We start from the raw sequence: 141,674 nt of genomic DNA on the forward strand, positions 1-141,674 counted from the left end.
GATGAAGACAATGCCAGTTTCAAGCAAAAATACAGCTTTGAAATTAAGAAACAATTGCTTGAATATAGTAATAATTATCAATATCATTATATATGAAAAATATTATCATGATAAAATATTCTGTCCCTTATGTAGAAGCAGCTTAAAAATCTCCCCAAGTTACTAAAATCATTTTTTCAGCATTAATATGGCCGTATCTAGTTACTCAATTCTGTATGTAAACTTTAGTCACAGCATGACTGATTGCTCATGATTTAATGTAAATATTATGGATGTTGTTATAACAGGCTGCCCGCTGCCGGCTCTTTTGAACCCTCTCTTTCTTGTCTTTCCTTTTTCCGGACTTACAGGTCATGTTTAGATGTTGTTCATTCAACGTTTCCAGCTTAACATGATTTAAAAATCAGCATTTTATTAAATAAATGGAAAAGTGGTAAAAAGCTGTTATGTGCAAAAACGTTTGACTGTGTTTGTGTATCTTTGTGTGTGGATTATGTTTATATAACAGGTGATAAAACCTGCTATTTTAACGTTGTGGGGACCATTTTTTCAGGTCCACACAAAAATTTATGAACGCAGTCAAAAAACTAAAAAGCCTCGTATTTTGTTTAGTTGCTTTTGGTTAATGTTTTGACTGGGTAGGCGTTAAGGTCGTCATGTTGGGATTAGAGTTTTCCCAATGGAAATGAATGGAGAGTCCCCACAAACATATAATTACAGACCTGTGTGTAAACACCACACACACACACACACATACATACACCATGTATATACATATAACTTGCATAACTTACAATATATAAAGCGGCAATTCCGTATGGATTTTCCATTTATTTTTACAGTACATATTTCCAATATAATTTGTAATATAACATATAATTTGACAAAGATATACCGAAATGCCCATATATTTGAATTTGTTTTATGTTTCATAAGGAAACACACACAGCCATCACAGGCGGACAGGCAAATAATGAAAGTAACTAATGGTGCCACTGGGGGAAAAACATGTGGGTGTTTATTGAATTGGTGCTAGATGTTAGTAGTTGATGGAAGAGCTAAGTGTAATGGCCATCATAATCTATTTCCTTTTGATAGAGATACTGTAGCTGTGTCCAGTGCCGGACATTGCAAGTGCTCACTCAACAGAAAGACAATGAATTAAGGGAGCATCCTGCGAAAAGAGGTAAACTATGCTAAAGCCGACAAGTGCACATCGCGCCATGGTGACGAAGTGTACTCAGTTGTCAACGGCTGGATGTGAAAATCACTGTATGCAGAGGAGGATTTTGTTTGACACAGGGTTCCCCGAATAATTTTGTTTTGAACTCATTTTCATTTCTGCCGCTTTGGGTCTGCAGCGCCTGCCACGTCTGTCCGTTACTGTTCTGAGACATTTACTACACATCGTGTAGTAAATGTCAAACCGTACAGTACAGAGAACCTAGTGTGAAAAGTAGTAAGAGCATCGCTCCTGCTTTAGACTGGCATCTTGTGACACTCAACAGATCAATAGGGGGCGCTTTTTCATTGGCTAGTTGAGATACCTTATTTTCCTCCTCCGCACTATGAAAGGCTCAGTATATCCTTATACCATGAAGGGTAGCTTACCTTTTCAACATATTCCAAGTTTGGGCTGTATTAGGCATCCATTGATGAATTCTTTATAGTTATTATATGAATAATTAATAAATTGACACTGTATGCTCAGATGACTAGAAAAAGAAAACCGTGAATTTCGAATTTTATTTCCATGCTTTTCTCCCACCCAAAAGTCATAAATATTTAGCAAAACCCTTCTGGCCAGGGCATCATTACGTTCTTATTTAGCATCTGGCTGTAGAAAATTGATATAAATCCTAAGCAATGAACAGCCAGGCTGAATATTCTAATATAAGATTTACACATTAGATGGGAGCTCTGGGAATGAGTGTTCAACTGTCGTTTCAGCTCTAATTACTTTCTCTTTTCAGCACTGTTCATAATATTAGTTTGAGAAATTCAATATGGATTTACGCAGGAAACCAGCAAAGGTTTCCTCAACTTCATGGAATGAGATCAGACTGGTAGCGCATGAATTTTGGCTTTCTCCTTGTCAAGCGTAGGAAGGGGCGTCGAATGCAGGCTGATTTCATTCAACGGATCTCGCCAGCAGACATAACAGTGGAGATGAATTCTGTGAAATCTGATATATATATTTTTTTTACCAAAAAAATTCAATAAATAAAATTAAAATCAACATAACGGAGCTCTTCAGACCACTGCAGCACTGGAAGTTAGAATGTTAGCACTAGACTGCAGAGAAACTTCAATCTGGCGAATGAAAGGAAACTTGGAGATCAAAGCATATATGGAGCCTTTTTATAATGCTGGAGCAGGATATTTTTGAGAGTCATCTGTATTCTTTGTTGGTTCATCACTTATACATCTCTTTCTTTATGCTTGTTAGATCTTTATAAAAGGCTATTATTACATGCACTGATGAACATTACTGACAGAACAAGGAGAGCATTCAAGCATGGAAAGAAGAAACATCTCTCAGCTTCACACAATGGAAAGTGAAGCTGTTTCATGACCATGCATGGAAATAGTCATTTAATGCGATGTCTTTACACATCATTATATCCATACAAAAAGATTTATTCATGCATTGACATTAAGGCAGTATGTTAAGCTTTACTCATAATTCACCATTTTTCCCCCCGGCAGTGGTGAGAATCTACAACAATTTTCACTTAATATATTCATAATAATATATTCATAGTAATAAATTTGCTCTATGTATTCTAACTGAGTATAAAGGAATGCTTGCCTGCTTGAAAAGTGTGACTGATTTGAAAGCATGTGCTGATGTTAGGAGGCTTTATTTTATTCAAATGCTGAGAAGTGTAAAGACCACACCTCCCGCAATTGGCAATGAATTAATTCCTGTGATCGGTGGAGCTGAATTTTTCTACTGGAGTTTTCCCGGTGTTATTTTTCCAAAATATATATGGCATATGGTTTTGAACTGTTTTATACATTTAGATTTCAGGACCTACTTTCATTGAAGGAACTAATATCAGACCATCCAGATCTCTCTATCTATATAAAGGGTAATGCAGTTGAGAGAGTATCCATTTTCAGGCATACGCGCCATTTATGGCCTCACATTCTGTGCAATCCTTCTCACTGGTCAATAAGGCACCACGGCCCCTTTATTACCTGAAGTGTCTAAAGAGAGCCTATCTGTCACGACTGCTCCTATTGGTGCACCACAGAGAGTGTCTTGATGTATCGTATTGCAGCCTGGAACTCCAGTTGTTCTGCTGCGAATCGGAAAACCTTGCAAGGCGTCATCAACACAACTGGACACATCACTGGACTCCAGCTGCCAGACGTCAAGAGAATCTACAATGATTGTTGCCTGCAGAGAGCACTTGCCATTGCCTCTGACCCAGCTCAGCCTAGATATGGTCTATTCCATCTCTTGCCATCAGTTAAATGATGCCAGACGATACATGCCCACTGAGCGGGATTCAGGGTCAGCTACCTCCCAAGAACTGTTGCCATGCTGAACTCCACCCACTTGCCTGGCCAACCTGCAACTCATGGCTCACCACCTCATACCCTTGCCCCTTTATATAAACCACCCTAGATGTACTTTAAAGTATTTCAGTTTTAGAGGCAATAACATTTTTAGTATTCAACTGGTCTTCTGGTGATGTTGCGTTGATTGAAAGCTGTAATTAATTAAAGGGGTATTGGGCATTATGCCAAGGAAATGCTAATACTGAATTACCCAGGAAATATATTTTTTTAAAAAAAAGAGAGTATAGTTCAAAGAACGCATCAAACTGCAAGTCAGTTTTCCAATTCAAATCCAGTTTTAACTACACAAGTCTTCATGGTGATATTCACGGTAATATGAGGAAATCTTTCCAATAGCAGACTTTTTCAGTAACCCAGGTGCTCACGTAAGCGTGGAATATCACTGAGTTTTATGCAGTCCCTTAAAGTACTATCTATTCATGCTGGGAGAATCATGAAATATAGAATGGAACAAAGGGGAAGATAAAGGGAGGTTATACCTACTGGAGTTTGTTTTTGTAGTGTCAATTAACATAACCAGGTCTTTGACTAAACCTTTCCCTCAGGCTGTTGGTGTTAACCCTGTGGCAGATACCTCAGTGGGTGGACGTGTGATTTTACTGCAGGCTACAGTACGGAACTGCTCACAATTCACATCCTCAACACCATCACACATCCAGATGCTCTGTTACTTACAATGTAAAGCACAAAGGACTCCCCCCCCAACCCCCGCCTCCTTGCTTGAATAAAAAGTCCATTTTATATTCAACATCACACCCCTTTCAAACCCAGTGCTTGACTCAGACTTCTGAAGCAGAATAAGGAAGAGTGCAAGAAACCATGGTCAAACACGTCGCAACAACAGAAAAGCCTTTGAAGTTCTTCCGAATAAAAATTGCACATCTACTGATTTACACTTGCTTCTGAGACATTTTATCCAGCTTTAATAACATACATAATCACACACACATTAATTGCATCATCAGCCATAAGCAACCATGCATTTCATAACCAGCATGAAAATGAATCTCCATTTTGTAAGTGCAGTTACAGTCAACATTCAGAATAAAAGAACAGGTGAAGAGGGCATTCTGTACAGGGTTTAACCAGCCTCGTGCCCCCCGCTGCCTGGAATAGCTTCCAGCCCCCTCCTCCACAAGGTTGTCAACTTTGGTCAGCTGGCTGGAGTGAGATTTTCAATTCAAGACAAGTCTGCAAACATGTCCACGCATTTACACGTATGTAACAGTTTGCGAACTGCTCGAAAGCTTTTGGGGAAGCTAATTTCAGCTTTGTAATAGATTAATGTAAGATTTCTTGCCTGAGCGTGAGAATCAGAAAGCACGAGTGTCACGCCAGATGCGTGAGAGCCGGTAGTCCTGCCTCAATGTAAATGAAGTTAGAAGATGGATGAATATCAGTCAAACATTACTGAATGAAAAAATACATCTTGGTTTTCCACTTAAATGAAATAAATGACTTCCTTATACAAATCGAGGTGTTCTCATATTGCACCATCTATCAAAATGCTTCAGGTCATTCAAGTAGATATGCAGCAAGCGTTTGAAGCCTACATGGAGCTGGTTCTACCTTTGCAGAGGCCCTAGGCAAATCTTTGCTTGGGAGGCCTCCCTACCAAGAAAACTGATGATCATCCAGTTTCCTCTGCCAGGCAGGTGATTCAGGAACCCTGGGCCACCGTCTATCCCGCCCATAGCTAGAGTCAACCCTGAAGGTACATGTGGAGCATCTTGCTGGAGTTAATGCTGAACACTGAGTAATTTGCGATGTATTCTTCAAAGGCTACGGTCTGAAATGCAAGGAGTTATTTTTATGAATTTAACTTTTGCATTTAGCCTTTACGATGCACTCAGTTCCTAGAAACATAATTGCAGTTCTTCCTGATTCTAATCCATTCACAGCAGAAGTGAAATGAGAGTTTCTATTCTTGGAAAAGCATTTTTTTGTGGTAACATTTTATTTTAGTAAAAATAAAACCTGTTTTTTTAAGTTTTTATTTTTGTGACAGAAGTTGAAAATTATTGGGTAGCAGGGACAGTCAATAAATATGTGTGTGTGTGTGTGTGTGTGTGTGTGTGTGTGTGTGTGTGTGTGTATGTATATATACTGTATGTTAAATCTGAGGTCAGACACTAAGCTTTATATAGCTGTAATGCAGATTTAATGACTGTAACTATCACCACGATACGTAAAAATTCTATTTCTCTGTTCAATGCAATACAGCTTTATTTGCTTAGAAACAACCTGATAATTAACAGATTCAGCTTTTTCATATGATTCCCCTTTAGCTGATAATCATCTAAGACGATCCCTTTGCTAGTCATCGTTGAGAGGCCACTAACTGCCTCGCAGAGAAACTAGACTCACCCCACAGCAAGAGTGCCCCCAAGTGGCAGCTCAATTCTATCGCGCAGATAATTCCATCCATGAACTGGTGTTACCCAAAGGCTTAGCACTAGGCACGAATATGTGTGCGTGTTTACCTCCTAATATATAATTTGCCCCTCCTCCCACCATAAATATACCTTTGCTTTTATATTATGAAGTTGTGTCGCCCCCAGTCTCTGTGTCTGGTGTCTGGATCTGCCTGGAGGATGTTCTCCATTGTATGTGGTCATGCTGTACAATAACATGTGATTAGGTGTATGTGGTCATGCTGTACAATAACATGTGATTAGGTGTATGTGGTCATGCTGTACAATAACATGTGATTAGGTGTATGTGCTCATGCTGTACAATAACATGTGATTAGGTGTATGTGCTCATGCTGTACAATAACATGTGATTAGGTGTACTGTATGCGTTCCTCTGAATTACTCATATTGTGTATATGCATGTGCTGCAGTGGATGGGAATCCCTTTCCCTTGCACTGTGTGCTTCCTTGGACTGGCCGCAGGCTGATTGTGACCCTGTACTAGATACGCATTGTGGAAAATGGATAAATAATTAGTCCCCTCCCATGGGTATGCCCACCAGATTCGTTTTCGTTATCGACTTCCCTACTCCTCTCGTGCTTATTTCTGATACGCTGGGGCAAAAACTTAATAATTAGCAGAGAGAAACAGTCATTTAAGGTCACGTGTACTTCAATGAATCTATGGTCTAAAAAAATAAATGAAAAACTTTTGAAATTACCTCATGTTTAAAAGCCCACATTCGCCATCTGTGGATTAGCGGGAAAACGCAAGTGTATGATGTACTTGGTGGAAATACAGGAAACATTCATTACTCAGCACACATGTCTCACTACACTGATGTACCCCAAGCACCATATGGCACATTACAAACAAGCTCACCATTCCTATTACTGTATAAAGGACCAGAAAAGCTCTGTAGGAGTTAGCAGGAAGAAGCCAGAAGCCCTATGACAACTATAATTAATGATCCATCCATCTATTTTCCATTCTCTTATCACAACTGGTTTGAAAAATTTGCAAAACTTCATTGTGAAGCCATTTTATAATAAAAACGGAATACAACATATTTGCCTACTATTGCTCCGTCTTAGGAATTCACACGCAGAGGCCAAAGCGCAGGACGGTCCCACGCAATGCAGGGTAGCACATCAGGCGCACAACGCAGACGTTAACCAGACCGCAGCTGGCTTGTGCCGGCTTGTGAGTGAAATCACATAAGTGCATTTACGTTTGATTTAGTAAGCAGGCACTTTCATCCACAGTGACACACAATCGAGAAAGGAGGGTCTGACAGGTGAAATCACTCTGCCGGCCAAGCGATTTAAACTGTAACGTTTAGATCATGGGCATAGCATCCTAAGAAGAACATAAATTTGTTCCAGTAGTTCTGCTTTTGATTAGTAATATATGTATGGCAGTAATACATTATGTCAACTGCTTCCTGGTTTAACCTGGAAGTAAATAATACACCTAACAGCACAGTAATGCTGCTCACGCTGGGTTTTGAAGTCTCACGACATTAAGATGGAGTTTAGCAAAATAGGACTGTAGTAAGAAGGTCTCGAGTAAAATGTACAGTTTCCGGTAAACAGCTGGAAGATCAGTGGATGTTATACTAAACCAGGAATAAACTGGGTCTTGTCTAAATGTCACACACCAATGTAGGGAGTATGCAGAGCTGTCAAAATACAGCAGAACTACTGCTTGTACATTTCTGCATGGTCAGTTTCTTGGCTCAATGATTTCGCTTATGATGTCACAAAATATTGAGGCGCTGTAATTCAAACCTGTAATTTAATGTTTGTTTTGGAACCTTCTTGCTACTTTGGTACTGTAATACTATATACAAGAAAGAGATTCAGTTTAATATGATGTATTGTGCTATCATCCCTGACAAGCATTGGTGATGTTCCGTGTTGAGTCTCAGACGCTTTACACCCAGCGCTTGAAGCCCAACCTTGTGTCTCGTGTCTCCTGGTATAAGCTTCAGGTTCCCACGCAAACCATGACCAGGTTAAGTGATTAGACCAGGCCTGGGCAATTATTTTCCTGGGGAGGGCAAAATCCAATCTTCACTATGCCTGCAGGGGGCATTTTTAATGATTATTTTTCATATCCCTTGAAAGCTACAATTGAAGATGTTTTTTATTGAAAGGCCTTTTTTTTAAAAAAAAAAAAATTGCACACCAATACAGAAATAGCAGTTATATTTATGATTACTGATGTCACTTAAATGTAGTAGTCCACCTGCTATTTATTGTTTTAATGTTCATTCAGGCTAGTAAAGATATCTTTTGTTCAAGACTGGGTTATTAGGGTCACGATAGGACACTAAGAGGGAGTGACAATCCATGAGCAAGCTGTTTTTTTTTAAATAAGGAGGCTTTATTTCAAAGGGAAGAAAGAAAGAAACCCAATGAACCCTTGTGGGATCAAATAAGAGACAGGAGAACAAATAAGAGAGACCAGAAGTACTACAGGAGGTGGGAAACACAACAGGTAAGGCACCCAATGAGATGGCACACTTACTGTATGACAGTTCAAATGACTGCTCTAGGGAGCAAAGCAAGGATAGGCACATATTTACACATACAATTATTAACAAGCCAGAGAAAGGTGTGCATGGTTAACACATGGAGCTGGGAACAAGTAGGTGATTACAGAATAGCCGGCAACCTCTGTTGGCCAAAAGGGGACATGACGGGCCGACAAGACATGTCCTGACAATAAGAAGATTTTGTATTATTAAAATTCACATGTAAGTTACTTAAGTACAGGTGGTTTGGTTGATAATACTGTTGCCTCTCATCTGCAGACTTTTTGAGCATAATATGCTTAAGAGTTTATTGAAATTGACGGAATGAATAACTGTAATCCATTCATCCATTCATCCTAGTCATTTACAGAGAAATGGGGAACATAAGGCAGAGGAACAGAGTATGCAAACATTATGAGTAATTTACAGAAACCAAATCACCTACAGTAAATGCATGTTGTTAATCTGCAGAAGTAAACCAAAGAACGTGAAGTAACAAGGAGAAAATTCATATTCCATACGCACAGATCAGAGGTGAATGTTGACCCCTTATGCTGGAAAGGTGGAAGTATGCGACATCTAGAGTTATTAATTCAAATAAATAAAATAAATCTTAAGCTATCTGCTTATCTAGTCAGAATCCCAGTGATCAGGAGATTTATAGCATGATTGCTAAGCTTCGGAAATGTCCCCGTTCTCCTTTTACGCTGAATTTCCACACTGTGGCACAGCTCAGTCATCATGCGCAGGATGCCCATTGGCTTAGCATATGCCAATGGCTTTTTTTAATCGCAGATAAGAAATCTAATCCATTTCAACTACACACTTGGGATATAAAAAGTGACATTGAGCTGGCACATTGCAGTCACGCAGTGCCTGGTTAACCATGTTTTGGGAACAAGAGAAGGAGATGAGAAGATTCTGCCTACAGCAAAAAAAAAGTGTCCAATCAACTCATTTATAATTGGTCAGCACAGTCTGGTACTACCACTCTGGCGATGCCTGTCCAGTCACAGAGCAATTAAAGTAAGCAGCATAAATCTGCCAAAACATTGTTTGTTTAGCAATGAAACTCCCTGGACAGACAAATATAGCTGTATGGAGCTTTTTAAAATGCTTTAATATAGAAGATGAATCAATTTTCTAAGTGGACAGAAATGCACCCACACTCAATACAGTGAAGTGCTTATCAGTAGTGTTATCAGCCCTGACCACATTATCAGTTATGCATTCTCATACAATGGATGCGTTCTTGGAAAAAGTACGAGTAGCATGTTTTCATGCTTAATAATAACATTAAATAATAAACCTCCTGCTGTACACATTGAAATATCTGATACTGGATCAATACGTTGTACAATACACACCATAAAACAGATGGTCTGGAAATAACGTACATAAGCCACTTCAATTACATAGTTATAAATTGAAATCGGTTGCAAATAAATTCGGGAAAGAGCTAAAAGGAATGTTCTATGTCCAGTTTTATTTCCCACTACTTTTTTTTCAGTAACATATTGAAAATCTCAGCTGAGGACTAACAAGCAGGTGACAGACACACAGGGATGTGTACTTGGGAGTTCTCTGTGTTCTCCGGCCAAAAGAAAAAGAGAAGGGAAAGGAAATCAGAGTAGTACGTCGTCACCTTAGATCCCAGATGCATCCCACCAAAATGTAATAAAAGGGAGCAAGAAACAGCAGGGAGAGTCTTCATTATGCATGCAGCGACAGAGCCGGTTTTTCAGACGTCTTCCTGTATGTTTCTCCCAAAGCCCACGGAAGACAGATGCACAGTAATGATGCAAACAATGACACCAATGTGTTTAAGCTTGACAGCCGTATGAAAAACACGCCTGATCTTTGCGTATCTCATACATTAATGCTCATTGTTGAAAATACTGGACTTACTCGCCTGATGGCTTTTATCGTTTTTGTCTGCGCCAAACAAACAGCATGCCGATATCAAAGGTTCTGATATATAAATACTTTTGGGCCTGATTCACAAGGACCAGCAAAGAATTCGTAGGATGCTGAAGTGAAACCGAGTAGGATTTTATGCATTCTCATTTGAATTTAGATGAGTGACTATGCCGAGCCTCAGCATTGAAAACAACAGTTATACGCAACAGCAATGCATGTTCGTGTCGGATAGGATGGTCTCAACACTCACTCATTTAATAATACCGGTAAACACATGCATACAGATTGATTTTCAAGACCAACTGAGAGAACTAAACCAGGACTGTATATATACCACTATGGTTTACTATGGTTCTTCCCCCCCCCTATGTACACAGACAATCAGAAAGAGCAGTTAAAAGATGGATGGATGGATGGATGGATGGATGGTCATGTATGTTTAAAAGATGCAGAAAATTTGTAAAATTCAACATAGTTTCCCCAGTTTTATAAATGCCTTACACAATATGGACAAAAGTATTGGGACACACCTCTGAATCATTGAGTTCAGGTGTTTCATTCAGACCCATTGCCACAAGTGTATCAAATCAAGCACCTAGCCATACAGTCAGGTTTACAAACATTTGTGGAAGAATGGGTCATTCTAAAGAGCTCAGTGACTTCAAGCGTGGTCCTGTCATAGGATGCCAGCTTTGCAATAATTTCTGAAATTTCTTCCCTGTTAGATATTCCACGGTCAACTGTAAGTGGTATTATTGCAAAGTGGAAGCATTTAGGAGCAACAGAAACTCAGCCACAAAGTGACAGACCATGTATAGTAACAGAGGGGGGTCACCGAGTGCTGAGGTGCATGGTGTGTAAAAGTCGCCAACACTCTGTTGACTCCATAACTGCAGGGATATAAACATCCTCTGGCATTAACCCCAGCACAGAACTGAGTGCCCAGAGCTTCATCCATGGCCAAGCAGCTGAATGCAAGCCTCACGTCACCAAGCACAATGGCAAGTGTCGGATGGAGTGGTGTAAAGTATGTCGCCGCTGGACTCTGGAGAAGAGGAAATGTGTGCTGTGGAGTGAGGAATCACGCTTCTCTGTCTGGCAGTCTGATGGAGGAGTCTGGGTTTGGCAGATGCCAGGAGAACGTTACCTGCCTATGATATATATCAATTGTAGGGTATAGGCACACTGATTTTTAAAAAAAAAATTCAACTTTGGAGCTCATTTTCTCAAAACTTTGTTTTTGTGGGATAGCCCACTTTACCTCTCAAGGGTACAATTGCCTTTTGCGATGAGCTAGAACAGAGTTTGTGAGTCAGGCCTTCATGTCTAACATCAGTGACTGACCTCACAAATGCTCTTCTGGATGGATGGCAAAAAATTCCACAGACACACCCCAAAATCTTGTGTAAAGCCTTCCCAAATGAGTGGTAGCTGTTGTAGCTGCGGGGGGGGGGGAGGCAACTCCATATTGATGCCAATGGATTTAGAATGGGGTGCCTTAAAAGTTCCTGTAAGTGTAATGAACAGGTGTTCCAATATTTTTGTCCATGTAGTGAATTTAACTAAAAATATTACATCATGGAAAAACAATCTTCTCGGCCTATTTTAGGCTGCTTGTGTGAGTTGATGGCGTGTGCTTCAGCCCCATTCTGGGTTGTTCTTTACTTTGCATCCGTAGCATCCAGGATAGACTCCGGACCCCCCCCCCCGTGACCCTGAATAGGACAAATGGCTCCAGAAAAGGGATGGATGGATTGATGCTTGTTTTGTGAATAACCTGCTCCTCGAAACAGCAAATCTTATCATTGCAACTGAATACATACAGCATGTAACCAAGGTCAAGTAGTTCACTTATTGCCTGAACAAGCCTTATGAGTGCTAAGATGCCTGATATGAGTGTTTTTGAATGTGGTGTGACTGTTGGTGCCAAACATGGTGTTCCCCAAATCTCAGAAACAGTCACTCTTCAGGGATTTTTACACATTACAGTTTATAGAGAACGGTACAATGAAAAACAAAAAATCCTGTCAATGCATTTCTGTGGCCAGAAACAACCTTGATAATGACAGAGGTCAGTGGAGAATGGCCAGACTTGTTAAATCTAACTGAAAGGCAGCAAGCACCAAACAGCTCAGCATTGCAGTGATGTTCTAAATGACTTCGGCGAATGCACTCGTTTAACCTTGAAATGGTTCTGGAGGCAAAAATGGATCCCAGTACTAGCTAGGGCTACATCATAAACTGGTCACTGGTTGAAGAGTTCAAATTTAAACCATTCCATACTTTTACCAGCTTAGTCACTGGACAAGCTTAGCCACTGGAACTGCAGTGGAACAAAATGTTCCTATTCTTAGGAAATGTTTATTTATTATCATCAATCTTTCATACCAGTTTGCCTTATTCAGGGTCGCAGAGGTCTGGTGCATATGGATGCAAGGGAGGGAACAGCCTGGGAGGGGGTGCCAACCCATCACAGGGCACACACCCCATTCGGCAGGTTTTGGACTGTGGGGGGGGGGGGTCTGCAGTACCCTGAAGAAACCCACAATGACACGGGGAGGAGATGCAAACTGCACACATACTGTACAAAGCCAGAACCTTGATCCCAGAGGTGTGAGGTAACAATGTGCCACTCATATTCATTTCTATTAAACTATAAATAACTATTTTCCTCTATCATTAAAGGGCCCTGCTCATTATTGTAATTAAACCTGAAGCTTATCCCAGGCAGGGAAGATCACAAGCCTGAAGTAAACAGAATTCTAGTCCATCACTATACACACACACACACACACACACACACACACACAGGTTTGTAATTATATCACTGTGGGGACTCTCCATTCATTTCTACGGGGAAAACTCTAATCCCAACATGACGACCTTAACCCTACCCAGCCCTAAGCTTAACCATATGTAACCAAACAAAATACAAGACTTTTTTACTTTTTTGATTGCATTCACAGATCTTTCTGGGGACCTGAAAAATGGTCCCCACCATGTGAATTTTTTTTTTATCAGATTCTGGGGGACATTTGGTCCCCACAATGTAATATAATCCTAATCCACACACACATACTTCCCTGTGGCCAATTTGGGATTCTTGTGCCTGTATATACTGTAGGGGGTTGAGGATTCAGATCCTATGACCAGCAGAGTGCTGAGATAACCTGGGCACGGCCCTGTTCTCTGATCTCAAACTTAATTCACTTGCATGTCTCCTAAATAATAAGTGAATAAAAAATAAGACGATTAGCCTAATTGTCCATCTTTAGACTGCAGGAGGAAACCAACAGAGAAAATGCAGACAAACACACACACTTAGAAAATTCAGGACTCAAACCCCCAGCCCTGGAAGAATGGGGGTGTCAATGTGGCTAATTGAGCTATATTCTTATGCGAGTGCTACTGTGAATAATAAATCATGTAAGTTACTTTGATTTGTGGTCCCTACATTGTGTAATCTTGTCTGCTATATTTCAGTCGAATTAGTTATAATTATTTTCCAATGCAAATTCTAGTTTATTGTTTTTGTTTGTTGTTGTCCTTGCTTGCATAATTGTGGAGTTATATTGTGCTCTTCCATCATTACCTTTTTAATTTTCTAGCTGCGTTTGACTCATAATGTCTGTATTTATGCTTTCATATCTTAGTTTGTCTTTATTTTCATGCAGAATATCCCCCGAAAAGGCAATTCAGGCCCCAATTTCCACAGGAAGTGTGCAGAGTGCTTTGGACAGTAAGAGGTAAACCGGGGACACATTCAGACTGTGTCACCATGGAGACGCTTCACATTGACACCGAGGGGTTTTGCAGATCTGAACAGGTTCATAACCACTGATCTACAACGATTTCCACTTCAGGTGAAGGGAATAGTTATGTGGAATATCAATGATTTTTGCATGCTGATTGCAGTTGTTAAAGTTGTTAATTTGGTTGTTTAAAATTATAATAGCATTTATATTAGTACAATATAATATATATTTGAAAAAATAGAAATATGTCTAATATGGAATTATGAAAATAAATTGGCAAATTTGGCCTCTAGATCATGAATTAAAAGGACTAAAGGGGAAAAATTACAATGGTGCCTTTGGAATTCCGAGGGATTCTAGGCCTTCGTGGGAATTTTACCATGTTTATTATATTATTTTTCATACATGTTTCACTGGTGGGTCGATGCCCCATCCTGGGTTACTCCCTACCTTCTACCTGTGGTTTCCAGGATAGGCTCCAGACCCCGTGACCCTACAGTACATGTCACAAAAGTGCAGAAGATGGATGGATGGATGGATGGATGGATGGATGGATACGTTTAATTCCTTCTACAGAGTTTTACCGAATTTTGCACTGGCATTAACGCCTATTCGGTTAGTCTGCTCTTCTACATACTTATTTACCTGTTCAAGAAGGTAACAGCAAAATTTAGGATCAAGGTCCTGTCACTTTTTGTTAAAGTTCATTTCCCTAAGTCTTACATTCCCTGTCATATGCTCTACATGCCCAATGTTGATAATCAATCAACATGTAATATGGATATTTATCTAATTTAAGTAATGAAAAGCAACCTACAGTAGTACTGGATGAATAACTGAAAGATGGATGGATGGATGGATGGATACAGTAGATGGATGGATGGATGGATGGATACAGTAGATGGATGGATGGATGGATGGATACAGTAGATGGATGGATGGATGGATGGATGGATACAGTAGATGGATGGATGGATGGATACAGTAGATGGATGGATGGATACAGTGGATGATGGATGTATGGATGGATGGATAATTTGAACTTGGTTGTTAATATGTGATCTTAAGAAATCCTATCCTGCTGTTGATTATAATAACTATTTTGTTGATTCAAGGAGGCTGCTGTGGTTTACACTAAAACTATGGTTATGCCTATTAAGGTCCTACTAGTTATTCTCTCCTTTGAAGATGTAAACAAGAATTGTTAATTTTTTCACAGACTTGACGAACTGGGAAACTCAGCACAGCTTCTGAGGTCTTGTTTTCAGCTCTTCACAGTAAATTACCACCAACTGTTGCTAAAATGACAAGCCATTGTCACCATTTAGTTTCACAGCCGTCAACAAAGTCATCATCAAGCGTAATTTACTTTTCTGAAGACGCCTTGTTCACAAACATTTTCTTTCAAAAAAATCCTTTAATAAAACTAATGGAAAATAGAGGATAATCATTTGGTATTTCTCATTAATGACTGACATACCATCCACTGGTTTTAAGAGCTGTTGGTAATTAACAACCAGAGCCTTGCAAATGATAATTTTCATACACAGTGGAATATAAAGGGCATTATTTAATGTTTAGCTACGTTTAAGGAGACACTGAAAGCTCAACACTTTTTTTTTCACTCTCTGTTACCTCCCACTTTTGTTAAATGAATATTTTTCAAGAAGTGAATGTTTTCCTAAGCCATGCACTCTTACTGTCTCTCCTGGCAACCGTAGGCGCACGACTAGAAGACCTCATTAATAACTTGTGTGAGGGCTCTTCATCGGCGGCTCTGAAATTTGAGAGTTGGCAGCCACTACCTGAGCCACAAAGGACAATAGGTTGCAAGTCAGCTGGTGCTCTGAGCAGAACATCAGCTTGGAAGAGGCTCAGGAGGGAGGATGACTATTGCTTGACATCACTCATGGAGGTTTTATCCGTGGTCTACGAGGAAAGACAGCTTGAGGGGTAGCTACAGCTGGGAAGGAGACAGGATCGCCTCTCAGGCTTGTGGGACGATGATTTAGCTTCTCTTGATATTCTTGTGCCTGTGTATACTGCAGATATTAACAGTCATGACCAGGTCCTGAATTGCACCGAGATCTTCTCGAAGCTCAGTGCCTAGAACTTCTCACTGGTCCCCAGTCAGAGTGGCACACTGCGCCGCAACATGCACCATCAAGAGCACACTGCAACAGCACGGATCTGGAGCCCAGCAGAGAGAGAGATGGTCAGTCTGTGCATGCTGGCCTCTGTTGAGAACAACTGGCTGCCAGTTGAGAGGACAGCGATTGTTTGTGATATTTCCAAGATATGTCCAAGTGCAGAAAACCTTTACCTTCCGGTAAGTCACATACTACTACTGTACTTCTCTGGGCAATCTCGGAGTAACGCGTACAAAAATCTATTAATTAAAAGAGAGTTTCTCCTGTTTTGAAGTAGCTTATTTGATTTTTTAAAAATCTTTTTAAGACAAAACATTATTTATTAACTACTGATGCTGTGACAATTGATTTTATTTATTAAATGTTATACATTTATTGGACATGCAAAACAAAAGCATTACATTCTTTTGTGTCTTTAACGCATAAGTGACTTAAACATTATTATTAATATTATTACTCTTTATTCAAGTATACTGTATTCCCACACTGGCATAAATCAGCCATTACTTTAGCTGTATTATTGAATAGCAATGTATATACTGCATAACAAGCAAATATAAGCAATCAATCATGTTATCAATAAATGTATACATGAATGACGGAATACCAAACCTTGAACAACTTTGGGTAATTTGATTTTTATTCGATCACTCAGATTTAAAATACTATTGCTAAATACATATCCATGCAAACTGGTTGAAATGTTCTCAGCATTATCATACATACATAGCAAAGAGTTCTGTCGTGAAATTGCATTCATCCAAAGGAAAGCAACATGATTTATCTCCCCCAAAGCAGTGCATCAGTTCCGTCGAGCATTTATGCTCACAGAATTGTACACAAACAAGCACTGATGCTCAAAGCAAAACTAAGAAAGTGCTTATGAAATCCTCTTCTGCATGTGAGAACCTTTCCTGCGAATCCAAATGCTGAAATTCCTTATGGATTACACTGCATGTCGCTGCATTTTTGTCATACTGTATCTGTTAAGGCAATTACTGCATGCTCCAGCATACTCTGTAGGTGGCATTTATTAACAGACTAGAGGTACAGATAAAATGATCCTAACTATTGCCACTTTTTAGTACATTTCCTGTATCTTTCTGTTTTTCCTTTTTAATGTGTTCCTTGGGATAATTAAAAGAATAATTAATCCAGTTTTTCAGTTCTTATTTGGCAGTTATCTTATTGCTAGATTAGATAATAATAATAATAGATACTTTATTGATCCCTGTGGAAAAATCATCTTTATGCCTCCCCCAACTTGCTCTTTGTAGGCAGAGTAAGCTGGCAGTCATCTGTTATGACACCTGGGGAACTGGGGCTTAAGGGTCTCGAACCAGCAACCTTACAGCCAATCACAGGCACACAGGCTTAGCCCCCTGAGCCACATGCTGCCACCTATATGCTGGGGAATATAAACTGGTAAATTGCTCATATTTTGCCTACTCTTTAGTCAACAGTGTAATACTGGCTACTTGAATGCATATGTTTTGAGTATTTGAGTAACTCTAAGGCTTGATAAGCTTCTAGACCCCGTCCCCCACCCTAGATTTCCAGTCTAACCAGTCCAGTCATACATAACCCATTTTCTATTAAGTTCATGCTAATGACTGCAACCCTACAAACCTTGTTCATATATTCATTTTTCCTTCTGCAGTGACTTTATGTGGCTGTAGCCTTAGTGGCAGAAAAGTCACGACTCCCACATCGCTGTGGTTCATATAGATTGAAAGAGACTGAAAAGCTCACTAACTAGACAAAGACAGACTTGATTTGCACCCAACTCCAGAAGGAAGTCCCTCTAGATCAGGAGTGGCCAGTCTTATCCGCAAAGGGCCGGTGTGTGTGCTAGTTTTTAGGACTAACCTTTAGGTCAGCTGTTCAAACCCAGGTTTGAGGACTCTTCAGCCAATCAGTCTTCTAATTAGTGACCAAATTAGGGAGTTGCAGTGAAAACCTGCATATATAACGGCCCTTTTTGGATAAGACTGGCCACTCCTGTTCTAGATGATGCTTTAAAGAACAAAGAGCTGACAGTTTTTGATGCATTGCAAGCATCAAAATTGCTGGCCTATTTGTGCACGTGTGTGTGTGTATGTGTATGTGTGTGTGTGTGTGTATGTGTGTGTATGTGTGTGTGTGTGTGTGTGTGTGTGTATGTGTGTGTGTATGTGTGTGTGTGTGTGTGTGTGTGTGTGTATGTGTGTGTGTGTGTGTGTGTGTGTGTGGCTTTATTCGTAACCATGAGGCTGGTCTCACAGTTGATGTATCTATTTTTTTCACCAAAGATGAAAGGAAAAAAATAGAAGAACAGAATATGAGTAACAATTACAAGCCTAAAGAGAAACATTCATTCTTTGTACGGAAACCATTACTGGTTTATAGGGATGAACATTTGAAGAGTAGAGTGTAGAGAATGGTTGTAAATAACATAAAGCCTTAATGAAAATGCTGACCTTGTAAAAAACACACATATATTTACTCTCCAAGATCTCTTTCTTAATTTCTGGAACATGTGTTAAAATGGATACATTTTACTGAATTCTCACGTATACATTGTTTTTATCTCATTTGAGTTTTAAAATAATGCAAAGTTATATCCCAGGAAATAGTTTTATCAGCGATACACACACACACACACACTCTGCCTCGGGTGTATTTACTCAGTTACTGTAAAATAAAGGATGAGGTGGGATCATGTAGGGAGGTCCCTGGAAAGTGGCAAGGAGAAGGAAACGCATGTTACCTTTAGTACGTCGCTTTACAATAAATCACACATTTTATCATTATGAAACTTATATTAAACTTAAGCGACTGAATCAGTTCCATGCTCTATATTTTTTTCAGGAACAAGGAAGCACCACCAATCATGTGCTAAGAAAGGAAGTGCAACAGCGTGGTAGGTCTGACTGTCTACTGCAATATTCTACTTACTAAAAACAATGACACGATAAAATCTATATTGGAATGATTAATCTCATTAACTGGGCTTGATGTTTAACCTTTGAAATATTTCACCACTCATCTGACAGGCTTTGGAAATTCACTGGTGAAGATGTCCATGAATAGATAATTGAAAGCCTTCATAGACATATGATAAACTATATCTTTAAATTTTATAACCTCCAATAATAATTTATGGAGGGGTACTTTATACTGTCTGCTGTAGTTAGGGGGACTGTTAGAAGTTTTGGGCCCCATGAAAGTCTATCACACTGCCCCACCCCCCAACCCAGACCAATCTGATTATGTTCAATTTTTTTTAGTTTTTTAGTTATTAACTAGTTTTTCTTGCTCTTATACTGACCCAAACCCCATAGAATGTTCCATCTAAGTCAGGCGCCGTTTACCAACTGAATCTCTGCATTCAGGAGCAACAATGAAGCAAAGAACAGGTCAAATTTGATAGACCATTGGACAGTGATGACACTGTTAGGGAAATTCAGAAACATCATTTGTTGTAGTGGGAATTTAAAAGAAAAACGGCACTTGACACAATTAAAATAAACAGGCACGAGCTTCTCTTTACCGATTGTAACATACATGTCATTCCTGGGAAGCCAAGACAAGTGCCATCAATCTGAATAGCCAAAACGTGAAGGTCATCTAAAAGAAAGTCACGTTTATTCCTGGCCGTACATCATAAGGCTCCAACCAATCAGAAGCTTTGCTATAGATATCACCTATATAAAAAAACGATTTTCCACACATGCATGCAAAATTGTAAATGTTCACAATGTTCACAATAAGACAATATTTAGTTTAGTTTGTTTTTGGTACTTGTCAAATCTAAAGTTCAATCTAAAGCAGAAAATGTCTATTTCATGTAGGCCTATCGGAGCAAACGCTTTAATTGGATAAAATGCTACTTTTATATTTAAGTTAACCTTTTATTTTATTTAGTTTGTCTAACACAATTTACAAATTAGCAGCAAATATGCAAGCATCATAAAGCAACGCATTTTTTTCACACGCCTTTTGATACGGAACCTCGGTATTTAAGAGTATCAAGGACTTTACGAGGAAACGGGCTGTAAGCTGGCCGCTCATCAGCATCTCTCAGCCATTGCACCATATGGTGATCGACACTGACAGCAGGGAAGCTGCCATTTAAAATGTTTTCTGCTGCTGCGGGCATTTTTTCCCAAGAAAAAATAATTAACAAACCCGTTAGTGAAACTCATTTAATTAAGACGTAACCTCATCAGCGTTATGCCGCCGGAAAACACTTTCAGGAATTAGCTAATATATTTTCATTCTTTTTAAAAATTAATTATTTTTAAACCACAATTATAGTACATCTTTTACATTGTCCCTTTCACCGAGTTTATTGGAATCCAATGTTTTAAATTTGCATTTACTTAGGGCGTTTCAATAACTTTGTTAAAGGCGCAAATAGAAAACAACCAGGTTACAATCCAGCAATAAACAGCATGGTATCAACTTTTAAAATGTGTCGCAAAGTTATCCTAAGCTCTTGCTTTAGTCTGTTCTATGTTTTCTTCATGAAATCCGATTTTAGATCGCTTTTGTGGCGTTTTCCAAACATAAAAATGCCTCTGTGGCAGCGCACAGAGATCGCGCAGAAACCAGCTGCTCAGATTACAAACCTACTTCTGTAGGAAAATGAGGAAGGGACACTTGATAGCCGCTAACTGGCAGGAGGGTCAGTGCGGATATCTTTCCCGACTTCTGCAGTCCTTTTGCCTTTTCCAGCCTTTATTTCGTCCTTGTTACTTTATATACTTTTTTTCTTGTTTGTCAGATCAAAAGAAAAACAAACGCAAAATGGGTTTTTATTATGTGTAGAATGGCAGCCAAATTGAACTTGATTATTATATGAATATATTTATATATATTCCTGTGCAAACTAAAACCGCAAAATCGATTTGTGTTATGCAGACCAAAAGGAAACAGGAGCGTGCGACAGCTTCGCGGGATTCCGCATTCGGAGGTTCCCCGCGCCAGTGTCATGCAGTATCAGAGAGGTAAAAATGTGGAGCATTTAGCACACATGCTGCAGGCTAATTTAATGAAATATTTAGTTTTGCTAATTCAACGGAATTTTATAGCTTGCTGCTATAATATTGGCTTGCGTCTGTTATTGTGTATAGTATTTCTTAAGGAATTTGTTATAAAAATTGAGGAAATCCCACTTACGGGATTATTGATATGGGCTGAGCAGTCCGTTGTTCTCCGGTAAATTTCATTAGAATCGTAGTTGTTTAATCGAAATCCTTGTCTGTGTGTAAAGAAAAGTTATGAAGAATGCATTGTGTTTCAAGGCCTCCTGCTACTTATTATATGTAATCTGTAGCTCTGGGTGGGTGTAATGGACAATAAGTGAGTAGCACGGTTGTCTTGTAGGTTCAAGTTTGAGATTTAAGTTCTATTCTCTGCTGTGTGTGTGTGTCTCTGTGTGTGTGTACTTCTGGCCTCCTCCATAACCCTGCCCAGGATGTGGTGGGAAGATGGATGTTGGTGTGACTTAAAATTCTTTTTATTTCTTATTTCACCCATATTCCTTACTGCAGCAATCAGATTTAATGTCCCTTACAAGTATATAGCAGCAGGAATATTAATTGGAATATTAATGCTTTACTGTTTTGTCCTAGGAAATATAGTTCTGGCCTCAAAAGCTATTAATCCAGGGGGTTCCAGAGTTTTCAACTCGCATTCTCACTCTGGGACCTTAAGTCTCATGGTTAATTTGTAATTTGTAGAATATAAATTATCGCAGGATATGCTAACAACTTTTGGGACATTTTCCAAACTACAGTTGCTTGATATGTGTGACAGAAGAACGTAGATTATAAAGGATCTTCATCGAGTTAGTGGTTTTATCTCTTCCCTTTTGCAGGAATCCAACAAGGACAACGTAGCTCCTCTGAAGAGTAGCCACCTGTCAAGCCAGATCAGTTTTTCCAAAGGATGGAAGGAGATGAAAATGGCATCAGCTGTTCACCCTGGCAGTATTCAGCAGGATTATTCTCACAGGGAAAGTAGTTTGGAACCAGCTCTGAGCTGCACAGTTCTCCAGACAGCAAACCCATCGCAGTCCACTGGTATGAGCCCAATTCCCTCGGATTTACCGCTGGTTGATGCCAAGGGCTCACCAAATGTGGGCTTCTCATCCATCACCTTCTCAGCACGCATGGTGCCCCACACCACAAACACATCACCCCTGGAGTGTTCGCCCGCAGAACCCAGATTCCCGACCTTAACTCATGGTGGCCATTTGGCCCAGGACAAGGACTCCGCTGCTACGGCCCAGGGATATTCCATGGTGGACTGCGACAGCAAGCCGTTGTTGGGTAAAAGAAAGCCTGTCAGCGTAAAAATGACAGATCACAGGCAAAGCTGTTTCTTGGGCCAGGACGTCTGTGAAACAAGAGCTCCTGAGATCAGACAAAGTAGCACCGACGGAGAGAACAAGGAGAATGCCTTTTCTGACTTCTGGCAACAGGATAGCTCTGATTTCTATGAGTCCTCAGCGCAGTGTAGCCACTGCACTTGCAGTCGACTGGAGGTGTCGGTCAGTGCTGTGAACTCGGTCTTGTACCTGAACAGGGCACTGACTGTTTTGCTGGGGAAAGGCACCATGGAGCCCAGCAAGGCTGATGCTTATAGATCTACCCTGTCGCTGCGCCTTCAGAGTACAGCCCTTCACAGACAAGCCCTGAACCCTCCAGGGAGGGGAAATGAATTGGAAAGACCCAGGAGGCCGTCAGGCTACCCTGGTGTGCGTGGGAGTCTGGAATTCAAACTGTGCTCCACGTCTCCAGCATCGACCCAGCCAAGCTCAAGACTTAAAGACTCCGCTAACAACATGACCTCGGATTTAAACATGTGCTGCTTGACATCTGAAGTGTCACTGTCGGAGTCAAGGCACTTGTCCGCTGAGGTTTTGAGTCAAGATCGAGCTGGAAACAAGAAGACATGTCAGTGCCGAAACAGTGGAGGGGGCACAGGGGACGCTAGCGATGCCCAAGGTGTGTGGGTTATACTGCTTTGGAGAGCACTTCATGTGTAAGACCTACGGTGATGCTTCCTTATCGATTCTCCTGGCATCATATCATATTAATACTCATGTTCAGCCCTCTGAACGCTGCATTGCGCCTTTTATGAATTTCATATGAATAACCTGTGTACCATTTGTGCCATTTTCTTCCCAAGAAATAAACAGCACACAGCATCAAGTAATAGTTAAGTTGGTGTACTGTATATCGTCCCCTGCAGATTTTTTGCACCGGCTGGGGGTTAAGGGCCTCGCCTAGGAGTGAAAATGCTTTGCTGAGTTCAGGATTTGAACTGATGACCTTCTGATTGCTGCCCCAGCAGCCAATCCTGCTGAGCTACACACAACCCCCACAGTAACTGCTAATGATCTTGTTCTTACATATATAGTCAGGTCGCAGTGGATTTGGGATGCACACTAGTGTCGAGGGCTCAAAGTAGGACAAGTAAGGAGGTCACCCTTTACGGGCCTGTCTGGGCCCAGGGACTTGATGATCTTTAGATGCAAGAGGTCAGAATATAGCTCTGGCCGCAGCACCTACAGTAGATTTACAGTCTTTTTCTACTAATTTAATGTAACTTAATCAAAGCCTCCCGATTCTCTGCGATGGAATCAGCAGGGAGCCCTAGGGGTGGGCAGGCGGCCCAGCTGACAGCATGAGGGAGGTAAAGTGCTTCCTTTAGTCACCTTCAGAGAACACAGAAGGGTCGGCACAGAATTACCTCTGTGGCAGATGGCGGCTTTCTGACGATCGCGCCATTAAAGGCTCACTGTGCATTCGGCCCTTCAAATTGGCCCTTTTAACATTTGCGTCTGAATATTTTTTTTTGTTTTGTTTTGTGTTTTCTTTTTTTTTTGCAGTTGTGAATGCTGGGAATTCTGGGAGAACATCGCAAGGTCAGAGAAGAGTCGTGAAAGGTTCATACACTGCGTGGAGCGTGGACCACATTTCAGAAACTCCCGGGTCCCTGGCTGTCAAGTCCAGCTGGAAATTAGTGCCACAGAAGACTGCGATGAGCGGTCTTACTCTCAGGGTAGGCTTAAATTAAATCTAGATATATTCATGGCTTTATATTAAAATTGATGTACAATTTCTGAATATCAAGCTTCAAAATATACACAGTAAGAACCATGTTAGGTCATATTTCAGATAGGTAGCATATTATTCGCATTAGCTGATGTCATGTAAATGGTGCACTGCTTTTTGTTACCACTAGGGGGTGGGCATGGATCTCAATGGTCTAGAGATCGAGAGTCAGAGAGAGAGAGAGACTAAGTTTGTTTTTATTGAATTGCTTGACCTTTCCTTCCTTTCATGTGTAGATATTGTGCACATTTTGCCTGCTCTGTTTCCTCTAACTCCCAGTAAATGGGATATCAGTTTGACGTCTGTGCCAAGAGTCCTACTCTCCTATCATCATTTCTTCTCTTCAGGCCTGATGCATCATCATTCTTGTGTCGTTGTCCCTGTAGCCAGCTCGCCTTTCTATCTCCTTTTGTGTAATGGTGGCTTCAAACAGCCCTATGTAATCACGGCAAGGGAAAATATTTCGAACGAGCCTTTTCCTCGCGTAGGTATCAGCGAGAGTGTGAAGACGCCGACCGTACTGTTCCTTAAACATTTTAATTGTTAACTTAAGTATAGCTATGCTAAATTTATTTTGTTGGCTTTCTTGGGATCTTATGATTGTTATGCGTTGTAGCATTATTGTTATGAATTAAGAGGTTGCTTGTTGGCACGGTAGCACCCTTGCCTAACCCCTCTAGTATCGAGGGCTTGAGTTGCATCTATGCTCAGTGTATGTGCCTGTTTTTTTTAGTTTCCCAGTTTTGTCCTGCAGTCCAAACGCAAGCAGCTAGGCTAACTGTAACATCTAAACTGCATGCAGTGTATGATTGCAGTTGTATGCATGTACTGTATGTGCCGTATGAGGCACCGTACTCAGCTTTGTGCCCCGTGCCGCTTCAAAAAGGCTCCGGGCACCATTGGACCAGGATAAAGAGCTAAACGATGGATAGTCTGAATTGCTCCTTATCTGACTCAACGGTCAGTGCACACTGGGTACAGTATTGTCCCCAGGCAACTGTACCAGCATCTTAATGGAACCTGTTGTGTAGAAAATCATTTGATTTCACAAGTCATAATGCTCTTGGACAAAAGCTAGTTTCTGGGAGATTAACCTGAGTTGTAGCCTGAATGAGCATCCAGATGTTTTGGATTGTCAGCCCCAGTTCCAGTATGGAATATGCCATTTTTCCAGCTTGGGAAAGATTCTTAAGTACAGTTCTCTCTATACTGCTGAAAAAATGGCCGGTTAAGTATAACATTCTAATAATTGTTGGACTCATCATACTGGATAATGTTTTTCGTTCAACAAGTAGCTTTCTTGCTGTATAGCTCTCGCAAGTCTTTCCTCCCTACTGAGCTATGAATGTCTCCAGCCCTGAGGAAAGACCAGCAGATGAGTAGGTTATGAGGACTGGTTATGTTATAGGAGGCCCTGCAGCTGTTTCGCCCAGACTTCATCACTCATTCCCAGGACAGACTGCTAGCGCTGGAGCGACGTGCCCTGGAGCGCAGGTCTGCTGTGTCCCCAGGCCAGGAAATGGGGGGGCCACAGGGACACCGAAGGAGAAAATACACCAAGCCCCACCCTCTGAGCGGTACTGCCCTTTAATGGATTGTACATATCTGAAGTGACAGATTATATATACTGGTATTTCTTACACACATAAAGCCATTTTATTAATTAGTCCTACACTAGTATTATTTATGCTACGGAATAACGAAGCTTTATACATTTTGTTGTTTTTTTCCCCGATATTCATTTAAAGAGCCATTTTATATGTTGATATTGCTGTGCTTTGAATCGTCTTTTTAATAAGTCTGTCAGTGTGATTTTCAGCATTTTCTGATTCCATTGGATTTAGTTTCCTCTGCTGGTGAAATATGAGTATTGCAGTTCTCTGAATAAGCCAGGTAGTCTGGGTAACAGACTAATAGACATATTTTCCTTCAGTTATGATTTTGAGAGTGATTTAATGAGGCTGAACAAGTCACTGATTAATGTTCAACTTCAAAGCCTTCACTCTCGGTTATAACATGCTCATTTCTGTAATCACTAAATAATGTTCACAACTGCTATCTTAGAGCAGTGTGTCCCAACCCAGTCCTCGGGGACCCACAGACAGTCCACATTTTTGCTCCCTCCCAGCTCCAGAGCAAAAATGTGGACTGTTTGAGGGTGACCGAGAGCCGGATTGGGAAACCCTGTCTTACAGCAGTGTTTCTGAAACTGGTAATGTTTTTACTCCCTCAACTCCGAAGTAATTGGGGGGAGCAAAAACATGAACTGCTGTGGGTCCCCGAGGACCGGATAAGGAAACACTGTCTTAGAGGATCATTTGGTTAAACGTGGTGCTTTTTTAAACTGATGTGTTGATTACGGCCAGTTCAAACATTTCAGGGTATAAAATTACACAGTGAGAAGAAATGTTCTGACCACATCTTTGTTTACCTCCATCGTGGCTCTGTTTGTACTTCTAGATAACCTTTTCAAACCCAAGGAAAGAATCATCTCAGGAAAGGAGATGCAGAGCCGATCCAAGCGGTCAGTCCTCAGCCCGGTTCCATGCTCTTTTCTCTGTGTACTTTTACACGCATGTAGATGTTACATACTTACTGTACATGCTTCTCATGTTATTCTACTCTGTGTGCATACTTTTGACTTGGAAGGTTCTGTGGAATGACTCACAGATCAGTGTAATTTTAAATTCTTAATTGACTTACTTGAGAACAAACAAGCTCTATTAGTGGTAGTTAATGGACTTGCTTTGTGACACTATTGGCTAGTTATTGATGCGTGATGAGCGTTCGTCTCAACGAAGGGACGTTCATTGATTTGAGATTTCCTGCCTTGAATGAGCAGCAACGATAAACAGCACCTGACGCTGCCCCTCCCTCGCTGTGGTGTCCGAACTCCTCCCTCTCTTGATTGAATATCTTGTCAGGATATACAACAAGCTGCCCGAAGTAATGAAGAAGAAGGAGGAAGAGAAAAAGAAAATAATGTCCCAGACCAATAGACTTCGGGTCGAGCTCTTTAAGAAGGTAAAGCGTTTAGACCTCACTCTGTCCTGGTTTGGGCTCTGTAAAGGAGGACCTTCTAAAACCACCCAACCTTGATTTTTCCATCTGTAAAAAGTTCATTAAAGAGCTGTGAGGAAAGATTGGAACTGCAAAGAAAGATGTGAAGTTTTGTCTCCGGGGGGTGCTGAAAACATTCTGCTGTGGAATCAAGAATTCTTTATAATCACTCTAAGTGACCAGACAATTTAAAATAAAATTTTAATGGTCGCGTTCACACAGCACAGCCGTTCCATTATGCTCTCATGTTGTACAAAAATAATTTACTTTAGTATTATGTTCCACTAGTGGTGTCATACCTATAAAACAGTACGTGTGACAGCAGTGATAGCGGTCTAACAGCTATTGCTGTTTAAAATTTAAAATGATATCATCACTGCAGACATTCTAAAACCCTTTTAAAGAAATGGTGTGCAGTACTTTTTATGCTAGCATGCATTATGGTTATGAGTGTATGTCTGTGCATTTCTGTAGTTTTAATAGTTTGATTTCAGACGGTAAAATGATTGGTACGAAAGGGCACTCAAACGAAAGACAGGCTTTCAGTTTCAGAGGTGGAACTTTTCTGTGTGGGATCCACACTTCACGCAGAGAAGGGACCCTGTCATTTCTTGCCTGTTGTCAGACAGGAGTAATTCTCTTGCCAGTTCACTGATTCCAAAGCTGGCTGGCCAAAAGTTTCCGGGGAACCTTAAAATCGCCAATTTTCACTAACATCCCTTGAAACTTGGACTTTTGGAAATTTGCAGATTTATCATTTTGAGAGTGAGAAATTATGGCAGCAGGTTCCATATGAAGTACAAATGGACTTTTGTATTCACTCTCTTGCCAGCAGAGGTCACCATTTCACTTCTGATCACACCTTTAATGCTTCGTGCCCTTATTAAAAAGGACAAATTATTATATGTAAATGAATTTTGTTGTAGCTGTTTTTTAAAAATGTTAATAATGTGCTATTTTAACATACAATTCCTAAAATACACTCCTGCTGGTTGTTACCTTTATTTATTGGCGAACCAGTTGATCATGATCAACAAACCATTCAAGACAATCACACAGTCACTGTAACACAGAGCAAATTCACCGACACCGCCCCCCCCCCCCCCCCCCCAGTCAGAAAAATATACCTTTGCGACTTTCTTGCTCACCAGATAATTTACATTCCTAAAGTAGCTCTCACTGTAAAAAAATGGATGGGGACCAGTTTTCAGTGTATTGTAACTGCATCATGCAGTTGAAAGTTTTACTGACAATTGTGTCCCCCCCCCCCCCCCCAAGGTACCTGTATAACTGTATAAAGGGGGTTGAAGCTACCTAAAGAAGTCCAGTGAAACAGAAATGCACTGCCAGGCTGTTTCGTACCATTCGCTTTTCCTCACAGCTATACGCAACAATCCATGGGTCTGATCGCATGATCCAAGGCTAAGATGTAATGAAATGGCCCTAGAAGCTAAGGGCACCCCAGGCTGTTCTGTGTGCACTCAAGTTATTTCTTCATTTTATTTTATTCTTTGCTTTTTTTGGATGACATGGATGTTTCACTCTGGTCTCTTTCAACAGAGGGCCTTGGGTTATCAAGCGCCTGAGTCACTCCTATAAGCAAAGGTTGCTTGGAGTCAGAGTCTGACTTTCAGATTGCTGAAACATTTCCTCATAGGCTATGTGCACAGTCTGCTAGACTGACAGACTGGCAACGGCAGTATCAGATCTCCCCCCTGATAAAAACGAGCCAGTATTAAACAGCTTCTTTGTTCAGATCTTGCATGACTGGATGAGTGGAAGTTTAGCTAAAAAAAGGTCATTTCTTACAAGTTGGCATGGATGGATCGCGATCCTACTGCGCAAATCAGCATGGAGCCTCCTCAGTCTTTTTTGGCATAGAAAACACTGATAGTCATACCATAAAATAGCTTTAGATAAAAAGGTCATGTTTTGAGATTATTAAAATGCAAAAAATGTAGGTGTTCTTGTACAGTATGTATGTATGTATTATACTACATATAGTACACTTTCTTTTACAGAAACTTCTAGAACAGGTTCTTCAGAGAACTCATGACTGAAGAAGACTTAGAAGAGAAGATAATTCTTCTTTTCTGCTTCCATGCACCCAGCTACTGAGATGGACCTTCAGCCAAGGACCTTGCCTTCAAAACATGGGATAAGACCCAGGTAGAGGGTGCAGCACGTCATGAATGAAAGTGCCCGATCCTGGCACATGTACAGTTGTTTTCTCCAGACACATGCAAGTTGTGTTTATTTGATGGGACATGTGAAATCGTCTGGTCCGCTCATGTCCCTTTGCTTGTCGGAGATAAATTCACCTCATCTTGCTGCATCGACATCATTCGACAAAAACCTTTCATTTTAGACCTAGTTGGTCTAAAACTTAACAAACACAGGGCGCTGATGCCGTAAGTTAAAATAGATGTACAACATGTTTGGTTCTTTTGGTACATTCTTCCTGTATGTACAGTACTGCAGTTCCCTTTCTGCAGTTAACTGGCACCTGAAGTGTTTGAAATAATTGGTAACGCTCTTCAGTAACTGCACCTTCAAAAGCATTAATCATGCATTCATACAACACAGTGCACCTTCATAATGCATTCATAATTCATTAATAGAATGCATTAGCATGCCTTAACAACTTTCAAATAGATTAATAACAAACATTATGTAATAATATGATTGTAATGTTTGTTATTATAATATATTTGTTATTAATGTGTATTACACCTGTTAAGGTATGTTAGGATGTTAAGGAATACTTACATGTTGCTTATGAATGCTCTATGACTGCATTATGAAGGTGCAGTTAATGTAAAGCGTTACCAAATAATTCGGCTTAATAAATAATAATTTGGAGTAATTTGTCCTTTCTGCTTAATCCTCTCTCCAGCCTATTAGATGAATACGGTGAGAAATGGATGTAACTGAATTGTAGAAGAGCTGTACACGACTTTATGTCAGGATTGTAATGAAAATAAGTGCATCACTTCATGTATTATGGCTGTGCATTAAACCTGAAAATGAAACGTGTCACCTTTTCGCTCTTACCCGTCTGACAGACACGGGTAACGCGTTTAGCAGCAATTGACCATTGTGACGACGCTGAATGCATTACAAGCTCTTGCTCGGTCCTCAGAAAAGCACGATAAATTTAAATTACTGTGGGTGTATTTGGATCAGACGAACTCATCTGATCTGAATGTGTCATCTGCTACTTAAATGTCAATATTAATGCAAATGTACATAAGTTTGTTTACTTACAGTGTTATGTAAAAAAATTAATGAGTGCTAATACACAGGCCACCATGTTACGCAACTAAGTAATACATCGGCTAGTAACTTTATACATCATCATGAATATTGCAGGTAATTTAATCAAAGGTGTGAAGGGTCTTTCTTAACTTCATATACTTCTAACGATGTATATAGTCTGTAAAACAGTCCAACCTTCAAATTTTCTTTGTGTATATAAATTTATACAATTTCACTTCAATTTTCAGTATGTGTGCACATATACCATTAAAGAAGTTTTGTGTCAAATATTGTGGCTGCCTTATGCTCTTCTCTTCTCTGGTAATTAGAAGTCCTCCGAGCACTGATGTAACCATAAGAATAAATATTTAAACAGCGTACTGATAATGACAATATGCTTCTGTAGCCTTTTCTGTAAAATAAACACTTCTGCAGAAATCCTCATATAATCAGCTTTACTTTATTTTTATACTTTATTTTTCAAATTAATATTCATACTCAAGTCAGAATATTATTTCCATGCTAATGGACCTCTAGAGATATATTCTTGACAATAAAAGACGAGAAGGCATCGGGCAAAATGTGAAACATTTAATTATGTTAAGTTGTGGAACTACAAATTAGACTAAACAAACGCCATACGCTTAATTAGGGCATGAGTGTAAAATCAAATCCTGTGTGTTTTATTCTGAAAGCAATTAAAACATCCAGACTAACAGTCCATTAAACAACATTCTGCCCAAGTGCTGTAGCTTAGGCTGTAAGTGTATCTTGGATGGCGCTAATATTAGCAAAGGTTTACATGCAATAAGCATAATTTCAATGCATTTTACTTGATTTCGCCCAGGTGAAAAATAACCTCTGCAAATGCAAGATATTAGGAAAGAATTCGCCGAGACCTGAATGCTTTGAACCAGCTATGATACTTCCTTAGGTGTCGTTGTTAAATTACATATTTTTCAAATATAAAACTAAAATTGAAACAATGAGGAAAGTGATTTCATCAACCTTTAAAATATAGGAATGAGTACGACCAAGACATACGCAACTAGGACCAAGAATGGTGAAGATCTCTTTCCTTGGCCACAAGGGGCCAAGAATTGACAGAACAGAAATATAAATGAAAATAAAACAGTTTCCAGTAGAAGACAAGAAGACATTCTGACATAATTGGAATCTTTCCTGTCACTAGAATACAGCTTCAGTTTAAAATTCAACGTTTAAGCCTTACAGTTTGTGACAAGACTATCTAGGATTACAATTCAGAATTAAATATCAGAAACGGTAATATGTAAAATTGGGTGGATGACAGAGAATTAGATGGATGATGGAGATAAAGTGGCTGATGTAGTGATATTACATGTGATTGGATGCTGCGGTTGCTCTGAAGTCGTAATTCTGGGATGAACGTGCTGTGAAGGGATTACGGCCGAGTGGCGGTATGAACTCGTGCAATCATTCTTAACGGCTCACGGCTGGATCCGCATCACAACATGACAGTCGTCAGTCTCATATTGGCGCCCGCAAGGCTGCCGGAATCCTTGACGAGCTCCGCGGTGCTTGTGTTGGAATGAGGCTGACAGCCCATAATGTCAAATGTCAAGCAAACTTTTGCCCAAAGCCTCAAAAAATAAAAAAGGAGGATGGGGCATAACCATTGGCGTTTCTTAGTACATTGTCAGGTGGCTCTCTATTGGCAGTGAGTAGTTATTTAGCCTCCAGTGAATGGCTGCAACCAACACCTTGAATACACCCAGCGCCCCAATGCACGATTTCAGTTTGTGTTTAGGAGATTCATTACCAGGATTAATCCCTTGCAACTTTAAAATTAACCGGGTCTTTCATGCTTCTCTTAATATTTGCGGGCTATTCCGATGTCCCATAGCACGTAAATTAGAGGACAGCTTATAAATCATATATATATATATATATATATATATATATATATATATATATATATATATATATATATATATATATATTAGTAAAATTCCACCAAGAATGTTTTAATGAGTGATTCTGCGTTGTATATTACTTGTATGGTACTAGTCCAATTAAACAAATACATTGCTTATCAGAGTCAACCTCACATGAATGCCGGTGTGCGGTTCTGTTAGCATTTTCTGTTTTCTCTCCACACAAGCAGCACTGTCTGCGCGATCTCTTTGTACAAAAGAAGAGTTAATGTCTCCCCGGCAGCCCCCACACTACTGTGGCACATGTGCTGTGCAGAGGAGCGACATCCGCTGGGTGCCGCTTGCCAGCAGGACGATCTGAATCTCAGCAAGAATTGCCTATTCTGAAAATTTATCATGCTATTAAATGCTCTTCATTAGAGAATAATGCTTTTAATTATTGCTTTACTTATCTTAGTTTGAATCAAAATAAAGAAATCCTTTATTAAAAATGTTTAATTAAAAAACTATGTTGTGAAACGTAGTTTAAATACCGGTTCGGTTCAGAAGTAAAACATTTACACTCTTTATTTTTAAAACTAATTGGATTTTTGTTATTTAAGACTTTGCAATTATGTAACACAAGCCACATCAGTAAAACATTTTTTTTTATGCAACAGTTATTTGGAATATAAAGTATGTGGTAGTTTCTGCCTTTAGGACCATGCGGAATCTTTCGCCAAAGCACATGGTGGCTCTTCTGGCGAACAAGGCACTTTCATTGTTAAGAGATCGTGAGCAGTGTCAGATTTGCCAGCAAGATTTCTACTGCATTAGTCCTTTACATTTTCTGTACTTGTTGTGCTTTCCCTTCGTTGTCATATATCGTTCAAACCTCTGGAAGTATCTACCTTTTCTCAAAAAGCATTTCGTATTTTCTGCATCTTTGGCTGAAAAGTTATCAGTGTCAAGTATAATTTGGCCAAGATTTACTTTTTTTCCTCTTTTTTTTCCCCCCTCGCTCTTTTTTGGACTTGATCGTATTGCAGGAAGTCACTTGCGTCCTGCCCATCAGTGACTTCTCTGTATATTATGGTCAAATTGCTGTGATACAATCTGAGAGCCAGTTCCTCCCGAGGCAGGCAGCATGTCAAACTGGCGCTGGACTGAAAACTTTGCATTTTTGGTGGCTCTGCACATTGTCTTACTACTAACTGGCATAACATTAGCCAATCCACCTGAAGGTAAGGCTAGTTACGACGAATGACCTATAATAATAATAATAATAATAATAATAAATACATGTATTATGAAGTTGTGACACTGTCATCTGTCACACAACTGTATGGCAGCATACCGTTCGGTATCCTAATTGTCAAGAGCCATGCGTGTTCAGTTCCTGAGGTATATGCGTGTTTAGCCATATATTTACTGAATACAAGTCAATCGGCCAACATCTTTCGGTACTTATTTTACATAAGTGCTTTTGTACATGTTGCATCATGGCCGTGGAAGCATAATCCAAACATAGTGACTGATTTCTCTGTTTTTAATTATTAACGTTTTCCCGCTTTTATTTTATGATCGCTGCAATAAATTCACAGTTCCAAAAATGTATTTGTTGGTTAACTAGCTCGAATTATGTGAAAGGTCCGGCTGGTGGATCCCTCATCTTCATTACTGTCATTGAATCAGCTTGAACGATCATTATACGAGTAATGTTTTTTTTTTTACCATTATATGAGTAAGATGCTACCTTTATTTTCAGTGAAGCATGACTGCACTATATTGTATGAGAGACTTTAATCACTGAAATCACATTTGAAGATCTTAGACCCCGGAGGGCTGTTCAGATTAAGTCGATCTGATGGCTGTGTGATGGAAAAGACGAGAGCAAAGCCAAGAAAATATCTTAAAAATTACACCTATTCAGACAGTCACTCAGTTTTAAGACCAACTGCTCCAGGATTAGGCCCTTACAGATGTGAACATGACTGCGGTACAGTAAGAAATGTAATGGAAGAAACAAGTGTAAATGAACTGACTTCCGTGAGTTCACTAATAAGAAAAATCTATATTTTTTAATTTTCACAGGTTTTTGATCTACAGTAGTTACAAAACATCAAATCAGGATTAATTTAATATGTATTAAATTGTTTCGATATTATTATTTTCTAATGAAGCGTACCTAAAATATAACTTTTACAAAATAAAAAGTTAAGCCTCATTATCTGATGATTACAAAATAAATAGCCTTAAAATTAAGCCTCTTTAATCTGATGACGCCCCAGACATATAAGAACAGTTTCTCTGAGCGTTTCCTGCTTGCGTTACATGCCGGTGCTTTGTAAGCTTTGGTGTTCGACTTTGTGAAGTTCATCACGAAGAAGTCGTAAAGCTTAATCAGCATCCCATCAAGTTCTATATGCACTGTGTGTTCTTTTCATACACTTTACGATATGGTTATCAGTTTGATTCATATCGATATAAGTGATCAGGTATTTAAAGTACACAGAATTTACTTTGAGGAGATGAGAGTCAGACCTATGAACATGACCTGGAGAATATCTGAGTGAGGCCTCTTTGGAAGCTAATGAAGATCTAATCTGCAATGATTCAAAACGGCCGTGCAGCTTTGTGGTACGTCAGGTCTGTAGGGTGGTAGGAGTGTGACGGAGTGCTTTGCAGATCTGATTTTTGTGGTGTTTGAAACCAAAGACTCCAAACTGAAAAGAGAGCAGTCAGAATCTCAAACTTGGGTTGTTTCAGGCTATAAATATCGCCCATCCATCCATCCATCCATCCATCCATCCATCCATCCATCCATCCATCCATCTCCCAACAGCTTACCCAATGTATTGTATGAGAGAGTCTGCATACTGTATAGCTTGTGATGGGCTGGTACCCCGTTCAGGACGTGCCCTGCCCTGTCTTGTGCTGCCTGAGGCTATCGCATCTGCTTCATTGCTGTATCATCTCCAGAGGTCTCAGATCTTCTTATTTATTGGGCAGTAATGTCTGGGGACTGTGGTGTGGGACCTTCATTTATTTTAAATATCAGTGACTCAGAATTCGATTTGCTTTGTGTGAAAAAGTAAAAGGAGTAAGATGTTTGAACATTGTGTGGTACGGTAAGAGACACCCTGGATAGGATGCCTGTAAACATTGTAGAGCCGAAACATGTAACTTTTTTCATTTATCGATATGTTGATATAATCATTTGTCAAAGGATGGCCTTAGTGGGTTAAGAACAATGAGCCAATTCTGGCCAACTTTATGTTTGATAACTTGGTGAACTGAAGAAGATTTAGCAGATGTGAATAATAACTTAAACTATAGATAAAAATGTCTGGGTGGGGATCAGGTCCACAGTAGGGTCCTTTTCATTTGGTGCTGTTTCAAAATCACAAGCTGGGTTTTCCACTGAAGAAACATATAACATTTAGCTATGTCAGGCAATGAACTTGAAAAACAGCATTAAAAACAATAGGCTAAGATTACTTACATTTCATTTTTTGCATGTGAGATGGGGTGATGAAACAAGGCATGGATGTGCCGTTGTAGCAGTAATGGCTAACAGGGCACTTCAATACACTCTTTAATTTAGGCTGCTTGATGCACTCTCAGTATTCTGTGCTAAGGAGTTGAGTCATGTGCCCCCAAACCCACAAAGAGAATGTTTGTGTCCTGGGTCCCTGTAAGTTGGACCGCTGTACAGTGTACTTTTACTTTACCCCCTGTAGGATTCTGCCAAACAGCAGAGGAGATTCACTTCATACACCGAAAGCTAATTACATCCTTCAAGGATAGCATTATCTCGATTGTTCCAAGGTTGCCTTGAAACAGATTTAAAGCTGGAAAAGTGTATTGCCTATGAAGTAAGTCATCTATAGCCTCGGAAATATATAATGGATGCTGTTCCTGAAGGCTTTTCCCGAAGACCCATGGCAGCTGTTAATATTTTTGTAAACGATTTTCTGATATCGTGCCACAAACTTGTTTATAGGATGAGAAAATGATTCACATTGGTCCTAGTTATTAACTTTGTTAACTGACAGAATGATGTGGCTGCCCCCTGGCCCCCAGGAAAAGCTTTGACAATGAAGATGTAATGGTATCCTCCTCCCCGTTTATGTTATAGTGCTGGTTAAAAGGTGGTTTTTGGGGACATTAGACGTGCACAGTAGCCATCACTAACACTGTTGTTCATTGAGTTACTCAGGGGGATTTGTCCGTTTTTGTGTCGCCTGGCTGTATTCATATATAAGCAGAGATCTATAGTTACATTATTAATAATTTTGGCAGGTCTATGTATATTAATATTTCATGTTGTTTACAGACAGCAAGCTAAAGTATTTCCTAAAACAGGTTCTGGAACCCTGTGGTATAGAGAATGAATGAATGAATGAATTAATTAATTAATTCATTCATTCATTCTCTTAATAATGCAATAATCATAAATTCTTGGCCTATTAGTGGCACAAAATGTGTCTAATTTGCAATCCAGAAAACTTGATACCCAGATAACATCATGTTATTGTTTCAATGTTGAATTATGTTAAATACGTTGAATTATGGTCAGTGTTAAATTATCAACATTGAAACTCAATTGATTTTTGGTCAGATTTTCAATATTGAAAAATTGATGGTGGCAAACCCTCGATTCAATGTTGATATAAAGCGGAAGATTGAAGATCAACGTCGTGTCAACCTTTTTATCTGATATGGAATCAATGACATTTCAGCGTGTGTGTGCTGTCTGGGTAGTGGATTATGGCTGCCATTACACTAAAATTCTTCTGAAGTTGCAATATAATTTTATGGAAACACACAAGCTTTTTGACTGATGACATGCGACTACAGTTTTCAGCCTGAGTTCCAAGCACATGGTCTCCACAGCCAGGGAGGGGTTACAGTATATGGCTCTGCACATGAAATCCCTTATTAGGTCCAGATCAAAAGGCCTTTACGTTGCTCTGTTCTGGCAGCATGCAGGCAGCTGCGAATCTCATGCTGAAGGAAGTCCCAGCAGCCAAATGTTCTCTACTGGGGCATGAAATAAGAAAAGGGGCCTTATGTTTTAGCATGATCTGGGGGTGTGGGGCGGGAGCATCACTCTAAGGCATCGTAATGTGACAGAAGTATCAAACAACGATGCCTTTTAGCAATGATTAATAAGTGAAGATTATCCTCCAATAGAGGGCGCCATTCAGTAAGTGCAAGAGAGCAAATCATCGCCTTCTGTTATTTCTGATTTTCTGAAATTAAGTACAACTTACAAAAAAAAAAAGATATTTTTTATTAAATTGGGTTGTAAGATATTGCTAGTTTTAAACTGTATTTGTTTGTATGTTTTCATTGCAAAGCCGGCCTGGAATTTTAGGAAACGCATGCCAGTCGGGTACAGGTGAATGAAAACAGTGAATGAAAGCTCGGAACAGGAGTAACATCCTGCGAAGAACGAGGTGGAAAGTGGCTGCTGTGTCCACGGCTGTTTTGGAGGATGTGGAGTTGGGCATGTAAGACTCCAGGAAGGCCTGGAGAGTTAGTAATGCAGTGGTGATGCAGTGACGCTCCTGTGCAAAGGCTATTCCTGCTATCTGATTCGTGCAGGATGTCTGCTTGCTTGCTTTGCCATTTTATACCTGCCGACATGTTTGGAATGGAGAGTGTCCAGGATTGACACCCGTCTGCTGCTGTGATCAGCCAATGGCAAGGGGCGGCTTATGTGCCGGCAGTTTTAATGGGTGGATTTTAACACCCCCAGCTGTTGCATCGTACAACATTTCATGTCTTGCTGCATACTGAGCGCGATCCTTCGCGCGAACTATAGCTGCCGTTGCTGCCATCTGCTCTCTCTTGTTGGACCTGAATAGACCCCTATATAATCAAAACAGCAGACTAAGGGGACCACTGGGAAAAACAGACTTAAAAACACTGTTTTAATGTCTTGGATGAAATCGGATTTTGTTTAACAGAGCTGTGACCAATTACTTTCCCAGTGGGAGGCAAGGGCGTACTTTTGGACCAAATCGACCCCAAACCCCCTCACCCCCCCTAAACACACGGTACCCCCGCAATATTGGCAGGGATATGTCCCTTGATGGGAGGGCACAAAATGGAGAATTACCATTTCCAATTGCCTTTTCCATAAATGGAGTTTCAGGAAATGCTGCTGAAACAATTCAACTCAATCTGTATACCCAGTATTCTGTGCTAATGGGTGTCCACAAGTGCTCCAACCCATTAATGCTTCTCAGTGGAAAGGTTGACCGTAATGCATTTCTTAATTGGTTAGTGTCATTGCTTGTTGATCTGAAATAAGGTTTTGTGTTTGGTGATTTATAGCTGTAAAGGCGCGTAAAGCAAGAGGAAAGGAGATTCTGCAAAACAGAAGTTTTATTGGTGTTATGGAGAGATTTGCAATAAACAAAGTGCTTCACAGTGGGCCATTGTAAAATAGTTGTTCCTTATTGAAGCTTCCTTTTAAACCAAGGCTGCAATTTTTAAAAATAGATGAGTGAGTGAACTGGACAATTCAGTTCTTTGGTGGACTAGGAAAATGCCGACATCCTCCAGAGGGTAACTCTGCCTACAGAAGTAATGACAATAACCATTAAGGTAATTTGGCCACTTCCTGGGCTGAACCTCGAGCACTTGGTCCGTGGGGCTGAGTGAGTCCCCTCCCATGGCTGTTTTGAATCGTTCTGTGATGGAGTGGCCTCATCCATCTCAACTCCCACAATGCATCTGTGCGTCCTCATTAAGGCCCATTTTGTCACATAGGTTTCAGAGCAGCTTCCCCTTGCTGGACAGGAGTCAGCCCACGGAAAGCAGCTTTTTTCCTGTCGTTTATTCTTCCATGCTGTCATCCCCGTCATGCTTCCTGCCACCTCTCACTCGCTGTTGGTTGATGCTAAAATTGTTATCCTGGTCTGAACTTTTCTTAGTGAAGCATTTCCAACCTTGGTCGTCATGGCCCAATGCAATTCAAATTTTTGTACCAACCGAATAATTCATTTATTATGGCCAAAAAAGGCATTGTTTTAATTATCTGAATTAAAAGTACAATAAATTGCAATATTTTAAACAAATGTTAACAATAAACAGAAAGATTGTTTCTAATGTCGTTCTTTTTGTCCCTTAAGACTGATTCATTATTAAATAATCGAGACTGAGTGATTCTATGATTGTTGACATTGGACATGAAAAGACTGATAAAATATATATTCCATTTAATATCTCATAAACTTTCAAAAATATTAATGAGACATTTTTTAATCAGCATATTTTTGCGAGCAATTAAGTTTCACCAAGTCCTAAGGTAGTGTGTTCTTTCACTATGCATCTTAGTCAAGTTTAATTATGAACTAAGCTGTAGTCAAGCTTAACTAAGCTGGACCTAAAATCAGCATATGCAGATTGCAGTGAGGACCAGGGGAGGGAAGACCTTAGTTAGTTCCTTCAGTTATTCCTGTTCAGTGCTGCTCGCATTTTTTCAAGTAATGCATATTCTGTAATTAACATGCATCGGTAGTGATGTACTGAGTTCGTCTTTAGCTTTCCATTCATGTGTATGGTTCTCTTGGCCAAAGCCAAGGCAACTAACACTAATTTTGTGTCGTAATGTACAAGTCCTGCCAGAATTGAATTTCTGGTTGTTGCCACTAAAAACTAGGATGGTTGGGACATCACTCGGCACTTTTGTAGAGTGCCATTTTCTTTGAGTTATGAGATATGCGATGGAGCCTGTGGCTTTTGGGTGGACGTGTGTCTGATTTCCCATGGAAAAGAAACATTGATTCTTCATCTTCTGAAACAGCAATAAGGGACAAGTTGTTATATAAGTTCCTTCTGTGTTTTAAATTCATAATGTACACATTTTTCTTTGTGCAAATGTAATAAATCCGTCAACCAGAGCTGCTTTGCCAGTGAGGGAATGAATCAGCCTTGTTGAAATCTTTATTAAAAACTTGAATCCATGATACATTTTATTGTACCCAAGTTACAGTCTGTGGCTTCTATTAAACAGCCACTATACAATTAGCCTTTGCTTTTTCCTACCACATAGTACCAAAGTTAGCAAACTACTGTTGACTCATGGTGAAGAGATCTGAGGTCCACTTTTACAACAGTGGCAACATTAACCACTGAGAAGTAATAGTTGTTATGCATGATGTTATGCTTTAAACTCTTGGATAACAAATGTGATGTCGTCAGCCTGATCTTCAAAGCAGATTGAAATTACACCACATAGAAAAATGTAGACAATGAATCTGTGGCACAGACGAGGACATGAAATCATACAGTCTGACATGCTCTTCGTAATATGGTAAAAACATGGTTTTTTTGGGTCAGTTTAGTTCATGAGTAATCCCAAGTCTATACACCCGACAATTGAGTTTTCTTTCCGTGAAGAGAGATGTAGCCAATTTGATAGCGGATGCTAGTTCTGCTCTCCCATACACTTCTTCTTTGGCATTTGCGTCCTGTCATGCCCTGGAATGACTGACCCTGGATCAGTTCTCAGCAAAGCAGACTCAGTGATGACTCTGTGGAGGGTTTACACCACATGGAATGAAAGCTGAGTGGACTTGGGCAAACTGGATCTGGGGAGACACAGGAGAGGGCAGACGCCCGAAGGAGTCTGGTGGAAAGTAATAATCTATGAAAAATAATCTAAGCCGTGTCTGTACAGCAATAATGATAAGAATGTGCTCAGATGCTGCCTTTATAGGAATGTTGCACTGTGAGAGGTCAGACAACAAACCTGCTCTTTGACTGTCAAACAATGCATATGCAGTTTGGAGGATATACCATTCTCCTAAATGCTGCTAAAGAGCAAAATCTCATTTTTATTGCCTTTTAACTTACTCAGCAGACACATACAGGCACACGTGCGGATGCGGAAAATACCAAGTCAGCTGAAATCCTTCTTCCCGGCCCGGAAAGACAAATACTCAAAAAAAAAAAAAAGGTTAAGAATGCCTCACTGTGAGAAAATTAAGCTCTGGGGTGCCAGTGACAGGCTAGATGGGTTGTGGACTGTTTTCCATTTAGTCTGTGTTAAATCTGGCTGCAGAGCTGCCACCCAAAACAGAATCTTGAAGAGGCTTTTCTTGCCGAATGCTGTAAGAGAGCATAGGCTGCGTAGCCTTTTTTTTAAGGGGACCTGTCTTGTGGTTTGAGGGGAAGACATGGAAGGAAGTAGGTCAAGGGAAACTGGCAGGGGCCCTCAGCAGAAGGTAGACGTCCATGTGCGGTGTTCCCAGTGGCTTGCGCACACATATAAAATGAAACAAATTGCCTGGAGCCACCTCTGCAGCTACTCCCTGCTTTCTGTGGTCTTGGCAGTGTGGTAAGACATGGATCTAAGGCATGGCACTGAGATAGAGAGAAGCCAAGGGTAGGGACAGAGATTGGGGGTAGTGGGCCTGGATTTTTGACTTGTGAAGGCATTGACGTTTTAAGTCCTGCGTTTTTAGCGCCAAGTTAGCAAATGAAACCGAATCACTTCAGTAATACATGCAGTTTTGTGAAAGGGTGCCATTGTGGCCCATATGGAAGCACTGCAGCTTCACGCCTGCTGGGGATTTGAATCCTGCCCCTGCTTTCTGTGTGGACTTTGCATCTTCACCCCCGTTTGTGTCGTCTTCCAGCTCCAGCTCTGCTTTCTTCCTGCATTCCAAAACCGTGCTGCTAGATTAGTTGGTGTCTCTAAATTAGCATGTGAGGGTGTGCCCTGCAGTAGATTGGGGTCCTATCCAGGGTCTCCTTTGCCTAGAACCTCCAGGGATATGTTCCAGTCTGTGTTACCTTCTACAGGAAAAGCAGCCGTGGAAGGTGAATAGATTATTTGAATAAAGACAGAAAGAGTGCTGTATTTTTGTAGTCTGCTTGGCCTTTGAAACTTGCAAGAGTTGAATAAATGTTGCATTTATATAGCACTTTTCAAGGCACCCTTTACAAAAGCAATGGGGAGACACTTTAACCACCAGCACTGTGTAGCCCCCCACCTGGATGATGCAACGGCAGCCATTCTGCACCAGTGTGCTGACCACACGGTAGCTAAGGTGGAAAATTCAACATTTGGATATAGGAGGCTAGATCTGAAAGGGCCCCAGTGGGCAGTTATTGACAGGGCATCAGGGTACCACTCCTACTCTTTCAAAAGATGGCCGGTTCAGGCCCAAAACCTGCTTAGCTTCAGAGGGGTTACCTAGTCTGAACAGCAGGTGGTATGGCTGGAAGGATAAAGTACATGGTAAGCTGCTAAAAAATACATAAAGGACGGGCAGAAATTTGTAAACCTGCATCTTTTGATTTAAATGGGATGTGTGCATTTTAGATACCAAATGAATGGCTTTAGCAGGCGTACAAATTGACCATGTTTGACATCTGAAGTCAATTTCTGCATTTCTTTGATTGAGAGGAGAGTAGTGAACCATTCATCGACAGAGAGGGTCTTTCAGGGCTGCACGGCCAGCGAAATCTTGCCGCTGCTGATCTGAAAAATCCCAGCGAATGAAAATCGTCAGTCTAATTTCACAGTCTGCAAGGTCACACGTAAGTCTCCTCTCAGTCCGAACGGCTTTTACTGCTCTGCTCAACAGGGGATCGACTCGATGGCGCGAAGCAGCGACACACGTCCAGAAAACTGGAAAACGTTGCGACTACGGTGCCTTTCCTGCTGCAGGATGGAAAACTCAGACCACTCAGCCATCTCCAGTCTATGGTAAATATCTGTGTCCGGGCACAATGCATTTACACTCACTTTTCCCATACTAGCCAAAAACAACACAATCCCCCGGGGGTGGGGGTGGGGGGTTGGGTTAGCTTTATGTTCTGTTCCTATGCCTTTATATTTAATACATTTTTAATAACTACGCTACTGCGTCCACAATTATGAGCAAACAACATGGTGAAGTGATGCTGAGAAATAGTAATAGGACTGAACAATAGCATTATTTGCTAGAAGAACATCCACTGAAATCTTTATTGTCAGGCGCAGCTAAAAGTGCTGTATTAGTCCAAAGCTCCGATTGTCTGATGCGTTTGGCTTCGCCTTCATTAGTCCCCGGTTGCGGCATTTGATGCTGGCGTGTCTATTCAACAGCTCAGGCACCACCTGCACCATGTCCGGAAGCCACAGGATTATAAAAACTCACAAACAATTCCCCACACCCTCCAGGTCCGCCATTGCAAATCACCAATGCATGGGGATGATATCGTGATGCATCAGAAGGGATAAATATTGAAAAAAAGACTGAGAAGGAAAGTAGATGATTGAAAAATGAATAAGCAATAGCATCATGGACTGATTGCTACGTACTGGGAAAATTAATACTTTCATTTTAGCCGTAATGCAATGTCCATCCCTTCGTAACATTTGACTATGGTTGTACACTCCAGAATGTTCCTCTCAGCGTTTATGTCCCTTTGTGAATCTTACAAATTGAGCATGAGTTTGTACAGTAAGTGAAATGGGTTGTTGCTCTGGAAATGCAGTTCATTCGGCTGGAACATTAATGCAATATTTGAATTTCAGAGTCTGTCTGTATGTAGTGTGTATATGTGCCAGACATTAGGAGAATGGGTGTAGTTCACTTCTAGCCGCACTTAAAAGGGGAGATTCGGCTTTCCAAGAAAAGTTACCCTCCAGTGTGAAATTGTTTTTCCTGGCTATCAGAAGTAGAACTCTGGAAAATAGTGAGTTTCACTTTTTGAGCTTCGCAAGCAGCCGTCTTCATGCCCTGAAAATGGTATCCGAGAATCACTGAGTTGCATTCCAGTAAAACACACCGACTCTGCTAAATGAATTTCTAATGCGCCTGACTGAATTTACACTTGCTATGAATATGCCTAGGAAAATATGCAGCCATTTAGTGATTTACTGAAATGCTAAATAGTTTGTTTTGACAGATCTTTTTGGGGGGGGAATGTATCAAGCAAATGCTGACAGCCTAGTTTTAACTTAAATGCCACACACATGTTGTTATTATCTAGCGGGAGCTGCGTTTACATAACTAGGCCAATAATTATATTTATTTTTGTAGCCAGAGTGCATGCTAATTAACATAAATTTACAGGTATTTTGATTCAAATGACAAAAGAAGATCTGGTTGTCTTTGTGCTGTAACAAGTATATATTTTTCTCTTTTGCCTGGGTAGCGCAACTATATTTTACTGTTTATGGTTTGATGCTGGGAATGATTGCATTTCTGGATTCACTTTTTTTTATCTGACGGGGAGGAACAGATTGATTGCCTTTGGTGATGTTATACAAAAACAGCGACACAGATAACCATGTTTTTACTCCCCAAGCCTGTGTGACGTCATCACACCCCAGGCCTAACTGGACGCTCTGATGCCTCAAGCGTTTTGCCTTGGATCTCGTGCAGTGTGTTTCATAGCACGCCGTAAATGGTCACAAAACTGAACGGTTAAAGCGTTAGCCGTCTCCAGCTTCCCTTGGGCTAATGTACATGTTTGGAGAAATAGCATGAGCGACGATACTTAATCCCTTAAACTCCCGTCTAGACTTCGAAAAGCCGAAAATATTCTCCACGCACGTGTTCATGCTCGAATAAGTTATTGAACCAATAAATGAATAGATAAATCATGGCAAATTTGCATTTTTTTGACAGCATGTGGGTAGTGTGTGACGCAGTGAGTTAAGATGCCGGATCTATATTGAGAAGGTCACTGGTTCAAATTCACAGCTGGGTTTGCTGCTGGGTCCCTTGATTGAGGCCTTTAGCCTCCAATTGCTCCGGTGAGTTTCTGACCACGCTTTATCAAAAAAAAAAAGTTGCTTTGGATAAAAGTGTCTGCTAAATATCGTAAATTTTACAGTTAAGGATTTTAGAAAGGCTCTCCACATGATTTTTATATTAGTATCTCATTACTGACTGTAGATGCCTAATCTCAATCAATAAAATCAGTAGCTATCATCAAATATGAAACAGACTCCAGATCAACCTCAAAAAATGATTGGACAGTAGGTATGCATCTCATGCACGAAGACAAAGCTGTTATCTTCAGAGGTTGTCACGCTCCCTGCCTGCATGCTTCCTGTCTCACCAAGACTGCGGGGGGGCACCATGTGATCGTTCTGGATGGTTCTGTTTCACCTGCAGAGTCACCCGCCGTCATTGAAGTTACTGATTGAAGCTGAGGGTGAGCAGCTGCTCCTCGCCCTGGAAAAAAACGAGTAAGTTTTTCTACTTCCATTGACTATGGAAATGCTGCGCTTTGAAAAATACATCGCTGGACTGCAAAGCTGTGGCATATGTGGTGCTCAAGGCTATGACTGGAGTTTGCAAACAGTGGAGCCGAGCTCCAAAAAAAAAAACACAGAAAAAAAATCATTTTTCCGTGCTACACAAGTGCAGACGGTACTTGGCAGACGTTGTGTTTAGTCTCTTGAAACGCAAACTTGAGACACATAGATGAGGAGTTGAAGAATGAAGCGCAGGTGGATGCAGTGGGATTTCCCCTTCCATCGCCTTTGGCTTTAGGTTCTTGAATGGTTCTTGCACCAATAATGGAAACACGCCGCTCACGATCACTGTGGATCTGTCACGGTGAGATTTAGAGCACTAAAAAAAAAGGCTCATGGTTTCAGGTCTTCCCTGTAGTAACTTCTGGGTAACTTAAAAGAGTTGGCCCAGACATCAGATGGAAGTGGGATTGAACCCTTATGAATATTCTTTCACAAGAGACTGACAATGACCGGCGATGTGCTTTAGCAATGTTCTCCAGGCCTGCAGCCCCTGGTAAATGCAAACTATGGAGGGAACCTACGGTTTGGTCTGAGCTCATCGTCGGGCATCGCTTGCAGTCTCAGTCTATGAGAAATACGTCAGCATATTGTCCCATTTATAGCACACATGCTTTTCATATCTGATGACAGATCATAAATTTGAAAATGGTATATCTGTGTTTTGTGCCCTCTACTGATTGGCATAGCTACAACCTTAACCAGGTTAATCAGCTGGAAAGTAGATGGATGGACTTATTAGGTATTCTGCATCGGCCCTGCAGTGCATTTTTGGTCATGATGTTTATACTTTCAGCCTGATTGAAAACCAGGTGTTGAAAAGAATGCAAAATAATGGACCCAGCTGTGCAGAGGAAATGCCTAATTTAAACACCAGACCAACAATTTCCTATAAAGCCCACTGGACAGTGCTCGCAGAACGGCGCTGAGCACTGTTAATCAAGAGAACAGCAATGCCCCCAGAAAAGAAAAAAAACTGTTGTGTTCAGTAACAGGCTTTATAGGAAACCCAAAGTCCCGGTCAGGTTTGACTTGAATCTGCCTCAAGCACGCAGTGAGTAAATCATCATGCTTGGGTTATAAAAAAAGGCAGGTTTTTGGAGTTGAATCAAATCTTTTTCTGCTGCAAATATTTGACTGAATTCTCCATTTTTTTTTGCTCTCCACTGGCAGACGGAGAAATGAGGTGAAGTGTCTGGCCTTGTACTTCAATTCCTTTTCTCATTAATTTTCAATTTCGCTGCACTGTTTCAGAGCAGGCCTGGAACACGTCTGTCTTTATGTCTTCTGTTGGAGTGCTTCTGCATTCTGCTTTTATCTTATTTGTTGTATATATCAGAGGTCTTTTTAGATCCATTTTTTAATGGTCTGGGCTCCATCAGTAACAGAGCTCCACTCCTAACCCTCCTACATGCTACTCCACGTGAAATCGAGATGATAAGGCTTAGAACAGACCTGCAGGTTAGCATGAGATTGCAGAACCAAATTAAAGGAGTATACTAACTAGAAAACGTCACATGCTGCATGGTTGATGAGGCTCAGATGATTTCTCCATAGTGACATCCTGAAGGGTGTTTATTGTTCCGTTAAAGGTTCTGTAACAGCAATGTCCAAGAAGTTTATCTGTCACGATTGGTCTCAGCGTTCTCCTGTTCCCCTTTGGCCAGCAGGTGTCGCTGGCCATCTCGTTTTTCCCCTGTGCTTCATTAGGTGTAGCTTTCTGTTCTGTTCCTATGTGTGTTTGCTGTTCAGTGTTGCCTGTGTTTTGGACTCTAGTTCTGTGTTCCTGTGTCCTCTGTGTTGTCTTAATTGTTAGGTTTACCACACGTTTACTCCTGCTTCTGTTTTGACCCCATGCGAGTCTTTCATTTCTGCTGTGATTTGATTAAATTTCTCTGTAAGTCTTCATACTCCGCCATAACATTTATTGATGAGTATGACAAGCAAGATGTCTCTTTTGATACTGAAAGACATGCGTAGGAATCATTGCAGCACTTATCTGTGTGACTTAGATGCACCGGGAAAGGTTTAAGAAACATCTGGCAAACAAACCGAGATGTACAGTGGTCCCAGTGGACTGTGAAGAGAAGGATCTTATTATCTCCACTGCATTGAAGCTTTAATGTCACCCAAAGACTTCCACTCAACGGAGGCGGTACAGAAGCGGCCAGAAAGTATGAAGCAAAGGGAACTTGCAAAGTTCTTGCAAAGATCAGGAGAGGACAGAACCAAGACTGAGACACAGTAGAGGAGTGGTCCTCGAGAATGTGACCAGAGCAGAAATTCCTGGCAGAAATTCCCTCCCCCTCCCCCCTGATGAGCACCAGTTGTAAAAACATGGTTAAACGCCCAAGGAAAAAAATAATAATTGTCAAATGAAATTATTAAAATTGAAACCACAAACCTGGACTCTCCCTCTAAGCCAAAAAGTAACATTTCCGGTTATGGGTGTCAGATATTTTCTTTTATGTTTAATTGCTTTAAGCATATAGACGATGTGCGATGTGCACTGTTGGAAGTTAACACATTTATGAATTCATTTCAGCACATCGTTTTACGTGGATAAATATTTTAACTTTTGATGGAAAAAAGGTAATAAAAGTCTTCTTTGTGAGACGTTCATGAATTATTTTTTTGTCGGTTATTATCACTGTTTAAGTATGTAAAAGCTTAGGAGAAAGGAGAGCAATGAGATTTAGGTGTTTGTTTCTTTCTAAAATAACACTGGTTGTGTATAAAGCATGGATTCCAGTTGCAGGTGTAGCATTGTGTGCTTTCATGCTTTTTAAATACGTGCGTCAGCAAATACATATCAGTAGGTCACATGACTCGGGGCAACTGCTGTCCACATGCGTGGAATGCCTACGCACGCCCAAGACCTAAGGTCCAAGAGGAGCTTGTTTCCATGATTGTTTGCTCCAGTTTCAGAAGCTCCAGAACAGTGTCTCCCGTCACTGGCATGACTGTCCCTGGAAAGGGAACAGCTTAGAACGAACGGGAGAAAGACTCAAGATCTGTCTGGTCAAAGGATTACAAAAGTAATTTAGGTCATCATTAGTTACAGTCTAAAAATATCTTTGAAAATTAGTATTGTAATATTTCATGTAAAATCACCCAGTCTCTACTAGGCGGATTGAGTATTTCTGAATATCAGCTTATTTTATAAGTGAAGAAGAATGTGTTAAAATAAGTCAAATGAAAGTAAACAGTGAGACATGATATGATAACTAGTATGGTGAGAGAGGGGTCATGGTGGCTTGGGCTGGTATTTCACTCAAAAAAGGAAAAATATTTATCTCTCCCGGTCTTTTCTGTTCTCCTGAGGGATATCGAGTCAATCGTGCTTAAAGCTGACAATCTCATTTAAAAGATTAGTGTATTTTTATCAGCTACTATATTTCTTTGGATGATGTCATTTTATTACAGTGTTTTTTTTTTGCCATTTCAAGCTATTTTGAGTGAAACTGTATCTGGTACATCATTTAGTCTAGAACAAATTATCCCAACAAACCGCACACAACTGTGTATTTGGCATCGATATTTCAATGGTGTGTCGAGCTTTTTTGGCTTCCCATGTTGGCGGTGAAAAAAAAAAATTTGGTTTCTTGTTAGTTAAGCAGTGCAAAGGGACCCTCGAAGATTTTTCTTTTTCTTTTTGGACGATTTTATGCCAGTAATGATTGCATGTTATTCTGTTGTATTGATTTGTTGTTGGCTTGTGCAGACTGTTCATTTCTGTGGGAAACAAATCGTTTGATTTATGGCTGTGTAGTGCCATAATTGTGTGTTAGGTTTGTTTGTTGTCGTAAACTAGGCAATTTAAAAGGTTTGTCTCCAGATTGGCATGCGAAGCCAACTGGTGCCGTGTCAGAGGTACTCAGAGGTACACTGAAATGCTGTAATCCTTTTGCTTAAAACAAAGTATAGACGAAAAAGCAACAGCCTCCCAGAGACCAAGCATAAACCCAGAAATGAGAAGGAAATAAAACCTTGATCTTCAATTTGAGTCGCAAAGGAAAACTGAGAAGGTGCTCCTTTCCGATTAATCATGTTCGCTAGAGGGGAAGAGACAAAATCCAAACAATTTTAACAGTTTAAATAACAGATTTTATTACTACAATAACAGAGACAAACATCCCCTTGGGAAACGCTGTCTGGTATTTGCAGAGAAAACTGAAGAGATGAATAAGTTCAGTGAAGTATCTGAGGATGCACAGTTAGCTGCACGACGTGACAAACTTCACAAACTCTGCTCTGAAGATCAGCAAAACGTTGATAACTCACTACTGTTTCAGTTTGCGTGGGAATGCTAGATGCAGGAGATCTGACCTCCTCTACACTTTAATTATTCCTGTCAAGTGAGAGATATGAGGCCCTGACAGGCTTTGGCGCACTGCTCAGTGAAATTCTTCTTGTTATAATACATTAATCTCTTTATCTAGTGGCATGTTAACCAGAGATGTATAGTAAGCAGATAACTGACTCTCAGAGCATAAACAATGTAATGACTAGTCGTCCATTGAGACTAAACAAGAAGCAGTATTACTGACAAATGGAGGATGTTGCCATGACTGTTACTTATCTGCTCGCCTCCTGTAGAGGATCCTCAGTACAGGAACCCTGTATCTGAATCTGAGAAAGGCACGGATGTGATTGTAGAGCTAAGGTCCTCTATGGCTAGTGTTGCAAGGGAGAATGTTCTGGTAGCTGTGCCCCCCATAAAGGACGTCCCATTAGTTAAACCAACTGGTGATTAACTAGCATTAATATACAAATATACGTTTATAAGCATTAAAAAACTGTATCTAGTAATAGCTTCAATAATTTATCGAGAAGAAAGAAATACCTTTAAAAGCATTATATGTGGTTACCACAGTGTGGTAATATGTTACAAAGTAACATAAAAAAGCATGCTGATCAGATATTGCACACAGCCTTGCCCAAGACGTACATAAAGGATCATTCCAGACTAGCATCCAACAACAGAGAAACAACTGCATTGCTTAGGGGATGACGAAGGACTTCATTTAGACTTTTTTTCAATCTCAGATCTTCGTTTTAGGCCTTATTTATTTTATTAATGAAACATATAAATGAACAAGACTGGATGTCTGTGGATGCTGACACCCTATATTAGAAGACCAATGGCCAAAGGATTTGTTGTAGAACAATGATGAATCTTCATACATTTATTATTTGACACATTTTACGAAATGAACAACTTAACATGATGCCCAACGGCCAATGAAGCAAAAATCATCCATCTCAAGACATAAACAGTTACTTTTTACAAATATTTTCTGTTGACAAATTTGGTACCTCTGAAATGAAATGAAAAAAGTAATGGCAGTTATGAGAAAAGGCAAAGCATACAGGTAATTATATTTCATTCCCAGTCCTGTGCATAAATGTTAATGATGCATAATGTCAAAATGTATGTCCTGGAACATTTATCAGGATCAGTAAAAATGTAAAATACATGGACAATATCTTTTTTCTTCCGAATTCCGGTAAATACAGATCAATCTTACAGACAAATGAAAATACACTATTATTAGTTGTGAAGGAAAGCAATAATTTCAATACATTATTACAGTGAATGTTCTGTCTCAGTTCATCTTCTTAAGCAGTTTAATAATTCCAGAGCATACCACACCATTGCAGAAAATGTTTTATCTTCGGTATTCAAGGGGTACTCATTGGTCGTAAAGATTCAGAGTTTTTTCATCAGTGGAAATGATTACAAATGACCCTGTGGTAGATATGCCCTCGAAGTCTAAGCAAGCTTATAATCAGTGACAGATTCTGTAATTGGATGTCGAGTCAACAAAATATATGTAGCATTTAAATTTGTGCCGTTGCATCTGTGTATTAAACTATCTAAAGTATCCTTGAGCTCATGACTGTAGAATAATAGTCTATTTGAGTAGGTTTGACTGTCGAAGGACATTCATTTCCTCACCAAGGTCTTTTTTTTTGTTGTTTATCAGACTATTTCCAATGCCAAGATGTTGTCAGGTCATTTTTTTGCCAAGTCTGCTTTGCAATAAAAGCCAGAGTCCATCTTTAATATATTTGCATGGCTCTCTCGAGATATCTTTGTAAACTGGGGGAAACAAAAGGCAACAGCAACAATAGTAATAAAGCTTGTGGTGTGTGTATAAGCAGTGGGACAGATTAATTTTATGGGAGTATGTTTACCTATCAGAGCCAGGTCACTCACTAGTTCTGCTCTGCTTCCTGTTCTGACAACTCCAGACATGGAAGCCCTCTTTTTAGTGACCAAATAATGAAATTATGCTTCAGTATCACCATATGTGTAGAAGCAAGTATAGGAAAAAGGAAACATGCTAGATAGACATGATACATCTCTCATGTAACGAGAGATGAAAGACTCGAGGGCAGGCGTTTTGGTGAAACTAGGGGCTTCACTGATATCAAAAGAACAATGACTGGAAATAAACAAGATCGCGAGGGATCAAATATGAAGGCAAGGAGGAGTGAAGCAAGGAAAGCAACAGGAGAGTTTGATGTCAATGACTGGACTGGGGAACACAGGACTTGGAAGCATGTATATACAGTATGGAACAAACAAGGGAGTTACTGAGAGGCAGCCGGGAGTGATTAACACGAGAGGCAAGACAAACGAGTAACAGGAATGGCTTGGTAGGATCATGCCATGGAAGAGACAGGAGGGTCAAGTGGACATGATACGCAGGACGTGGCAATAGCTGCTTCGGTCCTTTTCTCTTTGTTTTCTTGTGGTGCCCATTAAACTCGACGCTTGGCCTGCTCACTTTTCAGGAAGCTACATCTCCATTTAAGTTAAGCCTGATTTTTTAACATTGTTAGCAGGGAAATAAATTCTACTGGATAGAACATGAATAGTGCATGAATAGATGATTTCCTATCGTTTAACATACATTCCCAATGGAGCAGAATTTTAAAATCTGGGTCAGGAGACCCTAATCTGATCTTGACGGGCTGTAATGTGCGAAAGCCTTGGCACCGAGATTATTATTCTGAATTAGTTCAGTAGAGGAAATAATATATGCCATGTGAGCTTAAGTGCTCAGGTACAGTAAAGACCTGGATATACCGTTAAAACCCTTGTCATCTCGCTAAATCATTGCCGTAATGCATAAAAGTTCTGTATCGAGATAAAGGATTTCCTTTGGATGAACTAAAAACAGGTATTTAAAATCATCGTTATTCACAAACGTGAGGGGTTCTCTGCAGAGCAGCCTTGGAAGAGATATTGTGGGGGTGGACTGGCCACAAGGAATAGTGAGAATAGAGAGCTGGACTGTTAGAACAATCAGGTGTTATGTTAGGAAGGGATGATCACTAGAGGGTCTAGAAACCTACGGGAATTTAAACAAGCATAGAGGCAGATGAATTGGTTTTTTAATTCTTTTTGTTACTGCTGGAACTTTGAAAGTATTATAGATATGGTCAGTCCTCCTACAATGAGTGATATCACATCGAAAATCACCGCAAAACATGATTGATATATTAATTTCGAAGTCTAATACAATGTAGAATCACATTTGTATTTGTGCAACTTTCAAACCACTTCTTTTCAGTCAAAGCAGTTTGCAAATCTGAAAGAATCGAACTTGTATTTGCACTTTTGTAGTGTATGTACAAAAATAGTATATTAACTCTTGGTCCCTTTATTTAATGCATGCAAGTGGTGGTGTCAGTCTGGCCCTCCACGTTTGTAATACAAGGTCACGTCAATGGGAATGCTTCATGTACAGTATACTGAGGCCTATGAATCTGCTCTGTACAGTACAGTCACCATCATAGGCTGGGTGGGAGAATTTGTCGGAGACAATATGGAAACAATCTGGGATGGAAATTATTGTAAAGGGATTTTTATGCTGCTCTTAATTGTTAGTTTTCCCCCTAAGACACTCAAATGCTGAAGATGTCTACCAGAAAATAAAAGAGACAAACCACATCTCAGATGGCGCATAGATCACAGTAACTCCCCAGGTTAAGAACATCCGATTTATGGAAAACTCATACTTCAGAGCAGACTGCTATAAAGCCTCTTATATAAAACATCTGAGTTAAGTACAATGGTTTGTCAGAACGAAGACACGCACTACTTTGTGACGCTCATGAAAACACTACGCAGATTCAGCGGTTTGGGTTAGGGTTAGGGTTAGGGTTAGTTAACACTCTTCCGACTTAACTACAAATTTGTCCTAAAGACAAAGGAACAGATTTCATTTGCAACCCGGGGGCTGTAATTATATAGAAACTAAGACATAGTGAATTTATGCATGTTTTTTTTCTTAAAAGGAAATTGATGGGCTTCATTGTTCGAAGATAAACTCACTTATTAGTTAACTATGTAGCTCATTTTAACTTGGCTCTGGACTCCATGTTTACTCTATATAAAACAAAAAAACTTGAAAATAGATTAATTCCTTTATTATTTCACCCTGTGGGCTATTATTATTATTATTATTATTATTATTATTATTATTATTATTATTATTATTATTATTATTATTATTATTATTATTGTTGTTGTTGATCTAATCACGCAAAGCAACAAAATAAATAATTATGAAAAACAAATATTGAAATTGCCTTAATTTTGAGTGAATCTGAGGTGTTTCAATTATGAAGTTAAAATATGTTTTAAAAAACATAAAACATAAAAAAAAATAAAAAAATTTGTTTACATGTATTGTTATGTATATGTATATATTATGTACTTCAGGGTTCATTAGTTTATGATGCTAAGTTGTGTTATTGCATTTCATTATTTCAGAATCTTGCTGGTTTGTTACTAAGTCATTGTTTCTCGGTACATATTGTATACTTATGTTTCATAATTTCGACAATGTGTATGCAGAGGCCCAAGAGATACACAATAATTTGTATACTAGAGGGACTCGGAAAATAACCAGTCTGCTGCTAAAAGTTTGGAATTGATGTAGTCGTTAGGCAAAGATGTCCACTGCATCTCAGTTGTGGGTTTTTTGAAGTGTGTCTATAATACAGTTTTAATTGCTTAGTGCAATGACTCATCGAATGACATATTAATCCACCCCCATTGTGGTTCTGGGCGATGATGAAAGGAAAGCTTGTAAAATTATTTAATGGCAGAACAGTAAAGTGTACGTCTTTTGGCTTATAAAGGGAATCTGTAGACTCTTGAAAAGAGACGAGCTGATCAGGTTCATGAACTGAACAAGCAGCCTGTGATTATGCTTCGTTTCCGCCAGCAGGGTTTTTACAGGACAGCTGGAGCCTAACAGAGTAACCAAAAGCAATCGGGCCTTCGGCTTATTAAAGTATCACATGACAAGCGTCACATGATTAGTCTGGTGTGACGATTCAATCTCACTTTCACACCAAATACTGGTAGCTTCTTACTGTAAGTATGTTGTTTCTTAGCTGATGCCAAAGTGGCTTTATACGTCTATTATTTATATATCTACAGATTTTAGTAGAGCAGTTTATAATAAGCACTGTGCCTCAGGGTACCTACCCAGTACCACAAATATTCAGGTTAAAAGTCCACATTTTAATCACTGCACTACCCATCTGCCCTCTTAAAGCTGAAAACGCCTTTTCGGTTCAAAAGCCTTACCCGGTTCAAAGGGATTTATGTGGTAGTTGCACCAGAACTGAAATATTACCTTTTAAAACTGTGTAATAATTGTCATTAGTTGTCATTTTTGTTTTGCATTTGATGAAAGATTATTAGCAGGTATGGGAATAATTTAGCAGTAGTGCTTGAGATGATATGAACTCATCTTGAACACACTTGTTTCTGATATACTCCAGTTTTGTGTTCAAATCATACCTCTTAGTTTGGATACACCCTCCCGGAGCATCTAGAGAGCACCACCCAGGAGTCCCGCAAGGATTATAATGATGCAAGATTTGCTTTAACTCTTCTCTGTGTGCACCCATCGTTATTTAGCCACATCCTGCTAAATAGCACTGCAGAGTATTTGTATGAATGCAACAAGAAAGTACAAGAGACTTGTGTTTCTCCAGAGCTTGGAAATAGCATCGGGAAACGGAGACGGGGGGGGGGGGGGGGGGGATTAGGCATGTCTGAGATGGGATGCAGCAGACAAGCCTGGCAGGAGCTTCTGCCAGACCTAAAGGGCAAGTCCACCCTGCGTCAAGATCACTTTCCAATCCAAATACCTAAGAGCAGAAGCTAAACCCAACAACGAGGGAATCGCAATGGAATTTTCCTCTCCTGCCACTCCTGAATGCTTTCCATGGTCCAAGTGGAGCAGACGGCATAGATGCCAGAGGTCTTGACTCTGGGGTGTTTTCTTGTAGGAAAGTATCATGAAATGGAAGGGAGAGGTTGTAGGACATTGGGGGGTGGAGAGGAGGAGTTTTACAAATGACTTTTCCTGTCACAGTTCCTGCTCTTAGATCTCCATTCCTCAGTTTTCTTCACCTTCTCATGTCATGTTTCTGATTATTCTGGGTTGGGTTGCAGGTGTCTATCCGCAGCAGCTCAGGGCACAAGGCTGGGCTGTCAGTCTGTCGCTGGGCACAGACTCAATGGCTAGTTTACAGACCACAAGCTTCTGCATTGCACCTGGCAGCCATAGTCACAGACCAGACACATAAGCAGGAAAACAAGATTTGAACCCCCAGTAATGGACATGATACATGCTGAGCCATAATGCCATCTAGCGTCTTTCCCTTGCTAATAAATTTCAGGCAACTAGCTATCTAATTCTCTGAATAAGTAGATGATATTGCAGTGTATTAAAACAACCTATATTTTTTTGATTGTCTTTTATAAGTATTAAATCCCTTTCAGGGATCGCTATAGTCTTGTCAATCAGCAATTTATGAATCATAATTAATCACGAATTTAACTTATTCACATTAATAAGTTGCTATGCACTCAGATGATATCTTGGGCTTGTGGTGTTAATTTGTACACATAACATATTGGGATTTATCCATTCATTATGCGTTTCTTTCCACAATTTGTAAGCTACAAAATTCAGTTCCAATAAAGAGTAGGACTGTATGGTGAAGGAGGCCATTCCGTATGAGCAAGCACTGGGAGGACAGCCAACCTTGCTCTCTGGCCTTTCTTTCAACCACCAACATCTGGTACCAAGTGGTGCTCAAGGCACTGCTGGGACTATTGGCCTGTTGGAAAAAACTCTTGAAGCAGGTTAGTCAGGCCAGACTCTGACCTTCATGGGCAGAATCGTCCTCTTTGTCCACGGCCATCAAAACGTGCTACAAGTGCCATCCTTGGTCCTGCTAGGACACCATTGCAGAAGAATTCTACACTCGTCAGCTACCCCCAGACAAAGTGACAAGCTCTTTAAGGGTCACAGTGGAGCATCTGGAGCTACCTGGATGGTTCTAGAACCCTTTAGTTTCCCTTCCAAGGGCAGTTTCATCTCATGATTGATTATTGATTTCATCCAGCTGATGTGGTTTGAGCAGCTCTCCCGTGTTATTTCTCACGGGGTGGATGTTCCACAGCTACTGCTGTACGCACATGTGGTACTGACCCAGTGAGGCCATTTGCTGTTTCTGTGGCAATGCAGCGAACACACACACAGGTGACCGTGAGGCTCTTTACCATTCAAGTGACCTGCAATTAGTATATGAACTTAAATAGCAGTCTTCTAAAGCAAAATGACTTCTTTTTTTAACTAAATTGATTCTCAGTCAAGAAAAACATTTAACCATCCAACTAGAAAAAAAATAAACAAACATGTTTTCTCGGTGAGTAATGAAGTGAGTTTAGTCTGTCCGCATCAAGATTTTTCATCCCAGCGTAGCACAAGATGTAATCTTCTTGTACAGGAAACTAATCTGATGTCAGGATTAATCATGTAAGTACATGTCTGAGCTCATGCACTGCAGTTAGTCTGTAGTAAAGCAATTTCTCATATCATCCAATATGCTTTATTGATTTTTGGAGAAGTATTTAGTAGAAGACATGATCCACTGCAGCAAACTGAGCTCATTAATTAGATAGTGATCGCATATGACTGGCAGCCTGCTTTCTTTCATTAAAGATGTATCTGTTATGGTTTTCAGCCTCTTATGTCTGCAATATTCTTGAATTTTAGCAAATTCCCTGCTGTTTCTGCATTTCAGTTGGTAAAACTGGCAATTTTTATTTTAAAATAAACTACAGTCATCCATTGACTTATGTCCTATTGAGTAACGTCAGATTGTAAAATTTATCAAGAGATAAAGAGTTGTGGTGGATGTAAGCAAGAACCAAACAACTCGATTGCGCTGCCACTATAGAGGTTTAGTTAAATGTGTGGTACTATGTCTTAATTTATGCAGTATATTTGATCTTTCCCCTATAATGTACATTGATGGATACCTGGACCTTACAGTATGGAATGACATATTAAGGGTTATCAGTCAGCAACATCAGGTACATTTAAAGGAAACAGACTGAAAGATTTATATTAAAAATGCAAAAACAGTCATGCAAAATGCAGAATACCTAATCCAGTTTAAAGTTTATGAAAAAAAAAAATCTGTTCATGGATTTTTGCTTATCCTGAGCTTTTTATTTAAATCACAGTCATGCCCATAATCACAAGACATGACCTTAAAGTCTCTCGTCATCCTATTGTATATTTTTTAATACCTGGACGTTATACTTCCTATAATGAGTGTCAGCAATGAGATGTAATGAATATTGGGGGAAAAATAATTAATTTTTCCAAGGGCGTATTACAAAAATAAGACTAGTTTATAAGGAAATGTTGTTGACATGTACCATTATGAGTCCTGTTTTAAGCCATCCATGGATCTTCCATTTCCTTTGCTGGGTTGCAGAGCCTATTCTGGAAGCTATGGGCACAGGGCAGGGAACAACCCAGGATGGGTTCCAACCCTTCCTGGGGCATACATGTGGGCAGTTTGGCAACTCCAATTTGCCTGATCATGGTTTTGGACTGGGTGGGGGGAGATCCCATTGTGACATGGGAAGAACTTGCAAACACCAGCCACATGGAGCCAGGGCGAAGACTCAAATCCCAGTCCCCGAGGTGTGAGGCGGCACTGCTGACCACTGCACCACTGTACCAAGTTTACTTTAAACCATGAAAGATTATATAGCTCACTGTCAGACTGACTGGGCCTAGTCTACAACACAAATGGCAGGTAAACAATTTGGACTAAAGAGTTTTTTCTGACAGACCATGCCCATCCACCTTCTCCTCTGTACTTATTTCCTTATATACTGACTTAGTTTAGTCTTCCCATGCCTCACTGTCTTCCTGTTGATGAATGCATACTGCACTGCTCGGACTGTTTTCATTTGAATGGAGTAACTGAGATTCATCCATGTGTACATTCAGGTCAATGAACACCTGATTCTAAGATTAAATGTACAGTGGGAGCGATGGGCTGATTTTTGATCCAGTTCCACACCAGTTCGTCTATCTGATTTGTTTTCATGTCTTTATCATTCTTCAAGTCTGTATTTGACTTTAGTGAGAGCCCTTATTTGCTCCTCTAACTCAACATTGGGTCAGTAGGATGGTTTTGTAAGAATGAGATATGACATTGTGAGTAACTGTTGGTGCTCTTCATATTCCATCCATCCATTTTCTGAAATGGCTTGTACTATTCAGGGTCATGGGGTGGGAAGGGGGTCCCAAGCCTATCTTGGAGGTTATGGTTGCAAAGCAGGGAACAGCCCAGGATGGGGCAGCAGCTCATCACACAGCAACTCACACTTGCAGGCAATTTGGAAACTCAAATTAACCCCAGCATGTCTTTGGACTGTGGGGGGAAACCGGAGTACCCAGAGGAATCTCCACGACGACATGGGGAGAACATGCAAACGCCGCACACATGTGACCCAGGCGGAGACTCGAACCTGAGTCCCAGAGGTGTGAGGCAACAGTGCTAACCACTGTGCCACCTGATGTATTTTTGTGTGCACTTTATATTCAGGTTGTTATGACAATTGGTCAGATGCTCTAACTTTTCCAACTAGAGAACTTTAGTCTAAATGGGAAAATATATTAGATACTTGACGGACATGTTTAGCAATCTCTGGTATCAATTGTGTATCAAAGACACAATGCATCCCATGCTGGTGAGTAAACTAGCTAAGGAAATTCTGGAGGCTCCATCCTAGAGACCTAAAATAATAAGAGTAATTAAGATTATGCACCCGCAACAATAGCTTCTTGGGATACATTTGTTGTGAATCAACACCAGCCAGTCGTCTAGTTGCCTCTCTCATACGCACAGCAATTATTTACTTGATTGGGATCCCATAATGTGATTGTTTAATCTGCACCAATATGCAGCCTCTCCACGATCCAGCATCTTCTGAGAGTCTGATTCATGAGCTAATGCCTCACCAAGAAGTAATTTTACCTCAGCACAGTAATTTTCTCCACCTAAGTTACATTAGTGGGATGGTGATAAGCCATCACGCTGCAGTAAGATTTGTCGATGAGCTCAACTTCTTGACATGCAAAAGGGCAGTCTGTAGGTGATATTATTGAGTTTTCAGCAAAAATCTGAATTTCAGAGGCACTAGGCGCTGGATTATCGGCATTTTGTTATGTCCCCCAGCCCATACTTGGGGGGGTGTGTGACTCGAAGGGTCAGGAGGCTGTCATCAGGTCACCAGTTTAACTCCTCCAGCTGGGACAGTGATTTCACAGTATGGCCCTTCACCCAGAATTATTACAGGCAATCTCTAACCCCGATTTCTCAAAAAAGAAAAGAAAAGTGCATTTCTTTGGATAGAAGTGTCCGCTAAATAAATTAAATTAAAAGGAAGCTTTAATTTACTTGCCCTCTATTCAGTTCTTGGTCCTAATGTTTTTACTCGCAACTGTTAATTCCAATTTAGCAAATGGTAGTTTTCCCTTTAAAAAGTAAGTGGAAAACTACTTACTAATTATCATTAAATTGTCATCAGCGTAAACATTTAGGTTGAAGCTTATAAGATTGTCGAACATTTTCTTTTTAAGACCATGTGGCTGTGTGATTGGTCACGTGACACGAAAGTACCTTTTCATCCATTTCAAGCTTTTTTGACGTTGTACTTTGACAGTATATCTTGTATTTTGTGGTACTTTTTTCTGTCTTTTGTCTTTAGGGGGCTGTTTGCAAGTCATTATACTGAAACACATTACCTAGAGGATGGAAGTGCTATCACTGGAACTCAGAACCTCACGGTAAGTGCCAGAGGCTTTGTTATGAAAGAGGTCAAAATAGAAGCAAACTGCAAGATAGCAGCTTGGTAATTAATAGATGAAAACAGATAAAACCTAAAGTGAAAATGGCTCCCTTTGGTTAACCTTTTCAGCATTACTTGAGAAAATTTGAGCATGGACTTCAGCTAAGCATATAACGCGGCCTTGTTCTTCAAGGCAGGACACATTAACTGTGAATTTGAACCTCCATCTGTATCCCTGAGATTTACATTGCAAATTATATAAATAAAGTGAGACCTCAACTATGGATAGAATGTGAAATCCCAGCATAAACATGCACCCCAGAATATGTAGCTGTTCCAAAAGTTTAAATTTTGTTTTACTTATTCGAGTTTTAATTCACGGGCCAAAGAACAAAGGTATTATACTGTCAGGTCTGATGTAAGTCAAAAAAAAAAAAAAGTTGGCTTGCTGTTCTGGGTCTGTGAAACATTCAGCTACCGTTTTCATGATTCACAGAGCAGCTATGACACCCAACGGGAAGACATTAGATGTCCTAACATTATCAAGAAACTCAAATGCTGGATTTTGATCTGTACTCCATGGTACCTCCGGCCCTGCCATCCCCAACAGCCCTTTTTAATCACGGCTTAATCACCAATCAGAAAAGTGATGCTGTCCCCACTGCTGGCGAGTTACAGTGTTCATGCATCTGCCAGCATCTTCAGCATTTTCTAGCCGTTCCACACGATGCTGACGATGAACTTATCCAAGCGAGCAGTGACTCTGCCAAGACGTGCGTTTTAATGTCGGGTCCTGACTGGGTAGGTCTCAGCGGTTTGCACTCAATCCGCCTCTATCGATGCAAGACCGCCGCTCAGCGTTGGGCAGCATAAAGAAAATCGGCCACATTTAGCCGCAACTATATCCACTGCTATTGCATTTCATTACCGTCGCTTAAATGTTCTGATTTTTCTGGCTTGTGAATAAAGATAAAGAGTTACAGAGATGAGAAGGAAGCTTCAGTCTTGTACCAACATGGCAGACGAAGTGTCACATGCAGTCAGCCGTTATTAAGTCCATTTCAGTCAGGGGCAGATTGAAACTTTCAACCCTGTAGATATGAGACCATAGTGCTGCCGACAAAAATGCTATAGCAGAAAGAGCTGCAATGTCTGCTTCTGAGTTGTGTAGCTTAGCATAAAAGCCTACTTAATAATTGTCTCTTTGACTGAAGCAAAAAGAATGATACCATCAAAGGTGCTGTTGTAATATAACAGCAAAGCACTAACCTAGAAGTAATTATGGTAAGGCTTTTTCAGTGTTTAATATAATGGGATTCACAAATCCAGTGACTCAGACGGTCATTGTCTAAGTGCTCTTCGGTGTGTTGCATGTTCTTGTTGTTGCTAACCCTTCACTATCATGGTTTGAATTAGACTACAAGGCAGAAACAGTCCAGTTTTAATGGCGCTTCAGAGCAAGCCAGCAGCCCAGGTAATTGACATTACTGGGCCAGACACTGGTTTACTCGGCACGCATGTCGGCTGAGACTTGGACCGTCCCTTTAAGGCTTGACAGATGGTGCAGGAACCATAACACAGGATTTGTGTTTTTACTGCGAACCAGACGCTTCCTCATCATCAAGCGAAGAGAGGCAGTTAGTTGAAGAAAAAAACCGGTGGCCTTCCACCAACGATCTCAACTGGAGTTTGGAGAGCGGGACCCTCTTTTCCACAGCTGAAACACGCACTAGGAGTTTGAGATTCTCAGTGCGTCAGTAATTTTTTTTTTTGTCCGGCAGCAATCACAGGCTAAAATAACAACCGTCTTCGTAGGAGGGAAAGCAGAGCAGAGATTTTCTACAAGAAAAACGAGCCCTGAGAATAAAACACATTTTTCATTTTGACATCAAAGTGATGAAAGGACGGGGGAAAACTTCCTTGACTCATATAATTTTACATGACACAGTTGGCACCTTACATTAACATTTGCTGATAGATGCAGCTATGCTTGCAGACAGGTATATATATGAATGATAGGCTGACAGTGATGGTGTCAAGGCTGGATGCGGTAAAAAAAAATACAGGCTATACACAAAAAAGAATATATAAAACATATATATATATATATATATATATATATATATATATATATATATATATATATATATATATATATATGTAAATATATGTACACACACACAGGTTTGTAATTATATCACTGTGGGGACTCTCCATTCATTTGAAGGGGGAAAACTCTAATCCCAACATGAGACCATAACCCCAACCCAGCCCTAACCATGAATAACCAAAAAAAATAATAAAAAAAAAAATTTTTAGTTTTTTGATTGCATTCACAGATCTTTGTGGTGACCACAACATTAAAAAACAGGTTATAATCATAATCCACACACACACACAAACACACACTGCACATGAATCGAACAAAACATGTGTCCTTAGAATAATACTTCCCTTGCTAATCAAGACAAGAGCAGGTGCAACAGCCCAAAACATAAGATGAAGAACAAATCCCATTATTGCAAAATCGATTCAATATAATAACTGTCTTTTCCAGGTAAACTGCTATTATCATGGCAAGGTCCAGGGGCATCCCGATTCTGAGGTCAGCCTTAGTACCTGCACTGGTTTAAGGTAAGCAATAAAGCAGTATTATAAGGCAATGCAGTCTAAGAATAATCTTATTTCTTCTCTTAATGACCATCTTTTTATTTTTATTTTTTTACAACACCTGTAAACCTTCTATTCTGTGAAATACAGTACATTTCTTTCTCATGATTGGACAGAGCACCATTCATAGAGCACCAGTCATTCATTGATTCATTCAAGGAGTAATGTAACACCATTCATTCATAGAGTAATGCAACACCATTCATTCATAGAGTAATGTAACACCATTCATTCATAGAGTAATGCAACACCATTCATTCATTCATAGAGCACCATTCATTAATTGATTTTCAAACAACCTGAAATCTGCTTGCATAGAGTTGGATAGCATCTTATAGTCATAATTGCAAATAATTGCACTTGGTATATTAATAAAAGATGATCTGTAACTAAAAACCACTTCAAATCTGAAATGTTGTCCAGCTGTATCGATCATAACCCAAATTTTGAAAGAAATCCAATAAAACCATCACAAATCGATACACTTGTCACATCACTGTTACTGAATCTTATATTTCTTCCAGCTAAGATGAACGTCAGTTACTTGAGTCTCAGGTAGTTTTTGCAATGTGAAATAATAATTTGTTTTGAATTGTCTTTATGCTTTTACTTCAAAAGTAGGACACTTGCATACGTTATTGTATTGTCTGAGAGGATGCGATACACACCTCTAATCAGAGTAACTAATCACTACTCCTCCGTAGGAGAACTTCCTTTCAATGTTTCTTTGTATCCTACATTTACTCTTATTTCCTTTATTTTTCATACTACTGGAATTCTGTGAACGTAAGGAATGTTCTCAACCTTTAAACCCTAACGTGACAAAATCCTGCTATATATAAACCTATAAATAATCTTTCCTTCATCTGAGCTTCTTATCCATTTGTCATCACAGAATTGGGTTCCTGTGTCATTTTGCCGGCTATGCTAATTTGTGAAATCTTTCCATCCGCAGAGGATTTGTGTCATTCAAAAGCAAAACCTTCATCCTGGAGCCCGCGTTCGACCCAGACAACGCAACGCACCTGATTTATAGGGGGGAAGAGGTTTACATTCCCGCTGGTACTTGTGGTCATGGATTCAATATATCTGCTTTTGTCCCAGACAAGAAAGGAGGCTCTTCTGCCAGGGTAAGGTTACAACAAAACCTCCAAGTGTTTTCTGAAAAAGGCCATCGATGTGTATGTTAGTCCACATCAAAAAACCATAGCACTCGATATATATTTCAGCACATAAAACTTTACTACACAGTAATCTGCAAGTCAGTTGTGCTCCTTGACTAACTGAAATCATCTGAAACCAACAAGAACGGTATTATTTCCCAAATCGCAAAGTATTTTATACCACTCGAGGTGACTGCTTGTCGTTTATGTGTTTTTTAAGGGACAGAAAAAATACGGTCCTCTTACGATGGCTATAAAACGCAGACATCCAGGCAAACCCACACCACCTTCCTCGCATTAGCAAACTCGTAATCATCAGGATTTATGATACTCACCCAAATGTTTTATCCATTTACTGCAAGTTCAGGATTTATTCTTCAAGCTGTTTATGCTCATTGTCTTCTGATGACTTTGTATGCCATTCAATAAAGACACTGTGCATGCTTTATCTGTCAGGCAAATGCCAGGTTCCATACAGAGATGATTTAAGATGCTAATTGCCATTGTTCCTTTATACACTTTAAACTATACAGGCATTAATATTTACTGGAAATTACAGACAGTAGTTCTAAACCCTGGGGGAATGTAATTTCCAATCCAGGGAATAATCAAAAGGAACTACAGTACTACCGTAAAAAGGATGGTAATTGAAAACAAACAAGTGTGCTTATAATTAGAATGTGACTTTTTATTGCTATTTCAAGCTAAAGTTATGCCAATCGGCACCAGGTTCAATGTTTTCTCTCAAATTTGAACCTAAAATCTGAAAAGTTTGAGCCTTGATTTGTAAACTGTAAATAATCAACAACAATGATTTGTGCCTTTTTTCAGTCAAGCCTAGTGCCTTTGGCTGTACATCACATTTTACTTATGAGACATTTTTATCCAATGTGATGCACATTTATGAGAAAGCAGGCTTGAAGCAAAGGGGGGAGATCAAGGGCCTAATGGGCCCCCCTCTGGGATCCAATCCAGTGACCTTCTGATCGCAGACATGGTGTCCCCCTCCACTGAGACGCCAAAGAATGACCAATATTTAGAATATGGAACTGATTTGTCCTCCTGCTTTTATGCACAAGCCTCCGCAGGCTGAAAGGAAGTCTGACATGACTGATGGTAGTATGGTCAGTACCACATGGTGAGGTGGAGAGGGCGGCACTTTTGGAAAAAGCAAAACCTGACCTGAGCAGATTTCCTACCGCTATAGACATTACGAGTCAGTGTTACAGAAATAGAGAAAATGGGCCCCCAAGTGAAACCTGAATGGGCCCCCAAGTAAAACCTGAATGGGCCCCCGAGTGAAACCTAAATGGGCCCCCGAGTGAAACCTGAATGGTCCCCAAAGTGAAACCTAAATGGGCCCCCGAGTGAAACCTGAATGGGCCCCAAAGTGAAACCTGAATGGGCCCCAAAGTAAAACCTGAATGGGCCCCCAAGTAAAACCTGAATGGGCCCCCAAGTGAAACCTGAATGGGCCCCAAAGTGAAACCTGAATGAGCCCCCGAGTGAAACCTGAATGGGACCCCAAGTAAAACCTGAATGGGGCCCCAGAGTTAAACCTGAATGGGCCCCAAAGTGAAACCTGAATGGGCCCCCAATTGAAACCTGAAAACTGGTGGCCACATGAGCCAGTGGGGCCAGATGGCAGCCCAGTGCATGAATCAGTGCTGCTCCCTAAAGCAGGACCCCCCTTCAAATGTCCCTGTCAGCCCCCAGCTTCCCTGTCATCCTCCCCTTCTGGACTACACTGCAAAATACATCACAGCAGCATGTTCTGACAGTACACTGGCATGCCTCGCAAAATGTGTATATTAGGCTAGAGGGAAGGTGCTGCATAACTTCATGCTGAAAGACTTATTTCGTCGTGCATTTTATTCCAAAGGATGATGCCACCCATGTTTTTGCATTAAAAAATGTTCAGCTTATGTGCGAAAACAGTCTGGACCAGTTGTGAATCACTGGTGGTTGAGTGGTAAACTTCTCGCTTGCTTTGCAGGAGTGAATCACTGGTGGTTGAGTGGTAAACTTCTCGCTTGCTTTGCAGGAGGCCCATCTCCCATTCCTGGCCAGTACTGTTTCTCTTAGAATGCTCTGAAAAATTACTTTGCTTGTTAATGCTGTCTAAGCCACTGCCTACTTTTGGGCCCCTGAGTGAGACCCTTAACCCCCCTGTTTTCCCAAAGACTGTCTGTCCCTGCCTTCTCAGCCATATGCATCCCTTCTTCTAAAAGTTCTGTTAAATAAATAAAATGTGTATTTCGATCCATCGTGCATGTTTTCATTTGCCCCAGTGGCTTAATGGATAAGCCATTTGTCTCCTAAATTAGGGATTGTGGGTTCAAGACCCATCTGGGGTGCCTCATTTCTGCTTTAAATTAATTTTTCCATGGCGTAAATAAGGTCCATATTGTCCATGGGTGTTATTGTAAGTCAGCTTAAATGTTGTAATTATGTTATTACTACATGCAACTGGTTTGCAGAACATCACTACTGTACCTTCCCTCATATGCTGACTGCCTTCTGGTGGTGCTGTGTGGTTCAGTGGGCTAAAGAACAGTGTCTTTGACCAGATGTTTGTAGGTTCAGATCTTGTGGTCGCCTCAGTGATTTTTACCATTGAGGGTTTGCAAGACCCATAACCCAAAATTCCTCCAGGAATCGCTTTTTTTTTCCTTTCAGAAAAAGTACGTTGCTTTGGTTTAAAGCATCTGCTACATAAATAAAATATGAATGTATAAACAACGTTGTCTTAGCTTGCCTTTTTGAAGATAAATGAGTCAGAGGTGAAGTGTCAGGCTTGCTGTCTGTTTTTCTGTTCTGCTTTAGAACAAAAGACACACTCAGAAGACCACAAAGTACGTGGAGCTGATCATCGTGGCTGACAACAGAGAGGTCAGTTAACTCGAATGTCAATGCTCTCGCCGGACAGCCACATCAAAACCCAAACATTCTGAACTGAAATAAAGGAAACAGAGGAAGACACCCAGACTTCAAAGCTACATCAATGGGCCAGTAGCAGCGGCAGAGAGCAACAATTTACAGGGAATTGAGGAAAATGTTCAGTCCTCTAGCCAGACAAAGGAACCACAGGAACTGGTAATCATCATATATGGGCTGTGTGCTGCACCAACAGTCTCAGCAATTCACTGCAGGTAGCAAGGACTAGTCCGCTTGATACTGCGACAGTTATAGACGCGATTTTATGGACAGATTTTTGTCAAGAACACTATAATCTGTGACGGCAAAAACAAAGAACAAAGAACAAGGCATGTGAAAAAAAAAATTATTCAACTGTGTACCAGTTTCAGAAACAAGGGAAGGACATGGAGAAAGTGAAACAGAGGCTAGCTGAGATCGCTAATTATGTGGACAAGGTAAGTACAGCTTGGGACTTTGGTGGAAGAACACGTACCATTCCCCGTCGAACTGGGCGCGTGAAATAAATGACACATAACGTTCTCGTTAAACACTATTTAACATCAGAATATATGCAAATGCACAATAACGCAATCTTTTTTAAATAACACGGATTTCTTTCGTTCTCCAAAAAGTCACTAATACCAGGGGCACCTCAACCATTCCATGAATTTGTTAAATTTCACCACCAGCTCACTTAATTAATTAACTTAATTAATTAAATAACTTTGATGAGGTATTGTGGATTGGCGCCCCATCCTGGATTGCTGCCTGCCTTCCATGGATGGATGATGTATCGATCAGCCAACCACCTTGGGCTAGTAGTCAGCTCCAGAAATGCATGGCTATATTGGACGGTCGTTGCAAATACCGGAGTGACTGCAGGAGAGGGACTGAAATTACTAACACACTTTGACAGACATAGTTTTACACCAACAGAAGGATCATTTTCTCTGGCTGCCTAAGATTTTTTGCACGGCACTATATTTGAGAAACCAGATGAGCTAATCGATTTAGTGATTCTTTGCTCAGGTAGATCGTCAGGCAGGATTATATGTCTCGTAGTTCTACAGGGCCCTGAACATCCGTGTGGCCCTTGTGGGCCTGGAAGTATGGAGTGACACGGACAAGTGCGCCATCTCACAGGACCCTTTCACCACGCTGCATGAATTCCTTGACTGGAGGAAGCTGAAGCTGCTGCCTCAGAGACCTCACGACAATGCGCAGCTTGTCAGGTGCGTATAACTAAAGGCAAACGCATCTCCATTTACCCCTATAGATCAAACTGGGGTTTCTTCTTATATATTTACGATAACAGTATGTATGACTGATGAGTCCTGCAGTGACCACTGAGCTTTGCCCCAACAGTGGAGTCTACTTTCAAGGCACCACCATTGGCATGGCGCCCATAATGAGCATGTGCACAGCAGAGCAGTCAGGCGGCATCGTCATGGTGAGTAAAGACCTCAGAAGGGACTCGAACACGATACATTCCGGTCACTGTGTCACCACAGAAATGCGGTCACTCAGAATTTCCGATCTTTGCAGAAGGCATCAGATAGTGTCCGGAAAATGCATGCTTAGAAATGTAAAAGAATGCTAAAATGAATGCAAGCAATCAGGATTTCCTGTAAGGTATGAAATAACGATTTGTAACCAAAACACATTTATGGAAAACATATGCAGAATAGATGCATTTCAATTTGCAAATGTCGCCTGAAAGGGTCGACACCCAACAAGCACTGTAAAGAAGAAGGGAACACAAAACTCACACAAGCCAAGTCGTGAGTCACTGATTTTATTTAAAGGATTAAAACAACCATATTAAATTACACAAAGCTTAGGCAATAAATATGAACTGTAATGATGTAGTGAGGAATGACCCTGTCCCAGTCACTGGAAATGAATGACCCTTTAAGAGTGACTTTTTTTTCGAATTTGATAATAAGGGATCATGTAAAGGGTCAGAACTGTGGTATTTTTTCCACATCAGCCATTAAAGTTATACAATCTAAAAAGAATGCAGCCTAAAAAATGATTGTTTATGAATATGCAAATTAAATCATTTCTGTGTTCACACTAGTCTTTCATATGGGTTTTTCATCAATAGTGATTGTATTTTACCAAAAAACAGCCGACTGTTCAGGGCATATTCAGTGAGCCACAGAAGACTTTTCATAAATAAAATTGTGTGGGAGCTGCCCCCCCCCCGTCCTGGGCTGTTCCCTGCCTCATGCCTGTAGCTTCCGGGATAGGCTCTGGACCCCCCGCAACCCAGTAGGATAAGCGGTTTGGAAAATGGTTGGAAATAGTGCAGGAAAGAGAGGACTTTTTACAGGCTACTAACTCGAAGAGACTTTAACTGCTCTCATTGCACTCCCAGCGATCCGGGCATGAACTCAGTATTTTCTATGTGATGCCTCACACATCCAGGATTGATGTAACCCCCCCATACTTGTTCAGTTTACATGTTCTGTCTATATTGTATGGATTTCCTCCCACAGTCCAAATATCAGAAGTTTGGTGAATTTCTGTCACTAAATTGCTGTTTGGTGTATTGTCCTCTGACTGGTGTACATTTCAAACTGGGCACTTAGTGGAGGCGGGGCCACGGCAACTGATTGGTTGGTTCTGCCTCTTCTAGTCGCTTGAACCCACCTCCTCTACAGTCTGATTGGGTATCACTCTGCATCAATTATTCTTCATCCTGCCCTCATTTTTGTGTATGTAAAATTCCCATGAGCCTTGAGAATTGATGGGGCTGCAGTCTCCACCAATCCAACGCTGACCATCACTTACCTGTGCTGTATTAAACACGTACTGAGTGCCTTAGCACTTAGAGGAAGGATACCTGTAATTCACACAGGCCACTTTTACAAGCCAGTTTGCAATTCACAGGCTTAATGTCTGGTCTCTTTGTTTACCAGCATGGGCTTAAGTGCCACTGGTGTTTTCCTTCTTTCAACAGTGAAATTACCTCTAGGCCAAACTAATTAACCTGAAATTCAAATTTTCTTTTTTGCCAAGTTTCACCATTTACTACACCTACTATACCTACCATCATTTCTACTACTACTACTAATAATAATAATAATAATAATAATAATGATAATGATGACAACTATGATGATGATGATGATGATGATGATGATATGACATTCTTTCAAAGACATTTTAAGGCTGACATTTTTTTCTTTATTTGCCATTAGTAGTGATAGGTAATGATGATTCTCCCCTACAGGATCATTCGGACAATCCTCTCGGGGCTGCGGTTACCCTGGCACATGAGCTTGGACACAATTTTGGAATGAACCACGACACGCCAGAGAGGGGGTGCGGCTGCCGCATGACAGTAGATCGAGGCGGCTGCATCATGACCCCGTCCACAGGGTAAGTATCATCGTGTCTTTAATCGTATAAAAGCTTGAGTTCTGGCAGGCCTAGCGAGCACAAAAGCATGTTTCTCGTAAAAGTGACGTTTCCCATCTATTGTAGTTATATTCTTTTATTAATCACACAGGCCCTTTGTGTCACACTGGAAAAAGTCTAGTAAGCCAGAAAGAAGCCAGGAAGAAAAGAAATGTGTCGTTAGCGATGATGGAGCTCATTGGTATCTGCTTCGTGATATTTCAGCTTGATTCACGGTTCATTTTCCTCCTGTTGAAGGATTTCTGAGTCGCATAAGGATCAGTGGTTAGTTACCGATCCCATTACTTCATAAACAGATGACCTGTTTCACTAAATCCGCCGGATAAGACCCCAGACAATTCATGTTACTGTGGTACATACAGTATGTACTACAGTATAAGCAGCTATTTGCTTAGATCTTTTAATGATTTGACTGTAAGTAAGAATCCACTGCTGTTCACCAAGACCTGATTCTTATCAAGTGCAAATATTTGAACCATTGAATTTGTTTTTATGTATTGCTGCTCAGATGATTATAAGAGATTATAAGGTCCCTGGACAGAAGCCTCTGCTGTTAAAAGTCAGTCGCATGACAGCAGCTTGGAAGGTTTTTGAAGGAATAAAATGATACCAGACACAGGGTAACATAATTTTCTTTTTTGTTTTACTTTGAGGACCGCAATTTAATAATAATGATTATTATTATTATGATGCATTTATTTTATATAGCGCTTTTCTAGATACTCGAAGGCACTTTACAAAGGCAAATCAGAGAAACAGAAGCACATTCACACATTAGGCAAACAAACAGGACACGGTTCTTTCAACTATTATAGGCTATTTTGAAAAGATGGGTCTTAGGGGAGTTTTTAAATGATAAGAGAGATGAGGAGATTCCATAGGGAGGGGGCAGTAATGAAAAAGCCCCGACACCCCAATAGCGGTAATTAGTGATTTTGGGAAGAGAAAGGGGATTAGAGTCAGCAGAACGGAGGCAACGTTTGGGGGGGGGGGGGGGGGGGGGGGGGGGGGTGTCCATGCAGTAGATCAGCTAGATAAGATGGCACCAGATTATGAAGAGATTTGTAATGATGATACGACAGACTTGAAAGCCTTTCGTAAAGAATATTAATGTACATACCTGATATAACAAGGCATGCTACGGGAATTCAATTCAAGCATATGACTTGAAACACCGTGACCTTCACCCAGGCTGGGTAAGGCTTCTCATATGGACGTCTCTGACCCCCCCGTTTCCATCAGAAGCCGCAGCGTTGTGTTTTCCCTGAAAGCATGGCTCCTCCGTTTTAGTTGGACGGCGTCCATGAAAAGCAGAGTAACACTATTCTCAATTATGTGCTCATAAAACAACCCAGCGTAAGCTGTCGAGAAACTCGAGGAAGCTACGGGGGGCGACCTTAGTGAAATACATCCTTTTGAAAACTTATGGGGCATGAACATCGTCAGGGAAATAGACAAAAGCTGCACCCTTGATGGAAATGGAAGCAGCGCGAGTTGGATCTCTGCACGGATTGGTTGGGATGGCATTACTGTTACGATCTCACCACATTTACGAATGGAATTCTTTCATCTGCTTGACATCAGTGCTTCAAATGCATCTTATATATATATATATATATATATATATGTATTTGGACTATTATATACATAATGCAATGCTATTCTCCCTGGTGGTGTAGTGGCTAGCCTAGCCTAGCTGCTTTGCAAGCAGTTGATCTGGGCTTTGATTCTCAGCACAGTTTAACTTATCTGGAGTCTATTGTTGCCAGTGATCGGAAGGTTGTTGGCTCAAATCCCATGGCCGGTAGAGAGTTTTCACCATCGGTCCCTTAAGTAAGACCTTTAATGCCATTTGTTCCAGGGACTGTGTAACCTTGCCGTCTCAATTGCACATTGCTTTGGATAAAAGCTTCTGTAAAATAAAATAACGTAAAAGCACTATCTTTAGTGTACTTTATGGTACACTAGCAATTATACAAAGAAAAACCCTGTTAAACTAAAGTTGCTGACAGTAAATGTCTAGTGATTCATTTTTAATAGTCTGCAGATGGTTTTAATTGTCTAGTGTTCTGAATAGGATGGAGTGTTAGTGGAGCTGTCAAAGGAGCTGAAGAGAATTGTGCAGAGCTTGCAAATGGACACTGTAGATACACACGCGCACACACACACAGACACACACACCTGGGCTATTTCAGTTTTCTTCAGTTGTTGTGTCTGGCGACACTGATTTTAGGAAGAGCACTGTGAAAGACTAGGAAAAGCACTGTGAAAGACTAGGAAAAGCACTGTGAAAGACTAGGAAAAGCACTGTGAAAGACTAGGAAAAGCACTGTGAAAGACTAGGAAAAGCACTGTGAAAGACTAGGAAAAGCACTGTGAAAGACTAGGAAAAGCACTGTAAAAGACTAGGAAAAGCACTGTGAAAGACTAAGAGTTTTCTAAAGTGGAAGTAATGGGGTGAACAAGAGAGCCTTCCTTCACTCCTGGGAATTCCTCTGACTTCCTTAGTTTACTGCAGTTAATATAGTGTGAAGCAACTCAGGGAATGGAATTAACATTCCTGTTGTGTCTTCAGATTCTGCAGTCGTAGGCCAAGTATAAACACTGAGGTTGTTAGTTTGTATTTCTCGTCCAGACCAGATTCCTGTTTGGTTAAAATGGTAGTAGGTGTGGTGACATAAATACAGAAGAAAACGGTTGGAATTCTCACATTTCGTTATAGATAATCTCATTAGCTGCAGTAGTACCATGTAAAACTGTATAGTCAACAGTCCTAACGAAGCAAAAAATAATATATCTGTACCTGGCAGGCGGTTTTTGTGGGTTTCTCTCTGTCCAACCTGCTGATGGGCTTGAGATTGCTATGAATTTTTTGTGGTGCATAAAGATGAGATTCCACAGAGAGGCATGATAGAGCTGTTAATGTGACTGGAGGAGTTGGGGGGGGGGTATTAGTTACAGCCAACTCTTCATTGTTAAGTTGTGATAAACAGGCCAACTGGGCAAATGCCAGAGAACCAGCTGCATATCTACATAAAGACCAGGCACTTCCTTCGTGGGTGGGGGTGTTTTTCTGAGTGAAGGGTGCAGATGGCTGAAGTGTCCTCCCCCAAGTAAGAAAAGGCTGCTGTAATTCCTTCAGAGAGAATCAATTCAGTGCAGACATCTCCTATTGCCCAGTGTTTGAGTTAGCATTTATGTATTTAAGCTGAACTTATTCATGTCTTTTTGAAGTTAATGTAACTAAATGTGGTTGAAGGCTTCTACCTTCTTGCAATTCTGCTGTAGATTCACATTAATGTAAAGGGCGTTGTCTTCCATCTTTATGACATGGATGCAGAAAGGCTTGGTAATAAATTAAAAATGATGATGTCCAACCTGTGAATGTTTTGAAATATTGCCAGGTTCACCCAAACCATTTGTTGTTTTATTACTATTGTAAAAAAACTTATCGCTGTTTCATAACATATACATGTGTTATGAAAGAGTTATAGTCTGTGACAAGAGTAACTGCCAAAAAAATAAACGATAGGCAAGAAATATGTACTACTTTGTGCATGAAACATATTGGACAAACACTGGATTTACTCTCTGTGTCCTCAGCATCATGTTACTCAGCTTGATATGATGCTAAGTGAATCATAAAAATGAAAACAATGACTAATATTTACCTAATATATTTAATATTTAACAGACTCGGTCTAGTAAATCCGAAGCTTAAGCCATATGATCATGGATTTGGTTATCTTTCCTTTGGCTTGCATCGATGTCATATTACGAAGCACAAGTTATTGCTACAAGTGTCTTAATACGAGTCATTTTTAAAAACATTATGCCAGAGTGTCTTAAATCCAGCTGATTGACGATCTGATTAGTGCTAGTTGACCAATCGCCATCCTCACAACTTTGATGGATGAATGGATGCATGGACAGACACATAGATAGATAGATAGATAGATAGATAGATAGATAGATAGATAGATAGATAGATAGATAGATAGATAGATAGATAGATAGATAGATAGATAGATAGATAGATAGATAGATAGATAGATAGATAGATAGATAGATAGATAGATAGATAGATATACTAGACAGACTTTGGCTGTAACAGGAGAAGATGGCTGGTAGGGATCCAGATTCCACATGGAAGCAGACAAACCCAAAGTCGTAACCCCTGGCAGAGGTGTGACAGCTGCAGTGATGATTTGTGTTGCTCGTATTTGCTTTCCTGTTGAGAAAGTCCTGAACACTGCCAGCTGTTTTAGCCTGAGAAGCCTTCCTCTGTTCTTACCAGTGGAGTGTATGCTATTGACATTCTCCTTCGTGGGAGTTACCATGTCCACTGGCTCTTAGAACATAAAGTGGAGACATATAAAGGTGACAGATTGGCACGGCAGTCCATGGCAATCTGCTGTGATAGTGTTGCTGGGGGGGGGGGGGGGGTCATGTGTTGTACAGACTCTGGGTCTTATTATCTCCAGTCTTCCTCAGACTTGTTCGCAGCTCACTCATTGTCAGCTGGATGAAGTTGTGACAAGTACCTAGCATGTGCTCTCAAGCTGGTGCAGTTTGCCTCTCACTGTGTGGAGGGGCTGAGGCTGGAGATGGGCAGTCAGATAGGTCAAGGAGCACAGCTATTACAAGGAATAACATTTTACACTGATTGCTGTATTTTCCAGCTTGCTTTTCTACTATAACGTTCAGAAACAGGTGATGAGTGATTCGCATCGTATTTTGCTTGTGTAAATATTTTCTCAGTGATAAAATCCTTGCAGGGTTGTGCATTTGAATTACTGGCTCTGTGTAGATTTTGTGTGATCTCCTTGTGTATCTCCCAGCTTTCTTTAGGTCCTCCGAAAGTATGTTGTTTGTGTGAATCGGTGTCCCTATAGTGCCCGTGGTATGTACCCACATGCCCCGTACTGCCCAGGATAGACTTCAGGCTCACCAGTGATCCCAAATTGGATAAACACTTATTGAAAATGGATGAATTACATCTTTAAAGGATATTTCATATGCATGTCAACATTTGTCAACATATTACCATAGATGATATATATTTGCTTTGTAGCACTACAGGGGTATGTGTCTTATACATTTTCCATAAAAGTCAAATAAAAGCATATGCAATTTGCATTCTTTTTTCTGTTCATGCAATGCATATTAATTGAATAAGATGCCAGACCTCGTAATACATTGTCTTGAGGGGAAAAGTAGATGCGAATATGTGGAAATAAATGGTAGCAGGGACACAGCACGGGAACCGGTCAACAAGGGGGCAGATTCCTTGTTTATACATAACTTCCATAATTGTTTGTTGTAGCAAGGTGCTCAGAGAAAATTGAGGATGGAACAGAGAGTTAGAGTGTCCTCTGGTCCCGTTGCTAAGCAGCAACTCTTTGCTCAGTAATGCATGCCATATGCCACGGACCTGGGGGCTCTGCAGCACTCTCTCATACCTTTAGTACAGTGTTTCCCAATCCGGTCCTCAGGGACTTGCAGACAGTCCACATTTTTGCTCCCTCCCAGCTCCCAGTGGGAGCAAAAATGTGGACTGGCTGGCAGGGAGCAGGGAAGGAGCAAAAATGTCGACTTTCTGGGGGTCCCTGAGTACATTAGAAATACTGCTTTAGCGAAACGCTAGAGAGCAATACCAATAAGTCTAGAAGCAATTGATTAAACAATGTACTTAAGCTGAATTAGCCTATTTATAATGGAATGAGGTTTGAAAGAAAATCCTAAATTAAATGTTGCCATAGTTTTTTGGAGTCATTTATTATTTTTTATTTTTTTTCTCAAAGAACTGTGCCCTGTATCGTATTCTTTTCTGAATGTTGTAACACTATGTAACTGAAGAATAGGCCGTTTAGATTTTTTTGGACAGCAATGGGACAACAAACATCTTAGAAACTGGCTCAGGAGCAGAAAAAAGGATATAAAATGGTGCAAAGTAAGCTCTGGTGCTTTTCTGCTGATGTGGCCATCGTGTCTTAGCACAGGACAATCTGCTCACTGCATTACACATGCAGTGTCTGGCAAACCTGATCTCCTCTGCTGGCCCAGACGCCTCTTGTCTCTCACTCATAAAACACCTTCTTTTATCCGTAAAACAAATAATAACATGGGACAGCCAATCAAAACACCTCATGAATATGTCAGAAACTCTTAGTGCTGTGGAACCAAGCTGAAAGTTTTCTTTGGGCTTTGTAAGAGTCGAGTGACAAATTGAAGGTATTTGCTCAGAGTAAGATGTGGTCCATTGATTATGTGATTATGTTCAGGAACTGTGATCTAATAGCATCAAGGATGCAAAGTTAATTGTCCAGGCTTGTTTTTAATACTAGATGCAATATTCATTCTCTCAGACATCTCCGCTGTAATACCTCAGTTACATCATTTAAAATCAGTCTTGGCCCTGACCTCGGGCCTGTCATTTCTAGTATCTTTGCATTTCATAGACGTCACAGAAGTCGAATAACAGCTCAGAGAGTTTGTAGACTGGCCAAGCAAGTTCTTTGTTGCATCAGAAAACTGCAAGTAAATAAAGATTCTTGTATTTCCCGATGGTTTGCAGAAGCCTTGTGAATGAAGCTGAACTGAACTCAGATGCAGACATACTGTAGATTTCTGTTTCCATTTAGGTTGTACACATTGTCCTCAAAACACATGATTTGATCCCACTTAAATAGGAGAAATGCAAGGCAGTTGGATTCCCAAGTCACTATGGTCTACATATTTATTGATTAAATGCGATGCATTCACAAAGCAAAACAAAGAGAGCTAGCTTCTCTAGTCTCATCTAAGAGACTTTCATATCACTCTTCAGGGAATGATACTGAAACAGCATTTGGGATGCATTCAGAAATGCCTGGCCGGTGCGGTATCTCCAAGGCGAAGCTTGTTCTGAATTACATTGACAGGAACCTAATGGAAAAGGCATTCTCTGTACTGAAGTGCAAGAGGAAGACAAAGATTCGCAAAAGCCCGTGCTTAATTACGTCAGTCAAGAGCTTGACGATCCAGACACACTATCGGCAAGTGGATTCCCATTGTCTCAGGAGATCGACACTCTCAAACTTCTTTCCAGAAACCACAGACCATGGATATCTTCCAGTTTCGAGTCAAATCAAGTCAAGTCAATTGGGATTTTATTGAAACACCAACCATATTCAGTATATTGCATACGGTGATGCAAACTAGCATTCCCCAGTGCTTTATACGTGATGTGCGCAGATAGACGGGACAAATGCAAGAAAAAAAAACATTACAACGTAAAAGTAAACAATGATGACATGTTTAGAATGTTCATTTCCTTTATGATTATCTTGCAGTCGAAAAAGAATAGAGAAAGCTGTAGCATTTTTATGCATTTGTATTGAAGCATGACCACAACAGTATTTTAGTGTTTAGTAGGGAGAGTTTGTTTTTCTGAGGAACTAGTGCCCTTACTGTGTGACTGTTTTGCCCCCTGCCCCCTCAGGTACCCGTTTCCCACGGTGTTCAGCAGTTGCAGTAAGAAAGATCTGGCAGCCAGCCTGGAAAAGGGAATGGGCATGTGTCTGTTCAACATGCCCGAGGTCAAGGTGCTCTACGGGGGGCAGAAGTGCGGCAACGGCTACGTGGAGGAGGGCGAGGAGTGCGACTGCGGCGAGCTGGAGGTACAGCACGACTTCAGCTGTGAGCAGACAGCCAGCCCCCCACATTCACCCCCCTCCCCCCCCGGACGCCCTGGCTTGCCCGGGGCATGCCCTCCTAACACTTCCCATAACAGCGTGTTCGCACATGGGTCGTGTCCGTCGTCTAGAATCGCGTCGAATTAAAACAAACTCTTTCTTAATTAACACGGCTGGGGCTGAGGGCTTCCATCGGCCCAGCTGTCAAAAATGAGCACAAGTTAACAGTGGAGGGAAGGCAGCCCCGCATCTGGACTGCAGGTACCAGGGCAATAGCAGCCCTGTAGCAGCTTTCCAATAGAAGGCAGAGACCAGAGTCCGCATAGAGAAAAAAAAAAAACTAGCATAAGAAAAAATGCAACAAAAGTAAAAAATAAAAATAAAGGAAATCCGAGTGCATGTGTTTGTGCCAAATCAGGCAGCAACAAGCCTTTCTGCTCCATTTGCCTTTTTCAAAATAAATCTGTCTGTGTTACTGTATATATTTCCCTTCTTTTTTATAGTCTCCTGTAAAATGACCATGAAGGCACTTGTGATTTCTGCTGCACTACTTAAACTGTTCATCATTTTCCAACATTTGGGAATTTTCTTTCCATGGTTTGTTGTTTATTTGGGTGTCGATTCATGCCGAAACAGCAGAATCTCTACGCATTTGAGTCTGTTTCTATGCATATATACGCCCGGTACATCTTGCTGGTGATGTGAAGTAAAATATATATACAAACACACACATATATGACAAACATGATTTGTCCACACAGATTCATGTCCAATCTAGAAAAACACAGAATCTCAAAGAGAAATTGTCCAATAGTGCAGGATTGTTTTGTCCAGGACAACTTTTCCAGACTCGAAAAAGTCTGACTCACGTGCAAAATTCTAATTATGCAGTATGTGATCATAAACAATTGAAAGTGATTTGTTTTGTCAAAAAAGTATAGCACTATTTCATTTGCTTTGAAAAGGCATAAATAAATTGTTATAATTTCCATGGTATAATGAGTTCTTAGAAGTGACATTCAAAGTGTTGTGTTACTTTGACTTATTATATGGAAATTATCTGGGAAAACAACAAATCAGAAATTGCAAATTAAAGCCAGAAAAGCCTTGGCTTGAATATACAACATTGCAGGGTGACCCTTAGAGGCCTTAAAAAGTTCTGTCCAAAACTTTTCTAGGGAAAACATACTTTTTCAAAAGATAACTGAAAGCAGTCAAAACCGCAGTGAGTGTTTAAATTGCTGGTGATACAGTATTGAGGATATCTGCAGTTCTGACTGGCTGTTTGGCAGATGTCCCCTGCTGCTCCAGTGAGCACGCCAGCAAATGAGGAAGAGTGGGACAGGTGGTCACCTTCAGCCTATACAAAGGCAGGATAAGATCTCTCAGAGAAACAGGGTCCAACTTGAATAAGCATGTAAGATCCAAATCTTTGCTCATACTCCCTTCATGGGAGTGCAGTGACGCACTCCAGTGACACTGCAGATCTTAATGGGATGGAACGTCTCCAGTGTCCATGCCAAGGACTTCCATGATAGTACCAGACTTGTCACCAGTGATATCCTAGGGCCTTTACCAACCTTTTTCCATGTTAGAAAAGCATCCCTGGACATTATTTTTGGCATAATCTGTATAAAGATTTCAAGTCACTAGCATTGATCAACATTGGTCAATCATCTTCAAGAAAAGGAGGCAGTGAGTTTGTGTTGTCTTGAGAGTTAGTACATATACCCTGATAAGGATGACAGTCACGAAAGTGTATGATTGGATGACTCCCTGCAGTAAACCGCCACGTTCAGGATGGTGGGCCAATCAGTTTTCTTTGTTAACATTACAGCTGTAGTGCTCAAAAGCAGTGACCTTCATGTGTGGCTTCCGTCTTAGGAGTGCATAAACCCCTGCTGCAATGCCACGACCTGCACGCTGAAGGCCGACGCTGTCTGTGCACACGGACAGTGCTGTGAGGATTGCAAGGTAACGTTTTATCATTAATACTCGCTCACTAGTACTGACACAATCATAATTTACTGTATGGCAGGGAAATTGCGTTCCAGAGCATTGGAAAATGCTAAGGAAAGTCATGCATCAAAATAATGATGCACTTATTATGTTTAAATTATCTTTGATGCTGTAAAACTTCAATTTTATGTCTGCCAGAGTTTAGCCAATTCAAAATCTCTCCTCTCGGCGCACGCATATTTGCAGTCTAACAGATATAGCCTTGCGTTTGACAACTCAACCACTAGCATACCATGTTTGGCTAACCAGAACCCTGTGAAATAATTTAAGCAAGTTAATTAAGTGAGCTGGTGGTGAAATTTAACAAATACCCGAAACGGCCGGGGTGTTCCTTGGGAAGAGAAGTGGTGTTCAGGCCATGCAAGGAGAGTTCAGTAACTTTGTGGAGAACAGAAGAAATTCTTGTTGCTTTTTATTGTGTTATCATTCATTTCTATATAGTCTAATGTAAAATTTCTTAGGAAATATGTACTAACTATAAAGCTGTAAACATTTCTTTGACTGACTGAGACCTATTCACAGTATATATGTATATATTCTGTATTACTCTCTCTAATGATGTTTAATCCATGTAAAGCACCTTGGGACGATTCTGTTGGGAAAGGCGCTATATGAAAATAAATGGAATTGAACTGAATATGTGCACAAATGCATACACACACATACATATTATAGGTATATATATATATATATATATATATATCATATGTGCTTGACCCGTCTTCCCCTGCCTCGGCAGCTGAAGCCAGCAGGAACGTCGTGCAGGGAGTCCAGCAACGCCTGCGACCTGCCCGAGTTCTGCACGGGTGCCGCTTCTCACTGCCCCGCCAACGTGTACCTGCATGACGGCCACTCCTGCTACGGCGTGGACGGTTTCTGCTACAACGGGGTCTGCCAGACCCACGAGCAACAGTGCATCACGCTGTGGGGCCCGGGTGAGCGACTGTGCGGCTGCTAGCCTTAGCAGTGGCATGCATGGTACTTAAGGACCCTTAGATGTGAGACTAGCTCAGGTTTCAGGAAGGACCGGCTGAGCACAGTAGCTAACATAAACATTGCAGCTTGGAGAACTGCTAAAATTAATCTGATAATATTTATATGATAGTACAATTGGTAACGCTTTACGTTAACTGCACCCTCATAATGCATTTATAATGCATACGTAGGACATTTAGTGTGCCTTCATAATGCATTTATAATGCATTCGTAGGACATTTAGTGTACCTTCATAATGCATTTATAATGCATACATAGGACATTCAGTGCACCTTCATAATGCCTTTATAATGCATTCGTAGGACATTCAGTATACTTTCATAATGCGTTCGTAAAACATTCATAAGCAACATGCAAGTATATCTTAACAGCCTAACGTACCTTAACAGTTTTAATATACATTAATAAACATTATGCAATTATAATGCTTGTTGTTATTAAGCTGCTAAGGTAAGTTAAGGTATACTTCCATGCTGCTTATGAATGTTCTATGAAAGCATTATGAATGCATTATAAAGGTTCACTGAATGTTCTACAGTGGCATTATAAAGGTGCAGTTAATGTAAAGTGTAACCGTACAATTTATGTGATAACTACTACAGGTCATTGGTGGACATGGAGACCTAGAATACAGAAAGTGTCTTTTATGTGAGTATGCACACCAGGGGCAGATTAATGCATAGGCCATCTTAGGCTATAACCTAGGAGCCCATCAAACAGCAGGGCTCTGCCCCACCTCAGAAAAATTGAAAAGTTCATTAAATCGCCAAAACCTAAGCGTCCATAAGTCAGTCCAGGGCCTCTAGGTGAGTTAATCTACCTTTGGTGCACAAACTGATGCAGGCATTGCCTTCCTTGGGCTTGTTTCCCATCATATTGAACTTCCTCTGTTCTCCACCGCAGGAGCAAAGCCGGCACCCGGGATTTGCTTTGAGAGAGTTAACTCTGCTGGGGATCCGTATGGAAACTGCGGAAAAGACGGCAAGGGGTCGTTCGCTAAATGTGACGCGCGGTGAGCTGAATCTGAGAACTGCATGGGTTAGCGTAATGACTCACAATGTGCAACCGTCATTCTATGACTCCCCGCAGAGTCCTTAAATTCATACCTGTTGAGCACCAATAGGTTGGCCACATACAAGGGTCGTGTGCCATGTGATTGGAGAACGAGGGCTGTATCCCCTGTGATTGGAGAACTGGAAAGGAATCAGCGTGGCAACGCTATTAAGGTTATGCATATAGAGAATATGACTTGCTGAAAGGGTTTACATACAAAAATAACTGAATCAGAAATTTATAGAAGTATTAATTGAATCATTCAATATTTGCCTTAGATCTCAAATTATTACTTCAATAAAATACGGTCCTTGTGCCTTATTTCTTTTTTATTACAATGGTAACAGAAATGACAGAAATTACCAATGAAAACTTGAATCTGATTGTTTTGCTTGTCTTTCTAACGATTCAGATTTCTCCTAAAGCAGCGCACAGAGCTGTTGTTCAAAGGAGCCTGCAAACGCTACTACTTACTGCAAATCCCATGAAGGCGATTAAGACGTTCTTACTTTCTTTCTTTTTTGCAGAGATGCTAAGTGTGGAAAAATTCAGTGCCAGGGAGGAGCCAAACGGCCCGTCATCGGCACAAATGCGGTCTCCATCGAAACGAACATCCCGCTGCAGGAGGGCGGGCGCATACTGTGTCGAGGGACACATGTCTACCTAGGGGATGACATGCCTGATCCAGGGCTCGTCCTTACGGGAACCAAATGTGGCGATGGCATGGTGAGAGGGGCTGTAAAGGCTTCAGAGTGTCTCTAACTACAGCATAAAAGGGAGTTAAAAGAATGGCTTTGCATATTTTGCAGACGCTTTTATACAAAGTGACATACACTCCAGGAAGCTGGGTTAGCGAGTCCCAGGACCAACTGGGGTTAGGGACCTTGCTCAATGGTCCAACGATGACATCACTCTGCCAACTGCAGGATTTGAACTGGCGACCTTCGGATAACAAGCACTGAACCATCGAGCCACAGTGACTCTTTTGTGTTCCGTTTGCAAATTCAAAATCGGATAAATACAGAGAAACATTAAATATTACCACAAATTGTTGGTTTTGCAGTCCTTTTTGAAGGCTGTGCTGTATGTTTGCAAATGGCTGAGAAGGGGAAAATCCTAACATAATCCATTGTCTTACTTTTCTTGCCCAAGCATTCTGAAGTGGTGGAGTCATTTAAAAAGTGAAATATTTGCAGGGTTACGGCCAGCTCGCTTCCCTCTTTCGAGCCCAATGTTAGCCTGTTATGCATGTGTCAACATCTTTTTTACATCAAGGGGCTGAGGGTTTGGTCATAGGGATTTGCAGATCAGGCCAAGTTCTTCACGTATAGGGAGCTCCAGGGTCAGCTTAGGTGAACCATGAAGTCAAGCCGCATCTTTAGCTTGCTGAAACCTGAGGCCCAAGGTGGGGGGGGGGGGGGGGGGGTCAAATGGGTAACCAACAGAGGAAAGTTTTAAAAATGGGCAGGGGATCCTCAGCTGTCCGTCGCCTGCGTCTCTTTGTTTGCTAGGGGTGAGAGCTTCACTGCCCCCCTCCCAGTTGGCACCTGGCTCTCCCACACAAACACTGGGGAGGGGGGTTGTGACTGAAAGGAGCAAGGCTCTGACAGTAGCTCGGTTGCTGTTGGTGTTTTCTATTTTGGTATGAAGTATAACAGACAGACAAACCGTGCATAAAATTCAATACGACTAAAGCAACATATTTTATAGGGATATTTTGTCACGGTTTCCCCAGTTGACATTATGCTTCCATCCCATAGATGTGCCTGAACCGGCGATGCCAGAACATTAGTGTGTTTGGGGTGCATGAGTGCTCAAGGAAGTGCAACAGCCGTGGGGTAAGTGTGTCTGTAATGTCTCAGGTGGTTGGGGACATTGTTGGAGTAGATTGCCTTTTCTACACTCCATTAGTTTGTGACACTACACTATATTTTACTTCCACTCCAAATACTCCACTGCCTACCAGCCTCATCTCAGCTCTTCGCCGGTGTCAGGTACCTCCATCCCTTACATACGCACCTTACTGGTTCAGCTTTAAAGGTTGCATTGATCAAGCCCAAACAGCTCCACTCAATTTGGCTAACCTTAAGACGCCGTTCATCTTCTTGCTGGAGCGGGGAGACTAAGACTTTTAGATTTCTTCTCAAATGGATAAGTCACCTCAATGTGAGAATTGTAGTCTGGCTGGAAAATGGGACCACAGGATCTGTTCATTTTAGTGGTTTTCCTTGTTCGGCATTTTGAGTAAAGATTTTGAAGGGAACATTTTGACTTTGTTGTGTTAGTTGTTGTTTGTGTGGACCAGAAACACCTCGAGCACACAGGAATAATTCATCCATCCATCTTATAATTGCGCATTGAGCACGGAGTTGTGGGACACTGGAATCATCTGTGTATGATTCCCAAGGAATTGTGCAAGACTAGGTCTAAGCGCTCATTTCTGCTTCAAAGCAGAGTTGGATGATTTCAGCCTCTACAGGACTGTACAAACTGCATGTTAACAAGACGCTTTCCCAGAACGGTCTGAAATCTGCTGATCTAGATCAGATCAAGATGGTTCCTGCCAGAGGAGCCCTCAGCTGGATCTTATTACCTCACTGGGGTGTCCTACTGGGCCTCGCAGAACAAAATCATTTAAGGATAAGGACGTCCAAAAAAAACAGAGTGAAACCTTGGCACAGGAAAATCAGTAGATCTTCATGGTGTTTCCCTTCCCGTACTCCAGTACATTAGTTTCGGAGAAATGACACTTGCGCTCTGTAGAAAGGTGGTGCTCTTAGGTAATATTTACTATACAAATGTATTTCCACATTTCATTTGGGAAAACAAAAACAAACATTTTTACAGAAACGTTTCTAGAGGGTTTCACATTATGCATTATTATGTTAGCCCAAACCTGGCCAAATATAACACAACTGCATCTAATAAGGCAATGGAACAAAAGTTATAGAGCTGTACATTACTGCACCTATATCTAGAGATGACACATGGATTCATTAGGATTTTCCAGGGGCTTGCAGTGATCTTTAAAGGGAGCAGGTGGTCAACTGGATAACAGCATGTAACTGTGGTCGGAAGGTTTAAGGTTGAGAGCTAGAGCTGCTTACCTTAAACAGCTACCATCCATTCATACATCCATCCATCCATCTTTTAAGTCAGGGTCATGCGGATGAATAGCTGCATAAATATGAAACCTTGCAGAGTTATGGTGTTTGACAGGTATGCAACAACAAGAAGAACTGCCACTGTGAGATGAACTGGGAGCCGCCCTTCTGTAACAGATCAGGTTTTGGGGGAAGCGTGGACAGTGGACCCATGAGGTTGACAGGTATTTGCCACAGGGGTCAGACCTGTTTTAATTGGGTGGAGAAGTTACAAGCAACGTAGAAGGACTTTGACATGAACTACTCTGCCATGACCACCACAATCATTCTTACAGCTCTGGAAAAAATTAACAGACCACATCCAACGTTTCGTTTCACTCATTTCTCAATTTATGGGTATGCACCTTCATTAATGAAGGGCTTCTTCCATACTTTATGCAGTACATCTTCGGTCCTGCTTCTAGGAGCATGATATGATCTGTCCTAGCAGTGCACTTCACACCTGTAGTTAATGTTTCCCATTCCTTTTGAAGGTCATTTGGTGTCATTCTCCGATTTATCAGACACTGTCGGATAAGTTGACGGTCATCTCTGGCTCCCTCCATTTACCTGGCTGGTTCATTGTCATTCCCAGGGTCTCCTGCTTTGCCTTATTCTTGTGTACTGCTGTCTTAGAAACTTTGAGCCTGGAAGCAGCCTGCCTCACAGTGTAGCCTTTTTCTAGCAGAATCGGGATTAAACCAGGATTTCAGATTTTTTTTTTTTTTTTAAAAGAGAGTGGTCTCTTAATTTTTCCAAGAGCTATGTGCTTGCTAGGATGTTTCTTGTCACGTTTAAATTTTCCACTTTCTTATGTGTCCATTTACAGCTGATGCCAATGGGATGACAGCGGCTGTGGTGGTGACAGTACTGAGCCTCGTGGCTCTTGGGCTTGTTGCGTACCTCAAACGAAAAACTCTCCTCGGGCTGCTACTCACTAACAAGAAGACAGCCATTGAAAAGTTAAGGTACCATCCTCCAAACAGCCAGATAGTTAACTAGTTTAACGAGGTACTACCTAAGGTGGGGAGAGGGACTGTGTGCCCATGATCAGATGGTCAGTGACTCAAATTTGGCGGCAAAGTGTCACGGTTGGGCCCTTGAGCAAAGCCTTCAACCTCAACTTCCCGAGGGGCGTCGTGTCTCCCTGCTCTCTGATCCTCACTTTGACATTTCCATGGACAAAAACATCAGCTAAATAAATTTTTTTTTAAAAGTTGTACTTCATCGAAAAGAAGGTCACCATCTTTCTGTCTGAACTGTGGTTTTATGTAATATTTTGCGATAAGAGCTAGAAATCCTATTAGCAAAACAATGCAGTTTTGTGATCAATCTCTGAAAGATCACAAACCCATCCATCCATTTTCCAAATCACTTATCCTTCTGGGTCGCGGGGGGGTCCGGAGCCTATCCCGGAAGCAATGGGCACGAGGCAGGGAACAACCCAGGATGGGGGGCCAGCCCATCGCAGGGCACACTCACACACCATTCACGCACACATGCACTCCTATGGGCAATTTAGCAACTCCAATTAGCCTCAGCATGTTTTTGGACTGTAGGGGGAAACCGGAGTACCCGGAGGAAACCCCACGACGACATGGGGAGAACATGCGAACTCCACACACATATAACCCAGGCAGAGACTCAAACCCGGGTCTCAGAGGTGTGTTAATCAAGCTAGAGTTACCTGCAACTAGAACTAAATTTATACACGCGCACACACACACACACTCACACGTACATATGTGTGTGGTATATATAGATTGATACATGCATTGCTTAATAGTATTTCTCTGTATTTACAGGTCTGTGGATCCAAACCGACCCCCCAATCCACATCACTTGCGTTCCACATGCAGGTCCTCTCCTCCTCAAACCCCCCCAGCCAAGCTGCCAAGCGCCAGTATATATAAGGTGGGTCTCATTTCCCTTTGCTGTGCCCTTCCCTACGATCTTACTGAGATTACACACTGTAAAATGAACATCCACCACAAGACGTATTGAACTTCCTTCACTCGCCTATAACAACCGGTTTCAGTTTCCATTCTTCCAATGAGTGGCTTTATTAATCCAGAACCAATCCGAGGGCAACTCACAGGCTATACTGGGACCAGAACCAAACACCAGGCCCACACACAAGGCAGCAGGCTAGGACACTGCACCCGTAATAACATGGTACCCAGTTGAAATGCCTCGGCAGAGTGATGCCAACCTGTTACAGTGCAGTATGTAATAATGCCACACTCTGTAATAACTTGACAAAATGTAACAAATTTCCATCACATAATGCAATGTTGTTACATAACGCGTTGTCACACACCGTGTAAGAATGCTTTATGTAATAACACTTCATTATGTAATAGCTCGAGGAAATGTTACAAAATTATAGACTACATTATTTAAAAATTTTTAATTGCGACATTGGAATATTATTATGATCATGATCATCATTGTAATCTTTATTATTGTCAGCATTTAATTTGTTACATTCTGTCGGGTTATTACATAATGCGGCATTATTACATAATGCTTTATTACACACTATTGGCCCCTGTGCAAGGCTTCTAACCCTCATCATTTCAGGGGTGCTGGTTGACACTGAATTTTGGCCTCAGAACTGGATCTCACCTTTAAATATGTCTGTTTGTCTCATGCAGAGCATGATGGGGTATGTATACGACACCCAATTACCACACAGGGATGAACAAAGCATCACCATGCGATTCTATTGCACATATGCAGACACAGTCACACCCTAATTTATAATCAGCAGTTCTGAACAGGATGCCTTCGTGATGCTGAGAAAATCCCAGTCTGTGGGCGAAAACACACAAACTTCACACACCAGAGCTAGAAACCTATTCAACTCTGAAGCCATGAGGCAAAGAACACTGCCCGTCAAACCTATTTAAGTTGTCAAAAAAAAAAACAAACTCCCAATCCAATTAGATGCAGTGCGTTTTCCCAGTGAGGGCCCGGAGCAGACGCTAACTGCCAAGTGACGGAAAACCCTATTACTTTCCACAATTACTGTCAAAGCCAGACAACTGCTAGCTGGGTAATTGATTTATGTGTCATCGCTCTCTGAAGGAATATTAATAACCAGGGTGATATGAGAGAAGTGCGTCCGAGCTGTAATTGAGGGGTGGTGCCGTTTAAATGAGATTTAAACTAGGGGGCCTGATCATTATACCGGGCACATGACATGGATGCATGCCATGGCATCTAGGAGTGGGTGGGGGGATTTATTGGTTGAAGAATTGGTAGAAAACTGGAATAGATTTGATTTGCACTGATATGCATGCAGAGATGGCAAGCGTGACCAGCCTCTGAGGATTTTCTGCTCCACCCTGTCCCCAATCCTGAAAACCAGGACTTCATTGTTATGCAGCGGGATTTAAATGAAGTCCTCAGCATCTTCTACCAGATATCTGTCTCAGTTCCAATATTATTGAACTCACCAGTGGACGACCGAAAGGGACTATGTCACCGGCCTACATTGCCCAGTCGTCATGGGTCTTCACATTTTTGGGTTTTGGAAAAACACGGAGGCCTGGATGCTGCGATGGGAAGGTTGTCGGTTCGAATCCCGTTGATTTTACTGTTGGGCCCCTGAGCAAGGCTCTTAAACCCCAGGTCCTCCAGGAACTGTCTGGCCCAGATTTCTCAAAAAAATAAAATAAAATAAAGTATGTCATTTTGGATAGCAGCATCTGCTAAATAAACTAAATGTACCGCTAAGAAAATACTTCTCTGACTTGATTTAGTAAAACACACTAAGCTGTATAAATAAATAACGGGTATATTCTAAAACCATGCGAGTTGTTTTATGTTATGATTTGATATTGGGATGTTATGCGATGCATTTGAGAACAGTGGGAAACTGGGTGATGCTATTCATTCCCACAGCTGGCTCACCTGTGTTCCCAGTCTCAGCTTTCGGGGCAGAACTTGCACACCCCCAGCTTGCGCAGGCTACCCCAGTGCCAGCCAATCCACATCAGCGGCCCCTTGTCCCTGGGCACCGGACGCACGCAGCCCCCCACCCCTCAAAAGACCCCCGCTCGCCATGCTGACCTGCCACAGAGGGGTGCAGCGTTCCACAGCCTCCCACGCCAGCCCCCCTTCAGGGACAACTGGGTAAGTCAGAATGGCAAAAACAAAAACAAACTCCCCCACACTAACACAGCGTGTTTAATCGCAAACAAACGCGGCTGCCTCGCTAAGCTGAATTCCACGGTTTCGTGGGAGATGGTTGAGGCCCGGAGTGTGAAAAACACCCCTCTATGCTATTTTCCTTATGCTCAATATTTATTATTTCACGTCACAAAACAGCAGAGCGTGTTTTGAATGGCATGAGTTTAACTAACGAGAAAAATGCTCAGTGTGGTATTTGTGTTGCCTCACGTGAAACATTTAATCAATACGATCCATTGGCTGGCAACAGGAGGTGAATCTTTTAGCTTATGTGATGCATCCTGAAAAAACGTGGCTTTGGATGAAAGCATCTATAAAAGAGATAAATCTAAACATACAATGTCCTGAAAAGCGTCCTCCTTTGCCATTCCACCAATGGCAGCCAATGCTACCCAAGACCTCTGCTTTGGCGTTGGCTAATGATGCCTGATGATGTGTAAGAATAGAAACAACCGCAAAGACTGCAGTTATCAGAGATCAGATTAACTGAGCTTCAGCGAGGCTTGACCACTGCTGTAGAAATGGAAATTCTGAGCATCTGCTTTTTGTTCCATCCAAACGTTCAGTGATTCTGGCTTAATCAGGTTTGGAAAGAGGGATACCAGCATGGTGAGAAATGTATTGTGTAGGACATGCGGACCTCATGGCCGGGCAGCAGTGCCTCCTGCCAGCGTTTTAGACGCTGGGGTGATGTTGCGGACGCTTGGCCCTTTCGCCATTGCAGCACAAAAATGACGGATTCCACATTTTCAAATTGCATATGTGGGCCAATTTTGACTGAACTGATCTGTGGGCCATTTCTCAGCTACGTTTAACCCTCCACAAAATAAAGTGTCTGTATCGACTGAAGCGTATCTGCTAATTTTATTGGTTGTGCGCATCAGAAGCAGAAATTTCACATCCTGCATTTTGTACTTTCTTGTATATGCAACCTGGCCAACAGGTACAAATCAGGGAGCGAATCTCGCTTGGGTTCTTTCCAGGCTCCCAGCTTACGAAATAAAAAGTCAATGAGGGACAAACTCACGACAATTCAGTCGATCGGCCATCAGTGACGTCTGACCTGGCTGCAAATACGGTGGAAACGAACAATTTGGAAGCGGACTGCTCCACGCTGAAAGGGCCCAGTGAAATTACCGATTAAAGACTGCAGATAAAAGACCATTTCACAGTAAATGCTTGAGGGAATATTCGTGGTTAGAATATGATGATGAGAAAAACTGGAAGACTTGCAAGCTTTGCATAAAAGATCACAAAAGTAACGCTTTGACTAGTAAAGAGTGTAGAAATTGAAAGACAAGCACCTTCATTAGACATGCTGAGTGTAGAGACCGTAACCAGGCTACGGTCACTGAATCCTTGACTGGGTCCTTAGTGCAAGCTGTGGCAATAGTAATGAATTAAAAGAGGCAATAGTTTTACGAGTATGGAAAGCTGTCTTATGGATAGTAGAAGAGGATCTAGCAATAATTAAATTATAAAAAACTTGTCCCCCGCTTGAACTAGTTGAACTGTCCTGGTATCTCTTCTCTGAATGTGGGCGAGACTGTGACCTACTCTTCTGACAAAGTAGCAGAGGAATTCAAAAAGAGTGCAGGTTGCTTGAAAGAAGGTTGACAATAAAGTAACACAGTCTCCAGTTGTCTGTCTATTGTGTGATGAGACTACAGATATATTCATTACCAAGAAACTGATTGTGTGTTTTACGACAGGAGAAGCAGAGGAAAATATTACAATGCAAGACTTAAGGCCTTGCTTCCAGGTCTGTGTAGATGTTGAAGAGTTTAAAGTTCACTCTTTATGTGTGTCCATAATTACAACAACAACAACAATAATAGTATTAAAAATAATCATTATTATTATTATTATAAATTTGACAGTGATACAATAAACTGTCTTTTGACATATGAATGGTAGCAGAGAAACATGGAATGCATGTGATGCCCCCTCAGTCCTGTTCCCCCCCCCCCCCCCCCTTTTCAAAAATGGCCCACATTTTTTAATGTCTAATGGGCCATTTGGTTCCATGTTTTGAAATCCTTGACAGATCACAGAGATTGATTGGACTGGTGCATTTAGGACTAGTGCCGTAACACAAATTTATGAGGCAAAATGTGGCAAAGACTGGAAAACTAGCAAATGCATTGCAGGGTGCAAAACTTCCATCCACATCCCCTCATGCATCGTAGGCTAGCAGGGATCCTGGATTTTATTCCATATGGCACAAGGCAGGAGATACACTTCATGGGATGCTAGTTCATCAAAGGTAGTAAACACTGTGGACAATTTAGAGATACCAGGTCACCTAATCATTTTCTATGGAAAAACAAACAACACAGAGCAAACGAAAGGGAGAACATCCACAGACAGTCTAAGGAGGCGTCGAACCTGCGGCCACAAAGGTGTGAAGGCGCAGTTTTACCCACAGAGCCACCGCACCACAAAACATCTCAGCCTCGTTAGGGCTTTATGAAAAGCTGTTCTACTCTAAATCATTAAAAAACTTTGGGACACGGCAGACATTTTTTGACTAATGGTGCAAGTGTAAGGCACCGAAGATGACATTTGTTAGGTCCCACAAAGAAATATCCTTCTCAGCCTGTTCGCTTTGTGTTGTTTCCTAAACATGAGCATTTGCAGTCTTTAAAGGTACCCAAATTAGCTGCACTGCACCAACTGCTCCAACAGGAATGATTTGGAATCTGCACAGCACAAAGCAGTTAACTCTAGCAGGAGAAACGCAAACATATAATGAAGGTCCACATACCTTTGCTGTGTCCATCTTACATAGGTAATGTTCCGATAATGCACAGTGTAAAGACCTTTGCTCCATCAGGCCAGGAAAAGGATTGTGCACCCATGACAAAATCTTTCCATAGTCAAATAATGAGATCAGCTCACAAGGGAAAGGTTTATTCTGCTCAGGCGATTAAGGCGATTTAAGCTAAATCAGCTGCTCGCAATCACTGGTGGGGTAAATGCTTCGAGACAAGGTTTCTCTCAATGCAGTAGTGCCACTTAAAAATAACGCGTTTCTCAGGGAATGGCAAAAATGCCGGGGCGAAGTCTTAGCATACAGCGAGCCCATTAATAAGGGCAAAAATCCGGGATTGGGACTTTGGATGTTTGGCACTTGACTTGCGTTTGCTGCGACGGAAATATTTCGTTTTCTCATTTTGCAATGCAGAACAGCTGCAGAAGGTAGCAGACATTTGTCATTACATCATACTCCCCAGACAGATCACTGACACATGATATCTCTTCATCACATGCCCAGTGGAAACAACTGCCACGCAGGAGAGGTGGCAAGTCCTGGCTGTAATGAATGAATGAAATGGCATTTTAGTGCCCTCTAGTGGTAACTTTGTCGCAGTACAATTCAAGCAGTGGACAAAGCATGTTTGCGGCAAGTATCAGTGAGCAGAATTCTCCAGTTACCTGTCGTTCTCAGGAAAGTGAGAAACCCAGCCCTCCACAGAAGCCCCTCCCTGCAGACCCCCTAGGGAGGACCCCTCGCCTTGGACGTGGCACTTCAGCCAAATGTGGCCGCGTCCCCTTGCCCGTCCCTGTCCCCAGTGTCCCCAGACCTGTGCCTCCTGTCCCACAGCCTGTCAGGTAAGTGGACACCCTAGAGCAGTGTTTTCCAGTCCGGTCCTTGGGGACACACAGCCAATCCACGTTTTTTGCTCCCTCTGAGCTCCCTGTCAGACACCCTGCATTTCTGCACCAGCTGGGAGGGAGCAAAAACATGGAAACACTGCCCTGTAGTGAAATTACATTTACCGCCACATCTTATTTTCCCCCATATTTACCATATAAATAAACTTCTACTACAGCAAAAACCAGCCTACATCTCTATAACGGCGTAATCAAAGACGACTCATTTCCTGCTAAGACCCCAGCAAAGTGTGTTTAATATTTGCCTGGGGCGGGATGACAACCAGAACCACATGGGACCGGGGCGGGAAAGGCAGTGCAATAAACTGGAGATGGGGCTAACACAAGTGGAGTGGAGGAACAGCCTGAAGAGATTATTCAAAAGATCACAAGGGAAACAGAAGAAGAAAGCAAGACGCATTTTAGGTGGTGGGAGGGGTCAGGCAGGGCGTAGTGTCTCTGGGGCGGCTTCATGGAACGGAAAATAAGGCGAAAGTGAAGAGAATGATTGCAGCTGCCACTGGATTTCACCCCCGCTTCGTTTCGCAGTGTGAGAAAAGCAAAGACCAGCAAAACCCGTGAATCATTTGCACTGTTATGACAGCCTGGATATTTATCTCTTTATATGGTACATCAAGTAATAAAACGAAGAGGACGCTGGCTGATTGCGAGGGACGAATCACACAACAGTTCGAAAAAATTACTGTTTATCAAAGAAATTAATATTAACGTCACATTCACCCTGCTTTAACCAGAGAACAATAAAACTGAAAAACTAAAAAGACCTGAATACGCTAACACAACAGATTCGGATCTTAAGCTGCCCAAAAGCTATATTGCTACACCAGACACACACTGGCAATTAGTCTAATCTAGGCCAACTGGATTTCATTGTATCAGCTGTGCTTTTGCAGTTGCCTCCTGCCAGTAAATCTGACATTACAATGGGGACAATAGCTGCTAATAGACTTACTTTAGTGAGTGTAAATACTGTTGTTTGATCATGTTTGTTAATAAAACAGGATGTATCACATTTAACCTTCAGGGGGTGTGCTGTGTAGATGTATTTTTCATGTAAATATTCCCTCACTAATGTAAAGTGTCTGCAATCCGTGAACGAGAATTTCAATAGCTATTTCTTAGTGTTTCAGATTGATTTCATTACATGCTGTGGCAATAATTTCATTTCATTATATTAAAAAGTTTTTCCTTGTTCCAAAAAGGTGGCCCTGTGCAAAACAATATATTTAAAAAATGATTTAGTGATATGTAATGTGTGAATATTTTTGTGGGAATTTGTAGTGAAGCACAAGTCTAGATTCAACCTGTAGGACTTTTGTATTATCCTCTGTTTCTAGGCCTGCGCCCAAACAAATTCCCAAGCCTCACATCACCGCAGACAGGAAGTAGAGGAGCAAAGCGCAGGATGCCAGTCTAAAGATGAAGACCCTCATTTGCACTATGGAACCCTTTGCACCCCCAGACTTGGGCATCTCTTGTGTTTAGAAGATAAGGACTGAGCGTACACCTTGGTGCTCTGCCTCAGAAAGGTGCTGTGAGTCCTTGCTCAGGTGCTTGTAAATTATTTATATGCTGTATTTATTAGTGATGGCCAAATGAAACTTCCTGAACCATTTGTTGTATTTTCTGACCCCACTAGATGGCGCTCTCTGTTCAAAAATTCAGGCAAAAGCGTGCCTCCAAAGTAAACCAAGAGCACCATCTAGTGGAGTCAAAAAATACAGCACATGGTTCATGCTTCATTCGGCCACCACTAGTATTTATTACCATATGGTGCACTGTGGTAGACACTTTGAACAATAGCATTTAAGGGTTTGTTTTTTTTTGCTTTTGGTTTTTGGTTTGGTTTGTGATTTTATTTCATAATTTTATTTTTCTGCAAGAGAAAACCAGGAGACTTTTCTTCTGCACCGTAATGACAACATTCCACTTTTCTTGAATTCCGGAGTGGTTTTGAAGGCAGAGAAAAAAATGTGTATTTTCTAACCTGTGAAGTGTTGAAGATTTAAAAGGATTTATGTGTATGGATGTCATGTGGAAACTGGAATGTAAGCACATAAAAGGTGTATAAAAGTTATGGAAGTATATTGAATTTAATTCACAGCACTGACATGAACTCATTTTAGATTTTTTTTCTCCGTCTGCATTTCCTCGGATTGTATGAGCCAAGAGAATTCTTCTTCAGTCACTTTCTGGTCCATAATGTAAACATTGTACTTTTGCCTTCTCGAGCATGTGAGGTTCTCTTCAATTTACGCAGAATAAACAAAGGACACAAAAATATGAGGGTTGGGATGTACCCAACTGTAATCCGACAGTTTCCTAGAAAACAACAGAGCACTTAAAAAGTTTACATCAGACTTAAAACAATAAATTTTCGGTCTGTGTACCTCCTAACCCAATTTATTGTAAACCCAGCGCTGATCAATATCCATGTGCGAGGTGGGAGGTAAAAGGAATATTTACACAGTGGAGTTCACACTGCCACCTGGTGTTCACAGGGTACAGGAAGGAGGCAGCACAGGAGAGCTGAGTCAGCTTATTCAAATACATTTCACATCTCAGGCAACATGGATTTAATCTTTAAGTTTATTGCGGAGGAACTATTATGACGGTTGAAATCCGTGTATAACAAGTTTTACCCACCGAATGTCAAAAAAATTGTCAAACAGGCAAGAAAAACCGGGCAAACAAAATTCCAGCCTCTAAACAAGAGCACAGGGAGTTAGTTCATTGAGCATCCAGCTACTCAGGAAGTATCACATGAACATATGATTATTTTTAGTGACTGAATATCCATTTACCATCATATAGCAGGAACATTATACCGCAGACTCTCAGTCCAGCCAAAGATATGAAGATCACCAAGGCCAGAGGGCCATACGCAGACCTTGAACTGAAGAATACACTCAAAGTGGTTATGTGCTACAGATGAGAATTATGAGACGCATCTTAATTCATTCTAATTTGTCTTATGGTATAATTCATTTACATAATGCAAAAATGTCTGTTGGGACGGTCACCCCATAAAGGAAAATACAAATGAGCAAATGAAATAATCAAACACACAGTGATAACATTATATAGAATATATAAGGCTTACATAAGAGTCTGATCATATGTGATTTGCTTTAAGAACTATAATCCCAGGTCCTTGAACATAACTGGATCGGTCTGAGTTGGGGACCTAATAATCCCTGCTTGGCAACGTTTGCCTCCAGACTCCAGCCCCCTCCCCCACCAACCCAAATAAGCGCTAGAAGGAGAAACAGTGACACTAACAAGGTAATGCACCTTAGGCATGCATAGGCACAGGGGGTGTTCCCCCAAATATTCAACTTGGCTTCCTTCACCCCCCACCCCAGTAAACAGGCTTTTTTTATTTAAATTATTGTGTCCCCCGCCCAGTCTCAAACTCTCTCCTATGTTACTGCACCAGCAAATACTACGGGGAAAAAAACAGGAGCTGCAAAGGTGACTTTTTTGCACATTAAAAAAAAATCTGTAACACTTTACAGACTTTATCCTTTTAACAAATGCCATTAGCATCTTTTAAACTTGCGTTGTACTGTTATGTTCCCTGTTTTACATCGTGTTGAGTTCAGGCTCTGTTTGTTTTGGGATTAAAGGCTAAGATAAATAACTGTGAAAATGTATTTGCACATTCTGCTAGCCTGAAACCTAGAAACTGCACGGAGGCTTTAAGTCATTTTCAGGCTGTATTTAATACTGATACCCTGGCACTTGTAGTGAAGAATTTTACACAGCAGGCAGTTGCCCTTTTATACAGGGACAGGTTATCTCAGTGAAGCAATTTGGACTTGATGCAGTACAATTCTCCATACTTTATAATAAATGAGCAGTACATTTCACCAGCTATCAAGTACATCCATCCATCCATCCATTTTCCAAACTGCCTATCAAGTACACATTTAGTAAAATGTATCATTAAAAAAGTTCTTACTGTATATGTTGCTTCATGGTGCTTCAAAATCCTACTGGATTATATACAGAATCATATTTATTTTTACTCATTTGCAGCCGTCTGAACTTGAAACAACCTGTGCTGTGTTTAATCATGCCTTTTGAAACGTGATTTTTTTTTTTTTTTTATGATTGTCATCGTGCACAAAGTTGTGTTGTGCAGTGTGCAGGTTTCACGGACTTTTCTCAGGCTTCCTGGTTCAGCGTTTAGCTGGATGTGGTCACAGCTGTGTTGTTGCATTTTTCAATAGCCTCAGAGAGGGATCAGTTTGCTAGAATCAGCGCTGGACAAATTTTCCAGTTCCGTACTTCAGCAGAAATCATGATTTTGTGTAATTACATTATACATTGCAAAATCAGATATTATGCATTGCATTTTTCTTTGTCGGACACAATATATGAATTATTTTTAACTACAGGAAACAGTTTTAAAATAATAAACAGATCATTTCTCCCCCCCAAAAAACGATTATGATGTAGGGCAGGGGCCACCAACCTTTTTGAAACTGAGAGCTACTTCACGGGTACTGAGCCATACGAAGGGCTACCAGTTTGAAATACCCTCCTAAACTTATCTAAACTTCATGTATAATAAACGTGTTTTAAATGCTTTTACATATATTGTCAATTTCAAATCTATATAAATGCAAATGTGATTAAAGAATAGCAACAGGATAAGATTAAATTTTAGATGCTGCTCACTGGTGAATTGTGCTGTTTTAGAACAGGTCCGCGGGCGACTCCTGTGGTCTTTGGGTGCATCCTGGTGCCCGTGGTGACCCCCGTGGAGACCCCTGATGTAGACTATAACTGTCCTGGTTTATACACAAACAAAAGCAGAAAAAAATATTGCTGCTCTTTTAAATTGAACACCATCATTTTCTGTTATGAGAAAGATTTTAAGAATGCTTATATTGTTCGTATTTTTCTACCGCCAAAACAGCGTAGTCTGTTCCAAAAGCGTTCAAAGTACAGCACTTGGTGAATGACGCTCGTGGAAAAAAAGCCCTGTCCATACAGTTTGTGCACTTACACTGCCCTCTAGTGGCAACAGACGCCTATTCCGCTGATTTCCTTTTGCGGAGGGTCATTTTTTTTCTGTATTAGAGAAGTAATGGTTATCGCTGCATTTATTATGCTGTGTGTTGCTTTTCTTTATGTCGTTTCTTTCATTTAATCAAGTCGAATCGGGTTTTCTTTACTTACGTCTGTTTACTAAAAAAAAAGTCAAGAATGTACTTTCATGTACATAATCTATCCCTTTTCTGTGTTTATATTGCTAAATATCCTCATGTAAAATTGTACCTGGTGAATGTATAACTATTTGTTCAGTAAACATTCAACAAAACCTAAAGTCAAATATGTGGCGAAACATGTATTTTAAGTGCATTATATATACAGCAGTTACAGATCGCTTATCGCCCAACAAACAAAGAAATGCGTAAAACAAAATAAAGTTGTTTTAAAAGCTGCAGTTTGTCCGCTTTATATCTATCGAATTGCTTCTGCAGTGGCTACCTGAACTAACAACACTTTAAGATCAGTGGTCTTTCGCTGCATGGCTTGTCTGATCATATCACTGCATGCAATTTTCGTAACAATATCATGCGTGACTTAAGGGAGAGGGTGATATTGGCCAAAGACAAAGCGATGTCATTTCAACAGAGCAGAAGGTGGGTTTCTGTTATTACTGTCTGCATTGTACTTATTATACATGTGCTATCGTTTAAAACACGAGGTTTGCTCATATTACGCTACTGTTGTATTACACCTGATTATGAGATCCGGCATCAGACGCAACCTGTAACTGTCTACCTGACGAAGGATGTGAATTTGCATATAGAAGGATAAGCAAATAAATCAGATTAAGTGATAAATCTCTGAAGTCCGCTTCATCTAGCCACTTGTGAATTGATTGTGCATTTGTTTTGAATATGCATTTAAAGCACTGATATTATAGTTGCATTCTGTAATTGCGTTGTAATTAACGGGAGTATGGAAATTGTAACCTAATTGCAGATATGGCGACGACCTTTTCATTAGATGAATGCACATCAGAAGAAGAATATAGCTGCTACTTAGATGAAAGGACAGAAGACTTCCAGAAGAAGTATTATGAACTCCTCATAGTTTCCGGTGCTGTGTGCATTGACATAAAACATAAAATCATAACTTTTAGCTATACGGACCTATGTGTTTGTTTCACACAACATGCATGTTCAGCAGTTTTCCAACATGCTTGTATCAGACTTGGGTTAACGGTGAGCATTTCGAAGACTTGCCAAACAGGCAGGGAGGGACATAACATTCACCTTTAAAAACGGTGGGACAATCGATTGCTTGTAAAAGCGCAAATACATGCTTATTTTATGTGCATTTGCGCTGATATGAAAACAAAAGATTTTAATCTTTATATGCTAGCCAGGGACGGATTATGGGTTGTGTGGGCCCCTGGGCAAAATGTTGCGAGGGCCCCCCCCCCACCACCACCACCACCACCACCACAATTCAAGGGCCCTTGGCCGCCAAACGCCCTCCCTATAGGGTCAGGGGCCCTTGTAGGCAGAGGATCAAAGAATGTAGGCCCTCTAAAATAGACAAATGAAAATACATTGTTGATAAGCGTTGCAAATTGTTTTGGGCTAGGGGCCCCACGGGCCCCCTGCACCCCAAGGGCCCCAGGGCAGCGGCCCCGCTGGCCCAGTCCGTAATCCGTCCCTGATGCTAGCTACTTCATTTGTGGTATACAGGATAAAATGCAAGGTATCTTCTTGTCATAGCAGCGCAAATGTAAGTATTTACATTTGTAAGTAAATGTAAAATAAGTACGAATTTGCGCATTTACAAACAATCGATGAATAATTTCTTGTTCTGTATCTGAGCATAACAGCTGTAGACAACACCGTAGCCAAGAAGTCAACATTGGGAGGGACATTGGGAGGGAAGGCCGTAATTTACTATATATATATATATGACTGGGACATTGTGAGCACATCTGAATATTGTGGGATGGAGGGCACGTGTACCCCCTATTATATATTATAATTACGGCCCTACTCGGAGTTTTATCATAACATAGGCCTATCGAATTCTGCTGGTTTTCCTTCAACTGTTTGGGATGTAAATATCCCAAAAGAGTGCTATTCCAACCGCTTATCATAAAGAGCAATAATGTAAAAACTGGCATTGGCAGTTGTCAAGACAACTCCTGCCTCTCAGAGAATTAAACCATCTTTTTTGTATTAAGATTATGCACATAGACATTTAGCGATGGCGATGCCTTACAGATTCCGCAGTGGTGCTCGGAGTTCTGCCTCTCAGCTCGCTACCGGCACGGTATGGTGGTGTGTAACCAGTACCACCGTCAGCTGGCTGCGGACCTAGCCCTCCGCGTGACCGACCAGATGGATGAACATCGGCCATTAGGTTGGCTACAGCGCCCCCCATCGGACAGCTGCTGTACTGCAGACAGCGTTCTGAGGCCAGTAGCCTGGATTACACCACCAGGGTCAGAAATACACACTTAATTAAAAGGCCACACTCCGGGTGTAACTTATTTTGCTGCAATTACCTTCTCATGGGGAAAATATTAATTATAAAAGGGGCTTTTTTGTCTGTGAATAACCTTGCTGCTGTTTAACAGGCTAGCTAAGCAGTCCTCAAAATAAGTAGAATCTATTTGAGAAAATATTGCCTTCCTTCTTAAAGTGACATTGAGAAAGTCTGACCAAAAAGAATAATGTTGTTTTTAGTCCTTAATACATCCAGCTTGCCTTTCTGTCATAGGTGCTGCACGCATGATGTGCTGATGGGGGAGATGACCACAGAGCCGCTGTTGGAGCACTACGGGGTCATCGTCATCAACCAGGTTCACGAGCGCGCTGTGTGTACGGACGTGGGGGGGGGGCATTGCTGTGTTTCTGACATCCACACCGGTAAGTTCATGTCCACTGAAAAGTTTTGCTCCCTGTGTGTTCGCATTAGGATGCGATAATCAGAAGGTTGCTGGTTCAAATTCCAAAGTGATATTGATTTCCCTGTTGGCCTGTTGAGCAAGGCCCCTAACATCCCAGTTGTTCCAGGGGCGCTCTCATAAATGTATGTCACTTTGGGCAAAAGCGTCTGCTATATAAAAATAAGCAAATAAGAGTATAAATGAGCAAAGTAGAGTATAAATAAGCAAATGAGTATAAATAAGCAGAGTATAAATAAGCAGAGTATAAATAAGCAGAGTATAAATAAGCAAATAAGAGTATAAATAAGCAGAGTATAAATAAGCAAAGTAGAGTATTCTAAAACAGCGCTTTTGCATCAATGTTTCCCAATTCTATTACTATCGATTTTTACAATCCACTGACTGTATAATTTAATCTAAGTCAAGTGAATGTTTCTTTATTGTCATCTTAAGGTATGTGATGCATAGGTCATACACTTCGATATTGGATATATTGATCTTGTTACACATCATGCAAAATAGAAAATCATAAATATGAGACATATAAACAAGAGAATATGACATGGACATAAGACAAAATCATTTTTTAAACACTTCATTGAAAGATTGTGCAAATGGGCACAGAATTGCATGAACAGGAATGTGCTGTAAATAAATAAACAATAATAAACAGATTCTAGTTTTTATTTTATAAGTTCTATGCAGAATGTGAGGAAGTTAGACCTATTAGTACAGTGTAGTATCATGTCACATCTTAAAAACGTTATGAATTCTTTAAGTGCTGTAAATTGCACACACTATATAATTATATGGTGGGTAATTTTAGTAGAGGACTAAAATGTGCATTAAAGATAATGGAGACGTGGAAGTGGAATAGAGGACACATTACCACCTGTTGTTTTTTTGTGCCATCCCAAGGTGTGTGTCTTAGGTTTCTTTGCCAAGAGACCGCCTGGCCAAGCATGTGTTTGGGTAGCCTGGTGCCCGTGACTGTATGTCCTGAGCAGGCCTGGGATTGGCCCGTCCATCTGGACGAGCAGATCAAGAACAGGAGAGTCTTCCTCACCACAAGTCGGGCTGAGGACATGTTTTGGGCAGTTGACACCATAAAGTTTTATGCAGTAGGGTTTCTAAACTTGTTTATTTAAAATTCAATCATGTATCAAAATTATGGTGTTATAGGTCTTACCTGATAATTCATCACACATCACCGTTATTAAGAGGTCAGTCATATATATTTCATTTCAGGTCAAAACACAAGAGGAATGTCTCTAATTTGTATGAATAAGCTTTTGTTTCTAAGTCATATAATTTGATAGGAGGTAGTTTATACTACTGACTGTGTACGACAGAATTTGCCGTCAGGTACATAACTCCGAGGTCAAGACAAGCTCGGTTGTGAAGAAACCAATCAGCGGAAGTGAAACAGAGCTGTGTGAGCAACTTGCGTGTTCAATGGGTAAGAGGAATCTACGCTGGCCCTAACAAGACATCAGCCTTGTTGAGTTTTCAGTGGGTATGAATTAGGCTTCAAAGAATCCATTTGAATTAAAAAAAAAAATATGAGTTAGCAATGAAAATTAAGTATGTATTTCAGACCGAGATGGTTAAGTATGACATCATTTTCTGTAATTACGAATATTAATGGTGCACGCTGCAGCTAATTTTGCCTCTGTTCCTAGCAAAGTAAACACTAATTAAAGGCCACTTCAGACACTGCTACAGGTTATCTTGGTCATAATAGTAGAAATAACTCTAATTAGTGGAATATGAGTCGGAAGTTTTCCTTCTCCCAGGGAAATGCTCTCGTCGCTCCCCTGCAGAAGCTCGGCTGCTTAGTGAGGCTTCCCTGCCCGTCTTGGAGAGCAAACTCACGTCCACTGTACCTTTCCTGAAGAGAATGGAGCATTTGGCCTTGGGCACAATGATCTCATAAACAGACCTGGTGAGCTGCAGTTCTGCCCACTCACTGCATGGCCTTATTGTTAGTGTTGTTGTTGCTGCTGAACACACAGTTGTATAAAGTATTTTACAAATTATACATTAGTACCAGATGGATATTTTTGCTGTTTAATGCTTCGCTTGCTGCCATCAAACTTTATCAGGTACTCAAGACATGTAGCAACAGCATTTTGTTTAAAAGGGGTAATATATTCCAAAAATATTTAAAGCTTATATAGCAGTAACCAGTGGTGTCCCTGACTGATATTAAAGATCACAATCGTGGCTGATCCAGGCATTTTTTTATCGATCGGTATCAGCTACCCAAATTCAAGGTTCCATCACATGTTACAAACGATCAAGATCAAGATGTAGGGCTGCGTGGAAACTCTTTAAATTAGAAACTCAAAGCAAGCCAGCAGCTATATGCAATGTTTTGGTCGCCATCTTTTAGAGTGGGAGCAGAACCAGATCATTGCTTAGTACAACGATTCCAATAGGTAATCGCTGAAACATCATAAGGAAGAATACTGTGATATCACGAGTCCATGTATTATTTAAATATCCATAAACATAAAAAATATTTATTAAAATATTGGATCGGGACTTGGAATAGGCAGATATAAATATCGAATGGATCGGTTCAGGGTACCAAGAGAGGGGATCAGGACATCCTAGCAATAACACATTTGTGACATTTCAAAGTCTTTGATAAGGTCCTGTGAATTAAGCAGGACAGATCTTGAGTCTGTCGCCCCGCTAGTCGACAGCAGGTGTAATTTGGCCAGCATGTGATGTACAGATGGGCTCATCACAAGCTGCTAAGACTTTATCTGAGCTGCGAGTTGGAATGCGTCAGCGAGGTGGCGACCATTGCAGCCATGCTGGCAGGTGAGGAGCATTTGCAGCAGACAAAATCCTATTGATGTGGAGCTTAAGAACTGAGTAGCAAAATTTTCAATATAAAAAATGCGGCGGACATTGCGCGGTTTGTCTAGATGCTAAGTTGAATTGCCTAAGGAAGACGAACATAATTCTTTCACCTAACAGTGTCACAGAGCATCAGCGCGGTAAACTGCACCATTTTTACATGGTTAGTCAGCTGCCACAAAGATCCCAAATCTGGCCACATGTGTCTGACTGCCCTGTCATCCTTGGCATTAATTTCAGCACTTGGCTGCTTCTTTGAGCCCCCGACTGAGTCTTACAAAGGGGTCAGCGCTCACTTCCTGCATGCAGGGGGGAGCCACTTTACCCTGAGTAACGTCTACAATCCAGCAGCAGTCCTGCGAGTGTGTGCCATGAACAGAGTATATATGCATACAGGGCTGGAAATTTAAGTAGCAAACTGAGTAATTTAGACAAAGGGCAGGTTAAAACAAAGAAACAGCAGCCTGCTGACTAGTAAATAAAATACATTTAAAAATAGAAACATTTAAATAGAAAATTCTTAAGATCCACCTTCGAATGTATAGTAGCGAAAGTGAAAATAATCACTTTTGGTATCTTTTGTGTTTTTTCCCCTCTTTTGTTTATTACCGATGTAAATCTTCAAGTCGGCTTCCTGACTTATTGTGCTCTACAGATGACAGACGCCATTGGATCAGAACCGTGCGACGCACAGAGGTGACTCGAGCTGCCCATCTCATGACCTGCCTTTGGCACCCAGGCCAATGCGCTGAACAGTAAGCACCGATAGCTGGTTTCTTCATGCAGGATGGCGCCCTTAATACTTAATACAAATGTTAGTAATATATGTTAAAAATTATATATGGCTAACATCTGTATTAACATATATTACTAACACTTACTGGAAATCATTTTTTTTTTTAATGTCCACAAATAATTCTCCAATTTAGTAATTGCTTGTCAAATGTCATCATCATGTCAGTATTGTCTGTTTTTAGTTTGATTACTCATAGTTTAATCTCATTGGCTGACATGGATTAAGAAAAAAAAAAAACAACAATGTTTCACTGACTTTATTGTCATTGTTTAAGGTTGCCAGAGGTGTGGATAATTACTTCACGCTCACACAAGAGCATGTGGCCCAGGTCCACCCGCCTTCCTGCTACTGCACCAAGACGCAGAAACTACCGGAGTTGGGTGCTGATCCATGAATTGACCCTTTGTAATAAGTTCAACTGCATCAGCACGTCTTTCCAATCCCACCAGAGCTAAAAGTCACCAGACTGGTTCCTGTTAAAATATTTATCGCATTACATTTATCAGCAATAAATTAAAGTTGTAAATGACAACCAAATACTCTGTGAAAGAAAAAAAAAAAAAAGGCAGTATTTTATTAACATACATTTTCTCCTTAAGGTTCCTTCAAATCACCCCACAGTCCTTGCTTAACAACCTGCCCCCTAGTGACAACAAAATTGCACTGCAGCGCATTTCGGACAAACTTCAGATCGCTATCCAGCAAAAGCCTGAAAAACGAGATCAAGAGGGTGAAATGCATTTTACGTAAACACTGCGTGAAAAAAGGTCCTTATGAGGGATGTGTGATACAGTGTGCGATTTCTCATAATCCAGAGGGGGGTGTGTGTGTGTGTGTGTGTGGGGGGGGGGGGGGGGGGGGGCTGTCAAAAATAAGTTTGAATAGCTCTGCCCTAGTCTGTTACACGTTGTGCACTACTTTAAATGTTTTATCCTCTGCTTAGGAAGAGCTGTTAAGCTTTTATAGAGCCAGATATTTTAAAGCCATTCGTCTAATAGCTGCACTGCTATTATGAAATAAAGTTTAATGTAGTATTGTGTGTCGAATTCGTTACTGTCAAAGATGAATTTCCATCTGATGTAAATTTTATGGACATTAAAGACGTATTCCATTCTATTCTACATTTGTAGCATTGGATTATCGCAGTACTTAAATGTGAGAGCTGCATGTTTTTCTAAGATGTTAAGTAATTATCAGCACACCTATTTCACTGAGATTCCCTTCATTTAAACAGCATGGCACCATTTAATAAATTAAGGGAAATGATTCAGGTATTTCATACAACATAAAGAGATTTTATAAGTGCAAAAACATCAGTTAAAAGTGTTAACCTGCATCCTTACCTGGATTGCGATTACCTTCAATCTGTGGTAGTACGAAAACTGCATATTTTCTAAATCACACTTTCCAAAGATTTACACAACAGAATGACACTCACATCCTACTATATTCACACCGAAGTCCTGGTGCAGAATTAGCCCACGATTGCAGACTCGCTCAATTCTGCCCCCTCACTGTGCTTGGCTTTGCATCAACGCATAAAAACACAGTACTGTGGAAGGTTTGCAGTTTTCTGGACAACCTAGTGGAAACAAGACTAAAACTACCTTTTTAAAAAAAATAACATTAAAAAAAACAAAGAGTAGGCAAGCACCTGGTACCAAAAGCAAAGATCTCTGAACGATTGTCCAAACACAAGCGTCCATAAGAGGCTGTGCAATGATACAAAGTATCATCCTTCTTATGCCTCCGGACCCTGTAATATACAGACGTAAACTTTACCGAAATATACATCCAATACAAAATGGAACAACGTATAACAAATCACATTCAGACTTTTATTTAAAATGAATAGCCTACCAGCATACAAACGATACTATGACTGAAACAAATCGATCAGGACTATTTGCATGGAATAGTCCTGACTATTGCACATTAAAAAAAAGATTTGTAATAAATATTGGTTTTCAACAGAAGCTTTGGGGTCTGTTCAAATATTCATGTCACCTTATTCTGTAGACTGCTTGCCGCGCTGCAGTGCAGTGTCCATAGATTCAGGTAGATCAGCGAAAGAGAAATGTTCTCTTTAAAAGTCGGCTTTACAAAAAAGCAGATAGTGATTTTTCACCCCTGCAGTTAACAAGGGCATACAGCATTAAACTTATTATACAATTGCAGACAGTCTGCGCAAGGCACTGCAGGTGAAGGTGAAGTGTGCATGTATCGTTTTTAAACTGAGTGTGTACAGAATACCAAGACCCCGGATGGATGGATCGCACGGTGGTCACTCTCACGGCGACGCTACATTGTCATTACAGTCAGACTGTTGGCTGAGGTGTTCGAGCAGCTCGAGGTATAGCGCCACCCGGTGGACGAGTGGAGATGCCTTGTCAGCACGAAGAAGTCTGGAGTATATCTGCTTGTATAACTTCACTGCTTCTTCCTCTTTGGTACTACTAATAAATTTGGGGGGGGGGGGGGGGGGACGACAAGCATTAAAATAATCTTTGTAGGAATTCATGAGGTGACAATTATTGATAGCAATTTAATATTTGACATTTATTAAAGTTAGAAACCATGAAAAAACAATAAGCATACTATTGACCAAACGCTCCTTTTTATTAAAAATGGAGAATTTTCAATTAAAACAAGATTAATATATTTACTGTATATGGGATTCAAAAAGGAGAAACTGAATTCATGTAATACATCCTAGTGTAGTAACGCATAGATCCGTGATAAACAGAAAGTGGAGATACCACTGCTAAGGGTTATAAAATAGTCGCTTTAGAATTATGGCACGTAAATGACAGTGGATGTAAAACCAGCCCACACAGCGTTATGTAGCCAGGAAACAAGGTAAATCACATCAGATGGTTTCCATTTTTAATGTGACCTCCGAAAATTGAGAGAAAACGAATTTGCAGGATAAAAACTGAAATTGCATGCACACCTCCCCTGCTAATACTCTGTGGAAGCAACTTTTGTACTTATTACAGACGTCTTTGTGAGAAAGCTTTTATCAGCTTTGCACAACTGGGCTGTAATTTCACCCCACACCTCCCTGCAAAGGTCTTCAAGCTCCTTCAAGTCGCTAGGGGGGCCACCTGTGCACCCCCTTTAGTAACAGAGGTGGTGTTTGGAGGTACATTCAAAATCAGGTCCAAAAGGTAAGCAGCGTATAGCTGCGACTGAAAATCATTCATATGTTCCTGTAGGTCTAGAACTTTCATAGTTGCGCCCAACTCTGATAGCTAAGGTCCGCAAGGAGTTCACGAAGCTATCTATGGGATTCTGTCAAAAGGGACTAATCTGGAGATGGATACAGGAGAATAGCAGACACCGGATACCATGGAAGACACTGAAGGCTATCATGAAGAAGTGGAGAAAATGTGGCAATAGGGGACAAGATCAGGGCTGCCTTCCAGGGTTGAGGGCAGGCTAAGGGTTAAAACTTAGCAGCAACAATGCAGGAGCTGCAGGAATTACTAGGAGCTATAGCCACTCCTTGTATGTGACAACAGTTTCCCATATTCTGTATATGTCTAATGGTCTGATGAGGCAAATGCCATAATTCTAAGATACTTCGCCACAAAGATAACTTGGCTAATCACTCAAAGAACATCATGCCAACTGTAAAAGCTGAAGTTGGTATCATTTGGCTTTAGGGCAGCTTCACTAAGGCTGGCCCAGCAACTGGACTCAAGATATATGGAATAAAGACTGATTCCAAAAATATTTGGCATAAACACCTGCTGGCCTCTGTCAGAAAGCAGAAGATGAAGGAATTTCACTTTCCAACGTCATAAGAACCCAAAGCACACATCCAAGTGCACCAAAGAATAGCTTCAATAAAAGACGACATGTCTGGGAACAGCCCAGTCAGATCCCAGACCTCAATCACATATAAAACCTTTGGACCTAACAAGGACAGGTGATGCCCAGGAAATCTGAAGGAGTTTCAATTTCTTTGCATGGAAGAGTGAGATAAAATGGCAAATTCCAGGTGTGCGAACCTGATAGACTTATTCACAATGATTTACTGCTGTAATACACCTAATATGTGATCCCATAACCATTGGGGGGGGGAAATTGTGCACACATGCAAGTTTTTTTTTTTTTTTTTAATCTGTCTTCAATTCTGTTTCTATTTTTTTTTTTTATCAACTTCATCCCTGGAATTTTGTATGGTCACAGTAAAGATAACATTTTAACATTTCTGGATTTACCTCACAGAAACCTGTATTTCCGTGATGAAAATGGCCACCTTTTCTGCATCCATGTCATTGCTCTCTTACCTGGGCTTGCGCTTGCTGGTTGTTATCAGCTTCACCAAGTGAAGCAGGAGAAAAGAAAAGCTAGGCTCAAAGACACCGATCAGCTTCTGCACTTCCTGTGTGCTGATGCCAGCGGAGGCGGAGCTTTCAGTCCCTGTGGTCTCACAGCCATCCCCCGCTAGTGTCTACAAAAAGACAGGGAGCGCTCGTGTTTACAAAGGGGGCTGTACTACCAGTACGCAGTTAAAGGGTTACAAAATACTGCTACATACCACTTTCCCTTCATCTAGCAGCTCTTTGTGGATGAGCTGGAAGGCATGTCGTGTCTCCATCATGATCTCCAGAGCTCCTGAGAGAGTCCTCATCTTCGAGGAAGTACTGCTCTGTCCTATGACCAAAATCATAAACCCTTGAAGAAACTCAACCACCAGTCATTCAGAACCTCTCAACAGGCAACGCCTTAATGAGGCGTCACACAGAAAGCGAAGTAGATCCAGTTTCCACATTGAGTCCTTCAACTCTTCAAATGCATGCCAGCTAAACCACACTTCACATGCATCGCTGAATGATCCAAGTTCTGAATCACTAACGCCGCTGATATTTGTCCAATCAGTGCTCACCTGCCATCTGGAACTCGGCGAAGGCCACCCTCTCCAGTTGGACCCGCAGAAGCTCACAGGGGGCGTCCCGCAGGCTGAGGAACAGCTGGACGGCTTTGCCATAGTGGAGCTCTGCCAGGGTGCGGTGCTGCTTCCTCAAGTGCTCGTTCCCCACCTGAGAAGAGCGTGATTACAGTCCGGTCGTCATGGGAGACTTCAAACAAAACAGGCGGCCATGTGTTACATTTCATACACTAGAGCTTGTTCATTGTACCTTTCGTTGTACACAACATTAGCGAGTGTAAAATCCAGCACGGCAAACTCTGGTCTGGGAGAACCAGGACCTGCAATCTGCAAACTATGTTGCAAACTGGCCTTCCAGAACCAGAACTGGGGAACCCTGAACTAAATGCAAACCTACAGAGTATTCCAGGCATCAGACAATTATAACACAACTTGGAAAAACTCTTGGACCTGAAGAGAGACTGGACGGCTCGGAGCTAACAAGGGCCCCTGAGAAAGCCCACACCTGGTTCCGGAAGCAGCTGTGGTACATGGAGGCCAGTCGGTGGTGAATGGTTGCAGCCCTGTACTGGTAAAGTGGCTGGCGAGCCGATTCAGTCTGCAGGTCACAGTACTTGAGGGACTTCATCATGGCCTCTGTCACCTCCCTTTCAATCTATAAGCAAAAATATAAGAAAAAAAGACACCCAATTTGGTACACTACTATATTACGTAACAGTTTTATTGACTCAGACTTCTAGATCATTTTGTCACCTGCTCTTGGGCTTTTCTTGACAAAGGGGCAAAGTCCTGCAGCAGGGTGGCCAAGGTGAAGTAGGTAGTAGAGAGCTCCCAGTTGACAGAGTCCCACACAGCTTCATGACCTTCCCTGGTGCCCAGAGACTTCATGGCTCTCAGGTAATAATCGACTCCCTGCAGAAGAACCACCGGCACCCTTTTACAGAGATCTTATAAAAGACACACATGCAAACATGGACCAAACATCGCATACAAAAGGTGGCTATAAGTTAAACCCAGAATCAAAATAACTACAAGAATGGCGCCAGTGTTTAAGGTTCCTGGTTCTACCTGCTACTAAAAGTCACTAGGAACACCTGAATGATATCCATTTCAGGGCTCTTCAAATCTGGCCCTCGATTCCAAATCCAGGCCTTGTCTTCAGTTCTTCCAAGTAGTTGGTTTAATAATTACTGACACTGATTGGCCAGGAGGTTTCACATTTCGCTCACAGGTACAAGGCTGGAAAATCAGTAGTACTCGGCCCTTAAGCACTATGACTTGAATAGCCCTGATCTATTGAAACGGCCCTTGAAAATACCTTGTTGTAGTACAGCGCCTCCTCTGGCGAGAATTCGCCACGGCTAACATCTGTAGAGACGGCACAGTGAGCTTGAGCGCAAATGCGCATCAGTCGGCCTGTGTTACAGAGAAGCAGCGCCATGTTGGTGTTATCATTGATGGCTTCAAAGTCCTTTAAGCCTTTCTCGAAGAAGGAGAAACTCTTCTTCCACATCTCCTGCTCAGCTGCTGACACGGACAGTTTCACTGTAGAGAGAAAGTATTCACTTGATCACTATAGGGCACTGAAGCCAAAGCATTTACCGGAAAACATCAGCCAACAAACTGCCCACCTTCCTTCTCAGTTTGCATGGCTGCCGCCTGGTTCATATAGAAGACGCCCATCTCATTGCGGATGTTGCCGAGCCTCTTCAGGATCTGGGCAAGTTGATTCGGGCGTTGAGTCTTCAGGTTGCTTGAGGTAAGAAGCTCAAATGCTGCCTCGTAGCACTTACAGCTGACAAACAGCTGATATTCCGGGTCCGTAGCCAGATCCGTGGCCATATTAAAAGCTGAAAGAAGAACGATAGAAAATCTAATGCCCGATTAAACGTCGTCTTCGTGGTTCCAACTAGAAAGTAAAAGTTGAAGAAGGCTACAATCAACAGTTGGGTGAAATGAGTTTCGCATTTTATCTGATTAGAACGCATTTGTAGACCTACTATGCGACAAGAGCACGTCTTTCTGATGCATGCATTCAATACAATTTGAGTTGTGCGATTCAGTCAAATCAGCAGCTCAGCTCAAAGCTAAACTAGGCAGCCAAGCCAAGCAAAATCCAGCACGCAACAGACTTATCAGAACCTGGTAAAGGGCACCCTGACTACACAGAATATGCCTCCGAATGACAAAACCTTGGCAGCTGCATTCGCGATGCAAGCTGTGGAGAATCTCTTGGTCCTCCTTGGTCTGATAGCTGTACTCCTCCACATAAGCCGCACGGCTACTGGCATTCTGAGCCAGCATGAGCTGGATGTCACCACACAGGGACAAACACTGGCTGTGGAAGAGCAGAACCTCTGGATGTAAACTGCTGCTCACCGAGCAGTAGGCATCTATGAAATGGGAAAAAAAGACAGTTGAAATTCAAAGAGAAAACCACCATAAAAAGTACTGCCTTTTGTTGACATAACTTCTCTGAACAGAAAATTAGAGGCATATTTGGCCTAAGCTGTGGACTCCAAGCAGGCCGGTGGTAAAAATGAAGTGCTGATAAAAAATAAATGTTTTACAGTTTGTCAATCTTTAAAATAGTGGAATTGCTCTATGGCAATCCTTCAATCTAGGTACGGCCCTTAATCTATGTAGTTACAATATGTGAGTTTAAACAGTTAGACAGTTGAAAGACTCAATAGCTTTCGATCTCCTCATCAATCTCCCCATGCTCCATTAATCACATGGCCAACGAGCTGAGCACCAGCTCACCGTGACACTGCAAGGCCAGTTTGATGTAGCGCAGGGCCCGGCCGTATTTCAGCAGGTTGGTGGCTGCTTCCGAGAGGACATAGTAAGCCTTTGAGGCCTTCAGGAAAAGCTGGAGCTTCATTCGATGTTGCCAAGAGCCCGGAATCATGCCAGAACGTGTCGGGTGTTTGATGTCCTCCTGGCAAGGACCTGAGGCTCCGACAAAAAGGACAAAAAGGGTTTCAATAAAAAGGAAAGAAAGAAACACAGAAAAGAAAGTGATGCCTTATGCACGACCAGAGGTCGACAGTTCATGCCCAGAATGCAAAAATCCAGACCGAGATTTTGTTTTTACAAACCAGTTCAGTAACTAAAACAAAATCCTGGTCTAGTTTTTCCACTTTCTGGACCTGAACTATCCACCTCTGTGTACAACTACCCTAAAAAGATTAATAATTCACTAGCACTAGTTCACTCCTTTTCTTATTTTTATACTATACAAAAAGGACACCGACAAACATTTATGAACTGCTGTCATCTTCGCCCCCGTTCCAAGGAAAAAACAGCCGATTTAAATCTACCTTTCAGAAAATGTCTGGCTCACCTCTATCCAGAAGAAGGGAGATCTCCTTTTCTACAGCATTCTGCCCTGTGCTGTCACTCCCCTCCTCATACTTCAGAGGAATAGGGGTATTTGGGTCGGCTGCTGGCAGATCGCTCTCTCTCTTAATACTGCTGTCTACTGCTTTCAAGCCCTGTCCACACCCAATAAATAAATCAGACAGACAGACTGTAAATTTAGACTGTTAAATGTTTTAAAGCGGCAGAGAGATGATCAGAAATGGGACACCAACCTTTAGCACATAGCTAAGAACATGCCGACATCGCTCCTCCTTGTCATGAGAGAACGGGAATGCATAGTTTGGCTGCAAAAGACATTTAGCTGTAAGTCTAACACACTTAGTATTAGATACATCCAGATTAGTAAATAAATAGGTCTACTAATTCTACTTAAAACTTGTAAATAATCAGATATTTTAAAGATTTAAAATTATATAAGCCACCCATAACCAAGATGTCAATTATCCTAGATTATTTGATTTTGGTTGATAATCCGAATGCAAATAGATTCAGTGTCCAACATAAACCGTGTATTCCACCGTTCTGCTACATTTGTAGCAAAAATCCCAATTCAGATAAAATCTATAACCCCTTCTATATAATGGAAATTCGTCAAACTAGGAAGTTTAGAAACTGCATCACAGTTTTGCTTTTAGAAACATTCTTCTTATACAACTGGTTGTGCCATTCATCTCATACAAAAATTCTAAAAAACAGAATTTGTACAGTAATCGCCCAATTCCGTCACAGTTGATACAGCAGGAACTCACTTACTCGGATCTGGTCAGTGTACTTGTATTTCTCTGGAACTGAAAGTTCAACCACCGATCTAATCACAGCCACAGCCCTACTGACATCCGGTGGGTCGGAGCAGGTGCGATAGGAGCTGTTCTCATCACTGTCTTCCGGCAGATCCTCCTCTTCCTCCTCTTCACTGTAGCTGTCCTCTGAGCCACCCCCCCGAAACGACTCCCCACTGATCTCCTCAGGGGGCTCATCAAGTTGAAATAGCTCAGATAGCATATAGTTGGCAGAAGCAATGATCTGGGCAATGAAAATAAAAAAATAAAAAAGCTTAAGAAACGAGTCTACATTGAGAAAAATGTATGATTCTCAACTCAATCCTCAGATCCCCCAAGAGGATCCCAAAGCTGAATTCGAGTCACATGCCAAATCATGAAATTCCTTACATTTTATGAAGAGAAAACCAGACCCACATACCTGAGGATGTCGTTCCTGGTCCAACAGTTTAATACAGTTCAGGAGGAGAGTTCTAATTGTACCATAGTGTTTCCTGTTCTGGTTCTTCTTCATCATGTTGCTGGCCACTCTGAAAGCAAAATCATTCACTCGGCCTCAAATGCCACCCCAGACTGGCCTCAACCAGTTCTTTCCAGAACATAAAACAAAACTACCTGCTGAACATTATAAATCATAAGACCAAAGAGCTAGCTTACTACCTGGATAATCCAAACCATTTCTGAATAATTAAATATCTTGAATGCTCTCTGTTAAAATAGGTATACAGAATTAAAGGTTGATAGTGAGCTTATTTGATTTTTATCCATTTAAAAATGCTGAACTTAAACAGCCAAACTGGAGGGCAATGCAACTGACAATACCCAAAATTAGACCGACGTGCTCCACTTAAACCAAAGGGCATACAAGTCAATAATGGTGGGCACAGTGTGGCTCAGCAGGTTAGGATGCCGAGCCTGCGATTGGAAGGTCGCAATTCAAATCCGCGGCTCAGCAGGTTAGGATGCCGAGCCTGCGATTGGAAGGTCGCAATTCAAATCCGCGGGTCAGCAGGTTAGGATGCCGAGCCTGTGATTGGAAGGTCGCAATTCAAATCCGGGGCTCAGTGGTTTGGGCCCCTGAACAAGGCCCTTAATCCCAAATTGTACGAGAGACAGTCTGACCCTGTTTTCTCAAAATAAAAGAAAATAAAAAATGGACATCACTTCGGCTAAAGGCATCTGACAAATAAATCAAATGTGATGATCAGTTAACTATTATTCTGGAAAAATGGACAAGAGAGAGCAGCACAGCAGGCTGACAATCCTCTGGGAGAGAAACCCAGAATGGCAGTAATGTAAATAAACTCACTTGTAAAGTAGAACAGCCACAGGCAGAGTAAAAGGATTCTGGCATTTCTCCTCTGCCGCTTCCTCACACAACGTGGTGAGATCATACAGCTTCACGATGTCACTCCCACTGGCTGCAAAGCACGGACAAACGTGGGCATTTTACTTAACAATAAAATTAGTGTGAAATGACCTAAGGTGGTCTTCCTTGCATGGAGAGATTAAGAAACAGTGCAATAATACCACATTCCATACAGTATATCCAGAACTTTAACAGTGAATATGTGTACGGGCTAAACTTAACGTTATCCTACATGGTACAAAATGTTAATCAATAGCAGTGGCGACGTAGGGCTTAAATATCCATTAAGAGAGGAACTATTAAGCGTTGTCAATCAACAGCATCATTAACGAGCGTCTTTAAGGATGGTTCTCCGTGCAATAAACATTAGATATATATTTTTTAGAGGGTCTCTCGTACCTTTAAAAAGCCAATATGTATGCCCTTCTTTGGCGCAATTGGACTTGAGAAATGAAAGAATGTTCTGGGCGATGTCTTTCACAACCCTGGTGGAAAACGTGGAGTTTTCCAGATGTGGGATATCTTCGGTTTTTATCATCTCATATTTCTGCGTAGACATACAAGTTACGTACAGACATCTAGCAGTATCACACTCAATAATATAAACCTCAGGCTAAAAAGGTACGCAACAGTCTTACCTGTACTATGCCGTTGACGTGAAAGCACATGACAAGTTCTGGGACATTACACATCAGATTGTCCAGCCAATAGTCTATACCAGTCAGAACATTAATTGGCTTATTGTTATCCCTGAAAAAGAAAAAATAAATAAAAAAAATCAGTAGGCCAAAATCCACCAATAAAGTAATGTTCCAAAACTTTGCTAGTGGTTCAATGACGGTTTGAACAATCCGTGATCCTGACCCAAAACATTGCCTTCTGCAGCAGGAGATACTGACCTGAGACGCAGACTGACAGCTGGATATCGCCCCCCACCAAAGATAGGCATGTTTGACCCCACCAGCATATGAATGTCTTCAAATGTCCACAAAATGTTTCGGGCAAAGTCATTCCGCAGACCCTTGGAAGTGAAAGCAGTACAGAGAACTGTTGTAAACATCACCCAAGAAGTGATTCTGCAATCATGCAAATGCAATCAAATGCAGATTACGTCATACCTGACTGTTTTCCCCTTCATTAAAAAGTGTGGGAAGGTTCTGCTCTTTAGTAACAGAGGCCACATGACCCAAGGCATACTTGTTCTCCATAGAAACGTTCTCCTGAAAGAACAAGAAAAAGAACTAACACAGTAAGCAGGGGATTATCAATATGCATTCCTGACCGTTCTTATGTTCTCGTGTACCTCTTTGGCATCATCGTCCATTGCCAAAAGACAGTTCCAATATTCAAGAACAGAAGTACAGAGCACAATAAAAATCACTGTTTGTTGTTCTTGCGCCACCCCAAATATCAAGGATGCACTGGTTGCATCCTCACCAAATGAGAACAATCCCAGGATTCATTGCATCCCAAGATTGCTATCTTGCCTTCCAAGAACAAAGGCGCTCTTGCCAAGAACACAAATATGATTTAGGTATTCTTGGTATTGAGAAACACCCAGGCTGTCGCTCTGTAGGCTAGAACGAGTGATCAGAAGGTTATCGATTCAAATCCCGTCTCAGGGACGACAGTGTTCCCCCAGGTGCTCCAGAGGTGCGGGACACTGTGCTGTGAATGTCCTCCCCTCCCCCCCCCCCAACTTGCCGTTTCCCGTATGTCTCATGAAGAGCAAGTTGGGATAAGGGACAATTCTACAGAACTCCCCAACAGCCAAACACACATGACAGGAAGTGTTGGGTCTCAAACATACCTCTTTGGGACTGGTGGGTGTCTCTGAATCAGAAGAGCTGGTGAATGTTGCTGGCCAGGAGGGTCCAGGTCCGCACTCCTTGACCTCCTCATCATGGCCACCCGAGTGGGCCGGAACGGGCTCCGCAGTGGCATCGCCATTAATGCTGGAGGTAAACCAACAACCTCATCACAGTCAATAAACTTGACAATATGAATAGAATACAGCTGCATCCCATCTTGTATCTGGTGATACAGGAAAATCCTCAATGGCGCAGTAAACAATTCTTCTTGGATGATATCAGGATACATAAAGAATATAAATCAGCAGAACAGACTAAACCTCTAACTGTACTAGGATTTTGATGTATGCAGAGGGATGACTAGCAAGTGATTTCTGTCCGAACTGTGAATCACACACAATTCGATCTGTGGCCAATTTATATATACAAAGCAAACCATGTGACTACAACTCAATACATGCAACGAGGAGACCAAAGCATCCTATGGACAGAGAAAGGTCAGAGTGGAATGGTCAAACTCATTAAAGCCAACAGAAAGGACACAAACAAAACAGCGCAGGACATGTACGGAGCACAAAACAGCTTCTGAAAACACTCAACCCGACGCCATGAAGCAGTCTAGCAAGGAAAGGCAGGTCCTACCCAATACCAGCTATGTGAACCTAAGTAAATTACTACAGAGTGTATATGCACATTAATCACAAGGCAGTTCAGCAATAATAAAATGTGTTAAGATTACTAAATAGCCAAATCAACTGGAAGATAAGGTATGCTATTAATAAGCACAAAACATTATGATAACTGGACTGAAAGGCAAATTACAAATATACGTTATACCCTGATTGTTATACTATAACCCTAGTTTCCTCTGTCCCCAGTTGAGGAAAATTACAGAAGAGGATGAAAATCAGAATATGATCTCAAGCAGATACTGTAGCACTACTTGACTTGTGCCGGTGCATAATTTAATAAACTGATAGAAAACTTACCTATAATAGAGGAATTTGGACAAAATGGCTTTTTGGTACCAGTGCTCCTTACTCTTCTTTTTTCTTTGCCATTTTTGATCTACCAATCGCTGATAAAACTCCTTTAACCATGACCAGTCACCTGTCTGTAATTAAAAGGACAAAGAGTTAGGAATTTATTAGCAATGGCTAAATGAAGATTCATGAACCGAAAATATTTTCTGACCCCACTAGATGGCGCTCTCTGTGCAAAAAAATAAAAAAGGATTCAACACATGCCCCAAAGCAAACCAAGAGCGCCATCTAGTGTTGTCAAAAAATACAGCAAATGGTTCATGAAGCTCCATTTTGCCATCACTAGAATTTAATGAAGCTGACAATAAATGATTCTTCTTCCCTTGAAGCAGGACAAAAAAATACGTGTTCTGAACATAGAGTAATATTCAAATCACTAAAAGACAACTCAATACTAATATACAAGAATGCAAAAAACCTGGGAGGATCTCATAAACAGCTCCTGAATGTCTAGCTCATCGAGAAGAAGTGTCCGTCCCACACGGTGTACAGCCATGCTGACGTGGGATTTGCTGTATGGGATCTTCAACAGCTTCTTGATGTTCTGAGAAATCAAGAGAGTAAATGATTTTTTCATATGTGACCAGGGTACAACCTGAGGTTTTAGCGAATTGTTGCAATGTAATACATACCTCTGAGTCTGACACAACATCAACGTCGTTCCCAATAGAGTCTATGAAATCGTATGCCATCCCAAAACTACACGGAGACAAATAAATAAAGCCAAAGCACTTAATATTTTATGAAATGAGCACAAGAATTGATAGAAATGCCAGGCTTCCATGAACAAATAAGATACAATTCACGATCGAAGTCTGACGATTGTACAGTCCAAATGAACCTACCTGGAGAAGGGCTTGTTCCTGCTGCTGGAGCCCAGCACAGTCGTGCCAGCAGGCCCCAGCTGCGAGCTCTCTCTTAGCCAGTTTGCAGGGGGCAGTTTCAGGTCCGTCTTCTCCTGCAGCAGTGCGTAAGTGGTCGGCGGCGGGGCAGCGGAGTATTTCACCACCGCCCGACTTTTTATTTCGCTTCCCAAGCATATCACTGCCTCCTAAGCACAACAGAAACCGAAATAAAACATGCAAAAATATCGAATCACATAAATGATTTTAAAGAATGTGATAACTATAAAAAAAATGCAAGCATGCAAGTTTCTAAAACAAAAAGTAGTGCTCATCGGACTTTAAATATTTTAATAGAAGTACGAGTATGTATGCAGTTGCTTTATTATGGAAAATGTTATCATACTGCGCACTTAATAATAGGAGTCTCGGTTGTCCACTTTATAGACTCGTGATCTATTTCCCAAGACCTAATTTTTCGTTTTCATTCATTTCCTTGCTGTATATGGAAAGCTACGCCTTACGGGTTTATCTATAGCGATCAAATACCACTAAAAGGATCGACGCCTTATGAAGTCAGTATCCATTTCACACGTTTCTAACTAGCCAATTCATTATAGTTACACTATAGAAGACTAGTAGATCAACAACACAGGCACTGCAATAGATGTCTTTTGCAACGTTGATTTAAAAACAGCATTATTTTCGCTGTGTTTATTGATAATAATAATAATACGATTCAGATTGTATTTTATTAGAACGTTAAAAAAATGTCAAATATCTTACCAACTAAGCCAGTCATGTGATACATAAATGTGACAGCAATTGTCTAAGTAAAGCCAAATAAAGCGCCTTAACCGGCTAGCTACCTGTCTTCCGTTCTCCAAACTGTCACCAACTTCTTCATTTCCACACACTGCTGGGACAGCCATTTGCGATCCGCTCCCCGGCGCGCTCATCTCCTAACCCGGCCGGAACAGCCAGGCTAGCCGCTACGGTGGCTAGCTTTATATGCTAACTGAAATTCCAGAGTTTTCCGTGGCAGGTTATTGGCCAGCTAGCAAGTTAGCATTCTTTAATCATTCCGCGATAAGCATGCTTCCAGGAAAGCCAAGCCAAGCGGCTAGCTAACGTTGAAACACAAAGCAGGCGGACCGGGTGCTCGAATAAAAATGTCAAAGCTACAGATATATTTTAATAAAAACAAAAACTGCGAACCTGCTGCTCATGTATAATTTCTAGACGTGACCCGGACGCATAAATGACGTCACTTTTCAGCGACAGAGAAACATGTGGAATATTTGTCTAAATGCTGACCGCAGATCGGTGCAGTTGTGCGCTGAAAGAATTTATACTTCTTGTGTTGTCTGACCCAGAACCAGTACCTCATGGTGCTGTTAATCTATGTTGATCAATGGAATCCTAAAAACACGGATTCCCCAGTAATTGCGTATAAGTGCCGAAGTCTTTTGGTCAGAAACATACGTGTAGATCCACTACCCACGACTGATATGTTTTCTGTCTGCTATGTAGGCTGAACCCTGCCATTTACAGATGTACTCTGAAACGTTATTTTAGATTGCTAAATGCAATAATATCCATCCATCCATTTTCCAAACCGCTCATCCTACTGGGTTGCGGGGGGTTCAATAATATCATAACCATGTATTTTTCTGTGGCGTAGGCGTTGATTTATCTCCACAGAATTGCAGTTGTGTAATTGCATTTTATTTTCATGGTTATTTTACACATAACATCAATATCACATAATGTTTGATACTGTAATGGAAGATGCAGATAAGGGTTATTAAGTGCTTGATCAGTATCTGCTGAAGTACTCTGACCAGGAAAGAACAGTGTTCCCATGGTTACACATAACTACATACAGGTCTGGCTTTTGTAGCTCTCAGTTGTTAGGTTCGTGCATATGTTTATGATAAACTGAGAAACAGTGCATACTGTTTCAATTCGTAAATAGAAATCTTGAAAAAAAGTTTTTTAAAAACAAAAGTGACTAAGGGAGGTAAACGCTACTCAGGAATGGAAAATGCTGGCAAGTGGGTAAGAATTATAAGGACCCAAAACGCGAACATCAAGTGTTATTATTATTATTATTATTATTATTATTATTATTATTATTATTATTATTATTAGTATAATTATTATTATTGGTGTTGTTGATGATGATGATGTTAATGATGTTGATGTTGTTTTGTTGTTCTCTATGCATGTTTTCCCAAACTCGACTTTACAGTAAAGTCTATTTTTTACATTCAGTTTGCTCACATATGCTTCTGACAAAATCCAAACAGGCAACTAACCAGAGATTCAGGATCCCTGTTGAGATACTGTTTGCCTGTAATGCTGACATCTGACAGGGAACGATACCCCAAGACAAAAAAAAAAGATCCGGTTTATCTGGGCATTCATTCAGATTTATTTATATGCACTCTTTGTGAAACCTTTCAGAGAGTGTGCTCTTTAATGTATAGCGTCATGTGAGCCAGCACAAGGACAGCATGTGTTTTGCCCTGATTATTTCAGGCTCTGCTAACCAACGTTTTTGCGTGGTGGTTCAGTGGGTAGGATAGTCACCTAGTACTTCTGCGATCGGGGGTTTGAATCTAGCCTCTGCTGGGTGCGTGTAGGGTGCATGTTCTGTTTACTACAGTTACAAGGCATGCAGTTTGTCTCTTTGGCTTCTCTATTATAGTCCATGATTGTGTGGGTACTCCATTATGTACTGGCATCTCCAGGGTGCACCCCAGTCCTATGCAATTTAAGATATGCTCCCAGTGACCATCTACCCCTGAGCTGCATAAGTGCTTAGAAGATGTAAGGAACTGTCTGGCTGAAACAAAGTCCACATAATCCTAAAATACATTATTAGCTCCTCAGAATATCTCATGTCTATTTAATTAAGCTTCATTTAAATTTAAATGGATATTATTGCCAGATCACATAATTCTTATTTTCTGACTCATTATTTGCATTAGCATCATCTTATTATTTAACCAGCCATTAGATGAGATCGAATATCTTAATTTTGTAAATATCTATTCTGCATTTGTAACCGTATATTCATATAATTAGTGGATTTAAAACCGGATGGCAGTCCATCGCAGGGCACATAGATGCACATTCATACGCAGCAGGAAATTTCGTGGTGGTAATTAGGCTAATTGTTTCTGGAGGAAACCAGAGTACCTGCTGGAAACCTGCACAGCACACGGAGAATATGCATACTGCACACGCAGAGCAGAGGTGCCACCCTAGATTCAATCGCATAAAAAATAGACCTAAAAATATCTATCTAAAAAAAAAAAAACAGAAAAGCAAGCAAATAAAAATCAGCTGCTTCTGCCATATGTTGTATTTCTATATCTGCTTGTGGTATCAAGGACAGTACTAATCACGTCACATACTTGGCAGTCAGCTCCTCCTGTGGTTTTGTGAAGAGTGGCATCCTGACCCATATTTTTTCAGTTAACCGCATTTTGAAATAACACACAAAACTATCTTATCTTAAAATTGGATTAAACACACTTTTTATAGACCTCTGCAAATCGCTCACAGAAAAAGCTGATTTAAAAAAAAAAAAAATTATTGTGACACATAAAAGCTGTGATATTTTTCTTTTTTATATATTTTTTGTGTGCCTAGCATGTAAAAATAATATTAATTGTTATGGCGATTGTTAAAAGTTACTTTAAGACATTATCTCTTTTAGAAAACGGGAGATAGAAGTTATTTGTTCTCAGTCCATGACAATCGGGATGCGCTACGCCACAGCATTGAAACATATGATAATGTAAGTATTCACAATAAATGAAAATAAAATTGCTAATTTCTTTCAGCTTTACAATTGTGTGTATGCAATAAAACTATGTATAAAAATCTACTGCTAAAACTGCATGTAGGCAGTTTCTGCTCCTCCGAAGTGTTTGTTGGTACATCAGCAGTTCTTCATTTTGATCTATCACAATCTTTCGAAAGGTATTAGGTCGCAAAAAAATTCTGGACGACAGGAGACAGCATAACTCACACTTCACCTTCGGAGACCGTGAGCTTGACTCCCCCTGTAAACAGAGCATTGGTCTGCCGACATATTCAACAGACTACCGGGGCAATCAGGAGACTGAAACCGCAAACAGGCGACGTTTTCCCCGGAACCACCTGGAGAGATCGAATGCTATGTTTGCCCAGACTGGGGGAAACTTAATGTGGTTTGGAAGGCATGATTCAAAAGAGAGGATTTCCCTCAGTCTCCTTGGTGCCACTAACAGTGTCTTGGGTACTAATTCCTGACAGCATAATAAACACTGATTGAGTGACTTGAAAGATTTGTTGACGGATAACAGATAGATAATTACTCTAATAAGGTAGAGACACGAGCATAAAAAGAATCTTTGTTTATAATTGTGGAGCAGTCAAGATGATGTCCTTGATGTAGATCACTAAAGGATCAGCCTATAATTGTAATTATAATGATCTCATAATAAATATATTTCAAATATGCTTGTTTCACATAAAGTTATTCATACTCAGAGAGTCATTTTAGAGGAAATGTTTTCAAGGCAATTGATATATTCATTATTTGTTTTTAAATATAGGATTTGAGAAGCTCTATCGGATAACTCGGGAAAAATAGCAATGGGTTATTGACAGCATGCAAAAATCTTGTATTGGTGGAATAAAGCTTTCAGTGTCTAATGGTAACTTTCGTACACAGACACAAACTTTATGCTGCTCTTACTGGTTTACTTTTAATGCATGCATTATATATTTTGTATAACTGGTAATTGATAAATAAGACTAAATAAATTATCTTTAAGCTAAATTACTATTCCGAGAGTTGGGGGTGCCTTAAGGCGGGGAAAAGTTAGGGAGATTCCACGGGCCCCTGAGTGACAGGGGGCCTAGAAAATTTGGAAAATAACTGGATTGGTCTGGACTGGGGGGGGCAATGTGATATGCCTGCATGGGGCCCAAAATCTCTAGTAACACCCCTGCCCAGAGCTGAAGCAGAATGCACGTGGTAACACCACATGGAGCAGTAGATGTTTTTCAATATCACTCATATTGCTACACACAACACATAAGAAGCACCTAGAGCAGGGGGGCCCAACTCCAGTCCTGGGGGGGCGCAACCCTGTGTAGCTTAGTTCTTTCCCTCTTCCACCATAAATGATTCAGCTCAAGAGCTGTGTGGTAATTAGTATAAGGAGTTGAATCAGTTGTGTTAAATGAGGGAAAACCCAAAAATGTGCAGGGCCTTGGCCCCCCAGGACTGGAGTTGGGCCCCCCTGACCTAGAGGCAATGGTACATATTCTGACAGCACATTAATACAAATTATCAGGTGAATCAAGTTGTAGTAAATGCGTATCCCATCAATACATTTTAAAAGCACAGAGTGAAAGTGATGAGATTTGTACTGTTTTTTTTTTTATTCTTATTATATGTGCTCAAATAGTACACAATAAAGAATGTATTATTATTTATTTACCTCTTTACTTCTCATCAATATTCAGATTTTACCTGTACGCTCGCTTTCCATTGTCTTTTGATGTTTGTTTTTTAATAATTTATGAAATATAACATTTAAAATTGATGAGCAATGAAACACGGCGGCAGCTTGGGCCCTCAGAAAGGTCACATCTCATGGAGCTTCCAAAGCTGGTGATCCTTAATTTATCTGACAGTCAAATATTTAAGAGGATGTTTTTCACTCCACCGCTGCTGCTGAGCTACCGGCCACAAATTAAATTCACAGCAGGGAAAGACATCCACATTAGAAGGGCCGTGAATGCAGCTGAGAGCTTCATCTTTCTTATCGGCGTACTACTGTTGCAGTGTGTCCATCAAGGGGAAGCGGCATTTGTAAATGGGGTGTTAGGGAATAGAGCGCAGTGGGGTTGAGTTACTGTGACTGTCGGAAATTTTATCTTACATTTATGTAGGCAACATTTTTATTCAAAACAGCATACCAGTGAGGCTCAGACCATGTGCTTGGAGCAGCTGGGGTTCAGGGCTTCAGAGCTCAAGGGTCTACTGATACCTTCCAACCACAGGATTCGAACCTGCAACCTTCTGGTGACAGACACAGAGTCTTAAACCACAGAGGCTCCCATGCATTGTTTAGTTATGCATGGCATATTTTAAATGAACGTCGGGGTGTTATTGCTGGTACATAGATAGCACTGTGATGGAAAAGGTCTGCAAGAATCACATAATGTAAAAAATTTGCACATGCTCTTTAAGGCTGTTGCCTAAAATGTATTAATGTTGTTTCTACCTCAGGTGTTAAATGCTGCAGTGCATGTTATACCCAAATTGCAATCTAATAAAATTAAACTTTTAATGAAGATTTACTGATTCTTTCGGTAAGAATTACCAAGGATGACCTACAATCTTTATGTTTTTAATGTTAAATAAAACAAAACCTTTTGCTGATTAACTACTCCAAAATGTCAGATTACACTGGCCGTTAGTGACTAGCTGCTGTGCAGAGAATATTCATATATAACACTTAAAAAGTTATGCCTGCATTTCACTGCCTCGTCCTAAGACTTCAATTGGCTGTCAAAATTCACAGACACTCATTACCAAACACATGGATGTGATCCTGGTGCTTTTCATACCCTCTTTTCAGCAGCGTTTTTGGGTAGATTCCTGTTTTACTATTTCAGTTTTAATACTTTTTTCATGGCCTGAACAACTATATTTTAGGAAATGATGTTGTCTCTGGTATTGTTTTATTATTAATTAATGTGCTTCTTGCACCGTGGGCAATAAAAAATATTTTAAAAAATTAAGAATTCTTTTCATTCTCCACTGTTTGAAAACAGGATTATCAGAATACTTTAAAACATTAGAAGAATACTTATTATAAATATTAAGATTCAGATTCATCTAAATATCTAAAGATCCATCTAAATATGAAAAAACAAAAAACTGATGCTCACTCATAGGTTGTGTCATTTTACATTTTCACCAGCAGAGGGCAAACAGAAATTACGTGGGGGGGGGGGGGGGGGGAAGTACTGTTCCATTGAAGATGCTGTTGCTTCTGTGACGCAAACTGGTCCGGGGGGTTTGAAAGAGATGGTACATAAATGCACATTATCATACAGCTCATCTAGCTAAGATGCCTTCTGTACGAATGCAGAACACAAGCACTGTCGTGCTAACGCCAGTGAAATTAATTAAGGATTATTTATGTGTGCCAATTGCGAGATACAATGGAGTTATGTAAACGCAACATGCACAGCACTTGCTTTTGGTACGCATTGCTGTCCTTTGTTTATTCAGTACATAATATTTCCGTGTAGTCACTGGAGCATGATTGGAATTACAAAGTGAAGGACAAAGAATCTTTTCACCACCCATTTCAATGCAAATTCCCTGACATTATCCAGCCTGTTATTTGCGTGGTTCTCACTGTGTATCCCGATTTGGATGCAGCCGTCTGCATGCTGCAGCTCCTCTCATAAAGTTAGGGGCCCAGTTTTCCTAAGATCTTCCCCTCTGCTTTTTTTTGTAACATTTCTGACATCTTCTTTTCTTTTTAATTCCACCATCTGCTTGTTAAACTTCTACAAATTGTCATCGCTCTCATAAGTTCATTCTCTGATGATCAGGTACATGGTTTCTAATGTATTTTCATCTCTAAGGAGCAGCATGCGCAGCAGAAATGCGACCAGATGGCAATCATTTTATGCTCCGGTTAACCTAAGGGTCCTGCAGGTCATTGCGTAACGTTCTACCGACTGCCAGTAGCAATTCTTTATGCCCATTGAGAACTAATACATCCCTCACATTAGGACTATGGTATGAAAGTTGTTTACAGCTATTCAGCAATATAACAGCCATCTGTGAGGCAAAGCCTGTGGCGTTATTTGCTCGTGCGGAGCCAGAACCTGGAGGGAGGAATGAAGTTCATCCAAAATCAGAGCCGCTCACTGGATCGGATCACCTCTGACCATGAGTGCAGCAAGCTACATTGTTTCTGCGTCCCTATTCACATATGATCCTTTTGTTGATGTGGCAAAGTAACAAAAAAATGAACTGAAAATGTGGCAACCCTTTAATAAATGTTAACAATAGGGTGCGTTCTGTATGCATAGGGTTAGTATGGTGCAATCAAGAAGTAACACAATACTTTACAGTATTACAGTCAGATGCAAAATCTCCATATACACGCAACATTATAATGTGAAAATGTCCGTGATGTCAAAACTATTTCTGCTGCAGTTGAAGTATCTGAAGGCTTATTAAACAGACTTGTTTACAGTGGTATAAATCAAGCATTCTTTCCTTATGCCCCTGGTAAAAAAAAATGTTTGGATGATGAAAAAAAAATTAATTAAAAACTAACTGCTCTTCCTTCTCAGGGAGTAACTCACAATTCATATTCAAATCAGTTTTTTTTTTTCTAGCAGGTATTCACCCACGAGTACACAGTGCTTAGAGTCATGGAAAGGCGAACGGGATTATGTTTGTATGGTGGGTACTTTTATGTGCATTATCCAGATTCAAAATAACGACGTTCAATTTGTTTATACCAGTGTTCACCCAGCAAAACAAATTTAACGAGGGTAACTGCGAAATGCATAAGAGGGATATTTACATATGACTGGATCGGCTTTCATTTTGTCTCCAGAAGTTGTGCTTATAAATTGCATGTATTAAATGAAATATTTCATGCATATATAAAAACTGTTAGATATAATGGTAGATTTTAGTCATTTGTTTGGCTTAGTTGGAGTTTGCATAACTTTGAGGAGATTACAGTAATTAATTGATCATTAACGCTTGTGTGAGGGTTGCAATGTTGCCTAAGACTTTTGGGGTTTGGGGCTTGAATCGCACCTCAGTTCTGTGTGCATTGAGTTTGCTTAGTCTCACCGTATCACGTGGGTTTCATGCCACAGTGAGCGGAGACATGCAGCTAGGCTAACTGGCAGTTCTTGGTTTCCCATAGTGTGTATATGCCCTGTGATGAACTGGCATCTCATTCAGGCCGCATGCCAGCCTTATGCCCTGTGCTGCCTGGCTCAGGCTCCAGGCCGTCCTGTGATTCTGACCAAGTGGTTCAAAGATGGGTGGATGAATGAATTCTTGTATTATTCTGGAATATTTACACTATTTGTGTCTGTACCATCTTAAAGTAAAATCTGTGTACTGCAATTGTATCCAGACGGGGAAAATATGCATGTTGAAAAACAAGGATAATTTAAAGTACTCATACATAAACATTGCACATGCTCATGGTGAATATCAGAGATCTGGGAGTTTGTAAACCGAATTCTACTTCCGTCTCCACCAATGACTGATTGACATGTAACTTGTGCCGAGGAACCTTGGCTAACAGGTCAAGAACTGAAAAGCTGAAGCGCATCTGTAACCCAGCGAAACCCGCCATGTGCATGGAATTGTGGGAAACGGCATAGAGACCAATGGCAGGCAGAATGGCACTATAGCCGCAGTTAACCATTAATTACAAGCTAAATCAATTACCAACATGATTCTGCCACATTTAGCCATGCTACTGTACTATTTAATAATAAAGAATTATGAACTTCTTATGTGTTATTCATAATATTACAATTGTCGTAGAATTACGATTAACTTTGTATAGATGGTGTTTGTCTACCTTGTGGTTTTCTGTATAATTGCTATTTTGCCCATCTATCTTCTAAATATCTACCCAGCACAGGTTCTGGGTCACCCAGAGGCCATCCAAATGCGCACCATAGATAGAATGCAAGTCTATCACAGGGAAATGTCTATGAATTGAGGTGAGGAAGCCTTTACTGCACAAGGAGAATATCCACACTTGCGTAGAAAAAAAGCAAAGTTGGCATTCGAAAGGTACTGCCCACATGTGACCCAGTCCTCCTGCTTCCAAGTTGTAGGTAGGAAAGACTGAGAATAATCCTTTGCTATCCATGCATTTCAGACCTTTCAAATGACTGAAGCCGTATGTGTGTTCTCTCCTTCCTCAGGAAGTTGTAACCGGTTGTGCAGGACAGCATTTTCCCTTTCAACAGGGTGAAGACGGGGGATCATTTCATCTCCCTCCCACCTTCCCATTTTTTTTTTTACTCAACATGCAGTCCTGCGTTTTTTTTTTTCAAGCACCATAGAGGAAACGGTCAATATGTTTTGTGGCGGATGAAAGTGCTAGCTGTCGTTACATTTCGCAGCACGAGGGACCGCTGGCATTTATATTATGTCTCTGCTCCACAACGCTGTGGAATTAATCTATGAAACTACGCTGTTCTATTTAAATCAGGTGTGTAAGTCTAATTAATTGGCTCCCTGAAGGCAACACACTAAAATAGCTGTCAATAGCGTCTCATTCCTTTGGTTAATGTTGAAGAAAAAAGGAAAGATTGCGGAGAGAAACAGTCATTATGAAATAGCACGTATTTAAACTGCTGTGACCATTAAAATCAGTCATGCAGAAGAGGTTTGCACCGGCCATCTCATAGAGCATATTTTCCCGCTCGGTCCCACTGAACTTGGGCTGTTCTCTAAAGGATGCTTCAGCTTCTCCCGTGAAACATTCCAGAAGTCATGATGTGTGTGGAATTACCTGCCCATGTTTCATTTTTAACATCTTATTAATCTATCTGATGCCTTTTTATCCAAAGCGAGGTATGATTGAGTAAGCAGGGTCAGCCAGCGATTAAGAGCCTTGCGTAGGGGCACCGTGGTCATATCACTCTGCTGAGGGGAACAGGAGGGACAGTGCTGTGTCCCATTTAAAGGATCCTGTAATGACACAATTATAACGTCCTTCAAATGGTACGATTTATTCAAACATGTGCCGGCAATTACATTTTTTTAAATTTGACAAATTTCACGAAGGAAAATCATTTAGACGCATGATTTTTCAAAACCACTCTCCCAAAGCATTAAAATGCACATCTTTATATATATATATATATATATATATATATATAAATCTGTACATTTTGTTTTCTGAGAAATTTCATTTTGATGGTTCTTCTCAAGGGTGCATCGGCTATTAGCTATTACAACAGGACGTCCACACTAGAGCTGGATGAGGGAGGGGCCTGTCCGTCCCCGTAGCCAATGTGCTACTGCCTTGTCTCTTAACATGGCCACATACGTTGGTTTATTGGCTTAGTAACAAAATAACCCTATTGGACTATGGACCTATTCTTCATAACCACAACTGCCTATGCAATAAATCAGATTAATGTTGAATGGCATCTATCTGCAAGTTAGTGCATCTTTGTATCAAGGCTTTTCACAAGTGACTCCTTTCTCCTGCATCCATTTTAATTAAAGCCACTGACTGAAGATGTGCTTCTTCCTTTGTGGCCATATTCAGGTTGTCCTGAACAAAAGGGATGGCAGAGCAAAAGAAGCAATCAGAATAAAAACATAAAAAATCAGTACTTATAGCAGGGCTGCAATATGTTTTCATCTGTTTCCAAACATGGTAAAATCCCTTTTTGTTTATTGTTTTAAGCTAAGATTAAAAAAAAATAATGCCTGATAAACTGTAGCTTAGGAAAGTCAGAATGACTTTGAAAAGCAGGAAACCTTTTGCATGGATCCCTATACTGGAAGAGGACTGTGCATTTGTGAATAGATGGTGCATAACAAAAATTATTAATAAATGCTGCAATCAGATGTTTGGATTTTTAAAAATGCTTAACATTTGGGACACACTTGCATCTCATATGCAAATAACTCCCTTTTGTGCATCTTTGAATGATAATTTGTGAATTTAATAGGCTGGAATTTATTTGAGGCAGAATTTTAATTTGAGCAGGTTTCCATCACTATTAACTGAATGTAACATGTCTTATCTTATCTTATCTTATCTTATCTTATCTTATCTTCTTATCTTATCTTCCTATCTTATCTTATTTTATTTTATCTCACCTCATCTTATCTGATCTTATCTTATCTCACCTTATCTTAGCTTGTCTTATCTCACCTCATCTTATCTTATCTTAACTTATCTTATCTTATCTCACCTCATCTTATCTTATCTTATCTCACCTTATCTTAGCTTGTCTTATCTCACCTCATCTTGTCTTATCTTATCTCGCCTCATCTTATCTTATCTTATCTCACCTTATCTTAGCTTGTCTTATCTCACCTCATCTTGTCTTATCTTAACTTATCTTATCTTAGCTTAACATAACTTAACTTAACTCATCTCATCTTATCAGGGACTGTCAGCGCACTACATTTAACTGAGTCACCCACGGAGGGGATGCAGGGATAAGTGGGTGCTAAAATAGATATGCATATTTTCCTAGGGTATTACTTTAGTTCTGCTGAATTCTGCCTAATAAAGACCTTATTGAGAAAAACATTCACAAAGTGTGAATATAAAGCTGATATTAGTGCCTCATCCAATTGGATGTGCAAAAAAGCGCAGGAGCATTTGCACAACCAAATCAAATGAAGCATGTTTTTTGTTGCTCGTGCACCATTTGTCTACAGCATAATGTATTGTTCTTTGTATTTACTTTAGTTTGTAGTACAAGCTGGTTTTTGGGAACTGCAGGTAATGACAGAAATGAGCTTCTTTGTGACGGAAGTGATTTAGGCTGAATAGTTATAGGTGCTAATAAATCCATATGTGGTAAATTTCATTACAGGGTATTTGTCTTATATTGTACATTATATTCTATATACGTTTTATTTATGACCTCCTTAAAAATAACAAAAGGAGGCAGCTTGTCAATTGGAAAGGGGCGTCGCACTGATCTGTGCATATGTATCCATCCCAAAATGTGTATAATGCATGCAAGAAATAATCATTTTTGAATCAAAGTAATAATACTTCAATTCAACAATTAATTTGAGAGGAAAGGGACATGTAAGCATCCAGCTGATGAATGCAAAACCAGGCAGATTCAATTCTGAATACATACAGTGTGAAACACATTTTAAACACTCCTCAGATACTTATTAACTTAAACTTAAACTTCAAACAGAACAGTTCTTTGGAAGAATATTGTTTCATCTAACATACTGTATTAAGTAATGAAGAGGTTGTATTATGACACAATTGAATGATGAACCAAGACCTGAAAATTACAACAAATACTGTAATTATCCATTGTATTATAAATGTCCATTGTTTACAAACACCGAAACAAATGCAAAAATCTACAAAATGGTAATGCTAAATTATTATTATTATTTTGCTGAATTATGCCGAAGTGCTAATCTGGTAGCCTAAATAAAGTATATTAAAAAATCTGGAAATCGTACTTTTAAATGGTGTGTGGATGGCCTTAATAATTTTATTATTTAACATTTTCATACAAAACAGAAAAAATGCTTGATCAATATTTAATTAATCTGATTATGACATGCATTAAGCTTGGCTGTGATTCTTCCAACAGTTCAGTATGAGTTGCTGTTAAGAACGGCCCTTAACCCCCAATCTCTCCAGGGATTGTCTAAGCCTGCTTTCTCAAAAGAAAAAATGTACATCTGCTGGATAAATAAAATGTAAATGAAACCAGAAAGTTCAGCCGATGCCATTACTCAGCCTTGGGAGAGCGTACCATTGGCTATTAAGAGCCTATCACCGAAATCTCTCTGCCAGCTCTGGAAGTCCTATCACTGCCACTGCATCCAAATGTGCTGGATCACACACTACCCTCAAAAACAATCACGAAGGGACTCGAACCCTCAATCTCCTGATCCAAAATCAGACGCCTTATTTATTAGGCCACATGATCACATGGGTTTTTAATCGCTATATGCAAACACATGTCTCAGATGTGTGGTATATTGCTTTCGACTACAATGTGCAAGATATAACAAGTAAATTATAGCAAAAAAAGTGAACCTAAGCAGAACTGAAGTTGATGAATGCTGAATGAATCCTTGTTAATGCATTATTTTAAGACTAAATTCTATTTTCTATTTTCATTTCTCTTAACACACTCAAAATCATTTCTAATGAAATCTCACAACACAGTGGACCATGAAAAGGAAGGGATTTGAACACAGGACTTAAAGACAATAAAATTCCACATATGGAGAGACACAAGGAGAGAAATTCTGGCTTCTGCAAACTCACCACGCCAATTAGGCTATAGATCATGTTACTTGCTGTGCTCATTGGAACAGACACAGCTAATTATGTTGAAGGGATCCTGTTCCCCCATAAATGTGAAACCAGGTGTTATATGAGGTGAACACCTGCTTCTGGCAGTCTACACCTGCTGGATGACATGGCCGGGCCTAGTCTCTTTGTAAACATCATCCAAGCCCCAGGCGAGTCGAGCATTTGCAAGGTGCATGACACCCACAAATCAGCCTTATCTCCTCCAGGTTGCTGTGCTGGTTAATGGAGAGGAGAGGGGGACACAAAAATGAATATCAGAGAAAAACAAATACATAAGTCATACTAGACAAAGTGGCCTGTTTCTTGCCTGTACGCTCTAAGGATGTTCTGGTCTTTTATTGCCCCACTACAGTCCTGTTGTGCTGCATGGTGACAGGACTGTAATCTCTGCAGCAACAGACTCTTAATTAATTTGGTTCATGGGAAGGTCAAGGGCAGACAATCAAGGCCTCCCCCCCTCCCCCCTCCATCAAGATCCAGCATGGCTGTCCTGTTGTAATAGCTAACAAATCAAAACCGAGACAATGCCTATTCCCGAGGAAAGCCTCCTTCACTTTTTCTCTTCTATTCAAAGAAATCTCACTTGGTACAATAAGGTCACAGCACAACCTTTATACTGACACTGAGCGAGACACTGGGCTTATTATGGCAACAAAGATATAGAATAACGTGATATTCTCAAATCTACAAAAAATAACACATGCAGTTCCACTCTATTTTTTTTTTTCAAAAACACACATGAAATGTGAATTTGTATATCAAGTACAAGGTACATTTTCCAGTTTACCGTACTAGCACTGTTCACAAATCACCCATAAGCACATTATCTTTGAAGTCATGCCACGTGTTTGTATTCGGATGAATGTGCCTGCATGTGTGAGTTCCATGACATCAGAGCCATAATTCTGACAAAATGCTTTTAAATGCAACAGTAGTGTAGCTACAGGTGCCACAGAGGCCTACGTTTGTATTTAATTCCCTGGTCGCTAAACGCTGCATGTATGAGTGTGCGTGTGTTTTTTCTGCGTGCTTATATAAGCATGTCTGTGAGAGTTTCACCCATTTATATACTACCTAATGTTTCGCTATGTGTAGCAAAGCGTCTGCATGTCTGCTTGCATATGTTTGGGTTTGTGCGAGCATGCGCGTCTGCTCATGCGTGACACAGGAAAACACAAACACCGACGAGTGCTTTGGATATTCATAGAAAGCAAAGTGCTGGGAGATGGAGAATTAAACCGTCTCACCGTGATTATTCTCTTCCCCAAAGAGACAAAAGAGTCAGTTCAATATACAAGCATACAAGATCCAAATGGACACCCATGAATAATTAAATCCAGGTGCTTTGAAACTGATTAGAGACCCCCTTTTCTTTCACGTTACGATCCGATAAGAGGGAAACCCACAACGTCCTGTTCGCCGTCTTTAAATTTTATGTGCAACTCCGATTGCTGCTCCAGAAAGGTTGCACAGCGGAGAGAGCACAAGTGCAAAACAGATTTTGAGGCTTCCAGAAAAGTCTTTATCCATCAACAGCAGGCAGTCTTCATGCAATCGCCAGGCACTAACCCCCCCCCACCCCCCCCCATCTTCCCTTTTGATTTGTAAATGAAAACAAATTTCTCATTGCAAACCCTGTGGCAACCTTCGCATAGTAATGAGAACAAGCCTGTATTCCACTAGGACAATGAGCAGAGTAAATCCACATGACCAGTGGGGCTGCAACAGCCTAACCGGCTGCTTTTGTGCAGAACTCAATATGGAACAAAAAAAAATAACAAGCGAAAAGGTAAAAATTATATCTCTCACTGTGGTGACAGAACAGGGATTTGTTTACCAGCAAATATTTGTCTACAGGAAAAAAATATTGAGGTAACATAATATGGAGTCTGTTCAAGGATTACTGGGCAATCAGAATTCATTCATTAATTGACTTATTAATTTGCAAAGCAAATAATGGCAGAATCAAGGCATGAAGCAGTGGAAATGGATCTTGTTTTATTTTTGTTGCTTTAAGCTGTTCTGAGGCGCAACTTATGCTGCAAGTAGGAAGATTGTGATCTCGACTTTAGGACTTACCCATCTGCATAATTCTTTACATAAATTACCTTCTAAAATCTGTGCATCAGAAAGGAAAGTGCAGGGTCGCCCACTACGGCGACTGCATTTACATCTCCCACGTGAAGTTACACTCGAAACCCTCCTGTGTATTATTACAGCTTACAGAAAGATCGCTTTTCAGGACTCCAATTTAATGAGCTGCAGTGAATACTTTAAAAAAAAAAAACTCACTGGTGGGAGATGGATAAATTGGACATCTATGGCTGGATGATAAAAACGAGAGGTGTATTTTAATTAAACAACCACGTAGTATTCAATTTTATGACCGCGAAGACTGTGCAGAATCTTCAAAGGGGGTTGTGAAGATTTCATTTTTTTGTCCCCCTCCAGCTTGTGATATAATATCCTTTTTATCATACATGTCACGGGACCAAGGGGAAGTGCAAATATGGAATAAAGAAGATGATTTATCCTTCACGTATCCCAGAATCCCAGGAGACGGAATGTCCTTTTAATTGCTCAATATCCTGCTGTGAATCCATTACTTAGACCAGAATGTAGTATATGAAGGTGGGAAAAATAAAACATTATCTTTCTTTTCCATTTCAAATAACATTTTTAGCCTCTGTAAAATGGTAAAATCATATATTTAGTTACCAGCTACTGTATATGCATATATATATATATATATATATATATATATATATATATATATATATATATATATATATATATATAAGAACTCTTAAGCGTAATCACCACAGCAGTATATAAACTTAAGCAACCAAATAAAAAACTGCGCATTAAAACTGGGGTTAAAAATATTTCAAGGTAAGGTAAAGGTGTTACATGCATTCCATGTGTCCGATCCTTTCGTATGTATTGTACCGTTTATCACATTTATTTCCCATGGAAGCAAATACCCATCATAAAAGGACGTCAAATCCCACAGGATCAACTCCCAAATATCAGGATGGCTCTCAGAAGCACAAAAAAAAATTCATTGCTAATTATACCATTTTTGATAGAATCTGGAATTTAGTTTAATTCTCCTTTAGAGCAAGTTGGGAGCAAATCGCCGTATCTTTTCATTAAGATACAAGCAGGTCTCACTGGACTTACGGAGCGAGGGTTGCCCCAATTAGTCTGGCAAACAAATCTGCGGCAGCTTTTACCTAGAAAACAGAGAAGGCAGCAAGCCCTCCAGCAGGATCCGTCAAGGAAAACACTGACGTGAGGGGAACCGCTCTCACCCCTGCTGGGCAAATAACCACCCCACCCCCCCCCCCCCCCCCACACACACACACACACACACACACACACCCAGGCACATCTGCATAAACACAACACACCAATACCATCTCGCTGCCACTTTTATTTCCTCATCAAATAAACTGCAGACCTACTCTTGATGGTGACAGCTGCCATAATTCACTTTTACTGCTGATTTCTATACCCATAATGAACATGTGACTGTTACATTTCTTTAATTACCTATTCATTAAAGATATGACTGGAACGCAGAGTTACCATGGAAATGACTCGGTGAATTCTCAGAACGGTATAAGAGTTTTTCTGTTTACCGGTGCCAAGAAATCTGATGGCTACATTTGAGACCACGTATCTCTCTCCCCGTTTCTACCTTTGTGTCACTTAAATAGCGCAAATATGTGCTGATACAAACTGCGTCGTCTCTGAGCGTTTCATGCTCATTAACGTTTAGACGTTTTCGTTTGTTATCTAGACAAGGAGTGACAAGCCCATTCTGTGAACAGAGATGTTCTGTTGTTCCTTTCTCGGAATGACAAATCAGGCATAATGAAAAACTTTACAGTTAACTTTTCCCAAGACTGCAGATGAAATCATCCCAGATGCATGAGCCTGAGAAAAGTCACATAAATGCTCTTATGTGGAATGGGACTTATTAAGCAACGTGTTCAGAATTATGAATTGGTACATCTGGGTTGTCTTGCTTTAATTAAAAAAGATCTAAACACAATGAATGGCCATGCTGGCTCTGTCCAATTCCTTCTCGATGGCTCTCCCTCTCTCCCTCCTTCTCCATACCATTTTCTGTTCATCCATTCTCCATAACTGCTTATTCAATGCAGGTTCACAATGAGTGCCGGAAAAATAAAGCATAAGACTGGAAACCCGGGGATGCCGCCCTATTGCAGGGCACACATGCATTCTATACACAATTTAGTAGCATCAATTCATCTAAACACATGTGGACTGTGGGAGGGATTCAGAGTACTTATGCAGACACAGGGAGAAAATCCATCCATCCATCCACCCATTTTCTGTAACTGCTTGTCCCCAGGGAGAAAATACACACACAAAAAATACACACAAACTCCATACAAGGATAGGAACCAACAGCCTTACAGGCCTTAGGCTACCATGCTGCCCTTTATTAATGCCATTATTGTCACCGTATATTTTCACATATTTGAGATGACAGAAAGCAGAGCAGCAAAATGGACTGGCCTGGGTTTAAACTGATCGTTGCCTCACAAAGGCAATTTATCACCAGAGCCACGTTTAAAAAGCACAAGTAATGGAAGTCAGCTGACCCCGATTAGGCTGCTGTCCCCAGCAGGATTTAAAGAGGGTCAGTTGGGTAAATTGTCTTGGAGAACGAGGTAGGGTCGTTATTCAGTCTTATGTGCATGGTGGGAGAACAGGGCATAGTATTTGCTTTCTGTATTTCAATATTTATTTTCGTATTTATTTATTATTTATTTATTCTTACTCTTTATACTTTGAGCTTGCTTGTCTTCCCATTTCATGTCAGCAATGTTGAATAATACCATAGTTCGGATTGGATAACGGCACTCATGTGTCGCTGTCCCGAAATGATGACATACCTCTCTACCACAACCTGCCACAATATATAAGTAAGAGTATATCTCACATCAGGCAGTTGTATGTGAAATAAAACAGAACTAGGCAACATGTGTGGTACCTCAGGGACGTGTTAAAAGGGAGGGATACAAGGGTTGTACAGATTCCACAAATGTACCACGGAAATATACTGGGAAACGTAAAACTGTGCCAAGAACAACAGGGCACTGCAGCTATCCGTTCTGCTCTTAAACTAGGAGACGTTAAACGTGTGAGTTTCTGTAGCCAGGAGACAGACAGGTAGCACACCAACAACACAAAGAATGGTGCCAGGGAAATGGGCAACGTTTTACTTTGCTCTGAAGGGCATCCAGAAAACTCTTTATGCCTCAACAGGCAGGCAGTTCTTCAGGCGATCGCCAGGCACCTCCCCCATGAACCCCCCCTCCAACACCAACGCCAACACCCCTTTGTATAAGAGTTATTTTAAGACGGCAGATTTTCTGGTTATCTGCAGCACTCGTAAGAAACTAATATGCAAATTTTTTTGGCATATTTTGAACACAGGACACACTGGTAACTGAGACATTTATTGTGAAAACTGAAGTAGTAATTAATTTGTTAATTAATTCAATTGTTTTTTCTCATCCTTTGCATGTAAAATATCAAAGATTATTTGTTAGATTCTTCCTTGATTCTATACTTGTGAACAATAATGTAGCAAGAAGGGAGAAGACCAAGAATCACACGAAAAAGAGCAAAAACTTGCTTAAAAAGAAGAGTGTCCTTCGTGCTCCTGCTTCTCAAAAAAACTCAGCTAACTACGACTGCTTCTCAGCGACCATCAGCTTTAGCTGGTAGCCGCATTAGCTTAGTCACTGTTTCCTGTGCTTGTCTTGTAGCATTCATTTATTTTCATTCATTCCACGTGCAATACTGCACACGCCTCCCATTTTTCATTCCAGAAAGCTCTTCCTCAAAACCTAAAACAGCGTGCAAAATGAAATACGTCTTTGCCCAACATTTTTAACAGCGTCTAAGATATATCTATCACTTTAGTGATACTATTGTGTTTTTCTGTCTTTTTCCACAATAAGCTGTGTACTCATTCCCTCACAACTGCCGTCTTGTTCAGACAACATTTGTTAGCTACTTTCTCGTTTGTTACAGTAAATTTATACATACATTATTTATGCATACACTGTTTTATTGTGTTTCGTGCATATTTTTATGATTTGCTGTCTACCCATGGTTCATATGCAGCAAAATTGAATATGCCAATTTAACAGAAATATTTTTTTGCGGCAGGGTGACTCATAAATATATAACATTTGCATTGTTACACAACTAGCTGCATTACTTTTATGTACATACATGCCTCTGATTTTTCAATTGTAACCTTTTTAAACTCTTAATAAAAAGGAGGAGGGGGGGGGTTCATTGTATTAATTTTATTCTTACTCAGAGGTACTATAGCACTGCCCATACTGGCACTTGAACCTACAACCTACAGTTTACGAGTCTGCAACCTTAAGTATTTGCAGTGGAATGCGATGCTCCATTAATCCCAGTAATGATGTGTCATTACTGTGCTTCCGACTTAAGCATCTGCTTAGGGAGCTTTTTCTCACCAGGTTGTTCTCGGCAGAATTCTAATTATTTAATTATTATTCGCTACATAATTATTTAACAGCGCTGTCCTATTCAAGTAGAATTATTTTGAAGGTAATGTAATCAGGCAAATAACTAAATATGAGAACAGCCCTCTTTAAAATTGATATTGAGCAAACTTTTGAAAGACGATTTAAATATTTATCCTTCAGTGCTTTCATTGGTGAACAGGGCCCATTCACCAATTCATTTAAACAAGAAATTGGGCACCATTTAGGGTCAGTGGGGTACATCATCTGTGCTTGTCTGATTCCCTTAACTCCTACCAGGCCAAAGTCTCAGCTCGCGTGTTATGTGATATATAATAATGTTATATGACATACAATAAGTAGCAAAGGAATATAAGAAAGCTACCAACTCTTGAAAAGTATGTAATATATATACACCCTTCTTATAAAATGGTGCACATTATATCCGTCACCTCAAAGCATCAAAAGTCTGAATACATGGAATTTCACCTCCAGACTCTTGACAACTTTTACTTAAGTCATATTACAGCAACAATAAGGAACTAAATGGTGTTCACCCTCTCCAGAACACCTTACTGAAGATAGAGGCCAGACCACAGGAGGTCAATATGATGGAATATCCCCGGCGCATAATATTAAAGTATTACAACCAGGGGGAAATCAATAAAACAAGGCAATAACTGCAAACGAAAGGGAATAAAATTCTATTAACTGTAAATGAAGAGGGAAACTGAAGCGAATATGCATCGACATCGGCGCTATTCCAACGTGGGGAAAGAAGAGCTATTCGAACATTAAATGTTGTATGAGCCATTCAGTTGTTGAAGGACTCGATTAGATGTAATACAATTACCCTGCCTTCCTTTATAAGTTTCAATCGAAATATCTCATCTAAGTATCTTTAACTGCCAAAGCAGTTTAATCAACTAGTAATTACCAGACAGATTGATAATGCTGTGATAGTTGAGACGTGGTGAGAATGGATGTTAGCAGATTATCTTATGTGTTTTCAATGGGACGTGGAGGAAGAGGAGTATTGATTGATAAACTACACTAACTATTGACAAACACCATTGCTGACATGTCTGCTCTTATCATTTAGTTATCTGTCGGAATCGGAAAGGATTGTCTTT

At 40.7% G+C, this 141,674-nt stretch overlaps 3 protein-coding genes across 9 annotated transcripts; 2 read left to right on the forward strand and 1 right to left on the reverse strand.

The window, feature by feature from the left end:
* The first annotated feature begins 15,975 nt into the window (after positions 1-15,975).
* Positions 15,976-31,057, forward strand: LOC125738900 (uncharacterized). 2 transcript variants are annotated; one of them, XM_049008413.1, is made up of 9 exons: positions 15,976-16,549; positions 19,221-19,272; positions 21,276-21,361; positions 22,234-23,365; positions 24,253-24,425; positions 25,887-26,055; positions 26,939-27,002; positions 27,403-27,502; positions 29,560-31,057. In XM_049008413.1, exons 1-9 carry the CDS (start codon positions 16,376-16,378, stop codon positions 29,596-29,598), a joined length of 1,989 nt encoding a protein of 662 aa, XP_048864370.1. In that variant the 5' UTR covers positions 15,976-16,375; the 3' UTR covers positions 29,599-31,057. The 2 variants fall into 2 exon arrangements, with proteins under 2 accessions (XP_048864370.1, XP_048864368.1); XM_049008411.1 differs by having other exon boundaries at positions 29,650-31,057.
* Positions 31,058-33,485: 2,428 nt separating this feature from the next.
* On the forward strand, positions 33,486-99,573 carry LOC125739227 (disintegrin and metalloproteinase domain-containing protein 12-like). 5 transcript variants are annotated; one of them, XM_049009103.1, is made up of 23 exons: positions 33,486-33,935; positions 43,305-43,426; positions 45,831-45,904; positions 61,098-61,176; positions 63,736-63,812; positions 64,804-64,978; positions 67,838-67,903; positions 68,314-68,385; positions 68,993-69,162; positions 69,296-69,380; positions 71,169-71,317; positions 78,840-79,017; positions 80,917-81,006; positions 81,791-81,986; positions 82,951-83,059; positions 83,628-83,826; positions 84,861-85,094; positions 86,320-86,428; positions 87,073-87,211; positions 88,049-88,157; positions 90,153-90,383; positions 93,892-94,055; positions 95,456-99,573. In XM_049009103.1, exons 1-23 carry the CDS (start codon positions 33,839-33,841, stop codon positions 95,505-95,507), a joined length of 2,976 nt encoding a protein of 991 aa, XP_048865060.1. In that variant the 5' UTR covers positions 33,486-33,838; the 3' UTR covers positions 95,508-99,573. The 5 variants fall into 5 exon arrangements, 4 of the variants coding, with proteins under 4 accessions (XP_048865060.1, XP_048865061.1, XP_048865063.1 ...); XM_049009104.1 differs by having other exon boundaries at positions 84,861-84,938; positions 95,429-99,573; XR_007397098.1 differs by lacking the exons at positions 88,049-88,157; positions 90,153-90,383; positions 93,892-94,055; positions 95,456-99,573 and having other exon boundaries at positions 84,861-84,938; positions 85,067-85,094; positions 87,073-87,200.
* A 7,440-nt stretch (positions 99,574-107,013) lies between these two features.
* Positions 107,014-121,113, reverse strand: edrf1 (erythroid differentiation regulatory factor 1). Of its 2 annotated transcripts, none has more exons than XM_049008975.1 (25): positions 120,722-121,113; positions 119,856-120,061; positions 119,643-119,709; positions 119,429-119,554; positions 118,957-119,081; positions 117,967-118,111; positions 117,275-117,376; positions 117,056-117,177; positions 116,795-116,906; positions 116,556-116,703; positions 116,097-116,208; positions 115,209-115,317; positions 114,762-115,031; positions 114,221-114,292; positions 113,971-114,121; positions 113,388-113,576; positions 112,817-113,017; positions 112,256-112,474; positions 111,943-112,169; positions 111,378-111,536; positions 111,130-111,279; positions 110,622-110,775; positions 110,274-110,389; positions 110,023-110,186; positions 107,014-108,177 (listed from the first exon to the last, which is right to left on the reverse strand). In XM_049008975.1, the coding sequence occupies exons 1-25, from the start codon at positions 120,809-120,811 to the stop codon at positions 108,015-108,017; spliced, it is 3,699 nt and encodes a 1,232-aa protein (XP_048864932.1). In that variant the 5' UTR covers positions 120,812-121,113; the 3' UTR covers positions 107,014-108,014. The 2 variants fall into 2 exon arrangements, with proteins under 2 accessions (XP_048864932.1, XP_048864931.1); XM_049008974.1 differs by having other exon boundaries at positions 107,014-108,180.
* Between the last annotated feature and the right edge of the window lie 20,561 nt (positions 121,114-141,674).

Source organism: Brienomyrus brachyistius, chromosome 3, assembly GCF_023856365.1.
Source record: "Brienomyrus brachyistius isolate T26 chromosome 3, BBRACH_0.4, whole genome shotgun sequence".
Lineage (NCBI taxonomy): Eukaryota > Metazoa > Chordata > Actinopteri > Osteoglossiformes > Mormyridae > Brienomyrus > Brienomyrus brachyistius.

What these genes read in the sequence shown, in the direction of transcription:
- LOC125738900 (XM_049008411.1), top strand. Translation starts at nt 16,376, where the DNA reads ATGCACCATCAAGAGCACACTGCAACAGCACGGATCTGGAGCCCAGCA. An exon ending in AAAGGAAGTGCAACAGCGTG is followed by an intron (nt 19,273 to 21,275) that starts GTAGGTCTGACT and finishes TGTGTTATGCAG; the next exon opens with ACCAAAAGGAAACAGGAGCG. An exon ending in GGACGCTAGCGATGCCCAAG is followed by an intron (nt 23,366 to 24,252) that starts GTGTGTGGGTTA and finishes TTTTTTTTGCAG; the next exon opens with TTGTGAATGCTGGGAATTCT.
- edrf1 (XM_049008974.1), bottom strand. Translation starts at nt 120,811, where the DNA reads ATGAGCGCGCCGGGGAGCGGATCGCAAATGGCTGTCCCAGCAGTGTGT. An exon ending in CTCCCTTCTTCTGGATAGAG is followed by an intron (nt 113,577 to 113,970) that starts GTGAGCCAGACA and finishes TCGGAGCCTCAG; the next exon opens with GTCCTTGCCAGGAGGACATC. An exon ending in AGGCGCTGTACTACAACAAG is followed by an intron (nt 111,537 to 111,942) that starts GTATTTTCAAGG and finishes GTTCTTCTGCAG; the next exon opens with GGAGTCGATTATTACCTGAG.
- LOC125739227 (XM_049009103.1), top strand. Translation starts at nt 33,839, where the DNA reads ATGTCAAACTGGCGCTGGACTGAAAACTTTGCATTTTTGGTGGCTCTG. An exon ending in TCGTGGCTGACAACAGAGAG is followed by an intron (nt 67,904 to 68,313) that starts GTCAGTTAACTC and finishes ACTGTGTACCAG; the next exon opens with TTTCAGAAACAAGGGAAGGA. An exon ending in ACAGCCATTGAAAAGTTAAG is followed by an intron (nt 87,212 to 88,048) that starts GTACCATCCTCC and finishes CTGTATTTACAG; the next exon opens with GTCTGTGGATCCAAACCGAC.